This window comes from Grampus griseus (genome assembly GCF_964374135.1).
Source record: "Grampus griseus genome assembly, chromosome: 13".
Lineage (NCBI taxonomy): Eukaryota > Metazoa > Chordata > Mammalia > Artiodactyla > Delphinidae > Grampus > Grampus griseus.
Genome location: NC_139007.1, coordinates 18,280,806 through 18,424,984, shown reverse-complemented (window position 1 = coordinate 18,424,984; position 144,179 = coordinate 18,280,806). Strand labels below are relative to the sequence as shown.

Genomic DNA, 144,179 nt, shown 5'->3' with positions numbered 1-144,179 from the left:
CTAGAGCACTATGCATACATATTAATGTATGTTTTAAATACTAATTTACTGAGTTATTGACTTACAAAAGGTGAGCTTCATCTAAGCTAACAACAGGTTCCTTACTGAGATCTAGGCAGTTTCCAAATGAGTGTTTTACGAAGATGCATGGTTTCCTGCAAATTGTCACTACCATAGAAAATTGTCTTCAAAGATGCAATGCATAGAACCTGGAAAATTAATAAAGTTACAAAAGGCAGAAAGAATATTTAGGTTCTAGCCCCCTCTCCACTCTGTCTGAGGTGGGCAGGCATATTAAAAAAATCACCTATTTCTCTGAAATTTAATTTTCTCATCCACAAAACAAGAATGAACTCTTCAGCTACCTTCAATTCCAGGAAACATAACTTTGAGTTACCTACGATTTTCTGAAGTTGAAGGTATGTAATGGAAACAATGGTTACTACGAGGTGGTTGTTCTGAACATGTTTCTTAACTGCATGATATAATCAGCCACTATCTATAAAGAAAACAGCCAGAAGAGTGACTAGATAGAGAGTAGCCATCAAGGTCTGTTTTTCAAAAAACTTAACTAAATAGAACAGTGAGATCCCTGGACGCACTGAAGTTGTAGTCCCTCTGTGTGGGGCAATCACAAGCCTTTGAAACACGTGACAGGAAACTGACCTTACCCTGAAAAGCAACATAGCAATGTTAAAAGAACCACAGGTATGTAGTAGATCAAGAGAGTAAACTCTTTGAATCTCTACTGTTTTACAATGAGCTGTAGTGACCTCAATCAGGTATGTGTTTTTCTGATCCACAACTCTAAAAAAGCAAATTTTGACTGTAAAATGTATTAAGAATTTAACTTATTTGCCATATGTGTTATCTGAAAGGGGGCGGTGGGGAAACCTGCTGTGAAAACATTAAAAAAGAAAAAAAAGTTTGACCACATTCAAAGAGTAAGTAAGGCACACAAGGACAAAAGGATAATGATTTTTTTCTCCTATACTCCTGGCCTGAACATAAGTCTGCCTAAAGCCCCCCTTACCAGATGGCTAACCCAGCGAGGGAAGACAGCCAACTAGATTTCAAATGTGAGAGTGATTTTTTTATTTAAAGGAAAGATAGAAACTGCCTCAACTCCATTATATCTAAGAGGAGAGCTCAAGTGTTCAGCATGTGGGTCTGGTCTGAGTAGGGAGTTTATCTTTTTTTGAATAGAAATCATATGTAAACCCAGGCAGTGGCCTGAACCATTTGCTAAAACTAATTGTTGGTGGTGGAAAGCAGAGTAGGAGATTGTTAGTCTTCCCTGGCAGAAACCTGATCTGTGGAAATGGACTTCACAGGAACTGTGATGAGGTTTGCAGCTGGCAGGAGAGGACGAGAGTGTGGACACCTGCGTCCCCATCTTCCCTTTGGCAGCGCAGTCGAGACACTGAAACAGCTCTGGGAGGTGGCCAATGGCCCAGAATGCAGATTTGGCATTCTTTTCCTCCCCAGCCTCTCCTCAGCCCAGGATATGACAACAAAAACTGAAGCGGGTGTATTTCTAAGAACCTATATTCTCAAAAAATTATTTAAGGATGTGGCTATTTTGAACTATGATGAATATAAGTACATTTAAGATATACCATTGACAAGTTAGAAAACCACCAAGTAAGGCCAGATGTATAAACTGACTTGATGTTTTAATTTAAAACACCAGCATCCAGTTGAAAGGTCTACTAAGATATGAATCAACTCACAGAGAATTCATACACAAATGAGGCTGACCTCTTATTCCTGGAACCTAGAAATGATTGCCTTTTTTTTTTTTTTTTTTTTTTGCGGTACGCGGGCCTCTCACTGTTGTGGCCTCTCCCGTTGCGGAGCACAGGCTCCGGACGCGCAGGCTCAGCAGCCATGGCTGACGGGCCCAGCCGCTCCGCGGCATGTGGGATCCTCCCGGACCGGGGCACGAACCCGTGTCCCCTGCATTGGCAGGCGGACTCTCAACCACTGAGCCACCAGGGGAGCCCATGATTGCCTTTTTAAATGATCATTAACTGGGACTTCCCTGGTGGTCCAGTGGGTAAGACTCCATGCTCCCAACGTAGGGGGCCAAGTTTCGATCCCTGGTCGGGGAACTAGATCCCACATGCATGCCGCAACTAAGAAGCCTGCCTGCCACAACTAAAGATCCCGCATGCCACAACTAAAGATCCGCATGCCTCAAGGAAGATCCTGCATGCTGCAACTAAGACCCGGAGCAGCCAAATAAATAAATAAATAATAAATAAATATTTTTTAAAATAAATAAAATAAAATGATTATTAACTAATCTATACATCATCAAGATAAGAGGACTTCATTAGTTAAGACATTGTATTATAAAAGTAAACTTTTGGTTTTATGTTAGTTATGACAATATTTGAGAATCCAGTTGTGTTCTATAAGCTGTAACATAAAGTATCCTATGTTTTAAATTGTTGTGCGACATGTAACATTTTTGCTAAACTACTGTTACATTCTTTTCTGATTTAGCTTTTGTACACTAATACCTAGAAATTCCTCCCCCCCGGCCCCGCCCCAATCAGCACTGCAGATTCTGTATGAATCTGCTGTTTCAGTGTTAGTGGACATTACCATGGCTTCTTCCAGATGATGGCGAAAGATACCTGAGCACAGCTGATTAGGGAGAACACATAATAATATCAAGTAGATATTCTAAATGTACTTTCAAGAATAAGGAGTGACGTCCCCACTACTCATACATTTATCAGCTGTTATTTAATAAGTATAAAAACCTGCATATGGTTCTTTCACACTTGTTAGAGTTAATACTCTAGCTTTTCAACCAAACACTTACTGTCACTGTTTTACAAACAAGGAAACACAGTCCCAGAGTCCTGAGCAGAACCGGGGCTCAACAGAACCATGCTCTTTCCATGATTTACTCATCTAAAAAAAGAGAAAAGAAAGTGAAATTACAGATACTACTTTGGGAAAGGTGTAGAGTGGTCCACCCCATGAAAAAAAGTAAAAAAATTAAAAATGGGACTTCCTTGGTGGCGCAGTGGTTAAGAATCCGCCTGCCAATGCAGGGGACACGGGTTCGAGCCCTGGTCCTGGAAGATCCCACATGCCACAGAACAACTAAGCCCGTGTGCCACAACTACTGAGTCTGCTCTCTAGAGCCTGCGAGCCACAACTACTGAAGCCTGTGCACCTAGAGTCTATGCTCCACAACAAGAGAAACCACCGCAATGAGAAACCTGTGCACCGCAACAAAGAGTAGCCCTTGCTCACCACAACTAGAGAAAGCCTGCATGCAGCAACGAAGACCCAACACAGCCAAAAATCAATCAATCAATCAATCAATAAGAATCAGTGTGGTTTATCAGTCATTTATCAGATATCGATCAAAAAATGTCAATATCTTTGTAATATTACAGATTACAACCCTATGAGAATGCTGCCATTGGCTTATAAAAGAAAATCCCGTCTGCTGTCTGGCAGAGCTCTTTAGTTCAAAACATTTAAGAGAAAAACGTTTTTTCAAGTGAGTGTTCTTTTTATAGTATATTTTAAACAAATTATGTTAGCTAGAAACACATTGTTGTTTATAAGCAATTTTTTAAAAAGCCTCCTTGATTTGCTTTTGGATTTTGTTCTCCTTTAAAATGCTTAGCAGAGGCCAGAGTAGATAGGCTAAAGTAACGGGGTGCTGTACACAAGGAGGAAGCCAGTTTCCTGGCTTCTCATCCCCATCTAAGAAAAAACGTTTCCTCTAGTGCATGCTTCTAGATTTATGTTCCAGTTTCTCCAGCTACAACACATGACTATTATCGAATAGTTACCAGGACGTTGGCCTCTTCCTTTCACTGGTGCGCGTTTGAACCAACATCCGTACCCAGTCTCCAACCCCTCACCTCCCACGTCCTCCAGCCTTCTCCTACAATGTGACACACTTGAAGGCAGGGCCTGTGTCTTAGCCTGCAGGACCAAGCACAGTGTCTGGCACGTGATCGAAATGAATTGAGTTAATTAATTGGAACTTGCTGTTTCCATATACCAGGTAATCCTGTCTAATAGACCAGCGCTTCTCAAACTGGGCTGTGAATTGAAATCACGTGGGGAGCCTTAAAAACTGCTACTGCATGGCTCCCACTTCCTGAGATCCTGATTTAATTTGCCCAGGGTGTGACCTGAGCATCAAAATGGTTTAAAACTCTGCACGTGGTTCTAACGAGAAGCCAAGAGTGGGAATAGCTGTAACGATTAGATGCTTCCCGAATTGACAGATTCTAATCCCATGTTTATTCCGTAACTGCAAAGTCTTAGGTTATACTGGACAGTTATTTTCCCTCCCTTTATGATCCCATTCCCTGCTCTTTGGGAATAAGCAAAGTGACTGCTTTTTAGTTACTGGCTGCTAAACCAGTATTTAAATCAATGCAATATGAAATGCCCCCAAACTTCCAGTGGAATGTGTTTTGATTGTATTTTAAGTTGGTTTTGAGCAGCTTTTCTTTTAGAAAAAAGAAATCATTTTACAAGTCTAGGCCCAGGGAACACACAGAACATAATTTGTAACTCTCACTTACTCCCCCTGATATATAGCTGTTTTCCATGCCAGTAATCTGAAAGATGTTTGTATGCTCTGGAAGACACACACACACACACACACACACACACACACACACACATTTTGCTAAAATAATTTTATAGAGTAAGACCACACAGAGATGTTTGGGGAAGCCATTTTTGCAAATAAATTGGCATGATTCTTAAATCAATAGACAATGTTCCTCTGAGCTCACTGGGCTTGCACACCAGAGTGAAATTAACTCCCAGTCAACTATAGGATAACATGGCTTACAAGATCCTTTGTGTTCTGGCTCCCTCCTACCCTCATCTCTGCTGCTAGGCAACCCCTCACTTTCCCCTTCTCTCCTCGCCCTCCACTCTCAGCACTTCTTACTCTGTGGAGCCATCAGCCCATGAACGTGCTGCGAGTGCCGCACTAATCTCATTTATATTCTTGTCCCCATCACTAGACTGTAAGCTCCTCATGGGGCCATCCTGTGTCTTATCTCTAACACCTGGAACAGAGCAGCGGCCAGGAATACCTTTGACCTGTTAAATGATTAAACTCCAAAGTCCATGCTCTTTCTGGGACCTTTTACAAGAGCAGTCAGAGAAGGTTAGGAGGTAGATAACTTGTTCTAATCAACCACAGCTCTGGGTGTGACTTGAATACACAGACCTTGGGTCAGCGTGTTAAGTCATTCAGAGAAAGGAAAGAACAACATGAAAAGTGGCTGTGTGTTTTCAGACAGCACCAGTAGACTGAAATAGCAGGAGTTCATTTATATTATTAAGTTTGCCATTGTTTTCAACACTTTCTTGGTGGAGGAACTTCAAAGAATCATCATCTCTCCGTTTTCGTCTCCTTTGAAAACTGGTTGGTATTCATCTGTTTCATCTCCTTCATTTCTGCCAGAGAAGGAAAACTAGCAAACGTGTCGGGGTTTACCCACAAAGTACTAAGGCCATTTATCTGAGTGTGGATTCTCTGGTATGCATTCAGGTTGACTTGTTTACCTTGCATTGCCCTCAGGTGTTGTTTTTTTTTTTTATAATTACTCGCTTGCAATCAATTTGTAGCAACAAGAAGATACTCAGGACCCGGCTCTCATCTGTGGCAGACACTGCCAGCTGACCACCAAAGCTATTTCCTTGTCTTCCTGGGCAAAACAGCAAGACTACGCTTTCCAATCCTTTGCGATCCTATGTGGTCACCTGACACTAGCCAATGATATGTGAGTGGAAGTGATGTGAGCCCCTCCCAGGCCTGGCCCATAAAAATCTCCAATGCACGTTGTCCGATAACGCTTTTTCTTTCCTCTACCGCCAGCTTGATGCCAAGTGGTGAGACCGGCAGAACCACCAGGTGGAAAGAATCTGCATCACTGAAACCGCGGAGGAAAACTGCCTGCAGGAGGACTTCACGTGAGCGTGAGTAAGCACTAAACTTCCACTGCGGTAATCAACTGAGATTTGGGGGTATATCAGTTACACTGATAATACACAATCCAGCCCTGGTTCCCCGTGTGACGGGGATTCTGCACAATATTGATGCAGAAATGAGCACCGCAGCTGCCGCCGGTGTCTGGGAAACTCGGCACCCTGGAACCCTCACTGCTCCCCCTCTGGGAACTGGACCCACCTGGGCAACACGCCCCAGAGCCTCTCCCTAGTTCCTATCACCTTGCTCATCAGCGGATAGGATCACCGCAGGAGCCCCTCTTTACCCACTCCGCTTCAGAGTTTAGTAGCGGGTGGGCAGGTGGGGAAAAGAATAAAGAGAACGTTCTTGAGCAACCATTATGTATCAGGTATTGTTCACACATTATCTCATCTTCAACATCACAGACCCCACAAGGGAGGCATCCTTATCCCCACTCTCCATCCAGGGAAACTAAACACTCACACAGGGTTACCAGATGGTTGTGGCAGAATCTAGATACCGAGTGGCTCTTCTGTCTAGAGGGCCAGCGATGACTCCACCCACCATGAGCTCCATACAGATACACACCCATCCTGCTTCCCTGTCACGGGCTCTCCCTTGGAGCGCGCCCCTCTTGGAAGGGCAGTGTGGGAGCCTCTCCTTGCAAGCCAAGTCGTTTCACAGAGTCCAGAGTGGGTGGAGGATGTGTTACTAGCCTCCTCATTTAAAACTTGGAACACATTTTTCCATGGAAAAGAATATTATGCAGAGACATTCCATTTCTTTAAATGCATGCAAAAGCACTCTGCAAACCATGAAGAAGTATGCAGTATGCCTATAAGGAATTACTACTCTACAGTTCATTAGCACTCTAATTTTCATACTTTGTGGATTAAAGAGGCTTTTGTGAAGTAGTTGGAGAATTTAACCACTGTTACATTGTCTCAAAGGAAAAACACATTCCATAGCCAAACAGCTGACTTACAACAGACATTTGGAACCGAACCCATTCATAAACTGAGAGCCGCCTGGATTAACATGAAGAGGACACATCATCACCATCTTCATCAAGTATTATTTATTAAGAACAGTGCATAGGGTGAAGGCTTCGGGGTAGAGGAAAAAAAGAAGTGTTAATCTAATTTTTTAATGGCTAAAATTCCATATCCCCAGTTGTGAATGAACTCAAGCTGTCCCCAAACATCCCTCTCATCTTTCTCTTTATTTCCTTCCCTTCATTTTGCACTTATCTTTGACTTTCCTTTCTTTTTCTTTTCCTCTTGCCATTACATTTTTGGTCTGTCTTCCCCATTTACTCACATTTATTCTTGCAAGAAACAAACGTTTTTCTAAGGCTGACATCTCCTCAGACTTTGTGATAAAGTCTAGAAATACCAAGATGAGTAAAATGCAGTTCTCTGCAAACTCCCCAACCAGTAGGGGAGGCGAGCCCGTAAACAACTAAAATTCTGTCTAGTGTGATCAACACAGAGACCTGTCGGGGGAAGTGAGGGCTTTGTCTAGGCAGGAGTTAAGGGGCAATTCAAGTTCCCTTCATGCTCATCTTACACTTGCATGCCCTTTCTCCTGCCACGGCAGTTTAAACCTTTATTACTTCTCTTCTGAACCACTTTACAGTGGTCCTAACCCGTCTCCTGGCCTCTGCCTCTCTCGACTATAATCTAATGCATATATTGCTGCCAGAAATGTTTCATTGGGACGACTTCAATTGTACAGTGCCCCCTACTTATCTCACTGATACGTTTTGCTCTCAGAGTTTTATAATAATTCCTCACATTGCATTTGGAGGCCCTCCATGGCTATATCTGTAGCCCATCCCTATACAGAGCTCCCTTATTAGTTAATCAAATTGAACCACATGTTATTCCCCAGACATGCTTCCTTCCGTATGCTATTCTGTCTTCCTGAACAGTACTCTGCAAACCACTAGCATGAACTTCTATGTATCCATCAACACCCTGCCCAAAGCCCACTTACTTGCAGAGCATTCCCTAATCCCCTCAGCTATGGATCCTTTATTCCTTGTTTGGAGGAATGAACCAATGTTTGTTGAGCATCTTTTATGTATCCAGTGTGGTCCAGGGTAGTTTTCATGGAATGTCCTATTCAGCATTCACGACATCCCTATGAAGTCACAGTGTCAGTTTCCCCACTTCTCAGGTAAAGAAAGCAAGGCTCTGAGAGGTAAAGTGGTGTGCTCTAGGTAAGGAAGTGGCAGACCCAGAATCTGAACTGCTGTACAACCAGAGTTCAAAGCCCATGTTTGTCTCTTTCTGTCAAGCCTCATTGCCTCCTTCTCTTAGAAAAACAGATTGAAAAGTGGTGTGTGTACTCACCAATGTCTTTATAATCTTGTGGATACTTTCATGTCAGAAACTTGGTCTTAAACATCTTTGCATACCAGAGTACCAACTGCTGTGTGTGGGATAGTATTCATAGAAACTTAAATAACGTGACATTGATGAAAGTGCTCCATCAGCATAACATTGGGGAGGTGGGGTGGAATCAACAAGCCCTATCTTGTTGCCATATGCAACTTAACTCATTAAGTTATATTATTACATTACATCATTAACTGAACCACAGAATCGTATGTCCACAGACTCATCAATGCAAGGAATCAGATATGGGATTCTCACTGGTGTAATTCTCTAAAGAGATTCTAAACAGAACAGAAACTAGAGAAATGGGCCCTTGGTGTTTGCATCTGGCAAAGTTTGAGGAGGAAAGGATAGTGAGTGTCAGAAGATACTGAAAATGCTTTGTTTATTTGCTTAGATATTCAAAGTGAGCTATTTGCCAGATTTAGGGACCCAAGTACAAGACTGAGAAACAAACAAGTGTTTCTTCTCAGCCAATAATAGCTTATAATACCTACACCAGTTAAGAAAGAAACAAATAGGCCTTTTTTTCGCTTTCCTTCTAAGACCTCAAAGCTTGTAAATCTGGGATTTGTTGGGTAGGGAAAAGGAGAGAGTTCCAAAAATGGAGGCCCTCCATAAAACGCCAGCCCCCTGGCAACCAAGACTTCAGATCATAGAGGCAGTCAGAGACGATGTTTGTTCTGATCTCAGTGGCTCAGGAACAAAATAGAGGTTGCTGCTATCTCATTCCACCCTGAAAGAGCGTCATTGTGACCCAATTTAGAGTTCAGTCCAACCCTGTAAATTACTATGATATTTTTATTGATACCATGAAAATTGTACCCTCATTTCTCTATTGTCACTAAAGCGTGTTGTTGAAACACTTAAAATATCTTGGCACGCTTTAAAAGTGATTTTTACAAAAGAGACATGAAATTCATGGTGCATTTCAGTCAACATGTCCCTCACAGCGCTTTCTCTCCCCGTCCTCAAAGCCACAGAATAAAACAAAGTGGGTCCAAACAAGACCTCTGAATATTTTCTGATGGTAAGAACATCTGGGTACCCAGGAATGGCAATCAGTGTTACAATCTTCTCTCATATCCTAATGTACACAGGAACAGCATTAAGCTAGTTTTATCATCAGATTTCACTTTTCAGTGAAGTTTTAATTACCAACCCTTACCATTTCATTTCTGCGAGGGAGTCTTCTAGTTCACCTCCCATTTTCTTGCTTTCCAGATCTTTCTCTTGGCGGGTCCCAGCCTACTCCTTTTCCTGCCTCCTCCTTTCATGCCCCATTCAGAAAGCTTCAGATCCGATGTGACTGCTCTCCATTCCCTCGGCAGGAGTTTATTTTTGAATCCTGTATTATCCTAACCACACAACAGTTTCCAGCCATCAGGCACATAATCTGAGTTGCACATTAGCCTGGAAATGGACTTTTCCCCCATTTGGTTATCTTATCCACAACATGTGCAACAATTACCTCATTCATGCTTGTGCTGGTTCCAGAGATTAACCCCCAAACTGTCACGATAAATGTACAATTTAAAAAATAGTCAGTTTCCTCAAACTTTATTTTGTCAGCACTGTTTTAAATTTCATCCCCTGTTATGACGTGGCTACTAGAACTTGTCATCTTTCATACACTCTCATTTCCAAATGCTGGAGCCAAAGATGATGTCATATGTCCTAGTAGCACTGCACTTATCTAAAGGAAAAAGCATACCAAGAACTTTTTCTAATGTTTTTATTTGTTATAATAACACACACAGCACAAGTTGGAAAACATATTTTTAAGGGAAACCAATGAGACAAGCTTTAACCTTTAACCGTGAAAAGGATTCCTTGAGTATTTCAAAGGAAAGACAAATTCTATTCCTGAGACCGATTAGGCACTGACCGGCAGAGGTTTTTGTTTCCTTCGTGAGTGTTCGGTACAAGCAAAATCACTCCACTTATTAGTCGAGCAACAATTTTGTCATAAGCATCGTGCAGGTATTATGGAGAGTGTTAAGAAGTGAGGGATTGTGTTCATATCCAAAAGAATTTAACATTTTATCTTTTTAGAAAAAGGAAAATAAAAGAATACGAAGATTCTTCCATTTTCTAATTAACACTGGTAGCATCATATTTAATCAGCATAAATGGAAGGTGGTGTCATGGGAAACAGAAGACCAGGGCATGGTCTTGGGAATGTGATACTGGACAAGTCTCTTGCTTTTCCTCATTTATTAGAGATAATCTGTTTTATCTCCAAGTGCTTGAGGAAGATTAAACAAGTAACTCATGCAAAAGTGCTCTGAAACTATAAAGTACTGCTATACAAATATATGGTATCATCTCTGCCAAGTTTCAACCCCGCTCTTAATTTTTAAAATTATCAATAAAGATGTTAAAAAAAATGACCAGAGTTGGCACTCTACCCCATTTACAGTTTGTACACCCTTCTCTCCCAGCAGTGACCACCCTGTCCTGTAATCACATCTATCTGATTGTTCCTCCTACTAGCCTGCAAGATCCTTCGATTCATCTTTATAGCTCCCGTGCCCAGGGCAGTCTTGGTACATGTCTGTTGAATGATTTACTTGCCAAGGGAATCCTTATATGGAGCCCGCAATCTTCATTAACTCATTTCTCATTTTCCGTCTTTCCATTAAAGCCTAAGGCTCTTGTCTTTGCCTCACTACTATACTGTCTACAAGAATAATGTTAATTTTTGTTCTACCTCCCAAACCGCTTCTTCTTCTTCCGTACTTTTCTATGGAATTTTACCTTTGGCCAAGAAGAGAGAATTGTTACCATAACTGAAGCCACCACATGTTGGAAATTTCACTGAAGTCTTAGGAATTGCTCTTTCAAATTTCATGGAAATTTTGAATGGAAACTCATGATATAACTGAATTTATCTTAATAAAAATAGTATTTTTTCTCCTAAGTATTTGAGTAAAATGGGCGTTTCAGAAAAATGAGCCCGCATATTCAAAGACCCAATATCTTGGCTATACAAAGCACAAGAATAATCTATATTAAAAATTTTATTAATGTATAAAGATTAAGGAGGAAATTTGACCTCAAAAGTAAATGTAATTTAACTGTATATTCTGAGCATATACCATTACCACCAAACAAATTAAAAAGTCTGGAGAACGTAAGTAAGCCATTTTTTTTTTTTTAAATCACCTGGGAAGGCGTTTGTTTAATAGAACGAACAAGCCTACTCCTGCATTCTCATTTAATGGGTCTGTTAGACCTCATGAAAGCATTTTTTAAGCTTCCAGTGTGCCTCTACTGCACAGTCAGGGTGGAGAATTTCTGAAGCACACCCAGAACTGAGAAGCACAGAGGAAAATGTAACCTAAGAACCTGGCAATAAGAAACAAATGCCTCCTACGAGTTAAACTCCAAAATAGGAATTCAAAGTTGCAGAGTACAGATACCTAACTTAGAGAGAGAGAATGGCTCTCAGATGCAGGATTTATGATTAGGGTGTTGATAGGGCTAAAGAAAGGATATTTCATTCAGAAGAGGCACTGATCACCCGTGGAAGCATGGGGAAAAGAATCAGAAAGATCAATATTGACAGAATGAGGACAGCATTGTTCTAGGGAGAGGAACTCTGACCTCCAGGTACACCCTCCATGGAGGAGGCAACCCCATCCTTGGGTGAGGCACAGGGGTCTTCGATTCAAAATGACCTCGGGCTAAATCCTGGCTTTAATCACTTATCAGCTGTGTGATCTTATGTAAATCACCTAACCTCTCTAATCTTCAGATCCTCCTCTGAAAAATAGTTTTATCATATTCAAATGTAAATCCATGTAAATTAGGACAATGTCTCCTATATAGTAGAAGCTCAATACTGATGGCTATTATTATTATTGTTATTATTAGCTATTGTAAGTTGATGACACAGTTATTGAAATCACTCAGTTAACACGCTCCTTTGTTTTCACACTTACTAAGCAACTATCTAATTGTAACTTTGCTTTCCATAAAGGTTTATCTATTGGGAAAGAATGTAATGATCAGTGATCAGAAGTGGCTGATCTACCGAATAGCTCTATTTCTCATCAGAAATTAATAAATTAGAATTTTTGTTTTTATATATCAGTCTTTTGTGACTGTGGTTACTGAGTTTCCTGGAATAAAGTTACTTATACTTAATTTTAACATCAAATGTTTTAGCTTTAGCCTAATGTTAAGAATTAGCCCCTGGGCTGTAAAAACTGACCAGAGACCTCCTTGGATAACACTGGGCTTAACCTAGACAAGGGCCCTTCTCATTCTAGTTGCCTACTGCTCCAAACTGCGACACATGTGCTTAAAGAAAAAAATATATATATATATTTTAAATTTTTTAATTTTTATATTTTAATTTTATTGGACTACAGTTGATTTACAATATTGTGTTATTTCAGGTATACAGCAAAGTGATCCAATTATACATATTCATTTCTTTTTTAGATTCTTTTGTCATGTAGGTTATCACAGAATATTGAGTAGAGTTCCCTGTGCTATATAGTAGGTCCTTGTTGGTTATCTATAAAAAATTTTTTTCAATTAGATTCTCAGGATTCTCCCTTATAAAATGAAGATAACTTCTTTTCCATTTAGAAAAGACCCTTTACCATTTCTTTTAGGGTAGGTTTAGTATCGATGAACTCTTTATTTCTGCTTCTCTAAGATGTTCTTTCTCTCTCCTTAGATTCTATTGACAAATGATAGTCTTGCTGGGTAGAGTATCCTAGGTGTTAGTGGTCTCAAGCAGCAGGGAAGGAGGGAAGGGACAGCACGAGAAGGAAATGTCAGCTGGTTGTCACAGAGGGAAAAGAGAATTCAGGCTCCAGGGTTGCTGTTTCTGGAGCGGGCATTCATCTTTAACGCATATACTGTGCAGACTGTCTGCATTATGATTTTTGAGGTTTTTTTCTGTAATATTGGGGGGAGAGGAAATTTCTTACAAATTAATCTTTAATTCTGTTTTGGTATATTTTTTCTCTCTGTCCTAAAGAGTACAAACAGCATTTTCTTATTCCCATATGAAAAAATCACTCCGAATGTAAGTTGGTACAGCCACTGTGGAAAACATTGTGGAGGTTCCTCAGAAAACAAAAAAATAGAATTACCATATGATCCAGCAATCCCACTCCTGGACATATATCAAGACAAAACCATAATTCAAAAAGATACATGCACCCTGATGTTCATAGCAGCACTATTCACAATAGCCAAGACATGGAAACAACCTAAATGTCCATTGACAGAAGAATGGATAAAGAAGGTGTGGTACATATATACAATGGAATATTACTCAGCCACAAAAAGAATGAAATAATGCCATTTGCAGCAATATGGGTGCAACTAGAGATTATCATACTAAGTTAAGTGAGTCAGAAAGAGAAAGACAAATACCATATGATATCACATGTGGAATCTAAAATATGACACGAATGAACATATCTATGAAACAGAATCACAGACATAGAGAACAGACTGGTAGTTGCCAAGGGGGAGAGTGTTGGAGGAAGGATGGAGTGGGAGGTTGGGTTAACAGATGTAAGCTTTTATATATAGAATAAATAAACAACAAGGTCCTACTGCATAACACAGGGAACTATATTCAATAGCCTATGATGAGCCATAATGGAAAAGGATATAATAAAAAGAATGTATTTTATGTATAATCGAATCACTTTGCCGTACAGCAGAAATTAATACAACATTGTAAATCAACTATACTTCAATTTTAAAAAAATGAAAAAAAGGAAAAGAAAAATCACTCCCAGAATTTGATTTCATTTTGTGACCTCCAGTAGCTATTTATGAATGATGTGTGAATCATCTGAAATATTTTTTCTAGAAATGTCATTGAATGTTTCATTTCCAGTTGAGAAACAGCTGAAGGATTCTGTGCATACAGCATACTTATTATATGTATTACAGGATTTTATGTCAACCTTTGCATAGCAAAAAGAAGTGGACATCTTCGTACTGATACACAACACACTACATGCAAAAAGAATAACCTTATCCGTGAGGAAACAGTAAAACAAAAGGAAGTGTGTATATGTGTAATTTCATTGTCGTGTTGTTGTTTTCATCATATTTGTCGCTGATCGAGAGACAGAAGGCAGTGTTGGTGGAATTTCCATGTATCTCTCAGTCATCCTTTCTGTGGGTCATAGGGCCTTTACAGACTCTGATGAATGTCCCTTCCTCCCACAAGTAACAGACACAAAATTTTGCATTCAGTTTCTGGGGCTTATGGATCTACTGAAGTCTATCTATGTCCTAAAGGCCCAAGGTTAGAACTTCTGCTCTAAGAAATTTCAGAATCTGCCCACAGTGGGGTCATGGTCTCTACTACAATGGATCCAGATTCACTTAATTTATTTGTGTTTGTTGGATTCAATTTGTAGATAAAACTACGTTAATCTCTACCTTGTAAAAGAGGAAAGGCTAGACACCCAGTACCTGAGCTGTTTCCTCCTAAGAAAGACAGTTGAGAGCACACACCTTATGATGTCCATGAATCTGGAAAATAATGTAAGCGAGCAGAAGCCATATTGACGATGTACTCACAAAACAATGTGGACAGTAGCTCTAATGTGTATTTTATTATGTTTGATCATTTTAATCTCCCAAATTGAAAGGAAGCCCCATAATATAAAAATATGCATCTACATAGGCAATTATTGAAAATTTATTTCTATATGACTTGAACATGGGGAGCCTGAAATACACTGCCTTTTCTCTTTAATCCATTGCCATGGGAACAGGGTGATGCTTTCTGCACTGGCCCCTACTTGTGGTCTCTTATAAGTATTTAGGTCTGAAGAGATACAGTTAGAACTAAATAGAATATTTCTGAGAGTATGGATTTTTACTTCCTGCCAAGCATTCTATTCTCATATACCCTTGTGACCCTATGGAAATGGGAATGATGAAAATATTTTCTGGCTTGGAGGTTAATCTATAGTTCACTTTCTCCAATGTACTCCACCAAAGACCAGATGGGATACTAAAATGAACTAGATTCTAACTACAAAGCACCCTTGTAGCCTGAGGCAGGGGAAGGCATTACAAATATGTGTGCTATGTGGAAGTCCCAGCGGGATTTCCACAAAGAGCCTGTCTGAAGGCACATGTCCACTCTGGGAAGCAAACCACTCTGAAATTCCCAATTCACTCTCAGCACTGATCCTGCAGCCTGGGTACGAAGGCCAATTGGAACCATGTGTATGGACTACAGCTCTAGGCAGATTGCCGTGCCCTGGCCACACCGCCTTGTGGTTCTGGTCCCAGAGCCTTCCCAGTTCCATGCTTGCAGGACAAACTCTCTAAAGCCATTGACTTTGCCTTCCAGAAAAAGTGTACCTCTTGTGATGGGGAAACACAAGCTTTGGCATCATTCAGGCCCAGGTTGAATTCTGGGTCTCCCGTGTTTTAGCTATATGATTTGGAGCAAGTGACAATCTCTGGGGTTTATAACCTCATATGTAAAAGGGATAATTACACCTGTCTTGCAGAATATTACAAAGATTAAGAAAATAGAGTAGCAAAGTGGTTAAGCATTTTAAAGCTCTACATTGTCAGCTTCAGTTTCCTCATCAGCAAAGTGGAAATAAAAAAACACTTACCTAATAGGGTTCCTGGTAAGGATTCAGTGACTTAATATATTTAAAGGGCTTCAGCCAGAGTTTGACATGTATTAAACACTCAGTAAATGTTCATATTATTGAATGATGCTCCTACAATATTTAGCAGAATGCTGTGGTAAAGTAGGAGCTCAAAAAATGGCAATATTATTATCATTTTATTTCTTCCTAAACATAGTATGAAAGGAAACTGTAATGTTTATTTCCGTGATCCTACAAATTCAATGTTTAGTGTCCTCAAAAGCATCTCGTTTAAAATGTCCTAAAACGTCATATACCATATCCAGATTGTCTGTACCAAACTCAGCTTGTGTCTGTTCCCCAAATTTTCTAAGGATATAAAGCATAGGCTGAATTAAACAGATTCAGTGAAAGCTAAAGAAAAGTGCACAAGGGGAGAATGTTGGACCAAGATAATAGGTATGTGACAGAAGAATTTAGTAATCTCTACCCAAAATACTCTGGTCCTTCTTGAAAATCTCAACAAGAAAAAGAAAATATTTTCAAAAAAGAATCTTTTCTTAGTGGCCAAATGAAAGATTTGTATAGTATTTTACTCAAAACAGCAATTTTTATTCTGCATCGAGGATACTTTAAAGAGGAGAAAGCACAGTTGTGTGCACGGTCATGAAAATGATTCCAGGTGCAACGAGCCCTCAAGATTTATATAACTCAGCTCTTAATTTATTTCCTTTAATCCACACGATATTTCCCGGCTTCTCAATTGTCAGCCACATGTTTCTCAATAAAGACCATGGTGGCACCAAACTTCCAAGTTAGATGCTCTGAGTGCGTTTCTTGAGTGGCCAAAATGAAAAGTAGTTACTCTTTTTAATAATTATTTCTCTTGTGATATTTCCAGAGGAAAAAGTCAAAGGTTTAATGCCAAAACTTGTAATTCTGCATAGAACCCGTCAATGGACACAGGGTTACCAGAAAGCCGGATTGGCAAATTCTGATGGTAATGCCAGCACAGAGCAGCCCTGGAATTGATAAGAAACTATCTCACTGGTGTAATGCATGGAGCATGTAATGCATGGGGAGAAGGCAGCTAATTAAAATCGAAGTCCATTGCAATTTCAAAATAGAAGCATTCTTTGAAAAGAACTATAATACAGGAATATTAACCAATGGGCAACATGCTCTTATTATCCAAGTAACAAGGGAAAATATAAATTTGTGTAGATAACTGCAAGAACTATAAAACTATAATACAAGTTTTAGTGAATGAAAGTTCAAACTCAGTTATTAAAAATCAATCTTTTGAGAGATAGAAAAAAGCTTTTATCTAGAAGAAGTTCACTTTTACACCTGCCTGCTTGTACTTTACCTGCAAGAACAATTTCTTGCAGCCAATTAAGTAAGCAAAGGTCATTATGCAAACAGAAAAATTTTATTACATTTGTTTAAAAATCATATCCATAAAAAAAAACTATGTAAAATTAAAAGTTCAACCAGAGTGACACTATTAACACTTTCCTCTAAGAGGTCTGAGTAAGAATTCATTAGAATAGAAAGGTAATTTGTGAAAGTTTTATATGAAAAATGCTATAAATCCCCCCTTTTAATATTAAACATTAATTTATTACATCCTCACTTAAAATTAGTGAAATCTATTCTACACCAACAGCTACCATTCAAAATTCCAGGAGAAGCCCTTTTGTTACCTTCCTCGTGGTATTCCAAAGCCTTTGTTAATATAAGGAGCAGTCATTTCTAGTTGTGCAACTTGTGATGAGAATTTATTTTTTAGGATAAACATCCAAATGAGCAATTTTCACATGCTGTGAGTGTGGTGTTCATGTCGACATCACGGCTTATGAGCAGAGGTTAAACGATAGATAAATCATTTCATGAGCAACATACTTAAAACTCTTTCTACTCTCCATGGCTATCAGTGCCTTGGTGCTGTCTTTATCTTTGCTACAGCCTGTGTTCTTTTTTTTTTTTTCTTTTTAATATGATTCCCAGCGTTTTGATGTCATATGTTTTGCCTTATTCAGCCATTTGGAGTACAGGTGTGCCACTGTGTTTCTGATGGAGTGTTGCTATTCCAAAAAGCTCCATTCCAAAACACAACCCCACACATGTAATCCAAACCCGAAGATGGGTCAGCCACGGTGCCTTTGCTCCAGTTCTTAAGAGAACGCCTCACATAGCTCCACAGAATGTAGAATTAGTAACACACGCGATAGTTAAGGAATGATCCTGAACTTGAAAAGATCTCCATCTTCCTCTATGAATTTTCAAGGAAGAAATTTGGTTATAAATTCTGTGTGCATTCTACTAGAATTAGAGTCAGTGCTTTCAGATTACAAGAGTCTTTCCTTGGCGAATAAACCCCCATATACGTGCCTTATACCAGCTCCGAAACGGGGACATTCCACAATACTGGTTCAATTATTTTTTCAATAAGAACAAGAAGCTTAAGAGAATTTCTCGCCATGGAAATATTCCCCCAAGTGCCGGTCAAGACTCTATGGATCCTGACAAACACGTCACCCAATTCTTATGTCTTTGAAAATGTTTCAGTTTCTTATCACATTAAGGAAACGACCACTTTCCCAAAGCAGGCAACAACAAAGAGCACAGCCTGGGTTTTAGGTTAATCTGGGTATTATTTTCCAGGCACGCTTTGGAGAGAGCCTTTGAGTGCTCTGTTGGAGGCTTGTCTCTGCCAGTGTTTATTTCTTGTACTGATGCAGTTCAGAGGTGATTAGTGAAAAGGATGCTGAAAGAAAGGGAATAAACGAGTGGACGGGCGTCATAGTCTTTTTGCTCTTGTTCAGAGCCTGCACGGCCGATTCCATGGGGGCAGATTTGGCACTAGGTGGGTGGCTGCCTGACTTCAGATGCTCAGCTGCTCACGCTGCCTGGACACTGACAGACTGTCTCCTCCCTTTGGGACCCCCAGGTGATGAGTCTCTGACCCTTTAAACACGAAGGCTGGTACCACATGGTGACTCGAAAAAGTGCTATCTCAAGATGCAGGACTTTATGAAGAACATTCGCATGCCGCTTCGCTGCCTGGGGTTGGTTTGTTACATTGTTTTTGTTGGTAGAAACTACCTTCCAGTCTGCATCCTATAATAAAATATAGCCATGGACGAATAGAAGTTTCAAGCTGGGAGAAACTGATAAACAATCTAGCCCACACTTCTTCAAGGATTCAAAAGATAACATGTGGGAAAACACTTTGTAAACTGAAAAACTCTCCCTAAGAAGAATGTATTTTATTTTGAAGATGGGGGCAACCAATGACAAGAGAATTATGTCTTGTCTACTATACTTTAGGCTGATTGATAATGGCATAATTAATTTTAGCATTTTCATACAAAGTTTTAATGACAAAGTTCATTTAAAGTTTAAAATTAGACCATCGGTTCTGTGACTTCTGTTTTGAATGTATATTTTTGGATGAGGAATTCAGGTCGTTTTCGTGCAAAAAGTCCGTCTTACAAAAATACGTGAAACGCCAAACAAAGAAGTTGTCAACACAACCAGAACACTTCTGTAGAGGTGACCATACAAGCTGACCTAATGGAAAAAAGTACAAGTGAGGAGTGAATTATTTCACAGGACAGACAGAAACACTTTGCCAAGGCATGTTCTTTGGGTCAAAATAAAAGAGTGATATAAACTCTCGTGTAATATTTTAATACCAGGAGTCTTCCCATGCCTTTGTCTAGGGGTATCTGCAATCCAAAAAGCAGGAAGGTGTAGGTGGCTGCCCAGAGATAGGCCATCGGATTTCCATTTTTGACTAGGATCCCTAAACTAACAGAGCCACAGCGGTATGGAGAAGCAAGTTCCAGGCCCTGTTCCCACACAGCATCACACAGGGAGGCACAGGAAAGAGATGGAACTGCCAGACAGGCTCACACCTGGTTGATCTCAGCCGAGGTGCTGGATGCCATGGTGGCCAGGAAGCCAGGTGTTTCTTTACCGCTACACTTTGGGCCCATCAGTGATGCTCTCGGGTTTGAAGGAGTGAGGGTGAAATAATTGTTCCTTGACTTCTGTGGATGTCCCCCGGCACCCACAGCTGTCATGGAACCTGCACGTCCACAGCGAGCAGCTCGAAGAGGCCTGGCTAACAGGTGGAATCTGGTGGAGTCACGTCCCTGCTGGGATGTCGGCTGAGCCCACCATCCTGTTTCCTCATCTTCTTTGTCTTTTGTTTTTTTTTTTTTGGCCGCGCCTTGCGGCTTGTGGGATCTTAGCTCCCCAACCAGGGATGGAACCTGGGCCCTTGGCAGTGAGATCACAGAGTCCTAACCACCGGATCACCAGAGAATTCCCTCCTCATTCTTTTCTATGAATGCCTTCCGGCCCTCTGCACGGACCTCAGGATTCCCTGGCCCAAGCTTTCTCCAGTTCCTCCACTAAAACCCTCTCCCACCTCCGGCACGGTGCCTCTTAGCTGCTCATAATGTGTTGAAGAAGAATCAGGGTATTGATCCACGAAGTGAGAAGTTGAGACTTCAGAGAGAAAAAAGGAAGGAAGTGCAGCAGTGCTGACTTTACTCAAAGCTGAGACATTAAATGCCTTATTAGAATTTGACTCATTTTAGCTTCTTCTTAACTGTGGGCATCAGCAAATTGGGAGGAAATGGGTTAAGAATTTGGAGTGGTTTTCATGTTATTAACTAAAAGTGACACGTAAGACGATCTTGAACGGCGAGATTAAAATCCAGGGCACTTCAGTGACATCCCAAGCCCAGAAGGTGCCAGATGTCCATCCGCCCTCTTGTGTTTCAGTACCAGGCCCCCTTTTATTTGTTTTCTTTTACAAAGTGGTGATACTGGGAACGGGGATGTATAGTGTCGTTTATCCAAGTAGCCCTGTCAAAGCTCTTGATGCCAACTGTCAACACATCAACCACCCCCGCCTCCCTGGTTAGAGGCTGTCTCCTATTCACCAGGCCCAAATCTGGCAAACCCAGGAATCCAGTGGCAGAACTGAAACAGACTTCATTTCTCAAGTCCGCCTGGGGGGAGAATTTCCACCCACCCTGACTCCCGTGATCCTCTTCCATTCCCATAATGGAGGGAAAAGACCGCATTCAATTCCTCCAATATCATATTGGGAAATTTAAAACAAATATCCACTTTGATAGCTTAAATTTGGTCCTGATTTACCTTCTAAGCTAATAAGAGGGATGAAAACTGGTTATAACGTTGAGCGTGAATCTCTCATGTCTAGAGAGGGAATCTCTCTCTCTCAGTGTGGTGCTTAGGATAAACATACATTCACATACTGTTTGTTATACTTCAAAAATTAAGAAAAAAAAGTTCAGTGCAGGGAAAATTTTTCTAGCTGTATTTAGAGAGTGAGCTGAGATGTGGGAAAGTTGTCTATTGCTTATGTTATTTTTTTCACCCACTTTTGAATTCTTTGAGGCTACATTTCCCCTGAGTTAAGCAGAGATTGCCACCCACCTTGGCTCTTCCTGCCTCTGCCCCAACAGAACCTCTTTGTTGTTTTATCTAATCAGATTCAGAGGCCCTGCTATGGTTGGCTCGCTTGGATTTTTCAAGGAGGTTATATTTCTTATTTCCCAGGCTTCAGAAGAACTAAAAATAACTGGGTGAAAAATGTGAAAGGCAAAGCTGCTCTATCCGCCAGCATTATAAGGAGATAGGATCCGGCTCAACCAGAAGAGAGCGCATCTCTGTCCGTCTGGGATGATTAAAGCAAACTGGTATCTGATACCAGTTTGGTAGCTACAGACTCTGGTTGTTTGAATGCTCATATTCAATAGGCTTATATTTTTCTTATTTGTCGGTTAACACTATTCATGTGAACACTCTGCTTCTGTGTAAAACTGAAATTGCCGTTGAGTCATGCTTGGCCTTCACCTTTCTGTATCTAATATTGAAAAAAAAATAAAAAAACAACAGCTAGTGGAGTAAATTTAAAATAGCACCAATGGAAAGTGTTCCGAGTGGCCACTGTCACCATTAGTCCACTTCAGCCACCTTCTACATTGTAGTCTCATGCTGCTTCTTTTACCACTCCCTGTCGAATCTCATCCAGAAACCTGAATAGTGTGTAGCCCTAAGGCTCATTATGAAGGATTTGCTAATCAAGACAAGCAGTCCTCTTTTCAGGAGGCTTTGCTGGCAGAAACATCCACCTCTGTGTTTTTGAAAGACGGATTATGCCCATGAAACACGGGTGAGAGAACATCTGTCACACGTGAAAGATAAAATATATCTAGCTTTGCCTTTGCATGTGTTATTTTTCAGAGCCATAAAACATTAAGAGACTAAGTCAGGGGAAAAAGTTCAAAAAAGGAGTTTGTACCATTAACTCTGCTAGGGCGTAAGAGGAGATATAGGATTTCAGTTTTGAACTTACAAATATGTGAAACTAGAGATTATGAAAATAAATATTTAGCCATATTCCTAGTTGTCTTTTTGTAAAGGTTAACGGTTTCATACTGAACCAAAAGCAAACGAACAGTGGTGAATTAAGAACTTTGTTCAAACTGCTTTCTTTGCCGTGTTCACAGTGATAATCTCGCCTGACAAAGCGAGGCAATAAAAAAAGTTAGACTCTCCAAGATAACACTGAAAAGTGAAATTGTTATCAGAAAGCATTTACATATGACATGGAAATTTTAATAAATAATCCATCTTAAGTGTATATAATAACATATAAATGAGTTCAATCATCAGATTTGCCAAATTGTTTCCTATAGCTGAGCTAAGTCCCAATTGATAAGTCAGAATAATAAAACTGACTTAAATGGGTTGTAGGGGAGTGATGAGTAGGACCCGAAGCATATGGGAACAGGATTATTCCCAATGTCTTTTGCGTTTTCCATACTGGATCACAAAAATGGTCGGCGGAGAATCTGGGTTCTCTGTGTGGTTTTTGCAAACCTTTTTCTACTTCTGACTCTATTTAAGCTCTATTCAGGGCAAGAACATCGCTACCCTATTCACAGCTCTTCTCCAGAGCTTATCAGTCACTGGTGCTCACAAAATATTTGTTGAATAAATAAATGAAGGAATGAATGTTTGAACAGCCTGGGTAGAATTGGTCGCTTTTGGGATGATAGATTTTAAATGGGAAATACAGTGTAAGAAACACAAAACTTTTTGTTAGTGTTGATGATAACATTTTCTTTTCCCTCTCACTCTAAAATTATTTTCCAATCTGAAACTTTGCAAATAAAGAAGTAGAAAATTTAAGCCATTATCTGCAAAACGGAAGGCTTCTTTTACTAGCTATTCCATGCAAAGTTTTGTTTAAGAGGAAGGAAGGATGAGTGGATGCGCAAGGAGCAGGAAATCTCTGAGGAATTTTGTGTCTGTTATAAAGGGACGAAGAGAAGAGAATATGGTACAAAAAGGCCACAAGCAGCTGACAAAACGCTATTTAAAAAAAATGAAAACGGTCAATATCTGCATTATTTTGCCTTGTCCAATAGCCCTAGTGCTTATTTTCATCCCCAAAGGTTGTTTTGCTGGAAAATACTTTTAAATCATCACATTTCGTTTCAACCCTGCTAGGCATTTGGAGACAAAAGGCACCAACACTTTTGCACAATATTTCCATAGGTCTACCCTTGCTCACAGATTATAAGCTGGGAATATTATGACAATATCTACGCAGTTCAAGCCATTTTGAAATGGGATCTTGTACATACAAAGTTTTAAAAAATACATATCTCCATAATAAAGAAAAGACATAGTTCCCCATATACGTTAAATGACTTCACATACTCAATGTCTCTCTCATCTGTGTATAAGCACATATCTCTTCTGTAATACATATGTGCACACATATAGGAGAAGTCGGTTTTGAATGAAAAAGTCAGAGAGAACAAAGTGGAATCCCACTTCAAAGGGCGTATGATAAGTACGCCCCTGTTAAATGTCTAGGAAAATAGATCAGACCCATTTCTCTTAATTATTTGCCAAGCGCCTAGCAGAGCCAAGTCTATTACCAACACTATCTTGTATTTTAACAGCCCTGAGAAATAAGTATTACTGTTATTCCCATCTTACTGATAGAAAAAAGAATTCCCAAGGAGGTGAAGTAACTTAAAGCCCAAGCCACGCAGCTCTAAATAGCTTAAATGAGGAGGCCTCGTTCTACTGACAAAGCCATTGCTCTTTCCAAAACAGTCTAGTTGTTTGTTAGATGTGTTCCATGTGTAGCAGGGCATTTTTGACTGGATACTGATGGTTTAGATACCATCCCACTCTCCCCACACACATTCATACCTATGCATACACACACAAGCACACACCTTGACAAATATATGTTTGACTTCATTTATTTGCTTTTTTTTTTTTTTTTTTATGAGGGTGAGAGACAGTAAAAGAAGTTATAGGTGGATGGGATGGGATGGTTATCTGTTCTCATCTGGATCAGTAGACTGGATTTTTAAAAAAGGCAATAGCTCTAAGCAGATGGAAATGTTCAGATGTGCTTTGGGTTGTGGAGAAAGGTATGTCAGAGCATGAGAGAGAAGACCCTTACGCCCCTCTGTTGGACACCCCACACTGTTCTGGGGCCCAGCTTAGGGAGCTTGGGGAATGCCCTGAGACAGTGCCCCTGGGGTGGACATTCGTGATTTCCTGGTAGCAGTGGCAGGTACAACTCCCCACCTGGCACTGCCAGCAGCTACCAGAGGTAACAGGAGCCGGGGAGGCAAAAGAGAAACAAGGCAAACCCACTGGGGAGTACAAGTAAGGAACTGGGGGACACTTTGGAGAGAGGCTGTGGATCTATGGTTACAGACCCACATATGTCTACATACAGATGTCCATTATACCTGGAGCCTTGGGATTCTCAGGAGGGGCCTCAAGGCCCATCTTGGGAATTGAGGAGGAGACCCAACAGGTGGGACTTCTGGCCTCTATGCCTATTTCAGCCAGAGCCTCTCTATTTTCTAATGTTTTATAAACTGGTATTCCACACAATATGTCATTTGAAAAAATACTCTGCTGTTTTAAACATGTAAATTACAAATCTAAACCATAGTACCTCTCTTTTTTCCAATTAAAATTGAGTTTGATTTCCCTTCCGCAAGTTATCCAACAAAATGACAGGAAATGGATGCAAGAGAGAGTGGTTGCTGTTGATATTCCCAAGCATATTTTCTTGAGCCAGCTCTTTACTTACCTATAACTCTCAAAGGTACTTCATCTACTCTGAACACCTAAAAGTCATCCATATCATTCCATCCCTCACTTCTCTGCTCAGATTCAGTTTCTACATATGCGACTGCCTACTGGATATCTCCAACTGCACCTTACATTCCATAATTCAACATATATCCAGCCCTCTTTAGCTTACCTAGTCAATGGCCCCAGCACCTATGTACCCATCCATTCATCCAAGTTAGAAGCTTCAAAGCCATCATCAACTTCTCCCTCCACCCGACTCCGCAAGTCGGGAAACCAATACATTTAGCTTCTGGAAAATCTCTCAAATTCTCTTTCCCTCTGTCTTCTTCACTGCCCCTTTCTTTTAAAGCCTTTATTATCTCTCACCTGACCATCACAATAGTCTTCTACCTGGACTCCTTGTCTCCATCCTTCCTACCAATCTCGAGACAGACAACAAAACTATCTTTTTAAAATACAAATATGGTCATAACATTCCCTGTTTTAAAAGCTTCAATGTGAAAAAAAATATTTGGCATGACATATGAGACCCTTCACACTCTACCCTAACTTCTTAACTCAAACACGAGTGCTATTGACCTAAACAGGGTCATTTAGTTGCAAGAATTATGGCCAATAAAACAGGAAAGGAATTTATTACAGGATACATTGAGGAGCTCACAGAAATTTTGGAAGGGTTGAAGAACCAAATTCAGAAAAGGCAGAAAGAAAGGGAGGCAAAGCAGAAAAACCACAGCCCAAAGCAAACTACACAACCAAGAGAGGAGAGACCACCACTACTGCCAGCACAGAACAGGGGTCCTGGGCTTTGAACCTCCACTGCAGCTCTCTCTAGACACTGGGCGTGGCACTGCCCCACAGCCACTGCCTCTGGAAACTGGAACCCCAGTGATGCTGTTAAGACCAGAATGGTTCTCCATGCAATGTGTTTTTCTGCTTCGGTTGCTCCATCCGACTGGCAGCGCCTAAGTTAGCTATCCGTTCCTTGCAAAGAAAGGCGGAAGTGGGAAAGGCTGCAAAAGCAAGAGGCAGATTTTTCAGTGTCATAGGGAGAGGCTGGCCACAAAGAGTGGAATCAGATGCTAGACAACAAAAAAATCGACAGAAGTACAATCCATGCTTCAGCTAGTTGGGCTGTGCAAACTTCTCCAAAGGAGACCTGCTCCTTTTGCCGCTTTAAAAATGCAGTTCTCAATATTTGAAAAGATGATTTCCTGTTTTCTAATAAGGGAGCACCTATCTACCCCTGGTCTAATGTCACCTCCTCTGAGAAGCACTGGCTGGTGTCTTCAGGCAGAGCTGGCGTTTCTTTTGTTTATGATCATCACACTTAATTGGAGCACTTCTCACAGGGTGTTGTCATTATTATGTCATTTCACAATTCACATTATTATGTCATTTCACAATTCAGTGTCCCATCTCAACAGTGAGTTCCTCATGGCAGGGACTGTGTCTTGATGTCTGTGCCTTCAGAGCCAGGCATTGTGCCTGGGACGAAATATGTTCTCAGTAAAGTTTGTTGAATAATTGTTGTGGCTCCCCTAAGGAGAATGTTTTGGAGTCTATGCGTGATCCCTAGGAGACACTGGCCTTGACTGCCAATAGTAGAGGCACCATCTTCCCCTTGCCGAGAAACTGACAGTTCCCAGAACTTTACAAGACAATTGCAAGCTGGAAGGCACTCCTGGCATGAACATTGCCCGTCAGCCTCATAATCAGCACTTCTCAACTCAGTTCTCAGCTCTAACATTCATTACGGCGTGGTTTTTGGCATAATACTAAGGTTACAGCTGTACCAAAACTTATATGCAGTTGTTTTATTGCCTAAACGAGTTATAATCTGGGTAGTATAGAAACTGTGAAAAGTTTTCTATTATTTTATAGGTGAAGGGTAAAGTAATTTCAAAAGTAATCAAATCCTGTTGGGTAGGACTCATACACACTAAAATTTATATTGTCTTCCCTCTGTTATAAAGACTGTAAAGAAACCATTTTCTCTGCCTAGATTTCAGATTTCAAATGAGATAAAATTCTTTTAACTTTTTTTTTTTTTAAAGAAGGCATTGGGTCTTTTTTTCTAGTTGCGGCGAGCGGGGGCTACGCTTCCTTGTGGTGCATGGGCTTCTCATTGTGGTGGCTTCTCTTGCTGCAGAGCACGGGCTCTAGGCGCGAGGGCTCAGTAGTTGTGACTCACGGGCTCTAGAGTGCAGGCTCAGTAGTTGTGGTGCACGGGCTTAGTTGCTCCATGGCATGTGGGATCTTCCTGGACCGGGGCTTGAACCCATGTCCCCAACATTGGCAGGAGGATTCTAAACCACTGTGCCACCAGGGAAGCCCTCTTTTAACTCTTTAATGTTGCACAGGATGTCAGTATAACAATATAAAATTTGATAAATTTCAGCATATAGTATAACTATTAAATTTCTAAAGGCAATAAACTTCATACTAAGTATTAAATTTTTTGATCAATAATATAACTAGAAGATAACATATTCTTTATACTATTAATATTATCTGAAAGGTAACAGAAAGCATTTGTGAATAATGTACATTATTTTTAGGAATGAGATATTCTACTTGGTATCCACTTAGATGATGGCCTGAAAGTAACATGTTTCTTCAACAAGCTGGATGTCATTTATCAGCTGAATGTCTCTTGGAGGAACAGAGAACTATTGTTCTTCAGGCATTTGAGAGATAGGGGTCAAAAACCATGGTAATTATTCCACCAACATGCACCATTTTCCTTTGCCAAAAGGAAATTAACCTAAATAGCTAACTGGAAAAAGAAATGATACCATAGTTGAAATGGGAAAATTGTGTGAGGAATAAGTATACATAAATTTGGAGGGAATGTAATTATTCTCTTGTCGTGAGACTGGGTGCGATACTGTTTTTACACATCTGTAAACTTATTTTTTTCATTTCACAGCTTATGGCTTTCATCAGTGTGCTTGGGAAGATTTGACACTCCAGCAGTCCTCTGAAATTTATTTTGATAGAATTTCTTGACCTTGGTTTTTGAGAACCTTTTTATTCCCAATGATCTTGCTTGGGTTCTGTCATAATATGTTGGGCCAATGTAGGTGTGAGCAGTATTCTTATGAAACTATTAACATGTATTGTTTGTCCTTTCCCTACCTCTGTCTATAAACTGCATTTGCTTCTTTACCCTGGGGTCCCGTCTTTGGTCCAGGACGCCAAGAAATCAAATAATACGCGAGTCTCCAGCTTTAAGAGCAAATGCTTAGAGTCACCGTGACCTAGATAAACAACAATGGTAGGAGGAAATCTGTTACAAGTCTCAACCCTCATACCCACCAGTCCTAGTTTAATATTTATTTATTTTGCTATTAGAGCATTATTAATTTGGACCCCTTGCACAACATGAAATCTTTATTACAAACATACAATAACTTACTTTATTTTCATTTAAACTATAAATACCCTTAAAAGTTTACTGATTGTTCAGTCTCCTGTGGATTTTTTAAAATATAAAACTCTCACATTAGGAACTGCTCATGGAAGAGGCATAAACATGGGAAATGCAACCATGTTTACAGTAACTTCTCAGAAAATTAAAGCTTTGATTGTTTTTTTAATGAAAAATGTATTTTTAAATATAAATTAAACAGGAACTTTAATTTTATCTGATAATTTTTCTTACCAAAAAATCTCAATCAAAACATTCACAAAATATAAACAAGAGTAATGCATACTTGCATGTTTCTTATTTTACTTTGTACTTTCCCTCTTTTTGCAAACTTGAAAAAAAAAAGACTACACTTCCAATACAGATAATTAGAAAAATATAATAAAATACCTAGAAAATTAATCAAATATGTCCCCCAGCCCAGACAACTTTCATGAATGGCCTATGCATATTTTCTGTGAGGTTATATGTGTATGTATTTAACAAAATTCAAATTGTAAGTTCTAAATTTGATATTTGAAATACTATCCTATCCTCTGATTTCAGTCTTTAAAGATTAGAGAACTTTTCAAAATTTAAAAAGAAATGGAAAAGAAAATAGTCTTTTGTTCTTGAAGAGTTGCCAGAACTGAAAATGTAAAACAAATTCAGCTTAGTAGTATATTCTAGCTGTGTTACTCAGACTTTAAATGACTGTTGATCTGAGCCAAAAATATATACTTCTCTTCTAATGTCAGATGCTACCTTCTCAGTAGCCTACCTGTAATTGGTTTTCACTCCATTTCCTGCTCACCCTGCCAGCCCTGCCTCTCTACCCCTGTGATTCACCAGCCTTTGGCTGTGCTGCATAGGGCTGGGAGTCCTCGACCGTCCAGTTTCATCCTCCTTGATGGTAGATGTCTTGTCCATTTGTCTGCCATGTTGCCGGATGTTTGGGTTCAAACAAAGTGTATTTGTGATGGTGACATTTCCAAGGTCTATACAGGGTCTACCTCCACAGTTAAAATCATATCTGGGCGGGCTTCCCTGGTGGCGCAGTGGTTGAGAGTCCACCTGCCGATGCAGGGGACACGGGTTCATGTCCCGGTCGGGGAAGATCCCACATGCCGCGGAGCGGCTGGGCCTGTGAGCCATGGCCGCTGAGCCTGTGCATCCAGAGCCTGTGCTCCGCAACAGGAGAGGCCACAACAGTGAGAGGCCCAGATACTTCAAAAAAAAAAAAAAAATCATATCTGGGACTCTCATGAGAGGCCTTCCCCCCTAGTCAGCCTAGGGCCTCTTCTTAGATTTACACACAAAGTATGTTTTTGTGAATATGTGACTTTATTTCTTCTTTATTTCTTGCAGTGTCCGTGTTACATATTTTGAAATAAAAAAACTCAATTTCAACTAAAATGAACTCAAATGTGTCTCCTTTTGAAATAGTATCAAGAAATCAGAAACAACCTTGAAATGGTCATCATCTCATGAGTTTTACTCTTTTTTGTTTTCAAGAAAAATAAAGCATTAGCACCCCTCTTCCCAGTGGAGAAAAAGGAAGGGGAGCATATATGCTGCATCTTTACCGATGTATTAGAAAATAGCTTCTCAGAGCAGGTGAACAGCCTAAATGCATTTACAGTAAGTCCCCTACCTATGAACCTTCAAGTCGTGAACTTTCAAAGATGTGAACATGCCCCTGTATGCCAGCTGTCGTACTGTACTGCTGTACTTTTCAAGGTACTGTACTGTAAGATTAAAAATGTTTTCTGTATTTTGTGTTTGTTTGTTTTTTATGTATTATTTGTGTGAAAAGTATTATAAACCTATTACAGTACAGTACTCTATAGCTGATTGTGTTAGTTGGGTACCTAGGCTAACGTTGTAGGACTTAACGAACAAATTGGACTTATGAATGTGCTCTCGGAACAGAACTTGTTCGTATGTAGGTGACTTACTGTATTTTTATAAGAGGAAGGAAATAAAACTGCTGAAGTTACTTTAACTTTTTATGTTAACTAATGAGAAAAATGTGGCAGAAAATAGCAAAGCTTATTCAGACTTTTCAAAGACATTGGGACCGGGTACCTTATTCCAAAGGTCATCACCAATGGTCATCCTCACTCTAAGGACTCTGAGGGACCCTCTTATGGAGCAGTAAGCAATTAGTCCAGGTTTTTCATTTATTCCAAGTCTCTCAGAATTAAGACACAAAACGAAAGAATTTTTCCACTGATGCGATATTTATCCAGATTAAGAGAAGCAACTTATTCATCCACTTACTAGACCCTGGGAGGGTACAGAACATGTGGGATGACTCTTAGCAACTGCTGAGCTGATAGAAGAGATTTTGCAGTTCCCACATCTCTCATTGTGCCTGGACATTTGGTTTTCATTGCTCTCTCTGAAATTAGAGAAAGTAATAATGGATCACCACATTTACAGTGTAATTGTAATTACTCCTACCTAGAAATAATGTGCTTACCCATGCTCAGGCCAAAGGACAGTCTCTCTGTCTAATACACAAAAGTGGGCTAGAAGGGTGGGGGGGCAGCATTACCTCCATACATATGACAGTCATTTTAGAAAAGTTTTAAGTTACAACTTAAACCATTAGACAATAGAATGGAACCAAGAGACAATAAATCCAATAGTTTCAACAACTAGCTATTCTACACCTACTTGTGCAAAACATTGGTATGATACAAAAATTCGTAACACAACAGCCACCCTCAATGAATTTATGATCTGGTAGGAGAAAGAGAAAGAGCAAGTATTCAATAAGTAAGTAAATAAATATTTTAAAACACAAATAACTTTTCTACTAGAAATATAAGCAAAGCAGAACTATTGTTTCCAACTTGAAGTATCAGAAGGTCACTGAAGGCTTGAGTGTAAGCATGAAATAAAGCTAAATTGGATGTTCTTTTCCTCCATATGCAGTTTTCCCAAAGTTAAATGGATTCCTTTAATAAGGTAGTGGTGTTATAGAACTAATGCTATTCTCAATATAGTTGATTATGGAATATGGAACAATGCAGATGGTGGGTTATTCAGGATTTGTCTTCCTTTGGCTTTCACCATGAGAACCAGTTCATTGCTCATAAAACTCCTGCAGAAAGCGAACAAGGGAGGGGATGGAGATGAAATTCATTTTGGAACTTGTTAGAAGCATTGGTGAAAGGTTTGGTGGAATTGTAGAAACAGACTCTTTATATATATTCTTTCTTTCACAGAAACCTCGTGAGATTTATATGGTGACCAGAAAGTGGTACGTGTGCTTTGGTTTTCTGGACAAAGGAGTTCTTCAAAGAAGGACTTCGAGAAAAAAATCAAAAATTTCCCCCATTTCATATCAAATATTGTTATATTTTTCCTCTTAAGATTGATTATATAACCCAAACAAACAAGAAACATAGTAAAATATTTTTCAACTAACAGAACACATCAGTATTCACACAAGTAGCAGAATCTATTTTCATGTTAAAATTGATGGATGCTAAATTTAATAATGAAGCAGGTGTGAGCATCAAAAAAAATCTAAAAACAAAAAAATTTTTTAAACCCAAAGAATGACTTTAAAATAATTATTATTACCAAGAAAGGAGTGTGAGTTAAAATAATAAAATCTGCAGTGAATATTTCTGAAGCTCCAGGTTCTAATCGGCCTCCCCCGGCCACCACACACAGATGGTCATCGTATGTAAAGATGATTTCAGATATAAGCAGCATGGAGGCTTCCAGAATTTGAGAGCCACTGGAAGATCAGAGATGAAACCCAGTAAGATAGAACTGACTCAAAAAAGAGGACAAAAATGAGGGGAGGAACAATTGTATGGACACTAGTTAAGACTAAAGTTTGGTTGTTTAAACAAATAATTCACAAAAATGAATTCCTCTGTTAGTCACAGACTTGTAGTTTTATTACTTTTAAGGCTTTTTGATGGTTCTGATGCCTCTGGGGCTCCAAGAGACAAATGAAAAATGTCTTTTTATACACTAGATTGGAAAAATGGAACAAATAATAATGGTGATAATCATAGGTATCAAATCATCGTTGACCGCATACACCGTACGATGTGCTTCATGCAAAACAACGTGACAGTTAACGTGCATTGAGCATTATGACGTACAATCACTGATGAAAATTTTTATATGTTTTAACTCATTTATTCCTCACAATGCTATGGTGTAGATTCTATTGTTGTATTTGTTGGATGAATGAGGAATTTGGGATGGATGGTGTCATGCTTTAATCTAAATTTCTTGTGTAAGTCAAATACAATTTCTCTCAACCAGGATTTTGATTGTCCAATGTCAACTCATGTGCCACAGTAGTTTTTAGTCCCCATTTTTTAATAGTGGTAAAATACACATGAAATTTACCATCTTAACCATTTGAAGTGTACAGTTCAGTAGTAAGTACATGAATATTGTTGTACAACCTTCAGAACCCTTCAAATCTTGCAAAACTGAAATCCCATACCCATGAAATAATCCACAGACCCACCATTTTACATTCTGTCTGTATGAACTTGTCTACTCTAGATATTTCATAGAAATGGATTCACACAGTATTTGTCTTTTTGTGATTCACTTATTTCATGTGCCACAGAATTTTTGAAAACATATAAAACTATGCCAATGCAAAAATATTAACAATCATTTTACAAGAAGGTTTTTCATTATTATTACTCCCCAAAAAGGGCAATGACAACTGATGACTTGTGTGTTTTATAATGCCAATGAAACTTATTTTAACTTATTGGTTTTTTGCATTTCTAATAGAGCAAGAAAGGTTTTAGGGACTTCCCTGGTGGTCCAGTGGTTAAGACTCCACGCTTCCAATGCAAGGGGCACAGGTTCAATCCCTGGTCGGGGAACTAAGATACCACAGGCTGTTCAGCGCCACCAAAAAAAAAAAAAAAGATCCATCCACCTCACTACAAATAACTCAATTTCGTTTCTTTTTATGGCTGAGTAATATTCCATTGTATATATGTGCCACATCTTTTTTATCCATTCATCTGTCCATCACACTTAGGTTGCTTCCATGTCCTGGCTATTGTAAATAGAGCTGCAATGAACATTGTGGTACATGATTCTTTTTGAATTATGGTTTTCTCAGGGTATAGAGTTTGTCATACAGAGTGAAGTAAGTCAGAAAGAGAAAAACAAATACCGTATGCTAACACATATATATGGAATCTAAAAAACAAACAAAAAAATGATCATGAAGAACCTAGGGGCAAGATGGGAATAAAGACGCAGACCTACTAGAGAATGGACTTGAGGACATGGGGAGGGGGAAGGGTAAGACGGGACAAAGTGAGAGAGTGGCATGGACATGTATACACTACCAAATGTAAAATAGATAGCTAGTGGGAAGCAGCCGCATAGCACAGGGAGATCAGCTCGGTGCTTTGTGACCACCTAGAGGGGTGGGATAGGGAGGGTGGGAGGGAGGGAGACACAAGAAGGAAGAGATATGGGGATATATGTATATGTATAACTGATTCACTTTGTTATAAAGCAGAAACTAACACACCATTGTAAAGCAGTTATACTCCAATAAAGATGCTAAAAAAAAACAGACAAACAAACAAAAAGAAACATTTTAAATCAATGTGTGCTACCTATGACAGACAAAACACATATCGATAGTAGATATTTAAAATAAAATTTATTAGCACTAAGATATTTGATACATTTTGCATTGTCAGTTTCTCAGGTGAAAAGTTTGTGAGACACACTTTACTATGCTTTATGAAGTAGATGCTATGTGCACTAAGAAATGTATTCCTTAACACTTCTAAGTTTTAATTTTATTTCCTTTCTTTTTTTAATAAGTGGAATACTTTTTGTCAAGTATAGACCCCACAAACCAGATGAGATTAAAAATTATATATTCCCAAGACAAGTAGTCACCAACATTTTGCATTTAAAATTTTATTCTTAAACTAAAAATTGAGACCACCGAAGGCAAATAGAGCCTCCTGTTTTTGTAACCTAGTGGATAATTTTATTGTTAAAAAATATTTTTCTTCCTTCAGAAACGACATTAAGTAGATTGTGGTTTTTTCTTTGTAAAAAGCCTCCTAAGAATGTTACAGGTCAGATTTCAAACTTAAGTTTTTTTCAACAAAGCTCCAATTTTCTGTTCAACATTGTTCTTTCATGACCTCTGATGGTGAAAATGTAAACTGACATTACAAATACTAACAGAAATAATACCACAAATTCCATTTACCTTTTAGTGAAGATCCTTTCCCTTCTTTTCATATTTATTTACTTTGAGAATGTAATGGTATCAATTATTCAACAATACAGAAAGAGTGTTAGACAATTTCCTACCACTTCAAAGCATAAGAAAACCCTCTTATTCAGTCTATAAATCTCTGAATGTATGTGTGCATAGAAAAAACATTTTAATGATATAAAAACTTACTACTGTGACTACTAGCTCTCAAATGGAAATGGAATAAAGTTTCGATAAAATTGAAACAATTATTTTAATTTACAAAATCATCACTCTTCCTAAATCTCTGTATATATGAATAAGGCAGCATAATTGCATATTAAGACCTGAATTATTTGGACTTATTTATTACTTCAAGTTCATTAATAAGATTACTGTCTAGACCTGAGCTCCTCCCTAAAAAGCTTCTACACAGGTAATTTATCTGGCAATATGACCCCAGAGAGCAGGAATAATGAACAGGGGAATAAAAAGAGGAAAGAAGGAAGAGCTGAAATAAGGATGCATTATCAAAATGATTATGGCCAACCTATGCCGGATTCCACAGGCCTTTTAAGAGGCCGCAATGAAATCCATGAAATAAATAGGAGAAGGGAGAATTCCCTGGAGGTCTAGTGGTTAAGACTCTGCACTTCCACTGTAGGGGGCCCAGGTTCGATCCCTGATTGGGGAACTAATCCTGTAAGTTGAGTGGCACAGCCAAAAAAAAAAAGAAAGAAAAAAAAAGGACAAGGATTTTTCAATGGGCTTCCATCCCCCATGGATTTAGTGGCCCTTGGACTTTGACTACCACATACCCACTTGTAGGTTGCACATGTGTGGCACTTCAGTGGGCATTCCACACCTGCACTTGTTGCCAGAAAATGTCCAGGGAAGGAAGCGGAGGCTCACACCTTGGTCAGAGGTGAGGCACTCCCCAGTTGCACCTGCAGAAAGTCTACGAGAACTGATTGTAGAAACTGACTTCAGTTGAATGCAGGGCCAAGAGAATTTTAAGTGATGAACAAAGTGGTCACTGATGCACTAGAACCTTTGCACTACTCAGATTCATGTTTTCTCTCCATTAACTCCTATCTGTCACTGCAAGGTGCTAGCCAGCCACAACTTGTGCAAGAGGGTTTGTGAACTAGCTACCATCCCTGCTGCCACAGCTGGTCCCAAAGCCTTGTTGATAGTCATCAGCTCTCTTCTCCACCAGCGATTCTAAATTTTTCTCACCCGTGGCCAGCATCTCAGCTGATCTAAGGTTGTTTGCCTGGCAGAGGGATCCAGACCTTCTTCCTCTGGGTTGATTTGCTTTGCCTTCATCAGGGAATAGTTGCTGTAAATGCTGATTCACCATTATCACCTGGCACAAAACACCAGGAGATGCTTCAATCAAGCCGATGGCTATTCCTCCCTGCTTCCATCATAGGGCAGTGACCCAGGCTCTTCGCGTCAATAAGGGTAGGTTAGTCTTGCAAATATGCTAACATATGAATTATCTTTTGCTTAATGATCCAGGAACGAGGAGCCCAAAGAGGTGGTAGTTAAGCTCTGTGGAACTCTTTTACTTTGTCCTCTGGTGGCCCTGGTGAACGGCCATAAGGCCCTTTGTGGAAAGATAGGGAGAATGTTTGTAACTATTCTTATGACATTACAGAGTCCTTCCTCAAGGGCACTCACCCTCCCTTTGAACACTTGGTATCTGGGTCTGTTGAAATTAAATAAATCCAGAAATTGGATGAAGGATCTGGATTTTCCATTGTGATAGCTAATGTCAGTATTCCACTCACTAGATCACTTTGTTATACACACACACACACAATCAAGTAATCACTCAATCAGCTGTCCATTTATCTCATCCCTCAAAACACCATGATTTATTAGCTATTGGCACAAATCCCTGCAGGTCAAGGCACCTGATTGCTACTAAAGACTTCTGCCCATTTCAGTAATTACAACCATCTTGCCTTTGATAGTTTTGTATTGCTACATGGGCTCTGCCATTGAGAAATCTCATAACTGCACTGATACTGGGGAGACTAGTTCCACAACAACATCTCCTGTTAATAACTCTGACCTGTGGAGGACAGACATCACCAAGTTTTTTCACAGATGCTGGCCTCTTCCTCACCAGTGAATTCCTTCTTGCCTTACTGAAGGGAATGTCCTATGAATCCTCCTGGGGAGCAAAGTCAGATGCTAGGTTCTAGATATCACAGATATCTACTCTAACATTCCCATCTCTGTGAGCCTTCTGACATCTTCCTTAGTACTCTGCCAAAGCAATTTTAGCATCTCTACCTCATTTTCCTATTGGCCATTATCACATTCAGGCTTCAAGGAAACATCCCAGCAGCGGACGAGGACCAACGCCAGGTGTTCTCACTAGCATGTTGAACCTCAAGACATGAGTGAGTGTTCCCATGTCAATAAATCCTTATGCAGCCTTATTTTATTCTCCCTACCAGTTCAACACTCTCAAGATTCACTCCTACATGTGTTCCCCTGGTTCCTTTTCGTATATATAACATGGGACCTGCACTTTCTGTAAACTATTTCCTCCCAGAGCAAGGATTATAGTTCTGCGCTCAGAAGATGTCTGAGACCTGACCTGATCACTGGCATGGAGATGGTGAATGGTGGCAGGGCTGGATCCTGAGGAGGACAAGTGTCATCTTGTGAGTTGCCTTCCTCATATGAGGGTCTCTAAGTCTTTGCAGGCTCTTCAGGCAATAGGAGGATGCTCTCTTTTAGCAAAGGGAATAGGACTGCTTCTGCCAGTGAGGAGAGTTCAGGGAAATTGAGAATTCAAGATTCCCAGAATCATTTACCCAAATGTCTCTATTGCTGGTTTCAGGATTTAACTGTTTTCAACCAGGGCCCTAACTCAGGACACCCAAAGAGGCTGTGTCTTCATTCTCCTTTGCACCTATGCTGCAGAAAATGATGATCTCCTCAAATGCTGATAGAGGCCCTTGGCATTTACCATGTGCCTTGAATCGATTTTGGCTGACCTGAGCCAGTCATTTTCCTTATTTCAAAGAATTCAAAGAAATCAATAAAAATCCAACCATCCTTATAATTACCACTGCCACCATACCATTCAAGTATAACAGTAAGTATATGAGTCAACCCTTCACTTTCCACCTGTACCTACAGCCAACGAACCTCATATAAGAATCGTAGAGCTGTGCTCCATTGGTTATCACCACCCCATTTCCCATTAGCAGTGGGATCTTCATTGCCATCTGACTGTTGAGTTACTCAGTTCCTAAATCCCATCCTAATGGTCCATTTTCCAGGACTAATCCTGATCTATCTATCTTTCCTAGTGTTTGCCTGAAAGCAGAACATGAGACAGAGCTCTGCATGAGAGTAATTTACTCAGGAGTGGGTTGCCAAGTAGCAGTAGCCATGAACAAGGAGAATGACGTAGAGAAGAATGGAAAGCCAATACCAGAATGTGCTATCAAGTTGGTCTCTGTTGTGAACAACTGGCTCTGGATCACAGAGGACATCGTGATTAGTCTTATGAAACGAGTATCAACACTGTCCAGGGCCAGTAAGGGGAATCGTTTGTTCATCAGCTCCAGCCCCCACTGATCAAGCTTGGGCCTGTAGAGATTAAATCCCCCACTTCTAAGTTGCAAATGTTGAGTGCTGAATGGTTACCCTCAAGGATCAGAGAAGCCCCACGGATCAGAAAGCAAGCAGTTCACACTGCAAGCTCCAGGCAGGCACACGGACGAGCTACACCTGTGTGTAGCTAGCTAGTGACAGCCTGAATGGCAGTGGTCCCAGTAGCTGTGGCGAGAGTAAAAAACGAGGCCAAGAAGATCTGAGGCTACTACATATGTGTGAATTAGTGGGAAGGAGGCTGAATTTGCAAAAGGCTTCCTAGTAGGGATGGGTGGAGAAAGCTTCCTAGAGGAAATGAGGGCTAAATTGAAACCTAAACCACCTAAAGGATGAGTAGAAGTCAGCAAGGGTTGATAAAGAGGAGACAGGCCATTTTCAGTGAGAAAGAAGCTTCCTCCATCTTCTCAGAGGTTGAGGTGGCTTCTGATGTTTTCCAACCACACCCTACTTCTTCTACAATAGCAGTGGTCATACAGAATTGCAATTGTCCGATCACTTATCTGCCCCACTAGACCAAAGACTGTTAGGGCAGGGATTATGACTGTCTTCGCCCATGGAGCACATATTAGAAACAAAAGTATAAACTTAATTGAATTGTCTTGTAGATTGTAAAGATTAAGTGAAGTAATGCATGCACAGCTCCTAACAACTAAAGTGCTCAGTAAATAGTAGCTTTTAAAAATCTCTATTATTCTTCAAATCTTTATCATAGGGCACAGTTCTGGCATGTACACATTTGTATCGCAATAAACACCTGCTGAAAGAAAAGTTCAGGCCGGACATGATGAGGTCCTTAACTATGTCTGCCAGCAGCAACGCTTTCAACTGCTGTCGCTTTTACATTTTGTAACCTAAATGCTGTCCTCTGAAACTCCAACGTGCGTTGTGTTCTTATTTTTTTAGAGGAAGGAATAGCAAAAATAAAATAAAAATCCAAGAAAGTAATTGTAAGATGCCGCTGTAGAATGGGGGGAAAGGAGGGGTAATGGGAAACCATAGCGATGTTCTGATATGGGTAGGACTTGGGGTGTGTCTGTGTATTTTCAATTTCTTGTCCACTAGATGGTGGAACAGAGTCCCTATCCTGGCAACAGAGTTCTTCATAAAAGGTTACAGGTTCTCTCACAACGCCCACGCAGGGCTTTGCACGTGAAGGAAATCACCCAATAAGTTAATTTTTTTCAAGGCTTCCGCTTGTAAAGCAGAAAGCCGAAACGACACAGGAGGCAACTGTTAGGGAGAGGTGAGAAGGGATGAGAAATGCGGAAAGACAAGGAGCAGGGGAGCTAAACTACATTTCCCAGGAAGCCACGGGCGCACCTGCCACACCCACCACGCCTGTTACGGCGCTCGCGACCCTGTCGTCCATCCACCACCCCAAGAAGCACAGAGAAGGGCACGGAGTCTCCACTGGTGCAGCAGCGGCGGCGGCTCCAACCCGCCAGATCGTCCTGCTGAGCCACGACCACTCCACCCTGCGCTTGTAGAGCCGAAGAGACACTCACCGCTGCCCCTCTGTTCCCGCGAGCCACGTGACCAGCTCGGGTCATGTGACTCCAGAGCCTGGCGGCTGACGTCAGTTACCCTGGCAACTGCTGGGCCCCCTCAGACCGTCTGGGAAAGCGGGGAATTCGGAAGCAAAGGTAGGTGAGGCGTGGATACTTGCTTTCCACTCGGTTCAGCAGGGCCCAGACTGTGCTCAGACCCGCTGCTCAGGGCTTTAGTTTCGGGTCACTCCCTTCCTCCACCCCGGCTCCGCTGCGGGCGCGTCTTTGTCTTCCCGCCGACTCCGGAGCCCGCGCTTCTTGGGGCCTGGGACCCTCTGAGTGGGACCCGCATTTGACCCACAATTTGGGGCCAAGACCTTAACCGCCCACACACTGAACTGAACAGAAATGAAAATGAGGGGGAGGAGATGTTACCGCGCAGGCTGAGCAAAGTATTGACCAGATCTCCACACCTCCCGCCTCCACAAAAGGAAGCTGAGGTCGGAGCTGCCTCATGGAGTTACGGTCCAGAAGCTGACGCAGATCCGAAGTTGGGTTCTTTAGGGAGACTGGGGAGAGTTGAGCATTGCAAGTCACCATTGCGTAGTTTTTGTTGACCTTTCCTCCGTCCAAGAGAAACATAATTTGTTCTAATTTGCTCCATTAACTTTGTTTTAGGTAGATTCTGAGTCTTAAGGTATTAATCCAGAAATTTGTATCTGGAAACGCCCCCATATCAGGAAACAGTCTATTTTTCAAAACTTTTTAATATGGATTGATAAATAACTAGTTGAATGATAAGATGGCACAAACTCTGTCGTGCGCTTTGCAAAAGGGAAACAGTCTTTTGGATTTGCTAGTTTTTACTTTTTAAAAGTTTCCTTGAGAAGCCCTGGTTTATTTAAGGGATGTTAAATAACACACACACACACACACACACACACACACGCTAATATGCATAGATTTAGGAAATATTCTCGAGGCCACTTTTTAACAACTGTATGTTAAGAATGAAAATGTAATTCTCAACTCTAAGTCAAACTGTGAAAGTTGCTTTTTCAAATCAGTTTTATTAATGAATTAAAAATCTCGTGTCCAATTTACTGGTCAGTGATTGTGTGTATATGCTAAATCATAAGAGAAATGTCTGAAGTTCAAGGCTGACGGTTTTTATGATGTGATTTGGATTTCCTTAAAGGATGTTTATTATCTCTTGCCATTTAGTGTTTCCAGTGTTGTAAATACTTTGGAATGTTTACTTTGGGAAGGGAAAATTATTGATAATGGCCCACTATTCCAAAGAAGAGCTGGATGAAGAGTTTGAACAGTTCATGAAAGAGGTAAGTTTATATTTTTAAAAGCTATATTGTAAATAGTCCTACAAGAAACTCATTCTTCTAGGATGCAATCAGCCTATCATCAAGCTCTGTCACCTGTTTCCAAAATATATCTATCATCCCTCTAGTTCTCTCCCTTTTCACTGCAATTTACCTAATCCAGGACACCATCATCTCACTAGGCTACTGCAACAGTTCCCACGTACTGTCCAAGCGTTCCTTCACCACACGGCTGCCAGCGTGGTTTGTGACATAAATCAGACTCTGTTACTCCCAATGGAAAACACTATTGGCCTCCCATCACATACAGAGTAAAATCCAGACTCCTTTCTGTGGCTTACAAAACCCTGGATGATTTTGCTCATGCCCACCTCACTGACTGTACACTGCTCTTCCCCCTTTTCCATTCATGCCTTTTTTCTCCTCCAGACACGCCAAGCTCATTTCACTAATTAGGAGCTTTTACTGTTCCCTCTGCCAATAATGCTGTCTATTCCTCTATCCTTCACCTGGATGGTGAAGATCTCTTTTTAAAATTACTACCTAAGAGAGGTTTTTTTCTGTTGATCCAGTAAAAAAGTAACTACCAAGTTCCTTCTTATACCGTGTACTTAATTTTCCATGTAGCTCATTCTCCATGTAGCTCTTAGAACCATTCATTATTTCACTTGTTTAGCTCTCTTTTCTGCCTCCCTTAAGAATGAATGGTCTTTGACATGACAGCTGTATTTTTTTTTATTTAAATATAGTTCATGTACAATATTATATTAGTTCAAACAGTGATTCAATTTTTATAGATTATACTCCATTTAAAGTTATTATAAAATACTGGCTGTACTCCCTGTGCTGCATGATATATACTTGTAGCTTATTTATTTTATTCATAGTAGTTTGTGCATTTTAATCCCTACTCCTACCCCTATTTTGCCCCTCCTCCTTTCTCTCTTCCCACTGGTACCCACTAGTTTGTTGTCTATATCTGAGTCTGTTTTCTGCTTTGTTATATTCATTTGTTTTATTTTTTTAGATTCCACATATAAGTGATAACATACAGTATTTGTTCTTCTCTGACTTATTTCACTAAGCATAGTACCCTCCAGGTCCATCCATGCTGTTTCAAATGACAAAATTTCATTCTTTTTATGGTTAAGTAACATTCCATCATATATCTGTATACCACACCTTCTTTATCCATTCATCTGTTGATGAACACTTCCATATCTTTGATAGTGTAAATAATGCTGCTATGAACATTGGGATGCATTTATCTTTTCCAATTAGTGTTTTTGTGTTCTTAGGATATATACGCAGGAGTGGAATCACTGGATCATATAGTAGTTCTGTTTTTAGTTTTTTGAGGAACCTCCATACTGTTTCCATAGTGGCTGTACCAATTTACATTCCCACTAATGGTGTGCAAGGGTTCCATTTTCTCTACATCCTCACCAGCATTTGCTATTTGTAGCCATTCTGACAGGTGTGAGGTGATACCTATTTGGGGTTTTGATTTGCATTTCCCTGATGATTAGTAATGTTGAGCATCTTTTCATGTGCCTGTTGGCCATGTGTATATCTTGTGCCCATTTTTTAATCAGGTTGGGTTTTTTTGTTTGTTTTTTGATATTAACCCCTTATTGGTCATATGATATGCAATTGTTTTCTCCCGTACTATAGGTTCTTTTCATTTTATCGATGGTTTCTTTTACTGTGCAAAAGCTTTTAAGTTTGATTAGGTCCCATATGTTTAGTTTTGCTTTTGTTTCCTTTGCCTTAGGAGACAGATCCAAAAAAATATTGCTACAATTTATGTCAGAGTGTTCTGCCTATGTTTTCTTCTAGGAGTTTTATGGTTTCAGGTTTTTTTTTTTTTTTTTTTTTTTTTTTTTGCGGTACGCAGGCCTCTCACTGTTGTGGCCTCTCCCATTGCGGAGCGCGGGCTCAGCGGCCATGACTCACGGGCCCAGCCACTCTGCGGCACGTGGGATCTTCCCAGACCGGGGCACGAACCCGTGTCCCCTGCATCAGCAGGTGGACTCTCAACCACTGCGCCACCAGGGAAGCCCAGGTTCAGGTTTTATACTTAGGTCTTTACTCCATTTTGAGTTTATTTTTGTATTGATATATGGTGTGCGAAAATGTTCTAATTTCATTCTTTTACATGTAGCTATCCAGTTTTCCCAGCACCACTTACTTCAATAAGAGACTGTCTTTTTTCCAATGTAAATTCTTGCCTTCTTTGTTGTAGATTAATTGACCATAAGTGCACGGGTTTATTTCTGGGCTCTCTATTCTGTTCTGTTGATGGATGTGTTCGTTTTTGTGTTGTGATTACTGGAGCTTCCTAGTATAGTCTGAAGTGAGGGAGCTGAAGTCAGGGAGCTTAATACCTTTAGCTTTGTTCTTTTTTCTCAACACTGCTTTGGCTTTTCAGGGTCTTTAGTTGTTCCGTATAAATTTTAGGATTATTTGTTCTAGTTCTGTGAAAAATGTCGTACATGTTTTGACAGGTGTTGCATTAAATCTGTAGCTTGCTTTGGGTAGCATGGACATTTTAACAATATCAATTCTTCCAATCCATGAACACGAGCTATCTTGCCATTTCATTGTATCACCCTCAGTTTCCTTCATCAGTGTTTTATAGTTTTCAGACTGAGTTTTTCACCTCCTCGATTAAGTTTATTCCTATGTATTTTATTCTTTTGGATGTGATTTTAAAAAGGATGGTTTTCTTACTCTTTCTGATAGTTCATTATTAGTGTATAGAAAAGCAACAGATTTCTGTATATTAATCTTGTATCCTACAAAGCTGCTGAATCCATTTATTAATTCTGAGAGTTTTTTGGTGAAGACTTTAGGGTTTTCTATATGTAGTATCATGCCATCTGCAAATACTGACAGCTTTACATCTTCCCTTTCAATTTGGAAGCCTTTTATTTCTTTTCATGTCTGATTGCTCTGACTAGGACTTCCAATACTTTATTAAATAGAAGTGGTGAGAGTGGGCATCCTTATCTTGTTCCCTGATTTTAGAGGAAGCGCTTTCAGTTTTTCACCAATGAATATGATGTTAGCCGTGGGTTTGTCATAAATGACCTTTTTTACGTTGCGATATGTGTTTAGATACCAACTTTGATGAGAGTTTTTGTCATGAATGGATATTGAATTTTGTCAGATGCTTTCTCTGTTTATTGAGATGATCATGTGACTTGTTAATGTGGTGTATCACATTGATTGACTTGCAAATATTGAACCATCTTTGCATCCCTAGAGTAAGTCCTACTTGATCATGGTGTATGATTCTTTTTATATATTGTTGAATTAAGTTTGTTGAGGATTTCTGCATCTATATTCATCAGAGATATCAGCCTGCAGTTTTCTTTTTTTGTAGTGTCTTTGTCTGTTTCTAATATCAGGGTAATGTGACCTTGTAGAATGAATTTGAGAGTGTCCTCTCTTCTGTTTTTTGGAATAGGTTGAGAAGGATATTAGCTTTTTATATGTTTGGTGGAATTCTCCTGTGAAGCTATCCTGGACTTTGGTTTGCTGGAAGTTTCTGATTACTAATTCAATTATACTACTAGTGATTGGTCTGTTCACATTGTCTGTGTCTTCCTGATTCAGTTTTGGAAGATTGTATGTTTTTAGAAATTAATCCATTTCTTAGGTTGTCCAATTTGTTGACATGTAACTGTTTGTAGTATTGTGTTATGATTTTATTATCTGTGATATTGGTTGTTAGTTCTCCTCTTTCTTTTTTATTTGTTTGTTTGGGTCCTCTTTTTTCTTGATGAACCCCTGGCTAAAGGCTTATCAATTTTCTTAATTTTGCGGGGGACTGCCCTGCCTGGTGGAGCAGTGGATAAGACTCCACACTCCCAATGTGGAGGGCTCGGGTTTGATCCCTGTTCAGGGAACTAGATACCACATGCATGCTGCAACTAGGGATTCACATGCCATAACTAGGGAGCCTGCATGCCGTGACTAAGGAGCCTGTGAGCCACAACTAAGGAGCCCATGAGCTGCACCTAAGGAGCTGGCAAGCTGAAACTAAGGAGCCCTGGAGCCACAGCTGAGGAGCCCACGTGCTTCAACTAAGGAGCCTGTGACTACAACTGGGGAGCCTGCCTGCTACAACTAAGATGCCATGCAACCAAAAAAAAAAAAAAAAATCTTTATTATTTCAAAAAACCAGCTCTTGGTTTCATTGATTTTTAAAATTTATTTTATTTTATTTTTTTGGTCTCTATTTATTTCCTCTCTGGTATTTATTATTTCCTTTCTTCTGCTGACTTTGAACTTTGTTCTTCTTTTTCTAATTCCTTTGGATGGTAGGTTATGTTGTTTGTTTGAGATTTTTCTTGTTTCTTAAAGTAGGCCTGTATCACTGTAAACATTCCTCTTAGAACTGCTTTTGCTACATCCCATAATTTCAGAAAGTTGTGTTTTTATTTTCATTTGTCTTAAGGTATTTTCTGATTTCCTCTTTGATTTCTTCATTGACCCATTGTGTTTTTAGTAGCATGTCATTTAGTCTCCACATGTTTGTGTTTTTCCCATTTTTCTTCCTATAATTGATATCTAGTTTATACCATGGTGATCGGAAAAAATGCTTGATATAATTTCTGTCCTCTTAAATTCGTTGAGACTTTTTTGTGGCCTAGAATGTGGTCTGCCCTAGAGAATGTTCTATGTTCACTTGAAAGTGATGTGTATTCTGCTGGTTTTGGATGGAATATCCTGTAGATATCTATTAGTCCATCTGGTCTAATTTGTCATTTAAGGCCAGTGTTACCTTACTGATTTTCTGTCTGGATGATCTGTCCATCTGTCCAATTGGTTATTAACATTCCCTACTACTTTTGTATTATTGCCAGTTTCTCCATTTATAGCTGTTAACATTTGCTTTATATATTTAGATGCTCCTATATTAGTTGCATATATTCTAATGAATGTTATATCCTCTTTTGTATTGATCCCTGTATCATTATACAATGCCCTACTTGCCTTTTGTTATAGACTTTGTTTTAAAGTCTGTTTCGTCTGATATGAGTATTGCTACCCCAGCTGTCTTGTTTCCATTTGCATGAAATAACTTCTTCTAGCCCCTCGCTTTCAGTCTGTGTGTGTCTTTATCTCTGGAGCGAGTCTCTTGTAAGCAGCATATAGATGGGTCTTGTTTTTTTGTCCAGTCAGCCACCCTATGTCTTTTGAGTGGAGCATTTAGTCCATTCACATTTAAAGCAATTATTGATAGGTATGTTCGTACTGCCATTTTGTTACTCTTTTCTGGTTTTTGTACTTATTCTCTGTTCTTTTCTCCTTCTTTTTGTTTCTTCTCCTGTGATTTGATGATTTTCTTTAGTGGTATGCTTGTGCTCCTTTCTCTCCAGTTTTTGTGTGTCCATTATTGGGTTTGTATTTCTGGTTACCATGGGGTTCATATATGTTGATCTATGGTTATATCCACTTGTTTTAAACTTGTTTCATTTAAGTTCAAACACATTCTAAAAGTTCTACATTTTTTTCTCCCTTCCCCAACATTTTGTGTTTTTGTGTCATATTTTACATCTTCATGTTTATCCCTTACCTTTTTATTATAGTTATAGCTGATTATACAATTTTTGTCTTTGAATCTTTGTACTAGCTTATTTAAGTGGTTGATCCACAGCCTTTACTATATATTTGTCATTATTAGTGGGGTTTTTCTTTTCCTATACATGTCTACTTCTTGTTGTAGCATTTTCTTTTCCACTGAGAGAAGACCCTTTAACATTTCCTTTAGGGTCAATTTAGTATTGATGAACTCTTCTAGTCTTTGCTTGTTTGAGAAGTTTTTCATCTGTCCTTTAATTCCAAATTATAATTTTGGTGGTAGAGTATCCTAGGTTTTAGGTTTTTCCCTTTTGCACCTTAAATATATCATGCCGTTCCCTTCTGGCCTGCAAAGTTTCTGCAGAAAAATCAGCTGATAGCTTTTGGGGGGTGGGGTTCACTTGTATGCGACTCTTTGTTTTTCTCTTGCTGCCTTTAGAATAATCTCTTTAACTTTTAACATTTTAATAACACTTTAATCGTGATATGTCTTGGTGTGGGTCTATTTGGGTTCATTTTATTTGGGACTCTCTGTGCCTCCTGTACCTGGATATCTGATTACTTACTCAGGTTCAAGAAGTTTTCAGCCATAATTTCATCAAATAAATTTTCAACTCCTTTCTCTCTGAGTTCTCCATCTGGGACACCTATAATATGAATGTTGGTACACTTGATGGTATCTCAGAGTTCCCTTAAATTGTTTTCATTTTTTAAATTTGTTTTTTTTTCATGTCTGATTGGGTGATTTCCATTATTCTGTCTTCCAGATCACTTATGCATTCTTCTGTATCACCTAGTCAGCTGTTAATTCGTTCTAGTGTGTTTTTCATTACAGTTGTATTCTTCACTTCTGGCTGGTTCTTTTATATTTTCTAATTTCTTGTTAAAATTCTCACTGTGTTCATCTGTTCCTTTTTCAGCATTCTTATTAGTAATGCTTTGAACTTCTTATCTGGTAAATTATTTATCTCTGTTTCATTAGTTGTTTTTCTTGTTCTTTTGTTTGAAACAAGTTCTTCTGTCCTCTCATTTTCTTTAACTTTCTCTGTCTCTATGAAATTAAGTGAAACGGTTACCTATCCCCATCTTGAAGGGGTGCCCCTTTGTGGGAGTGTCCCTGTGCAGTCTGCACGTGCCTGGTGGCTTTGATGGGAGAGCTGGATCTGACGTAAGCAGGAGCTGTGTCTTTCTCCAGGGTGTGCTGGCAGCTATCACTTTGGTAAGAGGTGGGACTGGAGATGAAGGGGCTCAAGCCAGAGCCAGGTGTGAGCCAAGGCTTCTCCTCACTCAGTGGCCAACACCACCCTATGAGGGGTGGGAGTGAGTCCCAAGGTGCTGGAGCAGAAGCCCTGAGGGTTGGGTGCCAGCTGGTTCTGTTCCCTATAAGCATGTACTCTTTCCTCTCCTAGCATTGTCACATTGTCATCTTTGCCCCAGAGAGGAGTAGTGCTGGAGCAAGAGGGGCTGGAGTAGGGGTTTGGCTTGGGCCAGGCCTTGTGCCAGGGTGGTCATAGGAAACCAGCCAGAGTCCCGTGCAGTTTCTTTCTGCTTCTTCCACCTTGTTTCGGGAGTAAGGAAATATGTGCACACTCTTCACGAGCAGAGTCTCGGTTTCTTACAGCCCCACTGTCGGTCCCACTGGTTTTATAACCAGCTATGGGGACTCCTCTTCCCAGTGGCAGACCCCAGGGCTGTGGCCCCCAATATGTGGTTCTAGCCACCTACTCCCCAGAGTGGGTTTCCAAGCCTTTTAATCCCCTTCCTTTTCTGTGTCCCTTCCCTGGGGAACAGGTCCTGACCTGATCACTTTTCTTCCCTTCCTACCCGATTCCATATGTCTTTCTTACAGCTTGTTCTACTTAACGTAACAATTTCAAGGTTCATTTATGTTGTCATATCTATCAGTACCTCATTCCTTTTTTTAATAGCTGAATAATATTCCATCGTATGGATTTACCACATTTTGTTTACCTACTTATCAGCTGATGGACATTTGAGTTCTTTCCACTTTCTAGCAATTATGAATAGTGCCGCTATGACAATTGTATATAAGTTTTTGTGTGGTTGTATGTTTTCACTTGTGTGTATACCTAGGAGTGGGAATGCTGGGTCATATGGTAGCTCTATGTTTAACCTTTGGAGGAACTGTCAAACTGTTTCCTAAACGGCTGTGCCATTTTACTCTCACCAGAAGTGTATTAGTAATATTAGGGTTCCAGTTTCTCCATATCCTCACGAGCACTGTTGTTAACTGAGCAGCCAGCTGTTTTGTTTTGTTTCGTGTTTAATGATAGTAGCCTAGAAAGCAGTGTGGAAGATTGTCAAAAGTAAGAATACCTACTATGTATTAGACAGTAGGATGGGCATTCTCTGTTTCTTTGCTGATCTTTGCCACAGCCCTGCAAGGTCAGTGTCGCCATGCTTGTTTTATATATGTATAGACTGAAAAGAGGCGTAATTTTCCCTAAGCAACAGAACTAGCTTATTTTGAAGTTAAAAGTTTGAACTCAGATCTGTCTGGCTCCAAAAACTTATAGTCCTTCTTTCACACTTTTACGTAGCCATGAGTTTAGGAGGAAAAAACTGAATCTGAGGCAGATTGTCAGAGTTTGGTAAACAGCGAGAGATAGAAAGAGAGAAATGGAACATTTCAGCGTGACAGTGAAGTATAAGACTGTGTGGAAGGTGATGCAACTAAAATTCAGATGGAGTAAAGAATACTCTTTCTTTTCTCCTCCCCTCATCCTGCCTGGTGGTCAAGGAAGACAGTGAGTTCTTTTCGAAGATTTAAAAATGGCATTCTTACAAGTCACTGGGGTAGAGTTGTTTGGTTGGCAGGTGGAAATGTGTGTGTAGTCATCTCAGAAGTTTAAGAAGTGCCCCAGGTACCAATGTCCTAGTTGGGGGACCATATAGAGTATTTGAAAGTGGACAGGCCTTAGTTAGAGAAACCCAAGTTTGAATCCCAGCTCTGTATCACTTACTGATAGTCGCAACCTGGACAAGTTGCTTAACTTCTCTGAGCTTACTTCCCCATCAGTAAATCTCTGCTGGATTATTTAAAGACTAAAATAACCTGAGTATAGATCCTGACATAGAGCAGGCAAGTAATTAATAAACGTTGATTTCTTCTCCAGAAAAAGTGTGTAGAATAAGGATAAAAAGGACCAAGAGCAGAGTCCTGGGGAAGTCTTGTGTTAAAGAAAAGGGCAAAAGGGCCAAGAGCTATTAGAGTTGGTTAGGAAAGGTCACAGAGGTGAAGTATAACCTGGAGGAGGTGGTGCTATGAGGTCAAAGGGCGAGATTTGCCCGAAGTGAGAGTTGGTCACCATGTCAAACTCCATGGTATGATCAGGGAGGTGACTGACAGTCATCCTTTATTTGTGGCATGTAGGAGGCCTGTGGTGACTGAGGAGAGCTGTTTTGGATGGGGACCAGATTTTAAGGGGTTTAACAGTGACCTGGAGAAGTTAGAATGTATATAAAGGAAAGATGATAGATAGAATGAAAGGGAGGTAGGAGTAAGGAACTTTGCCTGTTTGCTTTGTTTTGTTTGTTTGTTTTGGTTTTTTTAAGTAGGGTAGACTTAAGTGTTCATTCTTTTTTTTTTTTTTTTCCCCCCGGCACGCGGGCCCCTCACTGCTGTGGCCTCTCCCGTTGTGGAGCACAGGCTCCGGACGCGCAGGCTCAGCGGCCATGGCTCACGGGCCCAGCCGCTCCGCGGTATGTGGGATCTTCCCGGACTGGGGCACGAACCCGTGTCCCCTGCATTGGCAGGCAGACTCTCAACCACTGCGCCACCAGGGAAGCCCAAGTGTTCATTCTTATACTATACAATTATGCCAGGTGCTGTGCTAGGCCCTGGGGATGCAGTGATGAGCAAGTTTATAACCTGAGGGGAGGAGGGCAAGGAGATTGCGGAGGGAGTGAGGTGCAGAGATGCATTAGGATAACCCAGCAAGCGAGAACTTGGTGAGGCGGGAGGTGGCCCCTCTGCAGGTTCTCCTGGGAGTGGAGGAAAGAATTGCTCTTCTGAGAGAGGAAAGCAGTGTCTTAACGGGTGAGTTTAGTGGTGGAGTGAGGGGAAGGAGAAGGAAGGTGGTTTTTGACCTAAGGTCTTTATTTTCTCTGTGAAGAGAGAGCCCAAGTTATTGGCTGAGAGTAAGGGTGGTAGATCGGGGTTAGAGTAGGGGTTTAGGATTGTAGTAAGATTTGAACCTGAAGAGTAGAAAAGGACAAATAAAAGTTTATTAAAGTTTATTAATCATTGTGACAAATGCAAATTTCTGTGGTAAACACCTCACACTCAGTTCTTCCTGGTCTTAGAATTTTGTGTTCCTCTAGAGTGATGCTAGGTGATTTTGCACAATCATTATTTATTCTTAGACCCGAGATAGTGTCTAAAAAAGGATTATATCCTTTTATTCCTTCCTGATTACGTTTCTTGATCAAGTTTTTTATTTCTTTGTTTTTATTGTTGATGTTTTTCTCCTTGTTTCGTCTGCTTGTTTAGTTCTGGGTATGAAATCAGTGTTCAGAGATGTATTCTTGATGTTTAAGTTATTTTGACCCTATAAGTCTAGAAATATATGAATTTATACATAATTGCTGAGAATGTTTAGGTGATAACTGAAATATCAGAGAACAAAGAAACATTTTCAGTGATAAATCTGGGATTCTTGAATTTAAAATTCACTAGCTTGTATATGATTTAGCTTTCAGATGATTCTTTTGAAAATTCAAATAAAACACCTAGACAACCTAAAGAAGTGAAGAAGAATGATACAGTGCCATGGTGGATAACTGAAGATGAATTTGAAGATGGTGGTAAATATTGCTGATTTTTAATTTTAAGTTATTTGACCACAGGGGGGCAGTCAAGACTTTTTTTTTTTTTTTTTAAACCCCACATTTGTTTGTTTATTTTTGGCTGTGTTGGGTCTTCGTTTCTGTGCGAGGGCTTTCTCTAGTTGTGGCAAGCGGGGACCACTCTTCATCGCAGTGCACGGGCCTCTCACTGTTGTGGCCTTTCTTGTTGCAGAGCACAGGCTCCATACGTGCAGGCTCAGTAGTTGTGGCTCACGGGCCTAGTTGCTCCGCGGCATGTGGGATCTTCCCAGACCAGGGCTCGAACCCATGTCCCCTGCATTAGCAGGCAGATTCTCAACCACTGCGCCACCAGGGAAGCCCAGACAAGACTTTTAATTCTGGATTTTCTTACCATGCTTTTAATAAATATATAAGGAAAATAATACTAATAGTGTGAATTTTTGAAGTTTGACTTGATTTTCATATTACTTTATGATATATTTTTTATATAATAGGGAATCTGTGTTTCTGCATTATCAGATTATTTTACATTGAAATAATTTATCGTTCCTCAATTTAAGCTGGTGAATACTGTTAGGTATATTTATATATTATCATGTTTAATGGTAAATTGATTTAAAGTGATTTAATAAAATATTCTGACAATGTATTAATGTCACTGCATTGGGAAGATTTTAACAAATCTATAGATTTTGGTATTGCTCTCTGTTAATGACAGTAGAGAAAAATAATTTTATTACCTTAATAGTAAATAACTCATTATTGATCCTGTCTAGCACATGCGTATATCTTTTTTGGAACTATTCCTACTCACATCTTTACAAATAGAAAATTACTCTCTGGGTGTTTTCTTCAGTATAGCTACTATATATGATACTGCTGTATTCGCAAGGATCCTCAGACTACCTCTGTTAAGTACTTATGTTCACAATATTTGTGTATCACTAAGCACCATTTTATGAACTGATAGGATTTCTATATCTCTTCTTTTTCCTTGTGCTCCTTGACCCTCAACAGTAAACAATAAATGTGTTTAATAAATGTTACTGTGAATTTGATAGTCACTTCTCTGTTCTTCTTAATACTTTACAGTAAGGAATTGCCTTATTGAAAAGTTCAGTGTGTTTTCATAAATCCATAAACGACGCACAGTGCTAAAGTTTGCATGTGAAGAATTATGTTTTAGAATCTTTCCCCCATTGATGCTTGAAAAGGATATTATATGATTAAGTACTATTGAAATAATTGACAATGATTTGTGACTTATTTAGCATTAAAATCTTTATCTAGAAAGTAATGAATCAGAGATGGAGTATGCAAACTCACCCTAAAGGGAAAGAATAGGTCCTAGACCAACACTTAAATGTAACCTGACTAAAGATACTAAATTTTTTTTAAAAGAATGTATCAATCAGAGTGGATTTGATTAGTAAAGGATGCAAAGGATACTTAGGAAGGAGACTTTGACAGTGTCCATTTAAACACAGCGGAAGAAGGTTCCTCTGCCCAGGGGTATAACCTGGTCCCTGGTTCAGTCACAAACGTTTATTGAGTTCATGTTATGTTCTGAGTACTTGGCACTAGTATGCAAAAACTAAATATGATTCCTGCCATCAAGAGTATAGAAGTTTCTAAGGGAGAATTGAACACCCCTTTTGAGAGGAATGCATTCCCAATCTTACATAGATGCCATTAAACATCAACATAGAGCTTCTTCAAGCTTATAATTTTGCTTTCTCTTTCAGTTGCCATAAGGACAAAATGTTCTGTCTAGTTAGTGAAACCGTCTAATTCTCCTACTGGTTATACTCTTCATTATAAATAACTGAATTGGATCTTGGTTTCAGTTGTATTAGTCTCAAATGAGGTTGGTTAGTGTGGGTCACATCCCTGAGTCCATCTTCAGAGCCGGGCTGAGACCCTGGACAGATGCCCCGACGGCACCCTGACCTTGGCGTGTATGTTTTCATTTGAAGTGCCTATAGATATATCTCCTGATTTTCTCCAGCTGTTACTGGATCAGTTAAAACCATTATTCACACAGAGCCATAAAATAATTTGTTTCTAAAGTCTCTCCAATAGGATGCTAAGTAGGAAATTGAAATCACAATTTGTAACTTCTCAATAAGGCTTCCTTCTAAGCAAAAGTGGTATTTTTCTAATCTTATTATTTGTATCATATAATATAGTTATTTTTTCCCATATATCAGTTTTTTACAACAAATATACACTGCTAGGATAAAGAAATTTTGATATTGTATAACTTTTGCAGTGTTTTCTAGTGCTTTTAGAATGAAGAGCAAAACGCTACCCCCAGCCTATGTAGATGAGCGTGGTCTGACCATTGACTCCTGCCCTGGGATTACTTCCCCAAGTGGCATGGTATACTGTATTAAGTACTTGTTCTTCAAAATCATTTTTAAAAAATCTCATCTCATTATGCAAGTTGTTGAAATATTCCACTTAATAAGATGCACTGCAGTCAAATAGAATTGTAATTTTTGTTTTGTGAATTTTGGGTCTGGTGGATTTTTATTTCATAGACCAGATTTATTTCATAGCTACGGTCTACTAGTATAACTAATATAACAGTACAGCTAGTCTAAGCTAGTATAACAGTACTACTGTGTTGGCATAGTAGTCAAAACAATTCTCTTAACATAAATATCCAACTATATTAAATCCCATCCCAGGACTACTTGGAACAAATGTAAGCTATTTGAAAACAAAGAAGACTCCTCAGCCTATTATGGAAATAGAAGAGGAATCTGCCGAAAGGATTCAGTTTCTTAAGAGCAGTGGAACCTCTATCTTAAGTATTGACAGCTTAGAGGCCAATGGTAAGAATTGTGAGGGATGTGAGTTGACAGGTTAATTACTATGCTTATAATCAGGACTTTTAGGAAAGTTAACTCATAACTATCTTGGAGCCTCCTTTACTGAAGCGTGTAGACAGATTTAATATCTTCCTAGAAGGTTTAGAATTATACCCCTGGAGAAGCTTCATAGCCTTACGTATTATAATGAATATAAAGCTATATTTGAGTAAGAGATTAAGTGAAGTATGTTTCAAATTTTTTGAAGTCTGACTATGTAATGTCAATAAATGCATCATTAAAATTAATTTTTTCAAAATTCTATGTGTTAATGAAATATATTTGTGCTTTCCCTTTAGAGATAGTAGTTCCTGAGCTCAATCATAGCATTCTTGGATTGGGATTGGACACATTAGCAGAGCAAGAGGAAAAAGAGCAATTTTTTGCCAGGCTTGAGAAAGGCTTCACATCTTCCATTGATTACTCCAGATTAAATAAAGAATTGGATTCTAATGACTCCACACATTTTAAAGCTTTGCATAGGTAATGTAAATACAATATAAACTGATCATTGAGTGATTTTTGTGTCTTTATATTTTTGAAAGGCTGGTAGATGTATGGAATTGAAGGGGTAAACATATATAACAGGCAAAATTTAAATCTTAGTTTTAATTCTATTTTCTCTTCATTATTTTGGTCAGGGGTAGCTTACGTGTGTGTGTGTAGAATATGATTTATATATACATATATATATAGGCTGGAAAATGTTGATGTGTATTTGAGAACCTCTAGAGATCTGAAATTTCATGCATGAGGTACTTTTGAAATGAATAGCACATTGCCAAATAGACCTAACTAGGAAGGTAATTTATTAAGTGATTTTCCAGAGGTAAGATCAGTAAGAGAGTCCAGCCTGGTAGCTATTATAAACTCAGGGGAAACAGGAACAAAAAGGGAAGGAGGAACCAGGGAGCAAAGACCGATTTGGTTTGTGTCCTCCCTTTGTGTATGGTTGACCCTAATGATTATTAGGGGACCTCATTTATCCTGGAAATTCTACTAATTGACTAAGCTGGTGCCTTGTAAGTACCGCAGACCTTTGGCATTCTCAAGACTTCTTTGAAACCTTATATCTTTAATTTCCTCAGTATCAGTTTTCCATTTAATTTTTTAAGTTATAAATGGAAGCCAGATTACAATTTTAAGCTTTTAAGAACACCAAACTATATTTAAATTAAGGGTCAGGAGACTCATAGCCTCTGGTCATTAGAGTGCCTGGTCTCCTCAAGATGCTTATTTTCTTGGACAGTGGACAAAGCAGTGACCCTTATGAACTGTGTCTGAGATTTTTACCCTACTTGCAAACTGACAAGTCAGCCTGCCAGTTTTATGAATGCTGACAATAGACACAAGATTCCTGGGTCAGAAACAAATGGACTTTATTTCTCATCACAAAAGCGGGACCTGAGGGTCACGTTTATTTGCCTTAGTTTCCCATGCCCGACAAGGTTCACGGGGTCCATGATGGCTGTTTGCCAGTGCAGTGGGTTGCTTTACAGGAGAGGGTCACTGAGCTTGGGGAATCTTTGCTTTAGAGTAAGCGGAAACAAGCCTGCTTTGGGGGCAGAAACATTGCCTCATCTCTCAAAGTTGCTCAGTGCACACAACCCTGAGAAATGACCTAGGAAGGAGGGTCTGTGCCTTGCGTTCTTGGCATACCCAGCAAGAACACCTAGGGACCATCAGGGCCCATGGTGGTTGCCTGTCCTAACAGTGACACAGATTAAACATACACAGGTTTGCTGGCCACAAGTTTTTGCCCCTTTGCAATATTTCTTAACATTTCTTTGTTCTTAACAATATTCTTAACTACTGATATTTCTACGCAAGAACAGCCTAGTCAGAGTGCAGTAGTGTATTGAGTATGCAATGGTATTTTCTGCTAATTAGAGTTTATAGTTTCTTGATCTGCTAATGATCTCACTAAAGCCATGGTTGGGGGACTGAAAAAGGTAGAACTGATTCTTTGGATTGAAGGAAGGCAGTATATGAACTAATATATCCAATATAATTAAAAGTAGCTCTCGTCACCTTGCTGAGTATTTACTGGCTCAAGGCTCTCTCTTTCAGCTTCCATTTCAGGATGAAATTGCTTCTTAGCATGTAAATGCTGATTCTGGCGGTTTTTTTCTGGTCTCCACATAGACTTCACTGATTCTTACAGCTTGTGGTCAGTTCCTAATCTTTAGCGTAGAAAGGCTGGCTGGGCCCTGAGAAATGTAAATGCACATATTTATGTATAAAATTGTGTATATTTGTGTATAAAATTAAGAAAATGGCATTTTTTCCCCCTTTGTATTACTTTGGCAACTACAATTAGTCTTAGATCCTTTATTTTCAAAACATTTCCCTCATAGCTTCCAGATTTTTAGCTTTTGCTAGAACAAAAGTACTTGAGAAGAAATATGTAATGTTAGAGGTTTTTAAAAATATACACAAAATATTGCATGGTAATGTATTATTAACATGTAATACTAAATTAAGTAAATATTTTTCCAGTAATCAAGCTAATGTGGAACTGACTGAAGATAAACATGAGGATGAATCAAAACATGAAGAACTGGCAGGTAATTTCAATGGTTCTAAAATTTACAGTATTTGAAAAGATAATATAGCTTTTAATAAAGATATTGATAAGAGAAAAATAAAAGGAAAATCATATTATCTTGGAAAGAGCTTGAACAGGTAGAGTGAGTTGCCTACAGCACAATTAGAGCTACTAAAATTGTTGTAAGTGCAGGACTGCTTCATTTGTTGGGAGTGGGTAGTGGACCCATTTGGAAGACAGAAAAAGGACTTTTGTGCTAGGACCAGAAGAATGTGTGCAGTCAGGACAAATACCTCCAAAGCATGGTGAGGGAGGTGTGTCTTTTTCCATCGTTTGACTTTTAATGTGTCTGTGTTTCTATATTTTAAATGGTTTTCTTTTGGTAGCGTATAGCTGAGTTTTGCTTTTATAGCCAATCTGACAGTCTCAGACTTTTAATTGAAATGTTTCTACGCTTTGCAAAAATATATTCATTGGTATGGTTATTTACTGTTTTGCCATTCATTTTTTTTATCTTCCCATCTTTTTTTGGTTATTGCTTTTGTGCTACATTTTATTGGATTGAGTATTTATACCATTCCATCTTAACCCTTCTTTTGGGTTGTTAGTTGTACTTCTTTGCTGTATTTTTTTCTTAGTTGCCCTGTGATTCACAATATGCATCTTTATCTTACTAGAGTCTACTTTCAAATAACATTATACCACATTACATGAATCTTAACAGTAAACTTCCCCCAACCTTTTTGCTATTTTTGGCATACATTTTTCTTCTACATGTCTTAAAAACCCCATAATACAGCAGTATTATTACTATTATCATTATTATTATTGCTTTTAACAATCTGTTAATCATTTTAAAAAAATTTTAAGGAAGGTAAAAAAATTTATACGTATGTAAAAATTTATATTTATCCATGTATTTACCGTTCCCAATGACTTGTATTTCTTTGCATAGATTTGAGTTTCTTTTTTTTTAACTTTTTATTTTGAAATGAATTTTAAAAGTTTATTTTAAAATTAAGATATAATCGACATATATAACATATTAATTTCAGGTGTACAACATAATGATTTAATATCTATACATTGTGAAATGAGCACCATAATAAGTCTAGTTAACATCTGTCACTTTACATAATTACAAAAAAATTATTTTTTCTTGTGATGAGAACTTTTAAGACTTCTTCTCTTACCAACTTCCAAATAGTTGCTATCTAGTATTATTTTGAGTTTCTATCTAGTATTATTTTTGTTCAGCATGAAAAACCTCCTGAACTTTTCTTGCAGTGCAGGTCTACTAGGGATAATTTCTCTGAGGTTTTGTTTATCTGAAAGTATATTTTGCCTTTGTTTTTGAAGAACACTTTTGCTTGATATAAAATTGTAGGTAGTTTTTATTTCTTTAAGCACTTTAATGATTTCATTCTATTGTCCTCTGACATTATTTCTCATGAGCAGTCAGTGGTAATTCCTGTTATTGTGATTTTGTATATATATTGTCTTCTTTTCCCTCTGTTTTCAAATTTTTCTCTTTAGGCCAGTTTTGTGGCAATTTGATGAGGATGATCTTGGTGTACTTTTCTTGTATTTATCCTGTTTGTTTCTTGTATTTATCCTGTTTGGAGCTGGTTTAGCATCAATTGATTTGTGAATTCATAGTTTCCATCAAAATCAAAAAATGTTTTTGCCATTAATTATTCAAATATCATTTCTGCCACCCCTTGCTTTCTGATCCTAATTACAAGTATGTTAGAAAGTTAAATTTTGTCCCACAGGTCACTAAGACTATTTCATTTTTTAAACCTTTTCTCCTCTCTGCTTCAGTTTTTATTGCAGTGTCTTAAGTTCACTGATTTTTTTTCTTCTTTTCTTTAATGTTTTGTTAATTCATTGAATGATCCTTTTTTCCTTTGACCTAGAAGTTTCTTTTGGATTTGTTTTTTCATCTCTTTAGTATGTTTCCAAGTCCCCAACATTGAGTATATTCTGCTGATCCCAGTATTTGTTCATTTCTGGGTCTCGTTCTGTTGGCTGCTGCTTCTCCTAGTTGTGGTCACTTTTTCCTCCTTGTAATTCTAGTAATTTTTTAACTGAGTGTTGAATATATTATAGATTTTTTACATTGTTGAGTGTCTGGATCTTGTTTTCTTCTTTTAAGGAGTATTGAGCTTTGTTCTGGCAGATAGCTTGATCCTTTCAAGCCTTTTCTTCTGCTTTGTTAGGAGACGTCAAGAGGATCCTTACTTAGTCTAGCAGAGTTTGACCCTGCTACTCACGCACAGCCCTCCTGAGATTTCCACTGAATGCCCCTACTGGACAATGAGGATTTTTTCCACTTAAGCTGGTTAGAGCTTCAGAATCTCCTTACCCTGTGCGAACTCTGGGAACTGTCTGTCTAGCCTGCAGCTTCCCAGTTATTCTCTGCTCCAGCTGCACATACATGACTCAGTATTCAGGAAAGACTCCAGGAAAGATTCAGAAATCTACTCCATGTAGATTTCTAGTGCTCTATTTCTGCATCAGTACCTTCTCTCTTTATCACTCCGCTGCAGCTTCTAATCACCTTGTCTTTTCTGTACTCTTATCTCTGTATCCTTAACACAGTGAGACCTTCCTGATCTCCTCCTCCCTGCTCAGCGCTCCAGGATGTACATACCTTCTAGTGAACGTAGGGCTCAGCTCACTTGTTATCTTTCTTGGGAATCATATTTTTGTGCTATCGATTGTCCAGTGTCTGAAAACAATTGTTTCATATATTTTGTCCATTTTACTCATTATTTACAAAGTCCTTGATATCCAAGATGGTAGAGGAGAAAGTCCTCTAGATTGCATCATACTTAAATTAAAATTCACAGCCAAATTTTCCAACAGAGAATGAAAAATGTCTCTAAAATGTATCTTTTAGATCTTTTACATTGAGAATTGTTTACCTATTTTCTGTTTACGCAAATAATCTTTTCAAAGTTACAAGGGTATGGAATATAATAGTAGAAACATATAACATGTGTAACATCTTCCTGTCAAAAGGTCAGAACGATAAAAATTAATATTCTCATTGTTTCCCAAACAGTGTGAAAGAGCTGGATATTATTGTCTCTGATATTTTTCATATGAGAACCACCTTTTCAATTGGGTTTTATTCTTTCATTTTCATATAAACTTAATCTCCCTTGGTGTTTCTTTCAGAAGTCTCTGATATGCTGTTTTCCTTCCTGTTATTTCTTGTCCTGTCTCATTTCTCTCTGTGACTACCAGTGGCATTTCCTTCTTGCTTCAAACCTAGTTTAATCGTGACAAATTCATGAGGAGGAGGTTGGTCTTTTATATGTTGGACAATAGTATTTGCCTACAGACTATTCAGTTAGTAAGTGCAACTAACAAAATGTAGTTTTGAAAAATGCACATTAGATTAGGAGTTTTCTTAATCAGAAATAATATTTGGCTTTATTAACTTTCAATTCAGATTAAGTGCAACACAAGCTATAATAATACTAACAAAGATAATTACTACTGCTAAACATAATGGCTAACACTGATATATACTACATATTATATAACACTTTAACTGTTAATCTCCTCAGCAACCCTCTGAAATAAGTACTATTATCATCCCTACTTTACAGATGGGAAAAATGAGGCAAAGAGGGTTTGTGACCTGCTTTTGGTTCTGCAGCTGAGAACAGTAGAACCAGGAATTGAATCCAAGTCTTCTGGCTCCTGGTCATGCTCTAAGCACTATGCCACACTACCCAAACTGTTTCTTATACTGCTTCTTTGCAGTGACACAAACGCTGCATCCCCCTCCATTGATTTCACATAGTTCCCAAATCCCAAGTAGTTGTCTGAGTTCATTGTCATACCCTCCCTTGTCTCCTCTCTCCTTGTTTTATCATCTTTACTTAAGAAAGACTAATCACTGAGGTACTTAAAATTCAGTGATTCCCACTAGAATATTAGGATCTTAATCATCTGATATTGGTCCTAGCATCTAGAATTTGTCTAATACAAGGTAATTTCTCAGTAACTGTTTTGTGAATTGAATTATGTCTACTGATATTTAGAAAATCCCAGGCAGTGTTCTTTCTTATATAGAAGAGAAGGAAAGGTGTGCTTCTCGTCCTCAGAATGTAGATATTGATGTAGTTAACCAACTCACCTAGCTTATCTACCTAAGTCACAATACCCATGCTGTTCCACCATTGTATTCCTTATGAACTAACATGGAGATGTTTCTGTAAGTAGATCTCACTGAAAGCACCTCTGTTTAACTTAATTATTTTCAGACTTCCATCGTTAATCACATTCAAGTTGTCCCCTCTCTTCTAAGAGAAGACTGAAGGATGGCCATTCCAGAAGCAGACTCTCTTGTACCTCGTGCAGTCTTTCTCCCATCAGGCCATCCTGTCTCTGAATGTGATCTGACTTTTGAAATACAGATAAGATTATGAATGATCAGTTCCACTCTGAAAAGGCTATTCCTGTTCTATAGCCCACAAATCTCAGTCAGTCCTTTGATTTAACGGCTGTAAACAACGAATTAAAAATTGATGAAGAGATCCTGGCCAGATAGTGCCTGCCCACCTTTGCCATAAGTAGCTTGATGGCATCATATTAACATGGACACACATTTCCCTTCTGCTACAAAGCCATTGAGATATAATGTGGGACTTTAGCTGAGAAGTGCCCAGGATTAAGAAACAGCGGAGGTCATATAAGGCTAGTATTTACCTGAGGGAGGGGTCAGAGATAGACCTTTCATAAGAACTGCTTAAGGGTTACAGAAGAGATACCTATAAAGACAAAAAAAATCAACTTAAAAAAATAAGCAAAATCCAACCTTTTGTTTAAGAGTGTCAAGATTTCACAAAAGTGTTCCCTTTTATAAGTAAGCAATTTTGAGATTTTTGTCTTTAAAAAAATCAAGTAATTGAAGTTTTTTTTAAAGATATAAAATTTCTTGAACAGCTCTAGAAATTTTCAGTTGGTTAATTATACAAAATATTAAAAATGTAAAACTGATAACTGTTTGAAAGTACAAAAATAAAACCCAAGTCTTACGAATTGAATTCTCTTTAAATCTTTGCCCCAAAAAGTATGTTCTTCAAGGTATCTTTATGTTAACATTTAAATAAATTACTCTTATGCAGACTTCTTTTGGAAATCTGTAATATTTTCATGGAATTTGACTTTTTTGACAGTATGATCCTTGTATTTTTAAAACTATTTTCTTCAGAAAATTATAGTGATGATTTTGAAGATGAGGATATTGATGTACCTTTGACTCCTAAAGAAGAGACTAATTCCAAAGAAAATTCCAAATCAGAAAAAATAAATGTACCTAAACAGGTATGTATCACTTATATGTTTGACAGTTTGGAAACTTCTTTCATCACCTTAGCTGTTGCTGTATAAAGAGCTCAAAATACAGAGTTCTTTATAGTCTAGCTTGTTGTAAAGTTATAGGTCTCTTAATACTCAGACGTTTTCTTAACTCAGGTGTAAATTTAAATCTTAATGAAATACATGGCAGTTGATGATTTTCTGAAAGATTTCTTTTGGCAAGTTTCCTTAAGCTTTAGAAATTGAAAACTTCATTAAAATCTCAAATCTGATTTTTAAACAGGTATATTAAACTATACTTTTCTTTGGTAGGTCTTGTCCTTGTGAAGTGCAATACATAGCTGCCTCAGTATTTATGCTAATAGTGACATTACTGCCTGAAACTTACTGGGCTAAGATTGTAAAGTAAACTATTCCATTCACATTAAGTGTTGTTGTACTCTAATTCTCTTGTTTCTCAGTTCTTACCAAGAATTGGCTACCAAGACTGGCTAAGGGTACTACTCCATATTGCCTGCCAGACAGAACTTATCCTTGAAGCTACCTAATAGTAGCCAGTAGGACAATACTATTTGTTATATTGGTTTTGATCTGGATACAGTCTCTTTTGCAACTGTATGTTAGGACTAGATGTTTTGAACGTATTTGAAACCATAGACTCTAAATAAAAGCAGGGATCACTTTCTGGGTGTTAAGAAATACTCTTATTTTTTAATTTACCTAGTACTTTTCCTTGGTATCATTATGTCACTCAGTTTGTGGGAGAAAAGAATGTGACCTTAGAAATACATGAAGGTTAAAGCGATCTGATAATTATGCTTAGAAAGTTAATGGGATTCATACTTGGAATATGGCAATTACAGTACTTTGTATTACAGTAATTTCTACTAGAAAAATAAATAGGTCAGTAGAGGGCACAATAGTTTGGTATATTAAGAAAATATAGTCTGTATAAAAAAGTGTCCACCTAAATGTGGAAGCCTAGTAGAGAGCCGTCTGAGTAAGGGTCAAAATAGGAAGGAATGAAAGCTCTGCTCTTATGGGTGGATCCTATACACTGCCTATCCAAGTGGAGAATACAGGTGACACAATTAGAAAACTTACTCTAAGGGAACCTATAATTTTGACAAATTTCAACTATCTTGCCATTTGATGGCCTGCCTTTTTTGAAGATTTTGTCTCAAAATGTAGATGAAATGATGAGTGCAACTTATATTTGATCATTAATATTGATCAATAGGGAAAATGGTGATATTATTATAGCAGGAATCTTACGTGAACTAGCCATGTTATCTTGGAGTTCAAAAAGTAGGAGAATTTCTGAGCAAGGTGGATGAACAAATGGCATTGAGATACTTTAAACAAGGCTTATAAAGGCCTGAATTAATTGCTGGTAATCACCAAGGTTCTGAAGAGACTTCTAGACATTCTCTCACAGCTACATTCTCTAGTCTTATAGAATTGGCAGTGAATGAGTGTGATGAAAGAAATCCGGAAAGCACGTTTCTTGATCTTTTCATCATGGAGTAAAGCACTGGCTTCCAAATTTTGTTATTCTTCTGCATTGCAGTCATTTCGTGTAACTTCAGTTTCAAATCATGTAACTATTTTCTTTTTTTAATTTAGGAAGAAGAGAAAACTGGCATGCTGGCTAATGGTAAATATTATATATATTCATAAATTTTCATTGGCGAAAAATTGGTCTGTTCAGAATTACATCTAAATAATTCTGAATAAATTACTATTTTTGTTTTTAAATATTTTCTGATGAATTAAACTTTACACATTTTCTCAATAATACGTTCCTTATGCCTACCTTAAATTCTTCCTGTTGTATTTAAGAGTACTTATTTTTTAAAAGCCCAGCATGCCTTTATGGATAAATTGTACCAGACATTCAAAGATGTATTGATATCAGTCCTTGTTAAACCCTTCCAAAAAATACAGGAAGAGGAAATTTTTGCAGACTCATTCTGTAAGGCCAGCATCACCTTGATACCAAAACCAGACAAATATTCCTCAGGAAAACTACAGAAAAGCAATTCTATTTACAGTGACATCAAAAAGAATATAATGCTTAGGAATAAATTTTATCAACGAGGTAAATTATGCTTAAAACTATAAAACATTGAGGAAGGAAGTTGAAAACACACAGATAAGTGGAAAGATATTCTGTGCTCATGGATTGGAAGAATTAATACTGTTAAAACATTCATACTACCCGAAGTGACCTACAGATTGAGTGAAATCCCTATCAAATTCCAATGATATTTTTCACAGAAATAGAAAAAACAATCCTAAAATTTGTATGGAACCACAAAAGACCTCACATAGCCAAAGCAAACTTGAGAAAGAGCAAAGCATGGAGGCATCACACTCCTTGATTTCAAAATGTATTACAAAGCTATAGTAACCAAAGCAGTATGGTACTGGCATAAAAACAGACATATAAAACCAATGAAGCAAAAACAAAAGCAATGAAATAGAATAGCCCAGAAATAAATCCATGCATCGGTGTCACCTGATCTTCAACAAGGGTGCCAAAAATATACAATGAGGAAAGATAGTCTCTTCAATACATTGTGTTCAGAAAACTAGACATCCACGTGCAGAAGAATGAAATTGGATCCTTATCTCACGCCACATACAAAAATCAACTCAAAATGGATCAAAGGCTTAAATATAAGACCAGAAACTGCAAAACTGTGAGAAGAAAACATAGGAAAAAAGCTTCTTGATGTTGCACTAGGCAATAATTTTTTGGATATGACCCCAAAAGCACAGACAACAAAAGCAAAAATAGATAAATGGTATTACATTAAACTAAAAAAAGCTTCTGCATAGCAACGGAAACAACAGAGTGAAAAGGCAACCTATAAAGTGGGACAGAATATTTGTAAACCATGTATCTGGTAAAGGGTTAATATCCAAAATATGCAAAAAACTCATGCAACTCAGTAACAACAACAACAAAAAATTAAAAGTGAGCAGAGGACCCAGATAGACATTTCTGAAAAGAAGATATATAAATGGGCAAACAGGTGTATGGACAGATACTGAAGCTCACTAATCATCGGGGAAATGCAGATCAAAACCACAATGAGATACCACCTCACACCTGTCAGAATGCCTGTTACCAGAAGGAGGAAAAAATAAGTTTTGGCGAGGATGTGGAGAAAAGGGAACTCTAGTGCACTGTTGGTAGGGAGGTAACTTGGCACAGCCTTTATGGAAAACAGTATAGAAGTTCCTGAAAAAAATTAAAAGTGGAACTACCTTATTATTCAGAATCCCACTTCTAGATATATATCTGGAAGAGATACCTGTACTCCCATGTTTATTGCAGCATTATTCACAGTAGCCAAGGTATGGATACAACCTAAATGTCCATCAACAGACAAATGAATAAAGAAGATGTAGTATATATAATATTACACATGTATATGTAATATGTATTTACATGCGTAATATTTCGCTTTAAAAATAGAAAGAAATCCTGCCATTTGCAACAACATGGATGAATGTGGAGGACATTTACATGAAGTGAAATAAGCCACATGAAGAAAGACATACTGCATATTCTCACATATGTGGAATCTAAAAATGTCAATCTCCTAGAAACAGAGTAGAATGTTGGTTACCAGAGGCTGGGGTTGGGGGATATAGGAAGATGTTGGTTAAGGGGTACAAAGTTTCAGTTATGCGAGATAAATAATGCACAACAATGTGACTATAGTTAATGTTGTATACTACTTGAAACTTGCTGAGAGGGGAGATATTAGGTGTTCTCACCACATACACAAAAAAGGGTAAATGGATATGTTAATTATCTTGATTTTGGTGATTATTTCACAATGTGTATGTTTATCAAATCAACAAGTCATAGATCTCAAATATATACAATTTTTAATTGGCGATTATACGTCAATAAAATTGGAGGAAGAAAAAATTTTTTGTTAGTTTTTGCAGGCCTTTTGCCTTTTACATATAAACATAAATTAGACTTGTATATAAGCATAGATATGTGTTGACATAAGCCTACTCTGTTGTATATAAGAATAAAATGCTTCTCTTAGATCTATGATTATGTATTCTTTATATGTAAACATTTATCTTTGTTTTTATACAGATTGCATACAATTTAAATATTTTGTTTATGGAACCATACAAGCTTCTCTATATTCCTAATATTTTTTTCTTTTATGTTATTCCAGTAGTGCTGCTTGATTCATTAGACTCTGTTGCAGAGGTCAACCTTGATGACCAGGAGAGAGCAACAACTAATCCAGAAGCACTGCCAGATATGACTGATAATGAAATGACAGGAACAGGTAAGAGGGACAAAGTAGCTGTTCTCTAAATATGTAATATTCTATGACTAATTGACTTCATTTTTAGGGAAATGTATGTGATATAATATATGTCATAGTTATATCAATAAATTGTACATTTTTTATTGAAGTATAGTTGATTTGCAGTGTTGTATTGTGTCACTACTATATTCACTGAATACAGCAGTGATTAAATTGTGTGTGTGTGTGTGTGTGTATACACATACACACGTATGTGTGTATATAACTTTTTCAGATTCATTTCCATTATAGGTTATTACAAAATCTGAATATAGTTCCCTGTGCTATACAGAAGGTCCTTGTTATTTGTCTATTTTACATACAGTAGTGTGTATCTGTTAATCCCAAACTCCTAATTTATCCCTCTCCCCCCTTTCCCATTTGGTAACCAAAAGTTTGTTTTCTGTGTCTGTAAGTCTGTTTCTGGTTTGCTAATAAGTTCATTTGTATCAGTTTTTTAGATTCTCCATATAAGTGGTATCATACGGTATTTGTCTTCTCTTTGTGACTTAATTCACTTAGTATGATAATCTCTAATTTCATCTATACTGCTGCAAATGATGTTATTTTATTCTTTTTTTGGCTGAGTAGTATTCCATTGTGTGTGTGTGTGTGTGTGTGTGTACATCTTCTTTATCCATTCATCTGTTGATGGACACTTAGGTTGCCTCCATGTTTTGACTATTGTAAGTAGTGCTGCTATGAACATTGGGGTGCATGTGTCTTTTTGAGTTAGAGTTTTCATCTTTTCCAGATACATGCCCAGGAATGGGATTGCTGGATCATATGGTAACTCTATTTTTAGTTTTTTAAGCAACCTCTCTGCTGTTCTCCATAGTGGCTGGACCAGCTTACATTCCCACCAGCAGTGTAGGAGGGTTCCCTTTTCTCCACACCCTCTCCAGCACTTATTATTTGTAGGCTTTTTGATGATGGCCTCATTTTAGTTTTGACTTGCCTTTCTCTGATTAGCAATATTGTGCATCTTTTCATGTGCCTTTTGGCCATCTGTATGGCTTCTTTGGAGAAATGTCTGTTTAGGTCTTCTGCCCATTTTTGATTGTGTTGTTTGTTTTTTTGATATTGAGCTGTATGAACTGTTTGTATATTTTGGAAATTAAGCCCTTGTCAGTTGCATCATTTGCACATATTGTCTCCCATTCTGTGGGTTGCTTTTAGTTTTGTTTATGGTTTCCTTTGTGTACAAAAGCTTATAAGTTTGATTTGGTCCCATCTGCTTATTTTTGCTTTTATTTCTTTTGCCTTGAGAGCCTGACCTAAGAAAACATCGCTGTGATTTATATCAGAGAATGTTTTCCTATGTTCTCTTCTAGGAGTTTTAAGGTGTCATGTCTTATAAGTCTTTAAGCCATTTTGAGTTTATTTTTGTTTATGGTGTGAGGGTGTGTTCTAACTTCGTTGATTTACATGAGGCTATCCAGCTTTCCCAATACCACTTGCTGAAGAGACTGTTTTTTTCTCCATTGTATATTCTTGCCTCCTTTATTGAAGATTAATTGAACATAGGTGTGCGGATTTATTTCTGGGCTCTCTGTTCTGTTCCACTGATCCATATGTCTGTTTTTATGCCAATACCGTGTTGTTTTGGTTACTGTAGCTTTGTAGTATTGTCTGAAGTCTGGAAGGTATGCCTTCAATTTTGTTTTTTCCATCAGATTTGCTTTGGCAACTCTGAGCCTGTTGTGTTTCCATATAAATTTTAGGATTATTTGTTCTAGTTCTGTGAAAATGTCATGGGTAATTTGATAGGGATCACATTAAATGTATAAATTGCTTTCAGTTACTAGTATGGCCATTTTAACAATATTATTCCTTCCAGTCCAAGAACATGAGATAGCTTTCCATTTCTTTGAATCATCTTTAATTTCCTTCATCAATGTTTTATAGTTCTCAGCATATAAGTCTTTCACTTCCTTGGTAAGATTTATTCCTAGGTATTTTTTTAATACATTTTTAAAACAGATTGTTTTTTCATTTTCTCTTTCTGATATTTCATTGTTAGTGTAAAGAAATGCAACAGATTTCTGTATACTAATCTTGTATCCTGCTACCTTGCTGAATTCATTTATTAATTCTAATAGTTTTGGTGTGGAGTCTTTAGGGTTTTCTATATAGAGTATCATGTCATCTGCCTGTAATGACAGTTTTATCTCTTTCCTTCCAATTTGGATCCCTTTTGTTTCTTTTTCTTGTCTGAGTGATGTGGCTAGGACTTCCAAAACTATGTTGAATAGAAGAGGTGAGAGTGAGCATCCTTATCGTGTTCAGATTTCAGTGGGAAGGCTTTCAGCTTTTCACTGTTGAGTATTATGTTGGCTGTGGGTCTGTCATAAATAGCTTTTATTATGTTGAGATATGTTGCCTCTGTACCCACTTTGGTGAGAGTTTTTATCCTGAATGGATGTTGAGTTTTATCAAATGCTTTTTCTGCAGCAGTTGAGATGATCATATCATTTGTCTTTTCTTTTGTTGATGTGGTGTATCACATTGCTTGATTTGCATATGTTGAACCATCCTTGTGACCGTGGGGTGAATCCAACTTGATCATTGTGTCTGATTCTTTTTATGTATTGTTGGATTCGGTTTGCTAATATTTTGTTGAGGATTTTCGCATCTATATTCATCAGAGATACTGGCCTCTAATTTTCCTTTTTGGTAGTGTCTTTGTCTGGTTTTGGAATCAGTGATGGTGGCATCATAGAATGACTGTGGGAGTGTTTCCTCCTCTTCAGTCTTTTAGAAGATCTTGAGAAGGATCAGTATAAGTTCTTTTCTGTATGTTTGGTAGAATTCCCTAGTGAAGGCATCCAGTCCTGGACTTTTGTTTGCAGGGCGTTTTTTTTGTTTTGGTTTGGTTTTTCGTTTGTTTTTTTTTTTTTTTGCAGTACACGGGCCTCTCACTGTTGTGGCCTCTCCTGTTGCGGAGCACAGGCTCCAGACACGCAGGCTCAGTGGCCATGTCTCACAGGCCCAGCTGCTCCGTGGCATGTGGGATCTTCCCGGACCGGGGCACAAACCCATGTCCCCTGCATCAGCAGGTGGACTCTCAACCACTGCGCCACCAGGGAAGCCTGGGAGTTTTTTTATTACAAATTTTATTTCAGTTCTAGTGATTGGTCTGATCAAATTATCTATTTATTCTTGATTCAGTTTTGGTGGACTGTGTCAACAATAAAATTTTCAGTCTCATATTTGCTACTATATTTAACAACTTAAATAATCTGAACTTGCTAATTGTGACACATAATGCTAGTAGGCTGAGTAAAGTGTGTTTTAAGATATATACTTGTTAATAAATGAATGAATGCTGTTGTTACAAGGTATAGCACTGTAGGTGAATATTGACTCATTTTCTGCACCCCACCCCCCCGAGTGTTCCATTAAATTCGCCATGCGTCAGAGAATTGAGACTTCGGTCTTGTGCGTTTCCATAGTTCCCTCTGTGTAGGCAAAAGCTAGATCACATCCTAAAATTCTGAAATGTCTAGGACCATCTAGACTTGACTAAAGGTTGTAAAGACCTTTAAGATAGTGCCTTTTCAAACTTTTTTTAAAGCAGTGGAACTCTTACCTCTAAATGGAATCTTAGGTAGTACCTCTATATAGATAAAAAATGTATTTTATCAGTATAAATATAAATGTTTACATATGTGACATTTACTTATAAAGTTAGTGAGAGTAGTAATGGTCCTTTGAAATTCTTAAAATTAAAAGTTCTAGATATTACATTCTTATATCATCAGACTTCCAGTATGTTTGTATATTTTGTTTTTGTTGTATAATATGAACGTTTTCTTGGTTTACCAGATAAACAAGTGCAAATGGGAACTTTTCAACTTACTTTTTTGCAAGTCTCAGTTGACCAGTATGGTCAACTAAACCAACCCAGACACTTGGAAAAAAAGAACAATAGAAATGATAAATCACTAACCAACTCTGAACATCTGCTTGCATTTTATTTTTATTTCTTATTTTTTTTCTACTTTTCTATGGAAGTATAATATACTTGTATAATAATTCACCTATCATCATAGCTTGATGAATTTTCAAATACTGAACACATCCATGTAACCAGCAACCAGATGAGAAAACCAAACATGATCAAAACCACAAAGTCCACTCAGATCTTTTATTTCTAGTCAGTGCCGTTCCAAGAGTCACCACTATCTTGTTTCATCCACTTCCATTTTAAAACGTAAAAAAAATTAGAACAGAATTTTTCCATCAAGACATGTTACTCGTTTACTTGTTACTACCCAAGTGAATATTCTGCGATGCTGAAGGCATGTGCTGAGCACATGTTCCTCATTCTTACTGCTGTTTTTATTTAAGTACTTGTCACATATGTGCTGTGATGGTCAATCCACTTGCACTTCTTTCAGTAAGCAGATATGGATTCTTTTAAAAGACCAGTGTAGAGCTACAGCTTTTCTAATCAGTGATGCATAGTAGAGGGTTCTTTTATGTACAGGATGGCCAGAGAAGCTTTATTCTAAGATACACACGGAAACAAAGCCAGAGGCAAGAGTTATCACTCTGATGCTCTTTACAGTTATATAAATGGCACATTTGAGTGTGCAGATTATTTTTTATTACAGTTTTTGTGTTTTAAAATGAAATTTCAGTCAAATGTCTGTGGAACCCGTGATTTTCTCTGAAAACTGTTTTGTAACACTCAGTATGAAAACCGCTGCTGTAGGTTATAAGAAAAACTCAGAAATAAAAAATGTATTGCTGGAAGCAAAAATTCTATTAAGATGATCCAGGTCAGTTATATAAAGCTAAATTTTCTTGGTCTTATTTCTTAAATGTTCTTGACTCTGAAATAATTTGGTAAGTCAATTACTAGAAGAGTGTAAGTATAATCTTATTGTCTTGTGGCCTTGGATTCATATTCCCAGCCTTGCCAGTTACCAGCTGCATGACACTGGACAATTAATGCCTCTAAGCCTGTTTCCTCTTCTTTAAAATGAGCTCTTGTGATGATCAACTGAGTTAATATATAGTGCCTAGTATATTGTTAAGATTCAACAAGCAGTGGCAACTGTGTGGTTCTCATCATTATTGTTTATATCAACACTCTGTTAAGAGTACAAATTATAATAAAGAACCTGAAGGCATAGAGTATAAATACCTTTTGGCTGTGAGGTATTGAATTTACCTAGCATTTCAAAAAATATACTCGAAAATTTTCAAATCAGCACCTGAACTTGGTTTAAAAACTGAAAAGATCAGTGGCTTGTTTTTTGTTTACCAGGTGTCTTCCAGTATTAAGCAGGCTCCGTTTAGGTGATATGTTGTCAAAGATTATCTCTTTTTTGATAATACTATTCATGAAACTTGTGCTTTATTGTCTTAAAATGGTTGGTAACTGTAAAATGAGGGCCAGATCTGGCCTTTTGCTTGTTTTCATTTGTCTCAAGGGCAGGTACCATTTTGTGCTGGGCTGCATGACCAGAGCAGTCACAGGAGGACAGTGTGGCTCCACAACGGGACCCTTGCCTCTGCCCAGCAGGATTTGACCCTTTTCAACCTCCTAAAGTGGAAAAAAATAGGGCGTTTTTGACTTGTGGTGATATATAAAATACATGCAGAGAAGTCAGCCCTTTTCTCTATAAAATGCATGAAAAAGGTTAACATATATGACCGTGGAATTATTTTTAACATCAGTTGGGTTAATGACTCAAATTAGGAGAAAAGTGCCTTCCCTTGCTCTGTTTTCTGAGCAGCCCATGATACCACTCGATCTTCCATTTCTGATTTCTAACTTTTAGGTCATTGCTTTTCTGCATGTTTGCTCAGCTGTTGCTTTAAGCCAGAGCCTCTTCTTTCTGACACCTCACACGTGTTAAATTTGGTATGAGCATTCAGTGCTGCTGTGCGATTTGCCACTGGGATCATTTCTTTTATACATACTCTGAAGATAATTAAGCATCCTGGTATTTCTGTAGAGGAGACAAAACACCTTGTGCCTTTTCCCTTTCTTCATAAAAATTCATTCTCTCCCTCAGTCATGCTACTCTGAATCTGACAGGTGGTTTAGGGCAGCGGTCCCCGACCTTTTTGGAACCAGGGACCGGTTTCATGGAAGATAGTTTTTCCATAGGCGGGGGGTGGGGGAGTATGGTTTCGGGATGATTCAAACACATTGCATTGGTTGTGCACTTTATTTCTGTTATTATTACATTATAGTATATAATGAAATAATTATACAGCTCATCATAATGCAGAATCAGTGGGAGCCCTGACCTTGTTTTCCTGCAACTAGATGGTCCCATCTGGGGGTGATGGTAGACAGTGACACCCAAAGTGTGTTGCTTACGTCCAGCCTACTCTGTAATCTCATTTTGGTTGCTGTCCGGTAGTGGACAGCTAATGTCGCCGCTGATCTGACAGGAGGCGGAGCTCAGGCGTGTGGCCCGGTTCCTAACAGGCCATGCACGGCATGGCCCGGGGGTTGGGGACCATTAGGCTTAGCTTAGCAGGCAAGGTCTTTTTCCTCAAGTCCTACTGAATATCCCTGCCGCTAAAACTGTCAGTGATTCTGATCTCACGGTATCCTCCACTTTTTTGTTTTTAATGTATTTAATCAAATCTGTTCCTTTATTGGGCATGCTCCAAATAACAGTGGTGACCTGAAGCAGTGGATAGAAAGATATCCCATTGTGAGGCATTCTTACACAATCATATGTGGCACTTGGCTCCCTCTTATGTTTAGAGTTGAAAATAGTTCCTCAGAATTTTATACTATGCAACTTACACATCATATAGAGGAAGAGGAGGCTGTATATGCTCTTGTAAATATTTTTAGGCATTAATTGATTAGTTCATGGGTATCAAGAGAAAAGGAGACTGGTCACCATATTTCTCTCTTTTTGTTTTTTCCACTCTTCTATAGCACTTTTTTCTTTTCTCTAATTTTGAAAATTCCACTGTTAGTAGTGAAGAGTACAAAATTAGTAAGAAAATACTCATAAAAGTCTTAGATCATTGTTGTCATTAGATCCTTTGAATTATTTCCTCTAGAGTGTATTCATCAGTTGGTGGGAAGAGGAGGAGGTTAATAGGGAAGGAAGAGTGAACAGTGACATCACGTCTCCTATTTTGGATGACTGGGTAACTGATCATACCACAGCCAAAATAGCAGGTACTAGTAGCAGAACAGATTTTGTTGGGGAATATAATTAATTCACTCGAGGATGCATTAGATATGATTTGCTTATAGAACAGTCTCCTTGTCAGGAAGTTTAATGTTCAAAAAAGAGATAAAGACAAAAGACATAGATTTGGGAGTCACGTGCACGTGGGCAGTTATTAAGTGAAGGGTCTTGATGAAGTTATCCACTCCACTACCACTGCCCCCCCCAGAAAAAAAGAGAGGTTTTAAAAAGAGATGGAGGAGCCCTGAGATGAGTCATTTACCATACAAGATGGAAAAGCAGCCATCAGAGCAGTGGGAAGAACAAGAAGGCGCTATGCAGAGGAAACAGTCCCCAGGAAAATGGCAGGGTCACAGTCTCACAGGGTGAAGAAAATTTTTAAAAGTTGAAGAAAATTAAAGGCTGGGTTTGGCTACTAGGAAATCACTTTCTATTATAGCAGCTTTAGCAGACTGTTGGAACATATTGGTTTGCAAAGCTAGAGGATTGAATTTCAGTTGAAGAAATGCAGAGTACAAGATGCTTGGTGGCCCCATGAGGCAGAGAGAGAGAGAAGAGAGACAGAATCCTTGAAAAATTGTGTCAATCTGAGAAATTTAGGAATAGTTTTATCCAGTGCGGAGAGGTCGATTAAGGGTAGTAGGAAGAGACGATAACTAGTAGAGTCATATTTTACAGTTAGCACGTCAGGACACATCTCAGCCCGCTACAGGAGTTCCTGAGCCTGCTGTGGTGCATGCTGGTAGGCTGTGGCCATGCATGACCCAGGTTTGTATTTCACTCTATTTTGATCAAGTCAGTATTGTCCTATAGGCTTGTACACCATTCCTGATAGATTAAGGGACAATGTTAGTGTTCCATATTTCTTAGGTATTTGTGTGAATATACTAGAGATTACATTTAATTCAACAGGTGTTTCTTATGGACAGAGCAGTAGTGACATTGAAGCACTACATCAGGCTTATTGTCATATTGCCCATTCTTTGGGAGATGCAGATGAACAAAGACCTGAGAGTAATGCAGTGGAAAATACTAAGAACTCAGCAAAAGATCATCCTCAAGAAAATGAAGCGTCCTCTAAAAACATCTCTACCACAGAATCTGGTAAAAGCTTCTTTGTTTGAGACCCTCTCTGGACAGTTTCCAGTGTGGTATAATTTAAATGCAGTTTGCTCTAGTGATTGTTTCTCAGTATCTGAATTTAAACCGTTTGTTTAAATCTGGGAATCACTGGTTTAGCTATAAAGTTAGAGCTGAACATAGGATGAAATTTCAGTTCCTCCTCTAATATGCCTTGACCGAATTAAGAAATCAGTTGCGTATTTTCACATCTTTTACACTTTTCCATGACATATACTAAAGTTACTTTTTAAATAGAGAACAGTATTTTGGGATCAAATAAATATATAATTAACGTGTGTATGTGTGTGTGTATTTGTGGATACACCCATACACATATATTTGATGTGTGTACGTATATATATATAGAAAGAGAGAGAGAGATAAAATGTAAATATATATTTCAAATATAAATATCAAAGAAGATTTTCTTATGGGGGAAACTGGGATTATTGTATGTGCTGTTCTGTTAACTACGTCAATCAGAGAAAATGTGATTTTGGTGGTATTAGACACTAAGTTAAGCAATTTACATAAGATTTTTGGTTGCTGTTTTAACTTTTCCCCCCTCTCAGATCTGCCCACAGTAGAGGAGCTGATGAAGCCCATCAGAATAGATTCCTTTGGGGTCAGTGGTTTCGATTTACAACCTCTCAGGTATGACTTTTTTGGAATGGATTGAACAGGTTGTTTGTTTGTTTATTGTTTCGTCACTGGGAACTTTTAGAATCATTTGTTCTACAAAACCATTCCTAATGAATGATTAACGTGTAGCTGGTATGTGTCCACCTGTGAGTCACTCCTGTTTTTTTTTTTCACATTAGTCTTACTCAAATTAGTTTATCAAAAGTCTTCTCATGGTAAAATTTAAAAATAAATGCTACTAAAAAGTGGCTGCCACTAGGTAGGTAGTCTTAAAGCTTTCCACTGAAAAATAAAATCCCTTCAGCTCTAAATAGCTCAGGGACAGTTGATTTGAATGCTGAGAGGGAAATTAATTTTATTCTGTGCTGAGTCATCCATTCACTTCTTTATAAGCCAGTTTTACACTTAGTCACAGACCAGCTGTTGTCTTTCAGGGTGAGTTCTTGGATCACAAGAAAAATGGGCTTCATGAAAATGTTCCAGCTCTGGTACATTTTAATGACAGCTTGTGGGACATGGCTGTCATTCACCAACACAGAGAAGCATATCACAGTAGCCTCGTCGTAAGGCTGCACTTTGCATTCGTGAAGCACTTAGAGTGTCACACCCGTTATCTCATGAGATCCTCAGAATAAGTAGGTCAGGCATCTTTATCGATGAAACTGAGGTAAACCAACTTAGTGGTGGAGCTCTCACAGGAGCCAGTAATGACGACGATGATGGTGATGATAACAGCTAGCATTTTAATCACATGCTTACCGTGGGCCAGGTAGTGTGCAGAGTTCTTTACATACTAGATTTTATTTAATCTTAAAGCAACTCTATGAGGTCTCTTCCATTATTATCCCCATTTTATAGATAAGAAACTGAGCTTAAAGAGGTTAAGTAAATTGTTCAAGATCATGTGGCCATAACCCAGGAATGCACTTGGATTGTCAGGTCTTTGATCTCCATGAAATATTTCTGTGAAAAGCCTGTCATCCATGCATGTATTCATTTGTTCATTTGTGTTATCAACAGACAACTTTTTGAGCCTCCCTTGAACCCCATCCTCATCCTGTAAATCCACTTGCAGTGATTTCTTGGCCTTGTTCCTCCCTTTGTGCTAATTGAGAGAAAATGATGCAGCGTAGCTTACACTAAACCCCGTCGACTTGAATACTAAGCCTAGTATTCTTCCACTGGTCTGCAGTGCTAGTTAGTATTTTTAAAGCGCAGTTATGCTTACTTACCATTGCTGTTTGGGGCTGTGCTAGTGTTACTGAAGAGATTTTTCACACATCCTGTGTCTTTGTTGGCATAGGTAGCACCATTTTAATAATGTGAGTTCTAAATAAGGATTTTCACATTGTGTTTTAAAAGCTGAGAGCCAAGTGTACTTACATTAAAGGCATAACAATAATTATAGAAATGTCAGTAGTACAAACTTCAGTACACATATCAAAAAACTTTTTAGTAAATTAGGGTAAGTAATTCTAGCTGCTGTAACAAAAATATCCTTGAAATTTTAGTCGTTTAACATCATCAAAAATGTATTTCTTGCTCGCATATAATTCCATGTGTCTCAGTGGAGTTAAGGCGGGACTCTGCTCCACATGGTCATTTAGGGACCCAGGCTGCTTCTGTCATCAACACACAGTTTCAAGGTTCTCATGGCCTCATCTAAACAGTCGCTAAGGAGAGAAAAAAGATGGTTTACCATAATTCCTTTTAACTGCCTCAACACAGAAATGTTACATCACTTCAGTCCACATTCTATCGGTAAGAACCAGCACATCTAGCTAACAGAGTCCAAGAGGGCTGGGAAATATGGTTTGCTTGTGTGCCCAGAAAGAAAAGTTAAATGTGTTTGGTAGGCATCTAGCTAGTCTCCACAAGAATCTCCTCTTTTTTTTTTTTTTGTGGTACGTGGGCCTCTCACTGCTGTGGCCTCTCCCGTTGCGGAGCACAGGCTCCGGACGCGCAGGCTCAGCGGCCATGGCTCACGGGCCCAGCTGCTCCGCGGCATGTGGGATCCTCCCGGATCGGGGCACGAACCCGCGTCCCCTGCATCGGCAGGTGGACTCCCAACCGCTGCGCCACCAGGGAAGCCCAGAATCTCCTCTTTTAATAGCCAAATATCCATTCTACTCTTATGAATACAAAGACCTACTCAGCCCCTCCTCAAAGCGAACAGCTCAAGTCCCATTCAGGACTCTGTCCATCTGAAAGGCCAGGATTTCCAGGTGAAGCACAGTTCTCTTTATCAGGTTTGAATATAGCTCCTCATTGTCTACTAATCAATGAATTAAAGAGACAAGTTACATACTTCATTACCCACACCCTTCTCATTCAGAAAGGAAAAGTATGAAGAAAATACAGCCATCAGTAATGCAACTTTGAAATCCAGTGAAAGACCTTGTAAAGACCCCCTGCCTTGAAGATGGGAATTTTCCTTAATTACGCCATTGTTCTGCTCTTAAGGAGAAACTACCATATATATATACATATATATGTGTGTGTATATATATATATATATATATATACACATATATATAGGGTGTGTGTGTGTGTATGTATGTATGTAGGTATATATGTATATATATGGTTCCGTATAGCTCCTGGTTCCAATCCTTGAAGGATTTGTCTTGTATTTCATCACCATTGGCTTCAACTGAAGGGGGTTTCGGGGGGGAAGCTATGCCCATCTTGGAGGATGCACTGGTTTCTCCGTCCACTTTCTGCCTACAGGTGGTTTTAAGGCTCCCAAACAAGTCTCTAGTCTTTTTTTTTTTTTAAATAGTAGGGTTGTGGTTTCTTTGTAATTAGTTACTTCAGAAAGTTTATTAGGCTTCTGATCTATTTGGTTCCAGTTAGTCCCATGTGCCAGCAACTACACTAAACACTCTTTGCTACACAAAGGTTTTAAATCTGCTTTATGTCTTTGCTTCCTTGTTCTTTTGTTTTGTTTTTTCTCTCTCAATTTAATTGCAGCTGTCTGGATATTATTAGGAACAATAACCTTGTGTTTGAAGATGACACTTATAATGTGATATTTGCCAAGGGACTGAGTCACTCTTTTCAACCACGAAGTCCCATGATGTCTTGCTTTTTCATAGCATTTTTCAGTGCTGAATCTTATTGTTTCAGTTCAGACACAGAGAGTGAACCTAAGAGGCCCTGAGTTTCTAGACTCTGTTTCCTTTGATTTCTTCTTAAAAAAACAGCCCATTCTGTCTTGAGCTCATCTTTTTCTCATAATATCTTGTCAAAAGTAGCCAGTAGTAGCTAGCACCTAAAAACTGCCTGTTCTCTCCTACCATTTCCTTAGTACCCCACACTCGGTAGCCATGTGGTCTGCCTTATAAACTGTTATAGGTGACAGTTTAGCAAATGTTTTGTCGCTATAAAACATGGGTTGTCACCTCTCCAGCCTCTACTATCAGTTTCCTTGTCACCCAAAACCCAAGCACTAAGCCACTGACTCATATTTTAGGTTCTTGTCGCCATAGCACTCACATTCTAAAGGCCAGAACTAGTGAATGGCCCCATCTAGATTGAAGGCGTTGAGGAAATGTTTAGTTTAGTTGGTTCACAGCAAGAACAGGGAACAGCTTTGATGAGCAGCTAGCCAGGTTCTGCTACCATTAAGAAGGAAAGAACTATTATATTTTCTGAGGATTCCAGCTACTTCTGTTATTTCTAACAATTATCAAGAAGCCAATCTAGCTTATGTGAAAATGGTAGCTTCTTAAACTTTCCTTTAATCTTATTTTATAAATTACAAAATTAAATGACCTAATTGACCATGATTTAGTAATTTGACAATGACAATATCCATATTTTGGGAGCTCCCATAATATGCTGATATTTAACCACATTTATAACATTTCCTTAAGGGACAGTTTCCATATTTTGAAAATCTAATGTCTGAAATGTGACATTGCATTTAAGTGTTTTAAACCACAGAGATGATTTTATTTCAAAATCCTAGTGATTTTTCTTGTTTTACTTAAAAATTTTCCTATACTGTGATGAAATTATGCATTTTAATATTTATATTTTATGGCTTATTGACATAAATTATGGTTACTTACTTGGTTTCTTCTAGAAATGTGTAAAATGTTTTTAACCTGCTTCAAATGCATGTTGACTTTATGAGATACTATAGATAAAAGATATATTACAAAAAGTCCACTTAGAAATTCATTTTTAAATTTTTCTTAGACAAAAGCAATCTCAGTCTTGTTTGGTTTGGCCTTCCTTTGAAGTAGGTCTCAGAGTCAACCATGAAGTCCTGTATATTATGCTGCATTACAATTATCACCTGAAATTTAAAACAATTATGTGATGCTATGTGAGTATACTTTGTTAACCAGAATTATAAATAATATATTTAACATTAATGACCTAATTTGAATAGTTACAAATATTAGGTATATTTAATACTCTCATATATTAATCATGTAAATGTATTTTATATGTATCACGTGTATGTGTATATTAATAAAACTGATATTTGAGGAGTTTTATAGGGTTCATTCTCTGTGTCCTGTTTTGTTTTATAGCTATAAGAAACTGGCTGAGAATAAAGAATCTGAATTTGTTAGACCTTTACCCCTTAATATGAACCAAAATGTTATGTCTCAAGAACCACAAACTGTGAACCAATTTTTGGACAGAAATGAAGAGAATGTAGTTTTAGAAAAGGCAACAAATGAAGGTACAGAAACTAACCATCCAAGAGTAAATGCTGTGGAAGAACAAATAGATAAAATGTACCTTGATATTTTGAAGAAAAAAATATCTGTTGGTCCTTCATTATTACCTCAGGATGACAAAATAAATAAGGTAAGTTTTTGTAATGCAAATTGATTTGACATATTGATAAATGAAGTTATACAAATACTATTGATAAGTATGTACTTCTTAAGCTAGTGGGATTGGTTACACACTAACCTCCACGTAGATCCTGGATATCTGTGAGCAGTCTGTAACAACACCCTGTAGTCCCCAAATTTAAAAATAGCACTGTAGCATTAGCTTTCTTCTTGAAGCCATTCTTTATATTTTTCATTTTTTTAGTAAAGGTAGTCCAGAGTTTGAGTAACATAAGAAAATAAAGTGTATTCGTCATTCTAGTGCTTTTCAATCTTTCTAGTAGTTTGTGTTCTGCAAAAGTAGGTAAGTTGACATTTCCTGTAAATGCTATTAGCAGCTCTTAAGAAACTTATATTTCATTGTTCCTTTTTTCTCTGTTCTTGATTTATTCTGATTATATAGGCTCCATGACCACAGTATTCCATTTTTATTTTACAGTTCTGAGTTATGTGTTTACCATAAACTATCTCCTTGTATCAGTAGAATAAGGCAGGGTACTAATAGATTTTTACCTTGAGAAATCTGGAGAAAAAAGAAGCTAAGACTTTTGTCATTTCAAAACATGTTCTTCCCTGCTCTCCTCCATGTTGATTCTAGTAATTACATGTCTTGCTTTCTGGCAAGCTTATTTTGTTTTATTATTTTGCTTTGTCTTACTCCTGACTTTGAAGATGTGCTTCCAAATACTAAAATTCGGATGAATTGGAGAACTTTAATATAATGATTTGCCTTCTATGAACTATGTTCTTTAGTAATCAGTATGGTTTTGCTATCTGTTAAGTCTTATTTGCAACTGTAGTCGAAGTTTAAGTACTAAAGAGCTTGTACTTGTACGCAGACTTTTAGATCTCAACTCAGTTCTGGAGAAGAAGGGGCTGGAATTGGTAAACAGCTACCATACAAGAAGGCCCGAAGTGCACCTCCTGTATTTAAAAGAAAACCCCAGAGTGGATTATATGCATCAGTTAGGAGCTCAGGGTATGGCAAACCCAGTTCACCCTTCAAGACATTTTCTAATCTTGAAAAGAAAACTTCAAAGGACATTATGAAGAGCAAAAGCTTGAGATCCATTCCTACCTCAAATCAGGCTAGGAAAAAAGGTAATCATATACTCTTTTCATGATAGAATTCTGTACATATAGTGTATTATTTTATTTTCTTTGTTCTCTACTTTCCCTGTTTCCTTCCTCCTTCCATGAACTTTCCTTATTCATAGAAAAAAAATTATTCATAAGGTACTGCATTCCATCTTTGAAAGATTCAATTCAATTGAGATCAGGAGGTTTTTCATCATAAGTTCTAGGTTTTCCTGAACGAGACCCAGAAAGTATGGGAAGTGAATATAAAATAGGAGAGTCAAACCCCTCCTCATCTGGTTGGCTTTGTAATATCCAAAATATTTGCCAGAGAAGAGCTATGAATTCAGAATGCAAATGGCAACGTATAAATGAGGGTCAACCATCTGGGTATTAGTTCAGCATAGACTTGGAGAGTAAGGATGTTTTATAGATCAAAGAATGCATACTTTTATACTCAGTGTCTCTGTTAGTTATTTCCTAATGTAGTTGTTTATCGCTATATTGGCAGAAGGAAAGGGTAATTTTCCTCTTAGAAGCCCATGCAACTAGTAAAAGAAATAGAAATGCTCAAGTCAAACCAACATTTCTGTTGCCTTAAGACTCCAGTGGGGAAGGGAGAGCAGTAGAGCCAGAAGCATTTTGTTCTTTTCTTTGTGATTAAATCAAATAGGTTACCAATTCCATCATTGTTTTCTGGTGATAGTTGTCGGAGGAGAACTAACCTCACTGGAAAATTCACTTCTAGCTTAAAAAGTAGGGAAGTGCCTTTCCCTACTACTGTCAATTCCAGGACCACTTTGTCTATATTTAAAATTCTTTCAGCATTAAAGACTCTCTTCTTCTGTCTGTTTTGGTGTGTCTTCCCTGCAGCGATCTGTGTGTGTAAGATGGAAAGGCTAGGGCTGATCTGTATGAGAGTGCAGGAGAACAGCAGTGGGGGATGGCTATTCTGGAGAGACAGGAATATGATTGTTGGCTTAATGCAAGCTTCCTTTCCTCCTGTTCTTAACCTACGGACCTCTGACCCCTTTTCCTAAGAAGTCTCTTGTGTTCTCTTATTTTCTTGTTTCTGTGGGACATCTGCTTGTGATGTTGTCATCTACTCATTGTTATTAATAATTAACTGCCCATTGGATCTAGTGCTTAATGTTAAGGAAAAACACTTGGAACATTTCCCAAATTTTAGAATCATCAAGAGGAGTGTGAAAATTTTTCATTAATGTTTTAGGAGTATTCATTTTGTACTTTCGGGATCAAGAAAATGAAATTTTGTTTTTAATATTATTTATTATATGTATTTTAGATAAACTAACCACCAACATTTTTGAAGTTTACTTTATCCAGATCCATTCACATAACATATTTTTTGAGCACCGACCTTGGTCCAGGCAATATTAGAGGCCCTTGAGATACATTGGTAAACAAAGTAGGCAAAGATATCTCCCCTCCCTCATTTTGTGAAACTTTCATCTGATGAGGAGAGATAAACTTTTAGCAATATGCATAATAAATCAGTAAATGAGGTTATATGCTAAGGAAAACTAAAGGTAGAGCAAGAACGTCAGTGGGGGAGGTCACAGTTTTCAATAAGATAGAGTAGGCCTCCTTGAGAGAGAGCCATTTGAACAAAGACTTGGAGGAGGCAAAGGAATTGGCCGTGTGGATAGCTGGGGGAAGCGTATTCCAGAAAAATGAAATGACTAAATAGTGCAAAAGTCCTGAAGTAGGGAGCGATGCCTGGCATGTTCAGGGAACAGCATGGAAGCCCATACAGCGTGGGCAGAGAGAGTAGGAGATGAGACCGGTGAGTCAAGGGAGAGGCACATGTAGGCTTTTCTAGGGCATTTTGAAGACTTAGGCTTTCACTCTTAGTGTGAAAACATGAACCAATGAAAAGTTTTGAGCATGAGAGTGATTCATCTAATTATCCTTTAGACAGATTTCTTTGGCTGATACCTTATAGACCATATATATACAAACATATACACACACTGTAGAGGACACAGGAAGAAGCTCAGAGCCCAGTTAGAAGGTGATGTTAGGAGTGCAGGCTAGAAGTGATGGGGCTGAAACCAGTGTGGCAGCAGTGGTGGTGATGAGAAGCGGTTGGGTAAGGGTATATTTAGAAGACAGAACCAAGAGTCTAAAAGATCGGTTTGGGGTTGTGAGAGAGGAATCGAGGATGATGGCAACTGGGAGAATGAAGTTACTCGCTCGCTGGGATGGGGAAGGCTGAGGGGGAGTAGATCTGGGGGTGGAGAGAAGACCAAGAGTTCAGCTGTCGAGGTGATAGTTTTGAGGTGTCTGTTCTACACACAAGTAGACAGGTAGAAAAGTGTAGAGTTAAGAGGGTGGTGTGGACTGTAGGTTTCAGACGTTAAAGATGAATATTTTTGAAGCCATGTTTGTCTGGGTTTTTTTGATTGAAGTATAGTTGATTTACAATATTGTGTTAGTTTCAGATGTACAGCATAGTGAAATTTTTTTTTGCAGATTATATTCCATTATAGGTGATTACAGGATATTGGGTATAATTCTCTTTGCTGTACAGTGAATACTTGTTGCTTATCAATTCTATGTGTAGTAGTTTGTGTCTGTTAATCCCACACTTCTAGTTTGTCCCTCCCACCCCTCTCTCCCCTTGGTAACGACGAGTTTGTTGTCTATGTCTGTGAGTCTTTCTGTTTTGTATGTACATTCATTTGTATTATTTTTTAGGTTCCACATAGAAGTTTTATATAGTATTTGTCTTTCTCAGTCTGACTTAACTTCACTAAGCATAATGTTCTCTGCAACTGATGAAGATTATCAAGAGAGCATATCTAGAGAAAAAGGAGCCAGGGCCTGAACCCTGGGCATGCTAACCTTAAGAGGTCAGGCGGAAGAGGAGTCGCCTGCAAAGAAGACAGAGCAAGGTTGCAGGAAACCTGAGTATGCGGGGTCCTGAAAGCCAGGTGAAGACAGTGTGTAAAGGAGAATTGATCTGCTCTATCAGTTGCTGCTGAGGGATAAAGAGAGATGGGGACTGACAGCTGGCCTTTGGGTTTAGCAGAAAGGAAGCCATCAGTATTGGACAAGCAGTTTCCATGGATATGTGGCTGTGAAAGGCAAGCTGAGTGAGAATAGGAGGAGTGGAGTTGGATACTTCGAGCTCTAGATGCCCCTGGAGGAAAGCATGTAAAAGGTAGGAAGAAAAAAATGGGGCAGTAGCTGGCATGGAAGTGGAGTTAGGAGAAGCCTTTTATTTTGCTTTGTTTTGATTTAATGGGAGAAATAATAGTTGTGAATGAATAATAGTATGTTTATGCACTTTGGAAAGATGCAGTGGACAGGCAGAAATGCATGATGGAGGGGAGAATTGCTAGAGCAGTGTCCTTGAGTAGAGGAGCTGTCTTGGGATCCAGTGCACATGGGAAGAGTTGGCTTCAGAGAGGACCATGGACAGTTTGCCTGTGGGCAGGCCGATAGGAAGGGGGGAGATGTGGGTGCAGACTGGTGGGTGGGTAGAAGTGGTGAGAGGTTGCTTCCATTTACTCTGAGAAGTAAAGTACAATGTGATGAGGTGGCAGTGAAGTTGGGGCAGGGGTGTTGGAGGAGGGAAGATGTGAAAAGGCAATCCTGGAGGGTTAGACTGCAGCAGGAAGCGTTGACGTGCAGTTAGTGACCACGAGTGTAAGTTGAGACCAGGCAGGGTGTGTGTGTATTTGTATATGTGTGTGCACAGCCACATTCTACTGCACGATTGCAGGTGTTGGGTAGTTGTATAGTTGGGGTTGTCAAGAGGCGTGGCTTTTGCCAAATGAGTACAGTGAACTGAGAGAGGAGCAAGAAGGGAGAGACCAACGTATGTGGAATGTAAGTTGAGTCGTGAAGGAAGAAAAGACATCAGGGGGGTGATACAGCATGACACAGGCAGGACCACAAAGTGAGTCCCAGGGGGTCCCAAGGATGGTGGGAATCCAGGTGGGAGGAAGGATTGATGGAGAGTAAATGCGTTACTGGTGATAGAAAAAGATCTAGAGCACCAGTGGGAGAGAGCAGCTGGGGCAGAGAGGCACGTATATACAGGGGTTGAAAGGATCTCCTGTGCGTGTATGGAAGTTACTGAGAGTGAAGAGAAGTAATGTCATGGGGTGGGAAGGAAACGAGGGGGTTGGTATAGAGGTTGATAGATTAAAGTAATATTTTTATGGATATTTTTCCCTATTTCACAATTTCATAGTGCTTGTGACTACCGAAATAAAAAAGAAACACATCAGTAAAATTCATATTAAAGTACAATGGTAAACTGTGACTGTCTATTTTTATACTGAGCTACTTTTTCTCATTAGACTATCCATTAAGTATGATTTTTTAATCTCTGTCTTTTTATTGGAAAATTTCCCAGAGTGACTTTAGTTTCATTTCCAAAGAACTGGAATTCCTTTGGGGTGGTTGTTACTTGTCACAGGTTGGGTCTTCAAGAAGCAGACCCTGAGGCAAAGATGAGTGTCCAGAAAGTCTAGAGACTGTGCTTGGGATCCACATTGGGTATGATGAAGAAGAAGCCCAATGACTGGGGCTTACGCAGTTAGAAGGCTTCTTTTTTTTCACGTAACCAAGAAACCAGGGCTCGTCAGTTCATAGCTGGTGCAACTGTGCAAGGACCCTTCTTTCCTGCTGCAAAATCCTTAGTCGGTGACTTTTGTCTTCCTTGTCACAAGATGGCTACACAACCTCTAGGCCTGTCAGGAGGAGAGGTGAAAGGTAAAAGGTCCCTGCCTGTTAACTCAGCAGCTTCTTAATCAGAAAAGTAGTCACTTTCTTGGAAGTGCCATGTAGGAAACTTCTGCTTTCATCTTATTGGCCAGAACTTTGATCCTGTGTTTCCTTCCCACCCCTCTGCCCAGTTGCATGGAGTCCAGGGGGATGGGTGTTTTTAACTGGCACACTGCTGCCCAGGGCAAAATTAGGTTTCTGTTATTAGGGAGGAAAAGGAGATTGGCGGCTAGTGGTGTCTGCACGTGGCAGTTTTCCTTTTTATTCTAAATTAATTTTCTTGGGCTATTGCCTCTTATATTTTTATCTTTAGACTGATACGTTTACTGTCACAGAAGGAATAATTGCTCATTCTTTAAATTTAAAAAACACAGAGAAGTAAAAAGAAAGCAATAATTAGCCAGGAACAACTGAGGTCACACTGGGTGAGCCTCTTTCCATGCTTCTTGTATGTATGTCCTTGTCCAGGTCGAAGGAAGCGGGGATGGGAGCTGGAAGGAAGGAGACAGGCAGGACAAACAGACAAAGCATTTTATAAGAACAGATCACACTTCATAAGTTCTTTTTAAATAAAATATTAGATTGAGTTTTACTTAAATCTGTAAGACGAGAAAGAAACTTTATCCTAAGAAATACTACATCTCAAAAGATCCCTTTAAGAAAATAGACTGTGGAAACCTCTGAAAGGTTGGCAAAACCATGTTGTCATTTTTACCTACATTTTGTACATTATCTGTTTTCCCTTCTGTGAAATACGAGGTAGTAAAACCCCCAGTCACATGCCTGCTACCCATTTTTGTTGGATTTATTTTTACTTGTTCAGGATATATTTAGTTTATTCGCTCCAGCGACTGTAATTCTCCTCAGCTTTTGAATGAGGGTCTTGGTTCTGGCTATGAAAGGGCCAGAATGCTTTTCACCAGTCCCTTATCCATCGCTTCTCCATTCTGGAATTATTTTGATTGGTTTCTTATTTGACTGAATTTTCTTAATCCATTGTTTTTTCAAGAAGGGTTCATGGGTTCCAAATTCTGCAGTGTTTTTTCACGTTTGAATTTTATATCCAAGCAAATTTTCTTTCGGGTATAAAGGGAAAAGATACTGTCCATGTACTATTATTGAAAATAATTACTTAGAGAAACCAAAATTAAGAATCCAGGAAGGGAGAATTGTGGTATAAAAGCACTGGCTGACTGCAGCTTGAGCAAGAACCACCTGCCACTCTTGGCCACCACATCCTAGGGAGAATCACAGTGCTAGCAGAATCACACCCCATTCGTTGGCCATGTTGATGCATCTCCAGTGACTTGGAAGGATTAATGCCTGCTTCTACAGTGATTCAAACAGTTCCTTTATGAACACTGTAAGACATTTCTCGAGAAAAACCTTCCATGTCAAACAATCCAATTCAATATGATTACTACTCTATAAGGAAAATCCTGCGTGCCCGGAAAAGATTAGAAGGAAATCTCGGGCTGAGGTACTATTGGGGACGTGTTTCTTCTTTTGACTTTCCTGTATTTTCCAAATCTTTTAATGACCGTGTATTTCACTTTAATGAAAAAGTAAACTCTGCATTTGAAAAGTTAGCATCTTGAAAAAATTGTATTAAAAATATAAATATCAAATGCTTCATTTACATCTAAAGCAATCAAATAAATATTTACTCAGTGTGCAGTTCAGAATCTGTAATAATTGAACATGGGCCTCAAGACCTCTCTAGGTATTTCCCTTAAATGTTTATTTTTATTATTAACTGAATAACTTACTGGCCTTAGAATTATTTCCACTGTTTGAGGATTTACGAGGTACCTTTTAAAAGCTGAAAATCTCACCAGAATATATATACATTAATCACATTTTTTCTAATTTAATAAACAGGGTATTATAGCAGTATTATCATTTTGTTTTTTAATCAGATTTAAACTACTTGTTATAAAGTTTCCATGTAATCTATATTATTCCAGTGATGCTATATCTTGATATACGTTACTTATAAAAAATGTGCTCTGAAAGCACACTTAATCTGAAGTAAAATGCTTCATAAAGTTATCAGCTGCTCTTTGATTCATTGTTTAGGTATTTTTATTTGTTACTGCTGTGAACATTTGACAGAATAATTATTGAAAAATAATAAAACCTGAAATTATCCCAATCTACATTCTCCTCACGTTTATTCAGCTCCAGTTGTCATTTGACGTGAATCTTGTGTCATTACCCTTCTGTGTCAAATTGAGCAGAATGTGGATTACGGGCAGGAGTTCGGAGTGCAGTGAAACAGATGCGTTGCAGGCGTCAGCCTGCTTCGTGATCCTCGTTTGTCTTAGTGTTCTCATTGTATTAGTACTTACTGTTACATAATTGCTGAATACACACTCAACTTAGTTTGTATTTGTGGTGCTTTTATCCATTGCTTACAATCTTCAGAAATCTTATCTGGAACGAGACTCATCAGGCCTGCAGCTTTGGGTAGAGCAGCACCCCAAACGGAAAGTTGCCTGGCTACTCCTAAGACGTCTGAAGGCCCTACAGAAGCAGATTCCTGTGCTCAGGTTCAGAATGTAGGTATTGAATTTCAAAATAATATTCATAATGTTTTTATGTTCTGTAATTATATATTGAAAGTAAATTATAAATAATGAAATATATGTAATTTCTTTTATGTTGACTGATATTCTTGTCACGCAAGAATTTATTGATCTTCTTATACAGTAGAACATTGTTTAACCGTGTCATTTTTATTCTTTGTGGGTTTTTTTCCCCTAACCACCTGTGTTCAAACCTAATATTATAACTCTACATAATGAAGTAATGCTTTTCCTTTAAAGGATTCTTCAGGATACCATGGTGGGAACAAGGAGACAGAATTGATTATGTTTAAAAGAGTTCAGGAAGCAGAGGAAAAATGGAGGGGTGCCCAAGCCCTAATTGAGCAGATTAAAGTCACATTCTCAGAAAAGGAGAGAGAGCTGGAAAACAAGGTGGAGGAACTAAAGAGACAACAGGAAAAGGAACTCTTCAGACTGAATCAAGACAATTATATTCTACAAGCCAAGGTACTAGACACATTGTCCTACTTCTCCTTTTATTTAATTAAAAAAGAACTGGTACTCCCCGCTAAATGCATTGTCATTTGCTTGTCCCTGGGGCTGCTTCACTTGATACATTTGCTGTATAAAACATGAACATGGTTCCTGAGAGTGCCTCCTTACAGAAGAGCCTACATGGAACCCCTGGGGGGGAAATTGAAATTGAAATTGGCTCATTTTGATAGTTTTCTTGTTAGCAGTCCTTTCTGAAAACAAATCCCTTGGTTCACTGTGACCTTCACAGAAGACGGAGTTTCAGAAAGAAAGCTATGGAAGGTCTAGATTCAGAAAGTGACACTGTGTAGCATTTCTGAGTTACTTCCATCATCAGAACTATCAGCACAAAGCACACTGAAGTGGTTTAACTGTAGTTGGCGTTATGATCATTCCACTGTGGTTATAAGGCAGGCTTAGGTTTATGTACCTCGAATTTTCTGTTATTCTCCCTCACTGCTCACTGTATCATTTCCTTCTCCAAACAAAACAATACCTGCATGTTCTCAAAGTTAAGTGGCTTTGAAGAATCAAACAAAAAACAAAGGTGGTTGCATTTTGGAGAAACAGCTGATCCTGTCACTGAAGAAAAATTGAAGCAAATCCAAAAAGAAATACAAGAACAGGAGACACTTCTTCAAGGATATCAACAGGTATGGCTCTTCAGCACATAGGGAGTTTGTCTTGAGATTCTTTGATTATAAAAATAAGGCATTTAGAAATATTTGTGTCCATTTAACAGGTAATGGGAATTCTGGCAACGCGAGGAAGTAATACTTTGACTAGTCTGTACATTTCTCATGGGCAGAATTAAAGTGGTGAAGGGCATGGGCTCTGGATTCAAAAAATCTGGTTTTAGACTTTGCTTCACTACCTGCTGTGCAGCCTTAGGCAGATCATTTCACCTCTCAGCCAGTTTCCTCATCTGTGAAGTGGGAATGAGGATAATAGTACCTGTCTCATAAGGTGGTTGTGAAATTAAAATAAGACAGTACAGATCAACCACTTCGTGCCTTCCACACAGTAACCAGTTACTGCCTGTTGCCTGTTACTAATTGTAATAGCCATATTTCCTTAGAAACTGTCCTCTTTTTCTTTAATTTTCTATAATTTTTTCAGTAGATAATATTGGCTAGTTTTGAGATTATATTGAGAAATATAAATCTGAAATCAATTGCCAATGCCCTGAGAGTGAAAAACAATTGAATTAAATGGGAGAAAATGAGTGTGTCCTATAGAAGCCATACATTTGTTCTCTGGGATGATGGAGTGTTGGTGGTGTTGACCTGACAGTCAGCCAGGGCAGGTTTGGTGATCCCCAGAATGAGACTTGTCTTAGTTTCTTTCCCATCACTCCTTTTTCTTAACTTCCCTCCCCTTCTTCTTCTGTCTCATTACCTTTTTCTTTTGTGACAACAATAGCCTAAGCATCCAGCCTACCGATAACCAGCATTTTCATTCCAGGGACATCCAGAGAAAGCATCACCACATCAGAGACTACAGCTTTTGCTGTAAATGAAATTGTACTGATTTTGCAGGACACCCCACCATAGAGTTAGTGAGAACCGTCCAAAAACCCTTCCTGCCATTCTGAGCTTGCTGTATAGGACATGGGTTTTAAGGAGGATTTCACAGACCTTTGAGTATGCCAACCACCCACTCTCACAAAGATAATACAAAATTTATGTGTCTGTGTATGTATGTATTTTTCGGAGTTTCATTAATTCTGCAGATAATCAAGCACAGACTGTGTGCCAGGCACTAGGCCAGACGTGGTGAGACAGTTCCTGGTTTTCATTAGATCCTCAGAGGTCCATGGTTTTCATCAGATTCTTGATTTTAAAGAGATTACTAAGCCAGAGCATCTAAGCACAGATGGGTACTTTCTCCCCCTGATCTCACTGTTTGAGTCCCCCTTCAGCTCAAGTCAGGTGCTGTACTGGGTCTAGTCTCTGCTCTGCTCTGTCCTGATCTTCCACAAATACCCAGTCTCTAACTCCCTGCTCACAGAAATTTCCAGAAACAAACATGGATACCCACCGTGGGTACATCCAATTACCTCACGGCAGAAAGACGGGCCAAAAATAGGAAAAAAGAAGATGCAAACAGTCCCACTGGCCTTTCCATCCCTGGTGCCTGAAGTCAGGATGTGGTTATTCCTGCAGTCTCTCCCCCATTTACTCCTGTGAAATGCGGTACATTATACTGACAGGCTCTTTGGCTTTGGGAATTTTTTTGCAACTTTTTTTTCAAGTAAGCGTTTTGATCATTTTAGAAAGAATTGTTTTCAGGTAACAGATTTTCTTCTGAGACAAATCAAAGAGTTTGAAAAAGATTTTGCTTACTCAAAAACTGAAAAAATTTAAAAGCTATTAAAAATGTTTAAAGGATGTATCTTTTAGAAGCAGATACACTTATGTAAGCACTACTGATTTTTAACTAAAACATAATTTCCCGTGTATAAAAAGGAAAACGAAAAATTGTATAATCAAGTGAAAGATCTCCAAGAACAAAACAAGAAAAATGAGGAGCGAATGTTCAAGGAAAACCAGAGTTTATTCAGCGAGTTAGCTGCCTTAAAGTAAGTCCTTTTAAAATTCTTAAAATCAAATATACTTGGACTATTTCTAAGCATTTTATTGTTATATTAATAAAACATTTAGGATACTTAGAAATTTTTAAAAATTGTACACTGATTTACAGTTCTGTAACTTTTGTATTTTTAATATTCAGTGGATTTTCCTTTGATATTAGATGACTAGTACATACTTTCAGTATTTTCAGTATATTCGTATTTGAGTTTGACATCTATTTCAGGAAACTGAATATTCCTTTTAAGCCTGAGATACTTGGGTAATACATCTTAGTAATAATGCTGTTAGTAATAATAGTAAAGAGAAAATACAGTATTATTTACTGTCTTAGGTCAGGTTCCATACAAGTAGAGCCTGAGGTGGGGATCGTCGTGGAGGTGATCTCCCGGAGGATTAGTCTCAGGAGATGGGGAGCCAGAGAAGCGAGATGGGGGCGGGTAGCAGGAGGGCAGGCAAGTAAGAATGTGGTCTCGGCTGGAGGCTGGCTTCATTCTGCTCTCGCCAGGAGGCTCAGGAGAACACATTGCATTGCAGAGTTGGCCCCTACTTGAGGCACGTGGGGGGCAGCCTTTTGTACCCCCCAAGGCAGCCAGTCCCTGGCTGAGGTGGGCCCCAGGGAGCGAGTGGGGGTATCCTCTGGGCCAGGGGTCAGGGGTTGCTATTTGGCAAGGGCATTTCTCCAGAGAAGGAGAACCTGCGAGTTATTACAACCAGCGCTCACCGTGGCAGGCTGACGGGGCACCAGCACCCACTTAAGAATCAATCATACTTCAGACTATACGGCCTTTGGGATGTTATCACATCCGTCTTTAACACACTAAGTGAAAGAGCTGAACCAACACATGTGGGCAAGCTAGGGTACTGTCTTTTGGGAAATGACTGCCAGCTATGCATCATTTCACCTAAACACCTAAAGCCTCAGATAGGACCGCTATCAGAAGAAGTTTCTTTGACTCTGAATGTCATGTATGTTTTATTTATTTACATACTTCTTCCATTTTTTTGGTAAGGTAACTTAGGGCATGTGAGGCAGGGCTGCTGTTAGCTCACATTCATCTTTCCTGCAAAACAGAAAAAAGCATATCTTGTAGCAGACAAAGCTGGAAAGTACACAGGTTGGCTAGTGAGGGCACTTTTGTGTAAATTAGGAAGGGGAAAATGCCCCTTTCTCCTGGTAAGTGTGACCCCAAGCCAAGGCTGATAATCTGCACAGTTCTGAGGCATGAAGGCATTTACATCTGCTTTCTTCCCAGATGCTTCAATAAAGTATTTTAAAATTTCATATCTGATAATGTTGCCTGGCTTTTTTTTTTTTTTTTTTTTTGTGGTATGCGGACCTCTCACTGCTGTGGCCTCTCCCGTTGCGGAGCACAGGCTCCGGACGCGCAGGCTCAGCAGCCCTGACTCACGGGCCCAGCTGCTCCGCGGCATGTGGGATCTTCCCGGATCAGGGCACGAACCCGCCGTGTCCCCTGCATTGGCAGGCGGACTCTCAACCACTGCACCACCAGGGAAGCCCTGTTGCCTGGCTTTTAAGAGAGAAGATCTATTCCAAGATCCAAACCTGAAGCTCTGAATGAATTTTCACAATGGAATAAATGGTTTCTCTAGAAAGTAGGGTTAGGTAATCATATGTGTACTCCTAAACTTGTATAATATCTCTGGAAAAAAACAGAAAAATTGATTCTAAGGTACCAGTAGTAGACTGTGTTTGTTTTTGTTTGTTAGTTTCCATGGGTATGATTGGCAATTTGTGTTTCTCAGGAGTCTAGAATGATGTGACAAGGAGTACAGAACACCACAGGGGAAATACAGCAAGTCTTTCCGGGCGATTGATTTTTTTTTTTTTCTGAGAATTGGCAGGAAATATTTTTATATTACAAATAAACCAGTACTCTTAGGGTTTTGGTTCTTTTAGATTATACATAAAAATTTCACATGAAGTATACTTCTCTTTTAGTATTTTAGTATTGTAATCTTTAGTTTAAATAAACTTTCTCTTCAGTGACTCACATAGTTTCAACGTGCAAAGTGTTTTTAATTTTTAAGAATTGAATATTTTGTATTGAAAGGAGTACCTTGTAAAAAATATATATTTTTTTATTTTCAAAATAAATCAGAGAACAGATGCATAAAAGTCGTTTCCTGTCTCAAGTAGTTGAAGATTCAGAGCCCACCAGAAACGAGAATTTTACAGATCTGTTAGCAGAACTACGGGTGGCACAGGTAAGTTGCATAAGGATTTTAACCATTAGCAATAGGAAAGATTGTTATAAAAATCTCTACATGTGTAAAAAAAAAAATCTGCTTTTGTAATTTATGAAAAAATAAACTCTGCTTATAAATTTCATACCAATTAAAAATTAGGAAATATCTAAGGTTAGCACTGGGACACATGTGACCTTACTATAGAGGAGACAATGTGATGCTGGTTTTAGGTGGCATCCTCTTTATAATCCAACCTCTCATCAGGCATTTTTCACGTGGAGCCATGGTTGGACGCATAACCTTATTTAGGGCATGTATACCTAACTTCAAATTCCTCATTGGAAATGTACAGCTAAAATAGGAAAATAATTTGAAGATAATCATTCACCTTAACAAGTTAGCTGGCTTTTCCTCTGTCTTCCCAAGTGGACTGTGCAGTTCTAGGGGCCAGAGGCTATATCTGCAAATATGTGTGTCTGATGTGCCTAACACAGAGGTGAAATGCAATAGCTACTGTATAACTTTTTTCTTTATTTGTATTGAATTGTTATAAAGAATATGGCCTAGAATTTTCTAAAGCAGTATTTATCAATAGGAGAAGTTTGGGAATTTAGGGCAGATTAATTCTGTCTTAAGCAGAACAGTTCTAGGCATTGCATGATTTTTATCACTCCTGTCGCCAGGAACTATGCTCATAGCACCCACCAGTCGCTGCAACACTCAAAAGCACTGCCACGTTTCCAGACATCTCCTGTGGGAGGGCAGTCAACTCTCCCCACTCCCTCCCATTAAGAACCACAGCACTAAACTAAAAAGTCCTTCCAGTCTATTTGAATGATTATGTAAATTAGAAAAATTCCAATTACATATCACTTTTTAATTAGAAATTTATTATATAAAGTTAGGTTATATAGCACTTTAAACATGCCTTAGTTCAATAATTGATGCTTAACAGACTTGTATGTAAAATACATCTTCAAATATGAATCCATTAGAGAACTTTCTTAAGATGCATGTATGTACAGAATGATTAGATAGGTAGGCAGATAAGTAGAAAGAAGGAATAAATGATTGGACACCCGCACTTATCAGTGGGCCTCAAAAACTAGCAAGTTAGGAGAGCAATTAACATTGCTGAAGTTTATGAAGACTTGGGAAAACATGGTAAGGTTTCAAGCACAGCATTAGCTTCATTTGAAGGCTGTTATTAGTGACCTTTTAAAAGTGCTACTTTGAACACACTTTTTTCTGACAAACGGGAAACTAAAACTGCCACTGAAATCACTGGAAAGTGCTGGCTAAAATATAAGAAACATCTTGTAAATGCATAACCCAGCTCTCAGGAAAGTAAGGGGAATCTCTAGGGGTCACAAATGAACAGGGATACAAACCTAGCAGTAAACATTGCTCCTAGGCTACCAGTTCAGTAACCACGAGCCTTGAGCTTTAACAACAAAGTAGAGATAGGACCCCAGGATTTCAAAGGGCCACATCCTTCAGTAAAACAGTGGTCCATGAAAAAATCCACCCACCTTCAGAAGGGGCTGAGATATCAAGAAAGCTTATCTGTCTTAACTTGATTTCTATATAGAGAGGGGGGGAAAAAATCTCTGCTCAGTGTCTTACTAGTTGTTCAGTATAAATGTCATCCCTACTGCCTTCATTTGTGTTTTAGTATTTGAATTGACACTGCTTTCAAGGTTTGGTCATACTCAAACTGGAAAAGGAAAATAGCATAAAAGGTGGTCCTGAGTTAGTGATCATCTTAAGTGTGTCTTAAGAAACACATGCAAAACACTCTTAGAGGTATCCATCCTTAACCCAGCTCACATGGTATTCCTTCAGATAAAATCCTGCTGACGGTACGCCCAGAATGCAGAATTACAAAACCCGGGGAAACAACCCACCGTGAGCAGGCATGGGATGGTTTAATAAACAGCAGGATTAGAACCCCAATCAAATTACTGAGTAGACTATGAAATAAATAGACTTTAAATGATTTAATATACAAAATAAGTGAGAAATTCAGTGTGAGGAAAGAACAAAACAGACTAGGCAAATTCAGAGAAAAATAAACAGAATAAGTAGAAAAATTAAATAGATCATACATAACTAAGAAGAAATTGGTAAACTAGAAGATAGATCTAAGGAGCTTAGAGTGAAACACAAAAAATAGAGAAATGAAAAATATCAGAGATGTGAGATACTCTAGTATGTAATTAAATTTTTTTAAAAGTAATGGCTAAGAATTGTCTAGAAATTAATAAAAGAGATGAATTCTCAAATTCAGGAAATACAGTGAGTCCTACGCAGGATACGTAATTTAAAATCTACATCTAAACCCATCATGGTGAAAGTACCAAAGGCAGGGAACACCTTAAAAGAAATCAGAAAGGGACTTCCCTGGTGGCGCAGCAGTTAAAAATCCACCTGCCACTGCAGGGGACACGGGTTCTATCCCTGGTCCGGGAAGATCCCACATGCTGTGGAACAGCTAAGCCAGTGCGCCACAACTACTGAAGCCCACGCGCCTAGAGCCCATGTTCTGCAACAAGAGAAGCCACCGCAAGGAGAAGCGGGTGCACTGCAACGAAGAGTAGCTCCTTCTCGCTGCAACTAGAGAAAGCCTGCGCGCAGCAATGAAGACCCAACACAGCCAAAAAAACAAAAAAGATTTAAAAAAAAAGAAATCAAAAAAAGAAGTGTTAAAGATAAAAATTACTTAGGATTGTGTTTATTTGTGCAAATATTGAAAGATGGAATGTCATGCGTTAACTTTCATTCACTTTGGTTTTCTGAGTTTAAATAGTTTAAGAGCAAAAAATTCATACTGAGATAAATCTGTAATACAATATTCATATCAAACCTACTTACGTATAGTCTCATTTGTACCTTAAAAATTAATACCAGTTAGTGTAGTCTTAAAATGTGAATTGTTGTTTTGTAAACTATGGATGGACACATACTAAAAGCGAAGGTCCTGAGCCCTGTCCTTCTAGATTCCCAGGGTGGAGAGGAGGATGAGGCTGACTGCAGTTCGGCCAGTCAGTCAGGCAATCGTCCTGGAGTTGGAAAAAGAGTAGGTAAACAAGACAGACATGGGCCTTGCTCACTAGGAACCTGTATTCTACCAGGGAAGACAGATAATAAGTGAACAAGAAATAGTTACAAATAGAGGTAAGTTCTTTGAGGAGAATAACAATAGAGACTAACGGTAGGCAGGGCAGGGGTAAGGCAGCTGTCAGCCGTGTGGGCAAGGAGGTGCTCTCTGAGAAAGTGGTGTCTGCATCGAGAATGGAGGAGAAGCAGCAGCTCACTGTGCAAAGACCGAGCCTTCCAGCCAGGGGCAAGCACAGGCCGAGTCAGGGTTGGGCTTGGTACCTTCCAGATACAGGGGCACCTGAGGCAGAAGTGGGTGAGTAAGGACAAGAGTGATGGAAGAAAAGGTCGGAGAGACAGGCAGAGGCCTCTGAGTGTCCACACAGTAGGTTCTTGTAGAAATTCAATGCTCTCCTGAAAAGACATCCACAGAAGATCGCACAGAAGATTAAACAACGAAATGATACAGCTAGAACCACGATTATTCAAGCCCTTATGAATGGCTTTATTTTCTTCATAAGACTGTATTTTAGATTCTAAGGTAGGGTGATAGAAAGTTTCTAAGAATTTTCATTTTGAAAGTAAAATATACCAACTGTGCCCCAGGAGTTTGTTCAGCAGGTATGAGTTCAGCTCAGTATACATTTACTGAGTACCTGCCATGTGCTTGGTGCCGGAAAGCAAGCAGTAAAATCAGTCTTGGTCCCCAAAGAGCTCTCAGCCTAACGAAGAGAAAACGCTTGTACGCAAATAAGTGTTGTATGAAACAAAGTAGTAAATGCTGTGCTAGAGGTACACTGAAAGTTTGTGGTGATGCTGGGGCAGGTGTTATCAGGAATAGCCTCATTTGAACTGTGCTCTGAAGGATAAGTATGACTTTGGCAAGGCGAGGAATGAGGGCAGTTGAGAGAGTGCGGCATGTGAACACATTGAGAATTTAACTTTTTAAAAAATGTGCCAAGCATTTTTTTGCATTTGTGATATAGGGATGAGCAAAGTAAAGTTCTGCTTTCAAGTAGACGTCTATGTCAGGCGGTGATGAGTGTGTGAGAAGAAAAAATAGCAGCACCCCTGGGGGCCAGGATGAGGGTTGCCATTTTAGAATGATCAGGGAAAGCCTTCCTGGGGCCTCGTTTGAACAGAAATCCTGATAAAGTGAAGGAACGAACCACCTGGCTGTGTGAGGGCAGAGGAGACAGTAAGTGCAAAAACACCGTGGGGTTGGAACGTGCTGGGCGGGTTCAGAGAACAGCCAGGAGGTCTCTGCAGCTGGCGTGGAACGCGAGGGGGAGATTTGCAGGAGATGCGTCAGAGGAGCGGGCACGACTGGGTTCTGTGACACTGAAGGTCATGGTAAGAACTGTCGGCTTCCCGCAAGAGGGGTGGGAGCCACCAGAGAGCTTCAGACAGAAGACTGACATTAACTGACTCTTGAAGACAGTTCCTCTGGCTACTGTGAGGAGAAAAGACTAGGTGCTGAGAGTGGAAGAGTCAGACTGGTTAGAAGGGTATTGGAGTAACCGAGGAGAAGTGAGAACGGCAGAGTGGAAGGGCTTGGAAGCTGTGTTGAGTTACGTGATTAGAACTGATTCTAGTAGGCTCTGGGGAGCTCGTGATCGTTTGGAGGGGAATGGTGATGAGATCAAGCTAAAATTTAGAAAAATAATTAGCAGTGTTTATGATGACGTGGGTGAAGGAGACTCTACCACAATTTATTGTGGTTGGAAATAATTTGCTTTTGTATTTTTATGAATATCAAGAAAGAAAAAAACAGTTTATTGGAAGACATCAGAAGACTGAAGCAGGACAAACAGGCTCTTGAAGTAGACTTGGAAAAAGTGAAGAAAGAGAGAGACCAAGCCAAAGACCAGATTGCTTATGCCACAGGTAGAAGTCTGAGCTGAAACGGTTTACCTTTATACTCCTAACTGTTCTAATCTTAAGTAATAGCAATTGGATAGTACAATTAAAATGCTATTCCTTGAAGTGTATTGTAATTTTAGAAACTTTAAAAAATTAGTTAATAGGTATGTGCCTTTGATTGGTTTTAGCAGCAATAATTGCGAGACCAAAGAAAGTCACAGATTGTTTTGAATTCATGGCATTGTAAGCTTAGTTGTTTACAGTCATCCCAGCTAAACTGTGACTTTCCAGGGCACGGTCTCCCTTTTTGTACCTGGGTCTGAAACATAAGCTCTCAAATATTTACCAAATGAACAAATGTTTGTAGAAACTATGTTTGTAGAAACACAAGGATGGATATGGTATACCCCACCAGGGAAAACACAGGAGAGTAAGATAAGAACGCAGAAGGAGAGTAAGATAAAGTTTAATATTAAAAAAATTAGAAATAAACATGAGGGTGCTAATAAGGGTTTCAGGGAGGAATGGCATTTGAGGGTCCTGACAGATGGAGAGATTCAGGAGTAAACGAATGGAGGGGGCCGCTCAAGGGTGTTTCATTAGCGTGTTTTTGGATACACCTGGATTGCGGCTTAGGACGGCAGAACACAGGGCTAGAAAGGTTCATCAGAGAACCCCTTGTTTGCCAAAGCAAGGCTCTTTCCTCTGTGATACTATGATCTTCAGTGTAAGATGTGTATAGTAAAATCCACTTATTGTTTGTAAGAAATTTACTTTCTTCATCTGTAAAATAGAATAACAACCATAGTTCCCATCATATGTTTGTTGTATTAAATAAAGTCTTACATGGGAAGCGCTCTCTAATGTTTGCCATTGTTACTTTTTAATATAATTATAGGAATTCTTCATTTTTATTATCTCCTGAATCCAACATTTATTTTCATAGAAAAGACTTTAGTTTTATAATGAAAGTCAGTGGGAAAACAAGTGATTTATCAAAAATTTCTATATGCCAGCTTTGCTACAAGTTTGAGGATTTGGACTCTGAACACAGTCTTCATCCTCCTTTACTAATACACTAAACTAGACACAGACTTACGTACATTAGTTGTTTTGGGCCTCTTTATTTTTTTCTTAATGCTTTCATTTGAGAGACATTGGTTTTCATTTAAAATCTTTCAATGTAGTTTATTTCCATATTTTGAAAAGTTACAATGGAGTTATTGTATTACTTTATCTTATAGGTGAAAAATTATATGAAATAAAAATTTTAGAAGAAACACATAAACAAGAAATAAGTCGCCTGCAAAAAAGATTACAGTGGTACGCCGAAAATCAGGAACTTCTGGATAAAGATGCAGTTCGGCTTAAAGAAGCAAATGAAGAAATTGAGAAGCTGAAACTTGAGGTAATGATCATTTCAGAATGTATTTCTATAGATGAACTCTATTATCTTCAACACTCCTTCATAGCTTTGTGTCATCAAATCAGTATACTCGAAATTCTGTTCATTAAAATGGCCAGTTTGACTTTGGTTTGTGTTTATTTGTGTAGTCTATTTTAGATTAGCCTGAGAATACAGTCAGCCATCTGTATCCATAAGTTCCCTATCCAGCAGATTCAACCAACTGTGGATTGAAAATATTTGGAAGAAAAACAGAGTTTCAAAAAGCAGAACTTGAATTTGCTGTTCACTGGCAGCTATTTTCATAGCATTTGTTACATTGTTTTAGGTATTATAAGTAATCTAGAGATGATTTAAAGTATCTGGGAGTTACAGGCAAATACTACACCATTTTATACAAGGGACTTGAGCATCCCTGGGGCTTCGGCATGCCCGGATCTTAGTATCTGCAGGGGTCTGGGAACCGGTGCCCCACGGTTACCAAGGGGCAACTGTAAATCCAAGCTCCTTAGCACAGCCTGTGAGGTCCCCATGTGGTCTGAACCCTGCCTGTCTCTCCAGCCCCATCCATACTGCACTCCCCGGTCACTCTCCTCCCAACCACACGGGCCTCCCTGTGGTTCTTGAACATGCTGAGCTCGTTCCACTTGTTGCTTTGGCCTAGAGTGCTCTGACCTAGCTTCTTCCTGTGTCTCACTCCTTGTTCAAGTCTCAGCTCCGATTTCTACTTCCCAGAAAGATCTTCCTGACCTCTTAATCTAATGTAGCTACCAGTCTCACCTCCTCTGACTCTTCTCATTCCTTGAGTTTATTTTCTTCATAGTACTTGTCACTCTCTGAAGTTATTTAATTTACTTAATGATTTTGTTTATTAGCTTTTCAACTGTCTCCTTCCATTAAGATCTAAGCACCATGAAAGCAGGGACCTGGCTTGTCTTGTTTGCTCTCCATATCTCCAGCGCAGTGCCCTATCTGGGATCTAATAAGTGAATTAATGAACTGCCATTACGCTTCCCTCTTGGTGTTTCTCTGCTGTGTTTTAAATATGCTTCTTAACATGGTCTTTCCTTATTGGTAGGTTGAGAAACTGAAAGCTGAATCTGGAAATCCATCCATCCAGCAGAAGATACGTTTAAAAGAAAAAGCAACTGATGCCAAAAAAATTCAGGATCTAGAGCGACAAGTACGTGTTCAGGGTAAATTTTCATTAAGATATTTTATATACAGAGCATTTTTGTTTTCTCTTTTGTTTCCGGAGTTCCTACAAGATGTAGTCAACCTGGAAATTTTTGGGTTTATTCATTCATTTTAATACAGAACTGCCTCTGCATTAAACTTTGAATACAGTATTTGAAGTAACAATAAAAACACAGTAAACAACATCATTTTATGTACTCTGTGGCTTTCTGCATAAAGAATTTTTAAGAGTAGTGTGTCTCATTAGGTGGTAGACCTATTGATGAAAGGTTATTTGCATCCCAGCTCTATTTGACATCCAGGAAGAAGGAAACAGAACTTTGCCACTCTGGGTGTAGAGCTAGGATCCCTTCTCCTGATCACCTGTAGAGCTAGGATCCCTGAAACCAGGTGAGAGAGGAGGGCACAGAAGGAGACCCTCCAGTTGGAAACATGTTAGTAGCGCTAGGGAAGTCCAGCAGAAGACCCTGGAAACCGAACATCCCCTCCCAGAGAGCTGGCCATAATTTTCAGCTCTGGCTCACTGGTTAGGCTTAGAAATACTCATTTCATGGTCATTGTGGCTGGAAGACTTTTTTCAAAACCCATGTAGTAACACTTACTAGGATAAAGGTTTTTTTCCATTGAAATAGTTGTTTTGTAGGCTGGAATATTAATTGTACCTTATGTTTTTAAAGCCTTCTATAACGTAGTATTTGTATTCATAACTAAATATTAAAACAAAATTAGAATTTCCAGTCCTGTTCATAAGAGAACATGATCCTGTAGTCAAGTCATGACCCTTAGACATACAGATATTATTCCATCACAAACCTGAGACTGTGAGGTCATCACTGGGCTGCATATCATCCCAGTTTTATGAGAAGAAGGAAAACTAAGCAAAAAATTAACTTTGTTACTTTACAGGACCTGTTATATTAAAAGGTATGATTTGGTAGTTTGGTTTAGTGGCCAGGAAAGGAACAGGACTGAAGTGGTTTGAAGAGCGAGAAATATTCTGAAATAACTATAGTCCTGGTTGCTTGGCTTTTTTTTTTTTTTTTTTCCAGTGCCTAAGACTAAGATTAGCCTATGTAGAAGAAGCTATCCAGAACTGTGAGAGAGGAAAGAACAAAGGAACCACTTCTCCACTAGATGATTTTATTCTAAGAGAATAATGTAGAAGTGAACGTATGAGAGTAAAGAGATTTTGAAATTTCTTTGAAACGGTGATCCATATGGATCAGAAATGTAACGTTTTATCAAAGTAACCTCCCTCTTTTACTAACACTTTCATTAAAAATTTATTGGTTTACTGTCTTAGATTATATCTTTCTAAAATATTGTTAATATTTTGTATAGTTTGCTCACATACATTTCAGATCTTGTTCTGTTCCCTTGAACAGAACATTTCTATCCTAATGATTTTAAATCTTAATACATATTTTATAATCAAAGTATATCACAATATATTCAGAATCAGTTTGAGCCATATTCTGAAATAGATTAATTGTAGAATAAAACATCTTTTTTTCTAAATAGCACATAAGTAAAAGTGGGGCTAATTAATATGCATGTTATAGTGAAAATTTCCAATTATGTGTGTTCATTCATGCTTTTATTTAATGGAATATTCCATAGTTTAATTTCCAGTGAGATTTAAAAAACAACAACAACAAGAGCCACACTGGTATCAGAGACCAAAGAATAAATTAAAAAGCAAAATGAAAGAAGATAGAAATAAAATTAATTTTCTGCCAAAAATGTAGTATACTTTGCAAAATATCAAAGTCAGATTGAAAATATTGTTTAGCATTTTTAATTAATATGTTAATTGTAAATATGTTAAAACAAATTCATTTAAAAAAATCTAGTCTCTTTTTAATATACATGGTGTCTCTGTGTGTGTGTGTGTGTGATATATATACCTTTATATGCTTACATCTAATCTAGATTTTTAATACCAGGGGAAGCAAAATGAAAAAGTTTATAGATGAAATGATCCATTTTTGTATCTGGATGTATTCCACTTTATGGTATATCTATGAATGTGCAAGCAGTCTTCAGGAATGGAAATATTTGCTGTTAACTTTGCAAACGACGTGACCCTTAAGTACCTACTAGGAACAATATTCAGTCTATAAACAGGATTTTGAGCAACCCATCTTGCCTTAGGAAAGGTAGTTTTTGGGACCAGATCATATATACTAAAAACCATTATCAGGCCCTCACCACATGCTGGGCACTCGGCTAAGCACTTCACCAAGATAGATGTCATCTGATCCTCAAATATATGAACACCATGAAATCAGTATTGTTACCTCCCCATTTTACCGATGAGGCGAAAGAGATATATAGATTGAGGAGTTGACACGCTGCTAACACAGTCTTAACTCCAGACACGCTCTAACCTCTGCACTAGACCACCTCTTAGGTGCTATTTTATTTATTTTATTGCATACTCGGGGGTTAGAAGACTGTTCAACGAAGTTTTAGTCTCTTACTCTATGTTTTTCAAAGGTATCTTAACATAACACCTTAAACAAAAGCAGGTATACACACGTATGTGTATATAATATCAAGCTCTAATTTCTGTGGACCCAGGTGCAGTTTTTCCTTACAGAAGGACTGTGTAGTATGTTATTGTTTTTAATAGACTAAATGAAAAGTTGTTTTCATGAGGACTTCATTAAATGTCATCTAATCTTCTTTGCTTCCTGATTGAAAGAAGTCATTTTAAAGTAGATTAAACTTTATTTGGAGGAGGACTGGGGTAGCGGGGAGATGGTTGCAGGCAGGGGCAGGCACTTAGGAAGCTGTATGTTTATTATAAAAACTTTGCACATTCATGTGCAGATAAGTAATTTTTCAATCAGTAGACAGTATAAACACTTATCTGAGGGGTGTCTAGAAAAAAGGGAGGGGGAAAGAGCTTTGTCCTCACAAAGATTGGTTGTTACTAGTATAATAGGAAGACCGAAGATCTATTTCAAATAAACATAAGAGGATTTCTGTAAATTAACCAGTATTAGATTAGACATTATACTATAGTGTGTTTTGATCAGGATATAAAATTTGAAATTAATTTGTGCTGCTGTGCATTTGATTCAGTCTTGAGATGTGATATGAACATCTCTTTGAAACCTAGACATGACTGATAGAGCATAATCTAAATTTTTACATTAAGCTGCTTAATTTTAATATATTTGTGACCTTAACATGCATACAAAAATATTTTAATAGGTTAAGGAAATGGAAGGAATTCTAAAGAGACGATATCCCAATTCTTTGCCTGCTTTAATATTGGCTGCATCAGCAGCTGGTGATACAGTGGATAGAAATACAGTGGAGTTTATGGAAAAAAGGATAAAAAAACTAGAAGCTGATCTGGAGGGCAAAGATGAAGAAGCAAAGAAGAGCCTTCGGACCATGGAACAGCAGTTTCAGAAAATGAAGGTACGTGCCGGGTAGCCATGGAGATGGGGCTCAGAGGTGTACCATGGGGGCTTGGGGGCTTCTTAGAATGAGACCGAAGAGTATGTCTTCGGAGGGCAGAGACCAAATAGAGGAATGAATTCCAACCCCACCCCCCTTTTAATCTATCTAAACGTACCTAACTTTTTCCTTTTTCCAGTCCCTATCCCACCCCCCTCTCCTGCCCCTGCTCACTTCCAGCCACTTCCTCCTTTCATTTCTGATTCCCAGTGCACACCAAGCATTTCAGTTGCCTTCGCATGTGCTCTTCCTACTTCCAAAATACCCCTGCTTCCACTTATCCCCAAATTTACACACATCCCTCAAAGCTGAACTTGAATGTGCTCCCTCTGTGCCATCTTCCCTCCTTCCTTCCCTCAGGCCTCCAGACACACCCAGGTGCCGCTCTGCGCCGTGTTCATAGGCCCATTATCGCAGTTATCATAGGACAGTGAAATTTGCCATGTCACTCAGCTCACTGGGCTGTGGACTGTCTGAAGGCAGGAGCTGAGTTTATCTCTAGGATCTGGCACAGTGCCTGGCATGCAGTTGTAGCGCAGTAAATACATTCAGTGATTGAATGAACAAAGCTCTTTCATGCCTCCCTCCACAGAGTAGACTATTAGGTTATTTTGTTAATAATAATAATAATAAAGCTCCAATATGCAAATTCTAAGCTGACTTATTACTCCTATGAGATTTCTAAATTGATGTTAGAAGGTTGAAAATGTGCTACTTCTTACAGATATCAGTAACCCCAACTGCTTTCCCTATTTATTCTCAGGGAGTATAGTGTGTCAGTTTGCATAGAGAAGGGTACACAGTAATAGGTTTGCTTGTGAGGTTAAAGTAAGTTTTGGTGTATAAAAACTTGTAACGTTAGGAAGCAACGTATAATTAGGAAATTACATAACATATATTGAGAATATATAATGGTATGCCCTCAGAGACAGGACTTCAACACATTTGCCTGACTCAAGGAACATGGGCTTGGAGGCATCAGAATACATGGTGAGTCCCTGAACGAAGGAAAAGGCAGGACCTGGGAGAGTGCAGGGCTTCCGTAACTGATGAAATGTTTAGCAGTGGTTTGTCGTTACATGGATTCTTTTCTACAGATTCAGTATGAGCAGAGACTGGATGAGCAGGAACAGCTGCTTGCCTGCAAGTTGAAGGAGGCGTCCCAGAACCAACATGACAGCTCCTCCAGAGTTAAAGCACTAGAGAAGGAACTGGATGACGTTAAGGAAGCCCATCAAATCACTGTAGGAAATCTTGAAGCTGAAATAGATGTTCTTAAACATCAGAATGCTGAATGGGAGCTCAAGAAAGATGATAAGGATGATCAAGATTTCCAGTCTATAGAATTCCAGGTGGAACAGGCTCATTCTAAAGCTAAACTGGTCAGACTCAACGAGGAGCTAGCCGCAAAGGGGAGAGAGATACAGGACCTTTCACAGACTGTGGAGAGGCTTCAGAAGGAGAGGAGAAAGATGCTCTCTCATCAGCACTCTAAGGCTAGGGAGGAAATGGCTGCCAGAAGGGTGAAGAAACATGTTCTGCACCCGGGTAAAAGAAATGCTAACTCCTCTGGAACCCTGGAGGGCAAGCTTTACCAACCACATACTTTTACTGATTCCGATATTTCAGAGGTTGTACAAGAAAACTGCAGATTGAAAAATGAACTGGAGAGATTGACTGTGGAGAGGAATGAGCTGAAGATGGAATCTGAAGTAGCAGTGAACCAATTTGAAAACTCCATGAAAAGGTAAAAATGTGACTTCGTCAGTATATGGAGACATAAAAAGACAAAAACTAAAAAATCGTAGATGTATGTCCCCTGGATAATTAGCTTGACCCTGAACTAAGTCCATTACCAAATTTTAAGAACCTGTATTACATTGCTAAGCACAGATCTGTTTCAGAGTTGGATCTTCTACCTATTGGAAGCTCAGATTCTAATGAACTTGAATCTTCATGTCAACCCCGTTCTTGGGCCGAGCAGTCTTACCTTTCTGCACTTATCCAAATGGTGTTGATAAGCTGACCCACTGGGCCTTCCTGCAAATGAATACCATCGTTTATGGTTGCTGTAGGCAGATAGCTATCAGAAAACAGCTCTTAGTGAAACTAGTTGACATTCTAAGAGGAAAAGGTCCTCTTCCAAAATAACTCTTCAGATTAGTCTTGTGATTACATCTCTTCATGCCTTGAAGAACTTCTGTACTCATCCCTTTCCTACTCAGAATCTCCAAGTACCATCTCCTGTCTCTTCCCTCTGAGCCTTCTTACATGCTCAGATCTTTTTCACCTGATCAAACCAAGTTCTGGTCCTCTGCCTTTCAGTAGCAGTTTTCCACAAGTAGCCTCTCCTTTTATTTCCCCCTGACTTCCTCTAAGCGTGGCTCTCACCCTCACACTCTTTTGAACCTGGTCTCTCAATAGCCTTTCTCAGCCAGTGGAGTTTTCTCCATCCTCATTTTCTGTGACGTTGTTGACTACACTGCCTTTTCTGAAAGGGTTTCCTCCTTAACGTCCATGACTTGACACTCTGACTAAAGCTCCTTTTCTGCTCCTTTTGACAGACTCCTGACTCCTTTTCCTTCTCCCTCCTCAAAAATCTGACTTTCTACCAAAGTTCAGGTTTTGGCTTTCTCTCTGTTCTCTGCTTTTTCTCCCTTGCTAAACTCATCTGTTCTCTATGGCTTCTGTGAACCACGACTCCTAGATTTACTTTGCAAGGCTTGTTCTCTTCCCTGAGCTCAGGTGTTAAATCTAAAAATGTGTTGGATTATTCCTCTTGGAATCAGTAGTATCACAGATTTTCTCTTTTTTTTTAACCATAAACTGGCTTTACCTCCCAACTTCCCCATCTCTGTCTATGACCATATTTTCAGTTGCCAGGCCCAGCTTTACCACCTTTATTCCTTGGGTTGACAGTCTATGGGGTGCTTCCTTATAAGTATTAATTTTGCTTTTTTCCTTTTTATAGTGTGGTCTACTTGGTTTACTAGACAGTTTTCCCACCCCACTCTCCCTGATTTCAGTTTCCATCTCCCCCAGTCATCTAGCTTAAAAACCATTAAAATTCTTTAAGTACTCCTGTATCTGAGTCACTCTGTTCTCCAGTGACTCCCAACTTCCTAAAGTATCAAGACTGAATTTCTCTACCTGGCATCTCAAGTCCCATCACCATTCTCATCCTGCGCCATCAGAGTAGTGTTACTTGCCAAATTTCTTTCCTGCCTTTTGCTCACTCATGTTTCATTTTCTAGGAAAAATATTACCTAGAACTTCTTAGAAATTTCTTGCTCCCATCTTCAACTCCTGTATAACTTATGTACCAAGAAGCACTAATTGTACACCACCTAATAGCTCCTTGAGAACTGATGTATGATTATACTTCTTTTGCAACCTGTAGGCAATAATAGGTTTGATTATGAAGTTTAAAATAAGGTTTGGGGCGTACAGAACATGTGTAGTTTAATGTTTGTGAAGCAACATATGAATTGTGAAGTTATATAACATATATATTGAGAATATGTAACGTCATGCCCTTCAGAGATTAGGATTTCAGTACATTTGACTGATTTACGGAACCCAGAGTTGGAAGCATCAGAATACGTAATGAGTGCCTGAGTGAAGGAAGAGGTAGGACCTGGGAGAGTGCAGGGCTTCTACCAGAGAATGAGGATAGGAAGCACCTAACAAATGCTTATCGACTGATTAGCAGCCGCATCTAATTGAGTCATCATGGCAGTCAGACTGCTTCCAAATTGAAACCTTGTTTCTTTAGTCCTGAATATGATAGTAGTAATGAAGCTGTTTGGAAAGAATCATATTCTTTCCTAGAAATAATTTAAAATTCAGGTTCTCCTATAAATTTTCCTATACATAATTTTTTTAGTATTGTTAATCTGTTTTTCAGACAGCTCTGGGCTTGAGAAGTGAAAAGTGTTTCCTAGGCCCAGATTTAGGCTGCTTTTTACTACAGTTCAGTTATATCACGGGTGCTTTAGATTTTTATGCTTTTCCGAGGGTCCTAATCACACTGTTTCCATGAAGAAATGTAGTCAAGTAAGCAACTGATATGTTTGTAGTTTGGGGATTGCCATATTAATAAGTATCAACAGTGATTTACTAAATATCTGCTTTCAGTAAAATTGTCATTTTTTAATAATTTTTCCAATAAGGGGAAATGTTCATAAGAAATGTATCAGCTTTTTGGTATAACTTTACCATTTACTGAACTGCCACTGAATGCATAAATTTTGTCATAGAGACAAACGAGTAGTCTCAGGTTCAAGTAGTCTCAGGTTCAGACTACCCTATGTCCTAAGAATTACCGTAAAGATCATTTTATTCTTGCAACCAGCAGCCAGCCCTGGAGTCATATGCATGGACCAAAAAACTGGTGAGTGTTGCCTAGAAACAAAGCATTGGAGAGTCTAAATAATTGGGGCAAGAAATCTGAGTTTATCTTAAAAGATAAAATGACAAGCTCTTTGCCTTAAATCCAGACAGAACATTTAGAACCTTTGTTTCTCTCAGAAAGTGCCCCAGGCTGGGGGGTGTCCAGCTCTGCAACTTACTGATCTGGGACCCTAGATACATCACTCTTTCCTACACTCAAGTTTGCCTTTATGAAATTGAGTAAATAAGAGCAAGCTCATGGAGGGGTTGTAAGAACTCATAGGCAATAATGTATAAAGCACCAAGCACAGTACAGTAGATATTGGTGCCTTCTCTCCCTTTGCTTCTTTAATTTCCAGGCTTCTTACACTATTTTTGTGCTGACTCTGAATTAGAGGTTGAAGAGCCACTTTTATGTGTGGTGTTCTTTCATTTGCTCTAAAGGTTCAAGGAAGAAACTGCAGCACACATCACATCCCTCAAAGCATCTCATGAGAGGGAAGTAGAGAAACTCCTTTGCCAAAACGCAGTCGAAAATTCTTCTTCTAAAGTAGCCGAACTAAATCGTAAAATAGCAACTCAAGAGGTAGGTGACTTTAATAAACTTTGAGTGTAATGCAATTTTCTTTTTCAAGACTGTTGACAAAGTATCTGGAAATATTTTAACTTCAATTCTTGAGGTTGGTGATAGGAATGGGAAATTACTGTCACTTTCTTTTTTTTTAATAGAAGACAACACTCTTACCGTATATGTGTTTAACTATTCTACTTTACAGTTATACCTTTAAGTAAGTGTTGTTGCAATTTTGTCCCTATATTTCTCAAATATATCTTCCTGTAAGTAGGTTGTAATAGATGGTTGAGGGATACATCCAATGTGATGGGGACCTTGTACTTAAACCTGAATGCTGAACCACCTCCTTCCACCCCAAGTCCCAGCTGCCAAGTCACTCTTCTTTCCCCATGACCTGTTGTTCATTAAATAATGTTTTGTGGTCATTCAGCCACTGGGGATAAAATAATGAACAGAGACATGTACACAACTACAGCCATTATGAAGCATAGTCTCCTGAGAATTTTTACAGGGCACAGTGACAGCTCATGCGTATTTCCTCAAGTGTGTCTTCCTTCTTGGATAGCATGTTTGTCAACTTGGAATAGTTATAACTATCTACTGTGTGGCCCATCTTCTGTGGTTTTTGCCAGTTGAAAAAACAGCATTAAAATAGAATTTGCAACTTACTTTCAAATGGTGTATCCAAGAAAAAAAGAAAAGAGAGCAAATATGGCAAAATGTTAGCAGTCGGTAATTCAAATTGAAGAATAGATGAATGTTCATTGTGCTCTTCATCTTTCTGTAGGTTTTAATACCAAACTGAGGGGGAAAAACTTCAAGAAATAATTATCTCATGATCACCTCTCCCACCCATAATTATTTAATAGGATTTTAATTAAAAACAAGTCCGTCAGTTGGGGAAGTTTGAGTGTGGACAAGACAGGAGATATTATGAAATTACTGCAAATTTTCTTAGGTGTAAAAATGTTATTGTGGATTTGCAAGAAAATGCGTGTTGAAATATTTGGTGTATCTAAGGGTGAGATGTAATGAGGTCAGTAATTTAATTTCAGATAGCTCAGAAATAAAGAACTTTGACTGTTTTAATACTTGACTGAAAAAGATTTAAAGTGCTTTTTTGAAGTAACCATTATACAGCGTTGCAGAGAGCTTCTCTAGCTTTCTTACCCTCAAAGGAATGGGGTGTCAGTGGGCGGCAAACATAATATCAAGTGATTATATGATAAGGAGAGGTCTGGGAGGGATGGGGAAAGTAGTGTCATTAGGCCACAGTGCCATAAGTATCAATATGTAATTTTCCCAGAGTTCTAAGTGTAATATTTTAAATTGAGAGTTAAATGAAGTCAGCATAGTCCGATTGTAGAAACAGTAAAAGTAAATCGTTAGAGAAAAGAAACATGAATTTTTCCTGTTTTTGCAGCTTCTTGATGGAAGTATTTACTTACGTACTTCAGTTTCTTTGTCTAAAAATGAGACTTTTCACAGATGTTAGGTTTTATTATTTTAGTCACTAGCTCTTTAATAAAAACTATCTTAATTACAAAGTATAAAGATAATATTGGCCACTTTCTTCAAAATGTTTAAACTTTATAGAAGTTGATTTTAAGTGGTATTTTTCAGATCTTCAAAAGAAAAGTATTAGAGATAAAGAAGCCAAGTAGTTACATAGTTATTAATTTATGTGTGTGGTGTTATATATTAAACTTTGAAAGAAACAAAATGATGAATTTATTCAATGAGTTTAATTTATTCAATGAATTTAATTTCTGTGGCAATGATGTTAGATTTTGGCAATTATAAAATATTAGGATCCTTTTTATTTTTTAATACAAACAAGTCATTAGTTCACTTTCATTTTTCAAATAATGTTCAAGGAAAAGCTTTATTAACTCAGTACTTCTAACATAATTTCCTAGGTACTTATAAAACATTTCCAAAATCAAGTTAACGAGCTGCAGGGTAAACAAGAGTCTCTTGTAGTTTCTCACGTTCGAGAAGAAATCCTACAGAAGGAGGTAAGAAATAACCAAAATATTCTGCTAATATAAGCTTTTCTTAACCATTTCAATCATATTCATATTTCTGTATAATTCTTTAAATTTAAATGTACAGAGATAACCCAGAAATATCTATCACATCAAGAAAATATTAATAAAAGCCAGCTTTCCCCAGATGAAGCTCAAATGTTAGTTGATTAAGTTATTTATATGTTTGTATTTGTCATTGAGATTTTCTGGGCAGTAGGGAAATGGGGCGAGTTTGGTTTGGCTGTTTTGAGTTTTTAGGAGGTAAAATTGGATGGTTAAGGCTATTTCTGCATTGAGTACTAAGACTATTTAATTTGGTTAAGAAATAGGTAAAGAAATTATGACAGTGATGCTGGATCACTAAGAAGAAAACCATTATTGGAAATAGATCTTTCTAGAAACTCACCTTTTTCTTTTTTTTTTTGCGGTACACGGGCCTCTCACTGTTGTGGCCTCTCCCGCTGCGGAGCACAGGCTCCGGACGCGCAGGCTCAGTGGCCATGGCTCACAGGCCCAGCCGCTCCACGGCATGTGGGATCTTCCCAGACCGGGGCATGAACCCGTGTCCCATGCATCGGCAGGCGGACTGTCAATTGCTACGCCACCAGGGAAGCCCCAAAACTCACCATTTTTATTACTCTGAGATTCTTTTGATTCTAGGAAGTATGAAAAACCAGATAAGTTGTGTATTCTGTTTGAAGCATATACATCATTTTTTTGTTATTCAAGGACTTATTAAATCACATGATAAAAGCAAAACATACAACTAATGGCATTATGGAAAGATTAATGTAAAAATACTCCACAATTATGCAACTATCTGTTTTAAAAATCTTGTTCTAGGAGTTGAAAGGCTATATAGTTCAGCACCGTGCATTCTTTTCAGTGTTTAAGAGGTACATAAACTTTGTTGTAATAAGCAGTAAACGTACAGAACCTCACAGACCTCAAGTAAAATTTTTAGAGAAACAGTGAAAGGAAGTATGTGTTCATGTTTGCAAGATAAAGAGCAAGGTCAATTTTGGTCAAGTTACAGTGTTCTTAGTTTGAGAATAGCTAAATATTTTGAAAATAGAAAAGCTATAACACATGATTTTCAAGCCTGTTTACTGGAAAACTAAGTAAAGCACTCCGTCTCTTGAATAAAGCTAATGACAGTCTGCCTTTTGATATGACCCATATTTATCATAGCTGTTTTACCAGGGCTAATTTATTCCCTCTCTGGTGCCCTGTGTGTCATGAGGCATTCCGTCTCAGGCCAGTGGGAATATAAACCATTCCCAGCCTGTATGAGCTCCAAGAATCGTTCAGGCTACTGTTTCCACTGGCTTCGAAACCACCTCTGGACAACAGACTAGGCAGTTATAGAGCTCATCTTGTTTGTTTCCTTTCTCTCATGAATTACAGCCCTGCAGTGCTATTAGCCAGTTTTGGGAAATAGTTGTTTCGTATATTGTCTGTTTTTTCTGGTTGTTTAAGAAATCCCTGTTGCTTACTCCACCATGGCCTCAGGTGAAAGCATAATAAACAGTGGTGAATTCTGTTTTATGACTGCTTTTTTTTTCTTTTAATTTATTTATTTTTATTTTTGGCTGCATTGGGTCTTCCTTGCTGCGCACAGTCTTTCTCTAGTTGTGGCAAGCAGGGGCTACTCTTCGTTGTGGTGCTCAGGCGTCTCATTGTGGTGGCTTCTCTTGTTGCAGAGCACAGGGTCTAGGCGCACGGGCTTCGGTAGTTATGGCACGCAGACTCTAGAGCACAGGCTCAGTAGTTGTGGCGCACGGGGGTAGTTGCTCCGCGGCATGTGGGACATTCCCGGACCAGGGATTGAACCCTTGTCCCCTGCACTGGCAGGCGGATTCTTAACCACTGCACCACCAGGGAAGTCCCTGACTGCTTGTTTTTAAAGTAATTTTATAGAGCTACAAGAACACTGAGTGATTTCAAATTTTTCAGCATAGCTCAAGTTAGCTATTAGAGATTTTTAGTTCTCTTTGATGGTGTCATACTTAACCTGATTTTTTTTGATCCTTGATTCCTGCATTGGTTATCTGTGCATTCGAGTAATTGGTGTCCTCTTCCAGACTTTGCAGGTTTGCTACGGCAGAGACAGTTCTTTACCAGTCAGCTCAGTTTGGGTTTCTGGATGTGTCTGCTGGTCACATCCTTGGGCTTGCTTTCATGGTCTATTTTTGGGCAAGGCCACTGCCTGAGTTCTGAAGTTGGAGGAAGAGGGATGCCACTAGCTGAGTACAGTTGGACAGGATTCCTGGTTTGGTTCCCTACCCAAGTGAAGCTGTTGCCTAGCCTGTATCCAGAGTGCCAACTGTGGTTTATTCACTGTATGACTCTAGATGTTTACTTGAACCTACATTTTATAATAGAGGAGTCAAAATAGTAATAATAGTTACTGTTTATTAAGTGTTTACTAGGCACTGAGGTGTTCTATGTGGTTCTCACAATAACCCAAAAGAGTAGGTACTACTATTCCCATTTTATAGATGAAGAAACTGATGCTAAGAAAAATGAAATAGCTTACCTGAGGTCACCAAGCAGAATACAGAAATGCAAGCATTAGGACTCAGGGCCTCTGGCTCCAGGTCCAAGGCTCTCAGTTACTTTTTTTTTTTTTTTTAATTAATTTATTTTTGGCTGCGTTGCGTCTTTGTTGCCGTGTGCAGGCTTTCTCTAGTTCCAGTGAGGGGGGGGTTACTCTTCATTGCAGTGTGCAGGCTTCTCATTGTAGTGGCTTCTCTTGTTGAGGAGCACGGGTTCTAGGCATGCAGGCTCAGTAGTTGTGGCTCGTGAGCTTAGTTGCTCCGTGGCATGTGGGATCTTCCCAGCCCAGGGCTCAAACCCGTGTCCCCTACATTAGCAGGTGGATTCTTAACCACTGCGCCACCAGGGAAGTCCCATCAGTTACTTTTTTACGAATCCCCTATCAATGGACATTCAGGTTGTTACCAGTTTTTTTCTATAGCATTCAAGTAGCAGGAAGCATTTTTGATCATACATCTTTGCTTGTGTATCCAGTTGCCTCCAATGGATAAATTCACTAAAATATAATAATTTTTTAAAAGTAAAGATTCAACCTTAATTTATACTCTTAAAGGTGCTTTTAAGTAGGTACAGATGAAGGGACGTCATCTCTATTCTTTGTCTAGAACCAAATTTCTGAATTTAGGTAGTTTACAAATGAATGTTTAGTCTCTGAAGGGTGACTCCGTTGATTTATTCATGGATAATTGTTAAACACCTACTCTCTGCTGTGCATGGCTCTAGGTGCTAGGAATACTGAGGAGAACAAAGTTAGACAAAAATCCCTGCTCTCATGGAGCTTACGTTTTATTTGGGGAATCAGACAATAAACAAATGTAACTTTTGATAAATCAGATCAACTGAGACAACATCTGTTAAGTACTTAGCCTAGCACCTAGCACATGATACTGCCATAACTCACTACTGCCTGTCCTTTAAGAGTCAGTTCAGCCACAGCTGCCTCAGGTTGAGAATCCTGCAGCCCACCTCTCCTTCAGGTTCAGGACTCGCTCACTTACCACCTCACTGCTTCTTGGGCATCTCTCCATGGCAGCACATCATGTTAGAATTCTCATTCTCTCAAGTGCGCCTTCCACTAGACCAGAACTTCCCAGCTGGTGGACCTGGAATGGGTTACCTGTGGTCACAAGATGATGATGGCTGGAAAGGTCGTCTAATGACAAACTCAGTCATTTTTCAATTATTAAAAAGTTTATAGAAGATGAAGTGATATTTGACCATTACAAGTATGACAATGCCTCTGACAACTTTCTTAGTTCAGTATCATTTTTTTGTTTTGTTTCGGTGGGGGGGGGGGTTGGTTTTGTTTGGTTTTTTGTTTTGTTTTACAATTTTTAGCAATCATAGTTTTGACATACTGCCCAGCACCCAGCACCACAGCATGGTATGTATGGCATCTCCCCAGCCTTTCTGCAAATCATTCTAATTAAGGTCTGCTTATTTCTTTGGTCACTGATGATATCAAGGATGTCCCACACTTAAAATATTTAGATTTGCCTCTGATTTAATTTGCTTGTATTTTCACATTTTTTAAACTAACTTCAGAAGAGTATATGGGTTCTTTTTTTTTTTGTATTAGTGTTATTAAGTACTTGGGTGTTTCCATGTAAAGCATAATTGAATTGTTAATTTTATCCATTTTCATTTGCTTGTTAATTATTTTGCCTTTTGATATTAACAGTTGGCAAAGTTATAATTTTATGGTATAAATAAAATACAATTAATTTTTTTTATGAAGTCCAATGTAAAGATCCCTCATGTCACCTCCATTTCACTCCCTGGTGCCATAAAAGTTTTACCATTTTCTCTGGGTCATGATATGAAAAAGGAGGTACTGCACTAGACTGTCATCTCCGTGAGGACAGCGACTGTGTCTTTCATCTCTGCATCCTCAGATGACCTAAGAGACAGCCAGCACAGAAAGAGTTCAGTACTTCCTTATCTCTGTTTTATATGCATACATTCACATGTGGAATGAATTATTACAAGTGACAAAGTGATATGAACCAGAAGATAATTACAAATAGAATTATAGGGAGTTGACAAAAGAGGATCCATATTTATTGAACTCTTTCTGTGTATTGGGTGGTTTAAATGTATTATTTAATCCCAACAGTAATCACACTATTAACAAATACTTTGTAACAAGGCTGAATACATCAAAGAAAGTGCCCAACTTCATTTTCTGCACCACAACCAGCCTGACATACCTGGAAGGGAGAAAGTGGTCCAATCATCTGGAACCTTTTGGAATGTGAGGTCACTTCAGAACAAGGATGAGCCTTTACTTTCTGGACCAAGGGAATGAAAGCTATTATTTTAACAACTCCAGATACCTTTGATGTTAACAAAAAGCCTCTTATCTAGAGAAATTTTGTACAAAGAATATGCAGTGACTGTTCTTACTTCTTATGACTGCCTGTTAAAAATGAATTATTTCCTTGTTACCATAATTTCCCATTTATTTCATATCTCAATTTTAGATTACAAAACTCTTGGAAGAATTGAGAGAAGCCAAAGAAAACCATACACCAGAGATGAAACATTTCATGGTCTTAGAAAAGAAAATTAAACAGATGGAAATGAGACATGAGCAAAGAGAGCAGGAGCTTCAACAGGTGAAGTAGTAAATCACTTTTACATATTTGTACAGTTCTTCACATTTAAGTACCTCCCGTTTGCTATCGTTTTGTCTTCCCTAGCAAATTACTTAAAAAGTATTTCCATTGTATATTGATTTTACTAAAAATAAATGTATAGCTTTTAAGAGAAAATAAGACTTTAATTCTTAAATACCTGAAGATTGGTTTGCCTTATATCTACAGAAATAGAGTAACAGCTTTTGTATTCTGTTCTTTATTGTTGATGGATGCCTGAAAGTTAGGCATTTTACCTTGGGAACAGGGCTCCTGGGAACCGTGTTCCATATTTAAGTCATTTCAATAAATGTTAGTAAGAAACAGGCTTATATTAAAATGCGATCACTTAAAATCTTATTTGCCTAGCACCAGTAACATTGGGGTTACTACATGTAGCTACAAACAGATAAATTAACAGAAATTAAAATGGGCAGAAGGGCTTGATGTGTTTTTAGGCACTAGCCTTGGTCTTGATATTTAGCTTTGCTTGAACAGTGTATTAGTCTGCTTGGACTGCCACAACAAAATATCATAAACTGAGTGGCTTAAAAAACAGAAATCTTCTCACAGCTCTGGAGGCTAAAATTTACAATCAAGGTTTCCAACTGGTTCAGTTTCTGGTGAGAGCTCTTTCTGACTTGCAGATGAACTTTTTTCTCCATGTGTGCTCTGTGTGGTGGAGAGGGGGAGTAGAGAGAGAAAGAGCTCTCTAATGCCTCTTCTTATGAGGACACTAATCCAGTCTAACTGGGGCTCCACCCTTATGACTTATGACGAGATGGACTTTATAACATATATAATATATAGTATCCAAAAGGAACAAAATACATTTTCGAGCACACATTCTTCTCAAGCACACGTGTAAAATTCTCCAGGATAGATCATATATTAGGCCACAAAACAAGTCTTAATAAATTTAAGAGGAGATTAAAATCAATCATCAAGCATCTTCCCTGACCACAGTGGAATGAAACTGAGAATCAGTTGCAAGAAGAAAACTAGAAAATTCACAAATATGTGGAGTTAAATCACATGCTGCTAAACAACCCACAGGTTAAAGAAGAAATCAAAAGATAAATTTAAAAATATCTTGAGACAATTGAAAATGGAAACACAGCATACCAAAATTTATAGGATGCAGCAAATCAGTCCTGAGAAGGAAGATAATTGCAATAAATGCCTACATCAAGAAACAAGCCAAAGACAAAATTTTTAAAACAGCAACAGAAAAGCAATGTGTCACATACAAGGGAACCCCCATTAGAGGATATGTAGATTTCTCAGTGGAGAGTTTGCAGGTGAGGAGACAATGGATTGATACATTCAAAATACTGAAAGAAAAGACTGTCAATCAAAAATACTATAGCTGGCAAAGCTCTCCTTCAGAAACAAATTAAAAATCGTCAGGGAGTTCATCACCACTAGACCTGCCTTACAAGACTCCTAAAGGGAATTCATCAAATGGAAATAAAAAGATGCTAATTAACATCATAAAAATATATGAATGTAGTTGAAAAACTCACTGGTAATGCTAAATATATAGTCAAAGTCAGATTCTGTAATATTGTAATGGTGGTGAATAATTCTCTTACAATTCTAGTATAAAAGTTGAAAAAGCAAATGTATTAAAAATAACCATAACTACATTAGTTATTGCACACAGTATTAAAATATGTAAATTGTAACATCAATAACCTAAAATTGAGGTGGGAAGCAGTAAAAGTGTCAAGTTTAGTATGCTATTGAAGTTTTTATCAACTTAAAATAGGATGTTATAAATATATCACATTTTATGTAGGCCTCACATTAACCACAAAGGAAAAAATCCTGTAATAGTTATCCAAAAGATTACGCTAAAGGAGTCAAAGCATACCACAACAAATCATTAATTCACAATAGTAGACTGGAAATGTAAGAAGCAAGGATCTACAAGACAGAAAACAACAAAATAACAATAGTAAATTCTTATCAATAATTCTCTTTAATTTAAATGGATTAAATTTTTCATTCAAAACAGTAGAATTGCTGAATGGATGAACAACAAGATCCAAACAATATGCTACCTACAAGAGACACACTTTAGCTTTAAAAACACATGTAGACTGAGAATGAAGAGATGGAAAAAGCTATTTCAAGCAAATGGTAACCAAAAGAAAGCAGGAGTAGCTGTAGCTATATCAGATAAAATAGAGTTTAAGCTAAAAATCACCAAAAGAGACAGTGAAGGTAATTATGTAATGATAGAGGGCTCAATCCATCAGTACGATATAACATGTAAATATTTATGCATCCTACATCAGAGCACCTAAATATATAAAACAAACACTAACAGAACTAAAAGTAGAAACAAACAGCAATACAGTAATAGTTGGGGACTTTAATATTCCACTCTCAACAATGGATATTTCATCCAGAAAATCAATAAGGAAACAGCAGGGTTTGAGTGATACTATAGAAAAAATAGATCTAACAGATATATACAATACTTCCCCCTGCCAACAACAGCAGAATATACATTCTTATCAAGCACACAAGGAACACTTTCTAGGATAGATCACATGTTAGGCCACAAACCAATTATTGGTAAACTTAAGACTGAAATCATAGCAAGTATCTTTTCTGACCTAAATGATGTGAAACTAAATATCAACAGGAGGAAAACTGGAAATGTGACATATACATAGAAACTAAACAGCACACTCCTAAATAAACAATGGACCAGAGAAGAAATTGAAAGAAAAAAAAAGTATCTTGAGATAAATGAAACGTGAAACACAACATACCAGAACTAATGCAGTGCAGCAAAAGCATTTCTGAGAGGGAAGGTTATAGAAATAAATGCATGTTTCAAGAAAAAAGGTATCAAATTTTAAAACCTAGCTTTATACCTCAAGGGACTAGAAAAAGAACAAACTAAGCCCGAAGTTAAAAGAAGGAAGGAAGTAAAGATTAGAGCAGAAATAAAGAATAGAAAAGATTAACAGAACAAAGAGTTGGTTGTATTAAAAGATAAACAAAATTGACAAACCTTTACCTAGACTGAGGAAAGAAAAAGGGAGAGAACTCAAAATTATAAATGAAAGAGGGGACATTACAAATAATACCACAGACCTTTACCTAAACTGAGGAAAGAAAAAGGGAGAGAACTCAAAATTATAAATGAAAGAGGGGACATTACAAATAATACCACAGAAGTACAACAGATCATAGGAGACTACTATAAAAATTAAATGCCGGGCTTCCCTGGTGGTGCAGTGGTTGAGAGTCTGCCTGCCGATGCAGGGGACATGGGTCCGTGCCCCGTTCTGGGAAGATCCCACATGCTGTGGAGTGGCTGGGCCCGTGAGCCATGGCCGCTGAGCCTGCGCGTCCGGAGCCTGTGCTCCGCAATGGGAGAGGCCAGAACAGTGAGAGGCCCGCGTACCGCAAAAAAAAAAAAAAAAAATGCCCACAAACTGAACAACTTAGAGGAAATTGATAAATTGCTAGAAACGTACGATCTATTAAGACTGAATTATTAAGAAATAGAAAATCCTGAACAGAGCATGCTAGTAAGGAGATGGTATCAGTAATCAAAAGTTTCCCAACAAAGAAAATTCCAGGAACAGATGGCTTCACAGGTAAATTCTATCAAATTTTTAAAGAATTAACGTCAGTCCTCAAACTTCAAAAAGTAGAAGAGGAAGGACTACTCTCAAACTTATTTTACAGGCCAGCATTACCCTGATAACAAAGCCAGATAAGGACACTACAAGAAAATAAAACAATAGACCACTTTCCCTGATGAATATAGATGCAACAATTCTCAAAAACAAACAAAAAAATAGAGACCCGCAAGCAGGCAGCAAGCACTGCCCCCTGTCCTGGTAGTGCACGGGCTGCAGCCACCCCTAGGGGACCCCTGAGCAGGCACCAAGGGCTGCCCCCACTGTCCCAGAAGCACACAAGGGGCCGTGCATGCGCACCCCACATCAAGGGGATAATGGCCAGCATGCACTGAGGAAAGAGGCAGCAAGCATCCAAACTAAAGACAGCCCCTCAATTCTGGACAAGGTGGCAGAGTAGAAGGACTTGAGCTCACTTCCTCTCACGAAAACACCAAAATCATAACTGACTGCTGAACAACCATCAACAAAAAAGACTGGAACTTATCATAAAGATGTTTTTACATTCAAAGACAAAGAAGAAGCCACAACGAGACAGGAGGAGGGGCACTTTCATGACATAATAAAATCCCATACATACCAAGTGGATAACCCACAAACTGGAAGATAATTATTATCACAGAGGTTCTCCCACAGGAGTGAGAGTTCTGAGCCCCACGTCAGTCTCCCAAGCCTGAGGGTCTGGCATTGGGAGGAGGAACCCCCAGAGCATTTGGCTTTGAAGGCCAGTGGGACGTGACTGTGGGAGCTCCACAGGACTGGGGGAAACAGACTCCACTCTTGGAGGGTGCACACAAGTTTTCCCAGCACAAAGCAGTAACTCCATAGAATCCTGGGCTAGACCTACCTGTGGGTCTTGTAGAGTCTCCTGGGGAGGCGGGGGTTGGCTGTGGCTCACTGGGGGGCAAGGACACTGGTGGCAGAGGCCCCAGGAACACTGATCAGCATGAGCTATCCCAGGGGCTGCCATTTTGGCACCAATTCCTGGCCCTAGCCAACACGCCACAGCCTGCAGGCTCCAGTGCTGAAATACCTCAGGGCAAAAAAAAACAGCAGATAGGACCTTAGCCCCACCCATCAGCAGACAGGCTGCCTAAAGCCATACTGAGCTCACAGCCACCTCTAAACGAACAACTTGACATGGCCCTGCCCACCAGAAAGACAAGATTGAGCTCCACCCACAAGTAGGCAGTCACCAGTCCCTCCCACCAGGAAGCCTGCACAAGCCCCTGGACCAGCCTCACCCACCAGGGGCAGACACCCAAAGCAAGAGGAACTATGATCCTGCAACCTGCAGGAAGGAGACCATAAACACAGAAAGTTACGCAAAATGAGATGACAGAGAAATATGTTCCAGACAAAGGAACAAGATAAATCACAAGAACAACTAAGTGAAGTGGAGATAGGCAATCTACCTGAAAAAGAATTCAGAGTAATGATAGTAAACGTGATCCAAGATCTCAGAAAAAGAATGGTGGCACAGACCGAGAAGATACAAGAAATGTTTAACAAAGAGCTAGAAGATTTAAAGAACAAACAGAGATGAACAGTACAATAAGTGAAATGAAAAAATACACTAGTAGGAATCAATAGCAGAATAAATGAGGGAGAAGAACAAATAAGTGAGCTGGAAGACAGGATGGTGGAAATCACTGCTGTGGAACAGAATAAAGAAAGAAGAATGAAAAGAAATGAGGACAGTGTCAGAGACCTCTGGCACAACATTAAACACACCAACATTTGCATTATAGGGGTCTCAGAAGGAGGAGAGAGAGAAAGGGCCTGAGAAAATATTCAGAGAGATTATAGCCAAAAACTTCCCTAACATGAGAAAGGAAACACTCAAGTCCAGGAAGCACAGTAGAGTCCCATGCAGGATAAGCCCAAGGAGGAACACACCAAGACATTTTAATCAAACTGACAAAAATTAAAGACAATGAAAAATTATTAAAAGCAACAAGGGAAAAGCAACAAATAACATACAAGGGAACTCCCATAAGGTTATCAGCTGATTTTTCAGCAGAAACTCTGCAGGCCACAAGGGAGTGGCACCATATATATATATATATATATATTTTTTTTTTTTTTTTTTTTGCGGTACGCTGGCCTCCCACTGCTGTGGCTTCTCCTGCTGTGGAGTACAGGCTCCGGACGCACAGGCCCAGCAGCCATGGCTCACGGGCCCAGCCGCTCCGCGGCACGTGGGATCCTCCCGGACCAGGGCACGAACCCACGTCCCCTGCATCGGCAGGCAGACTCCCAACCACTGCGCAACCAGGGAAGCCCGGGAGTGGCACTATATATTTAAAGTGATGAAAGGGAGGAACCTACAACCAAGAATACTCTACCCAGCAGGGCTCTCATTTAGAGTCAACGGAGAAATCAAAAGTTTTACAGACAAGCAAAAGCTAAGAATTCAGCACCACCAAACCAGCTTTACAACAAATACAGAAGGAACTTATCTAGGCAGAAAAGAAAAGGCCCCAACTAGAGACAAGAAAATTACGAATGGGAAAGCTCACCAGTAAAGGCAAATATAAGTAAAGGTAGGAAATCATCCACACACAAATATGATATCAGAACCAGCAGTTGTTGAGAAGAGGAGAGTACAAATTCAGGATATTAGAAATGTATTTGCAATTAAGAGACCAGCAACTTAAAACAATCTTGTATATATATATAGACTGCGATATCAAAACCTCATAGTAACCGCAAACCAAAAGTCTACAAAAGAAATTGAAGATGACTAAACCCGTTGGAAAGATATACCATGTTCTTGGATTGGAAGAATCAATACTGTCAAAACAACTATACTACCCAAGGTAATCTACAGATTCATTGCAATCCCTGTCAAATAAACGCATTATCAAAATGCGTTTTTCACAGAACTAGAACGAAAACTTTTAAAATTTGTATGGAAACACAGAAGACCTCAAATAGCCAAAACAATCTTGAGAAAGAACAGAGCGAGCGGAATCATGCTCCCTGACTTCAGACTATACAACAAAGCCACAGTCTTCAAAACAATGTGGTACTGGCACAAAAACAGACATAGATCAATGGAACAGGATGGAGAGCCCAGAAATAAGCCCACACACATGTGGTCAATTAATCTATGACAACGGAGGCAAGAATATACAATGGAGAAAAGAAAGTCTCTTCAATAAGTGGTGCTGGGAAAACCGGACAGCTACATGTAAAAGAATGAAATTAGACCATTCTCTAACACCATATACAAAAATAAACTCAAAATGAATTAAAGACCAGATACTATAAACCTCTTAGAGGAAAACATAGGCAGAACACTCTTTGACATGAATTGCAGCAATACCTTTTTGAATCTGTTTCCTAGAATAATGGAAATAAAAACAAACGTAAACAAATAGGACCTGATTAAACTTAAAAGCTTTTGCACAGCCAAGGAAACCATAAACTAAACAAAAAGACAACCCACAGAATGGGAGAAAATATTTGCAAACGAAGTGACTGGCAAGGGATTAATCTCCAAAATATACAAACAGGTTATGCAGGTCTATATCAAAAAAACCCAACAACCCAATAAAAAAAAATGGACAGAAGATCTAAATAGACAAAGAAGACATACAGATGGCCAAAAAGCACATGAAAATATGCTCAACATGAGAAATGCCAATCAAAACCACAATGAGGTATCACCTCACACCAGTCAGAAAGGCCATCATCAAAAAGTCTATGAACAATAAATGCTGGGGAGGGTGTGGAGAAAAGGGGACAGGACCCTCCTACACAGTCGGTGGGAATGTAAATTGGTACAACCACTCTGGAGAACAGTATGGAGGTTCCTTAAAAAACTAAAAATAGAGTTATCATGACCCAGCAATCCCACTGCTGGGCATATATCCAGAGGAAACTAATTTGAAAAGATACATGCAGCCCAGTGTTCATAGCAGCACTATTTACAATAGCCAAGACATGGAAGCAACCTTAATCTCCATTGACAGCGGAATGGATAAAGAAGTCGTGGCATGCGCATATATATATATATATATATATATATATATATATATATATAGTGGAATATTACTTAGCCATAAAAAAGAACAAAATAATACCATTTGTAGCAACATGGACGGACCTAGAGATTATCAGACTAAGTGAAATGAGTCAAAGACAAATATCGTATATCACTCATGTGGAATCTAATTTTTTAAAAAAATGATACAAATGAACTTACTTACAAAACAGAAACAGACTCACAGATTTCAAAAAACAAACTTATGGTTACCAAAGGGGAAATGTGTTGGGGAGGGATAAATTAGGAGTTTGGGATTAACATATATACACTACTATATATAAAATAGATAACAACAAGGACCTACTGTATAGCACAGGGAACGCTACTCAATATTCTGTAATAACCTATATGGGAAAAGAATCTGAAAAAAAAAGAATATATGTATAAATATATAAATGAATCACTTTGCTGTACACCTGAAACTAACACAACATTGTAAATCAACTATACTCCAATAAAGTTAAAAAAATAAAAAAGGAACAGTGAAGTCAAAAGGCTGCTCTAGCAGCACATATAGTGAAACCTTTGCATCTTCTGGAGAGACTTATTTCCTAGATTAACAGTGCAGATGCTTGTAAGAAGCTACAGGGTAATGTTTTTTGGTTTTGTGGGTTTCTTTCAGAATTGAAATTACAGAACAAATTTAATGCTTGTAGCACTTGTGAAAGGGACCTTTTAAACCTGTGTTTTTCCTTTCTATTTGGAAGCTGCTCTCAGCTCCGAGTTCTATTATAGTGAATATGAGGGGAAGCCTTCATGACCCACCTGCACCAAGGCATACTTATACTACCAGTATTACCACTGTCAGTGTATAGAAGATGACCGTATCAGGATATAATTATTTCCAAAAAGGCATATATTCCTTGTTTAAAAAAAATTAGCAAACCAAATTCAACAGCACATTAAAAGGATCATACACCATGATCAAGTGAGATTCATTCCTGGGATGCTTTAGCATATGCAGATCAATCAATGTGATACACCACATTAACTGAAAGATAACGATCATATGATCATCTCAATCATTGTAGAAAGAACATTTGACAATATTAAACACTCATTCATGGTAAAAAAAAAAAAAGTCCTAACAGATTAGGTATAAAATGAATGTACCTCAACATAATAAAGTCCATAGATAACAAGACCACAGCTAACATCATACTCAGTGGTGAGAGGCTGGAAGCTTTTCTGCTAAGATCAGGAACAAGAAAAGAATGCTCACTCTCACCACTTTTATTCAGCATAGTACTAGAAGCCTTAGCCAGAGCAATCAGTCAAGAAAAATAAAGGCATTAGAATTGGAAAGGGTGAAATAAAATTGTCTCTGTGAATGACATTATTTTATATATAGAAAATCCTAAAGACTCCACCTAAAAACCGCTGGTCAACAAATACAGTAAAGTTGCAGGATACCAAAATCAGTATACAAAAATCAGTAATGTTTCTATATACTAGCAACAAATTATCTGAAAAATAAAACAATTCTATTTACAATAATATCAAAGACAATAAAATACTTGGAAATAAATTTATCTAAGGAGATAAAAGATCTGTACAGTGATAACTATAAGACATTGATAAAAGAAATTGAAGAAGACACAAATAGAAAGGTATTCAATGTTCATGGATTAGAAGAATTGATATTGTTAAAATGTCCAAAGCCATCTATAGATTCACTACAATCCCTGTCAAGATTCCAATGGCATTTTTTACAGTAATAGAAAAAGCAATCTGAAATTTGTGTGGAAGCACAAAAGACCACAAAGAGCCAAAGTAATCCTAAGAAAGAAGAACAAAGCTGGAAGCGTCTCATTTCCTAATTTCAGACTATATTATACAAATATATAACTGTAGTAATCAAAACAGTATGGTCCTGGCATTAAAAATAGACAGACCAATGGAATCAAATCAAGAACCCAGAAATAAATCCATGCATACATATTTGATAAGGGAGCCAAGAATACTCTTTGGACAAAAGACAGTTTCTTCTATAAATGGTTGTGGGAAAATTTGATATTCACATGCAAAAAACTGAAACTAGACCGTTACCTTACACCACACACAAATATTAATCCTAAATGGATTAGAGAAGTAAGACCAGAAACCATAAAATTCCTAGAATAAAATATAGGGGGAACATTCCCTGACATGTCTTGGCATACATCCTTTGTGGATATGACACCTGAAACACAAGCAGTGAAATAAACAGATGGGACTACATCTAACTAAAACAGCCTGCACAACCAAAGAAATAATTAACGTGATGAAAAGGCAACCTATGAAGTGGGAGAAAATATTTGTAAACCACACATCTGATAAGGAGCGAATATCCAAAATATTCAAGGGACTCACAACTCAAGAGCAAAAAAAAAAAGTTAAAAATGGGCAAAGGACCTGAATATACGTTACTACAAAGAAGATATTTAAATGGCCAACAGCTACATCAAAAGGTGTTCAACATCACTAATCATTAGGGAAATGCAAGTCAAACCCACAGTGAGCTATATCAAAAAGAAGGGCTATTATCAAAAACACAGAAGTAACAAGTATCGATGAGGATGTGGAGAAAAAGGAACCCATGTGCACTGTTGGTGGGACTGTAAATTGGTGCAGCCAGTGCTCATTGAAGCATTATTTACATCAGCCAAGACATGGAAATAATGTTAAGTGTCCATCAGTGAGTGAATGGGTAAAGAAAATGTGATATATTATATATACATACAGTGGAATGGTATTCAGCCATTAAAAAAAAAAAAAAAAGGAAACCCTGCCACTCGCAACAACATGGATGGACCTTGAGGGCTTTATATTAAGTCAGACAGAGAAATACAGATTCTATGTAATCTTACATGTGTACTCTAAACAACCCCAAACACGCTGCAACAAAGATCAGATTGGCAGTTGCCAGAGGCAGGGTGCGGGGAAATTGGAGGAATTGGGGGAAGGTGGTCAGAAGGTTAAAACTTCCAGTACAAGATTTTGAAACTTACGTGAGGTGACAGATGTTAACTAAACTTACTGTGGTAGTCATTTCACAGCCTTTACATATGTCATGTCACTACACTGTATACCTTAAACTTATACAGTGTTACATTAGTTATGGTTAAATGCCGAATTTCAATATATAATAGACATCCAAAATTTTCAAAGTTTAAAACTTAGAATTGAAAATTCATACAGCATTTTGTATTCCGCTTAACTCAAGCACGTGTTTATACAGTACTTCTGAAATTCTTTCATTTTAGAATTATGAAGTTACTCTGTAGCCAGGCAGAATTATAAACGAAAATTTTATTGGGCTTCCCTGATGGCACAGTGGTTAAGAATCTGCCTGCCAATGCAGGGGACATGGGTTCGAGCCCTGGTCTGGGAAGATCCCACATGCTGTGGAGCAACTAAGCCTGTGCGCCACAACTACTGAGCCCGCGTGCCACAACTAGAAGCCACCACAGTGAGAAGCCCGCACACTGTGCAACGAAGACCCAATGCAACCAAAAATAAATAAATTTAAAAAAAAATTTTATTGCAGAGGTTCAGCGGGTGTAATGTTTGGCAACATTATTGACTTTGTTGCCCTAATTGTTTTTGTATGTCTATAGCTTTCTGTGGTTTGAAGTGCCTATGACTAACGATTCCCTTATGATGACGTATTTTGAAATTATAAGAACAGTGTTGTAAGCTACTGGACAAGGTACACTCATTTCACAGTTGAAAAAAATTGACCCACATAAGCAAGGCAGTCTAGTGTGGTAGTTAAGAGCAGGGACTCTGGGGCCACCCTGCCTGGGTGTGAATCGTGACTCCGCCTGCAGTGGGTTCTGTGTGAATCTAGGGCAGATTAATTTTTTGTTTATTTGTGCGTCTCTTTCCCTACCTGTTAAATGGGGATGAATATGTAGAATATCTCCTAGTGTGTTGGCAAGATGAAATGTTAACATATGTAAAATGCTTAAAGCCAAGCCTGGCACGTGATAGATGTATGTGCTTTTATCCTATGTAATTCCTGCTGCTACAATGTATGGTTCATTAATGACATGTGTTGCATTAAAACTGTCTTGATTGCATCCCAAGTACTGTTCTTAAGAACAGCATTTTAGGGACTTAGCTGGTGGCGCAGTGGTTAAGAATCCACCTGCCAATTCAGGGGACACGGGTTCGAGCCCTAGTCCGGGAAGATCCCACATGCCGCGGAGCAACTAAGCCCATGCGCCACAACTACTGAGCCTGCGCTTTAAAGCCTGCAAGCCACAACTACCGAGCCCCCATGCCGCAACTAGAGAAAGCCTGCGCACAGCAACGAAGACCCAATGCAGCCAAAAATTAAATTAAATTTTTAAAAAAATTCTTAAAAAAAACCAAAAACAGCATTTGGGGGATGTTTGGATTCATTCCAAGGTATTGGATGCTTTAAATGGTACCCTTCCCCCCTCCCCCCACCATGGCTTAAAAGAAAAAGACTAAACTCCATAACTCCCTATCAGAATTAGATACTAAAATTCCCACTTACTCTTTACTTACAAGCCTGTTTATTGACCCAGCGGGGCCCGTTAGGTAATGCTCCCCTCCCTCTTCCTCCCTCCCCTCTGATATATAGGTCACAGGTTTACCGTCATCAGCATCGTCCCACTTGAGCTCTTTGAGGCTGTTAGAGGTTCTTCACCCACACTATGAACTCTAAAAGTAATTCGGCATTTTTTAATTTGCAGATAATACAGCAGACACACCAAGTAGTAGAAACCGAGCAAAACAAAGAAATTGAGAAATGGAAAAGACTTGCACAGTTGAAGAATCGTGAGCTGGACAAGTTCCGCACGGAGTTAGACTCGATTTTGGATGTTCTCCGAGAGCTGCACCGGCAGGGGTTGGTCATGCCAGTTGCTTTGGCAGAAGAAGTGAAGGCACCAGAGCATTACTAGAAACTCGCATTTCATGTGACCTCACAGAAAGGCCTGAAGATGGACGGTGGATGGGGTCTCTGTCAGAAGGATGCTTTTGAAAAAAGTGTTAACAGTATGTTGCCAGAACACAAAAGCAACATTTCAAAATAAATTACCCTTTACCGATTAGGAGGGGAAAAAAAGAGCAGCATTAATGGTGTATTTTACTGAAAATCATTAACCAGTCACATTTTAAATAATTTATGGACAAGTCCCTTTTTGTCAGGTGACTAGAACTAGTGAGATTTATTGCAAAAGTTCTCACTTTCGCGCTAGATATGCAAAGAAAACAAAGTTGCAAATACCTTGCCGTCATTGACTAAGTGTGTATTCTTAATTCCTGGCCAGAAGGACAGCTCCTCTTTCCCACAGAGACACAGAGGAATGTGAGCACAGAGGCTCGAACAGGCACTAGAGTAGTGGCGCTTCCGTGATCATTCTGATGAGAGTTGTAACTTCTGTACAAGTAGATAGGGAGTGAACTCTCGTGTTCTCCCAGATTTCCACTCCTACCTCTAGGTGCCTCATTTTGCACCTGATGTAAAAGTGCAAAATATATTTCACAAGTAATAGGGGAATTTGATTTATTCACTGTTTTAATCTTTCATGCTACATGTCTTAAATGTCAGTTCCTTTTTTGTAACTTTAAGGTTATAAACAGAATATAACATTTTTACTTCATTTAAAAAAAATATATGTTCACTAGAAAAAATTAAAAACATGCATAAAGGTAGCCAGATTATTCTTTTGTTTTACAATTTCATTTCCAAAAGCAGATAGTGGGCATCCAAGATAACTGGTAAGTTAAAGCTGCAGCGACTTTGTTTTCAAATGTTCTGGCCCAGTGCTGTCCAGTAGAAGGATCGTGTGAGCCACATGTGATTTTAAATTTTCTAGTAGCCACATTTAAAAAGATAAAAAGAAACAAATGAAGTTAATTTTGGTAATTTATGTAATATATCTAAAATAACAATATAAAAATTGGGTTCTTACATTCTTTTTTTCATACTAAGTCCCCCAAATCTGGCAAGTTTTCCATTTATAGCACATCTCAGTTTGGACCAGCACATTCCAAGTGCTCAGTAACTACATGCCAGCAAGTGCAGTTCTAGAATAATCATTACAAAGTGAAATGCTTTATAAAGGACAGTTGAAATAAATCTTAGTGAAATTATAGGTAGCAAATGTGAAATGTGGAAATTAAAGGAATGCAATTAATGTCCAGAATTTTTAATGTCCTTTTCCTAAGAGGGTAGAAAGCATTAATTATAGTTTGTTGTTTTTTATGTGAAAGAATTTTAAGTTATAAACTATTTTGTTATTATTTGAGTGTGCTTTTGTCGGTTTTTTTATTTGCAAACCTGCTCATTTATAACTACACCCCGCCCCCGTTTGTTTTTTTTTGACTATCCATGGGCCGTTCATTCTAAGCACAAACACAGCTGATTCTGAAACACAAGAAGTACAGACACTAGATTATCACTTACAGAGAAAGTACATCCTACATTGATGAGGACTCCATATTCTGTTTTGGAATAAGCTGTGCACATGGCACAGCTTCAGTTTTACTTACAGAGTAAAGGTCCATACGTACTATCAGAACTATTAGTTACAACTAGAAACCTTGGGGACCATACCCCATCCCTTAGTTATTGCACTGAGGGTCTAGGATGAGAACACAGAAGGTGGACACATTTAGGCCATCTTGAAAAGGAAAGCTTTTATGAAGATTCAGACTCCAGAAATTATCAGTCCTCTTCTACCACTTCCATCTCCCTCACAATGTTGTAGGACACCTGCACCCACAGGCCTTCCCTTCAGGAACCTGGTCAAGATACATGGTTGCTGCTTTTGTGCAGAGATTTCTGATTGGATCTATTGTGAGCCCACAGCATTCCATAACTAGTATCTACCCATCAACCCTCAGAAATCCAGGCTTTAGTATTAGGGTCCCATTCTATATTAGAAAAACCCTAAATTTGTGACTAAATGCCAAGAAAATGGAAACATCTATTCCTCTTTCCCACTCACACTTCCTAAGGGCTCTAACTGGGTAGGTCTAATATCTGCTGGCATGTTATATAACAGGTAAACTTACTTGGAATTGGACACTTTGTAGTTACATAACTATTCAATGGCCTCCTACTTTGAAGAGCCCCTTAGCAATGGTTGGAATAGTGAAGTTGGAAAGTTTTCTAATCCAAGTTGCGGATAATTCTACTTTAGTATTTGAGCCTGTTAATTGTAGCCTTTTTCAGTTTCTATCGAAGAGTCTTTAATGAAAAGCACATGTATTCCTTCTCAGCACCTGTCCAGCTTGGTAAGGGATTAGTTCCTAGCATAACTTAACCTATTTCCTTCCCTCTAAACCAAAGTAAGTCCAGTTTTCTCTCCAGGTTTGCTGAAAGCTTCCATCACCACTACTTAAATGGTGCAAACGGGGAAACATTTTTTCCCACCAACACCTACTCTCTAGGATTGTTGTAAGAAATCAGTTTGAAGGGCAGTATTAATCTCAGAGGAAAGGGGGAGAGGCACCAAGTTCCATTAGTAGAATAAAATGGGTTGTTAGTAAATTCAGTAACAAAGAGACGAGACTTTGTGGAAAAGGGGACAAAAAACGGGGGGGGGGGGTGCGATAATTGTACCAGGTGTGCATCCTTGGAGCACAAAAGCGAAGAGGCAGGAACACGGCAGGCGTCTGGTCCAGTGCAGCTAGTCTCAGTAAGCTTGGCCCGCTCTTGAACTCCTGGTGGCCTGCCAGTGGTCCCCACCTTAGGGTATTGATATTACAATGAGAAAGTCCTGATGCAGAGGACAGATCATAGAACTGTACGTGTTAACTCCTTGGAGAAGGATCTAGAAGCTACTTGGGGGAAGGATTTGTGAGGCAGGCAAAAGTGAAGTCATTAGAGAAGGACTGTTGACAAAAGGGTTAAATTGAGCCTGCTCATTGGAGAAGCCTGAGTGGAATGAAGCATCTTGGTTTTTTCTCCCACCGGATCCAGGCAGTGTCAGCGATCAAAGATATTTGCATGCCCACGTCTTACCTGTTTTGCTCATTATCAAGGCCACGTGCAAGGAACCCTAATGAGATCAGGCAGGTGCTCACTCCCCTGGCTTGGGGTCAGAGCCTTCATAGCAGCCTAGTCCCTCATACACAGCAGGGGCTTAATAAATTTATCACCTTCTCTTGTCCTTTCACCTCCATCTGCATACAACCCTCTGCTCCCTCCAATCCCCAGAGATCACATCTACTCTCATACTCATGGTACAGCCACCACTACCAGCAGGGTAACATTGGGTCTGATCCCTACCTTTCATTTCTCCTGAGTGCCAGCCCCTGTTCCTAATTCCTGCCAGAATTACCCACTGTTCTCATAAAAGTCTGCATGTTTGAAACCAGCTGCCCACTCCCCTGAGTTGCAGCATTCTCCAATGAGTTCCAAGCTCTAAGGCATTCTTGACCCTTTTCGTCAATCTGGGATGCTGTAACAAATTACCATAGATTGGGTGGCTTAGACAAGGAATTCTGGAGGCTGAGAAGTCTGAGATCAAGGTTATCTGGGTGGGGGTTTGCTTCCTGGCTGTCTCCTCATTGTATTCTCACATGGCAGAGAGGAGAGAGAAGCAAGATCTCTTGGGACCTTTATAAAGGCACTAATCCCATTCGGGAGGGCTCTACTCTCACAACCGCATTGAAACCTAATTTCCTCCCAGAGGCCCCGCCTCTTAATACCATCACACTGGGGAATAGGTTTCAACAGATGAATTTCGAGGGGACACAAACATTCAGTCCATACATTGAGTAACTTTTCCCAACATGGAGTCATCAAACCTGTAGCCAATTTCTTCAGAATAATGCTTATATCAATGTCCTTTTCCATTCCCATGTCCACCACCACTGAAGCCCTGTCACCATTTTACTCCTTATTTTTCTGGTAGAGGTTTAATTGATTCCTCTGCTCCAGTGTTCTCCTCACTCCAAATAGTCCGCCAAACAGCACTGCCAGCTCTGCTTGAGCATTTCCCCTTCCCACTTCACTCTGTTGTTTTTTAGGTGTAAATGTCCGAATCCTTACCCCGGCCTCCCTCTCCAGCAGACTTCTAATCTCTCACACAAATCCTCCCTATGTTACTAGTATTTGTACTACTGTAATAAACTTCCACAAACTTAATGGCTTAAACCAGCACAGATTTATCACCTTACAGTTCTGGAGGTCAGAGGTCCAACACAGTTCTCACCGGGCTAAAAGCAGGGTGCGTTCCTTCTGGAGGCTCTAGGAGAGAATGTTTCCTTGCCGTTTCCAGTTTCCAGAGCCCACCCGTATCCCTCGGCTTTTGCCCTCCGCTTCATCTTCACCGCCAGCAAGCTTGCATCTGAACGTTCTTCTGCGGTTACATCCCCTTCTGACTCTAAAAGCAGCTGGGAAGTGTTCTCTTTTAAGGACCCATGTGATTAGATTGGGCCCACCTGGATAATCCAGGCTACTCTTCCCATGGCCTCCTCTCAGGATCCTCTTTTCCCATCACACTCAGGTATTATGTTGATGTGACGCTCACCTTGGGTAATGTTTCCTCTTGTGAGCAATGTAAGGGTTGAGACACTTAAGAATGGCTTTTTTGTTTTTCTCCCTTAGTCTTTCCACATTCGTTACAGCTGGTGAGATTATATGACTTCTGTTTATTTGCAGCCGAACACTGATCTTTTTTTAAAGGATCACGTGTTTAAAAGGCTAATAGACAATTTATTAGAAGGTATAAATCCTCTTAGATTTTTGTCCTAAAATATCTGTAGTCCCTTTTGCCATGTACAGGAACATTTTCACAGCTGGCCACCTTGGGGAGGAGGGAGGGGCATTATTTTGCCCACCATACTCCCCTCATTCACATCAATGTGCAGATCTTCTAACCGAGCCACCTATACTCCCACCTCTGCTCACTTCCTCCCCCTTTCCACTGGCCATCTCACTCCCACCACTTCCTTTGTTCACACCCATATCAGGATTTCATGATCAAATCTTCTCTAAATGGAACTTGTATCCTGCATCTCATGTCTGATCACTGTTCTCATTACATATGCACACAATCACACACATACATCCCCTACCCATCTCTTTATTTTCCTAGAATCTCCTAGAGGAATCAGTTCCATCATGATGATGATGATGATATTGACAATGATTGCAGGGGCCTCTCAAGGACTCTGATAAGGAGGGAATCATTTTAAGGCTGCCACAGAAACAGGCTTAACTGCTATAGTGTTTAATGGAATCAACTAAGAGTTCAGCATTTTTAAAAATTTTTATATCACTGTATTTAAGATTTTAATGTGAATTTTCTTTAGCCACTAACCAAGATTTTACTTTAGGACAAAACTCTAAGAGGATTTCTATCTTCCAACTAATCGTCTGCTAGCCTTTTAAACACGTGATCCTTTAAAAAAATGATTAGTGCTGGGCGGCATATAAACAGGATCCATGTGATCTCACCAGATGTAACGAATGCGGAAAGACTAAGGAAGAAAACAAAAAGCCATTCTTAAGTGTCTTGAACCTTACATTGCTCACAGGAGAAAACATTACCCAAGGTAAGTGACACATCAACGTAAGGCCTGAGCGTGATGGGAAAGCTGATTTCCGCGATCATACAGTTATGCCGCTAATTTGTTAGGTGCTAAAACAATTTCCTCATTGTACTTGTTCCTAATAAGTATGGAACAGTTTAGTCTCTACAAAAAGCAGGCTAAACATTTTCCCCTGCTGCCGGATCTCTGGGTTGAATGTCCGCATAAGAAGGACATGATTATACTTCATACAGAAACTCTTCCTGAGAAATAATAAGCTTTTAGAGGGCATAACTGCTGTTCCCCCAGTGGAGGGCTAGAGTAGGGTTGGAGGGAACTATTAGAAATACAGTAGGTCTGAGTTGAGGTACTGCTGCCCTGACAGCCAAAGATATCACTGATATCTTTAAGGATAGACATTTTCCCAAAAGTTCAATGAGTGAGGGAGTATGTGAACAATAAGTAGATTGTTAAGACACAGCTGCATGTAGTTAGCACCACAAGTCAATTATACTATGTTTTGATATTTGGAAAATAAGTATCCCATTTTTCTTTGAAAGTGCAGTAGTAGTAATAGAAATGATAAAGAAAGAGCCATCTTGGAGATAAACAATAGAATAAGCAATTCTAAATCTGTTGGATTCCTTGACAATATGCAGGAAATGAGCTGTTAATGCAGGGCTTACACCTGCAACGTATAAAACTAGTTTTTTCAGCAGACAAAGGGAACAAAGTCAAAATTCCTGATCTTGAAAGGTTTACTATATGGCAGGAAAGATCAGAAAACTACATCTAGCCAAATATGAATAAATGCAATAAAAGTATTATGAAGTGTGAATGGAGCACAGAAGAAAGAGAAATTCCTTTCACCTGGGTTCTGGAGAGCCTTTTCTGGAAAAGAGATGGCCAAAGAAATGGGTGGAACTTGGGCAGAACAGGATGTAAGGAAGTGAATTTAAAAACTGATTCTAAAATTCATATAAAAATGCAAAGGACCCCAAGTACCCAGAACAACTTTGAATAAGAAAAATGAAGTTGGAGGACTTACACTATCTGATTTTAAGACTTTTTGAAGCTACAGTAATCTAGAAGTATGATAGTGGTGTAAAACTGGCAAATAAAATAATGCAACAGAATAGAATGTCCAGAACTAAACCAACACATATACGGACAACTGATTTTCAATAACGGTGCAAAGGCAAATCAGTGGAGAAAGGATCTCTTCAACAAATAGTGCTGGAAGAATTAGATATCCATATGCAAAAAAAAAAAAAATGAACTTTGCTCCATACCTCACAGCATACACAAAAATTAACTCAGAATGGATTATAGATCTAAATAGGAAATCTAAAACTGTAAAACTGCTAGAAAAAAATGCATCAGATTAAACATTTATGACTTGGGTTTGGCAAATATTTCTTTGCTATAATACCAAAAGTATGATCCACTTAAAAGAGAAATTGATATACTGAACTTTATCAAAATGAAGACAGTCTTCAAAACTCTTCAAAAACATTGTTAAGCAAATGAAAAGACAAGCCATAGAAACTATTTGCAGATCATATATCTGATAAAGAATTTATATCCAGAATAAAGGACTCCCAAAACTCAATAATAAAGCAAACTTCCCAATATGACAATGAGCCAGACTTGAAAACACACCTCAGAAAGATATCCAGATGGATAATAAGCATATGAAAAGATGCTGAATGCCATTAGCCATTAGTGAAATGCAATCGGAAACCACAATGAGATACTACTACACACATACTAGAATGAATAAAATTAAAAAGACTGACCTTACATAGCATTGGCAAGGAAGTAGAGCAATAAGAATTCATATACACTGTAAGGAATTTACAGTAATACACTTATTTTAGAAAACTGTTAAGCAGTTTCTTTAAAAAGGTAAACACCTTACCGAAAAAAAAAAAAAAGGTAAACACCTATCTACCATATGACCCAGACATTCCTCTTCTAGGTGCTTTAGAAAATAAAAGCATGTGTCCATACGAAGAATTGTAACCAAATATTCACTGCAGTTTTATTTATAGTAGCCAAGATTGTAAATAACCCAAAGATCCATCAGCAAGTAAACGGATAAACAAATTAGGGTCTAAACAAGTAGGGTCCAAACACTACTCACAATGAACTACTCAGCAATAACTCAGCACTAAACACTACTCAGCAAAAAAATAATAAACATTAATACACACAACATGGATGAATCTCAAAATAATTATGCTGAATGAAAGAAGTCAGACAAAATAGAATAGATACTGCATGAATCCATTCATACAAGTATCTTGAAAACGCAAAGCAATATACGGTGATAGAAAGCAGATCAATGGCTCCAGGAGAAGAGATGGGGAGGGAGGGATTACAAAAGGGCAGGAGAAAACTTTTGTGGGTGATGGGTGTGTTCATTGTCTTGACTGTGGTGATGGTTTCTTGGAGAAACACTTAGGTCAAATGTATTAAATTGTATACTTTAAAAGTGTTAAAAATTATTTTGCCAAGTATACCCCAAAACTATTTTAAGAAAAAGCAATTCAGTCCTGACCCACCTCAATGCCTCACTGGAGTGAGATGATAGCCCCTCATTCTGTCTGCCTAACAGGAAGGGGCAGGGGAATTTCTCTCATGGAAGATAACATACGTAGCATCAATGGATTTTTCACTCACAATGTCTGCCAAGTAATAAAAAATTTCTAGACATGAAAAGTGTCAAGACTGCATGATTGATAATATGAGAATAAGAAACATTAGACAATAGATGCAAACCCACAGATGATGTAAAGAGTTAAAAATAAAGACTATACAATAATTACCTTTAATATATTAAAGAAAATAGAGGCAATTATGGGAAAATAGATGACAGTATAAAGATGTTCACCAGAGAAATACACTGGCATCTATTTTTAAGAAAAATCAAACTGATACTCTAGAACTGAAGCTTTCAGTTCTGGAAAACATGGTGAATTGAGCTGATTTGGATCTCTTTTAAGTAAAACTTTTAGTAATGCTGGATAAAATACAACAACAACTAAAATAATATAGGGCTAACTATGAAGGAGAGAGAAGTTCCCAGGTAACATATAAAGAGGACACTTAAAGCCAGAATGGCAAGTTTGTAAGCTGATGCCACAACACTCTGGAGGGAAGGGGTTTTAATCTGCAGTGAATAGGGCTATAATGTCTATTTAGAAAAAAATAGGGTTCATACCAGATGTAAAGACTTCCTTTATAGAAACCTCCCTCATAAAAGTTATTGGATGAGCTGCCCCTTCATTGAAAGGGAGACTGAATGAACTACACACACACACACACACACACACACACACACACACACACACAGAGGAAAGGGATGAAGAAACTGGTGCTTCCAGGGTCTCTAGGAAAAAAGTCTCCCATAAAAAATCTAAACTCCAAGCCCACGTTTCATGTGGATATGGAATCCAAATGTATACTCTATTTATGATTCAGGAATTCCCAAGCAAAAAACATAACAATTCCAGATTGATCAAATTACTTGGGTCCTTAGGATAAGCAATACAGAATTGTTCTCTAGGGAAACTTTTATAAAGCAGAATGTATGGGACAATCATAGGAAAAAATAATGCTTGCTGGAGAGCTCACACTACAGTACACATGCATACATGCACACACACACACACACACACACACACACACACAAGACAAAAACTAGAAGTAAATAACTGGCCATGAGGAAGAAGTAGCTTACCCCAAAAACCAGGATGATTAGTATTCTGGAGCCTAAAATTATGAAACAATCTAAAAGAAAGCATAAAAGAAATATGAATGAGTCATTAAAAAAATAAAATAAACCATAGAAAACATGAAAAATCAGGACATCATAAAAAAAGATCAATTTTTTAAAAGAACTAAACAGAACTTCTGTAAATGAAATATATATAACATCTGATATATAAAATGCAATGGTTATTGCAGAATATTGAGTGGAGTTCCCTGTACTACACAGTAGGTCCTTGTGGCTTATCTATTATATATCTAGTAGTGTGCATATGTTAATCCCAAACTCCTAATTTATCCCTCTCCCCACCTTTCCCCTTTGGTAACCATAAGTTTGTTTTCTATGTCTGTGAGTCTGTTTTGTAAACTTGTAAAGTTCTTTTTTATCATTTTTCTTAGATTCAACATATAAGCGATATCTTATGATATTTGTCATTCTCTGTCTGACTTACTTCACTTAGTACGATAATCTCTAGGTCCATCCATGTTGCTACAAATGGCATTATTTCATTCTTTTTTATGGCAGAGTAATATTCTATTGTATATATGTACCACATCCTCTTTACCCATTCCTCTGTTGATGGATAGTTAGGTTGCTTCCATGTCTTGGCTACTGTAAATAGTGCTGCAGTGAACATTGGGGTGCATGTATATTTTCAAATTATTTTTTTTCTGGATATATGCCCAGGAGTTGGATTGCTGGATCATATGGTAATTCTATTTTTAGTTTTTTAGGGAACATCCATACTGTTCTCCATAGTGGCTGCACCAATTTACATTCCCACCAACAGTGTAGGAGAGTTCCTTTTTCACCACACCCTCTCCAGAATTTATTGTTTGTAGACTTTTTAATGATGGCCATTCTGACTGGTGTGAGGTGATACCTCATTGTAGCTTTGATTTGCATTTCTCTAATAATTAGTGTTGTTGAGCATCTTTTCATGTGCTTTTTGGCCATCTGTATATCTTCTTTGGAGAAATGTCTATTTAGGTCTTCTGCCAATTTTTGATTGGGTCATTTGTTTTTTTGATATTGAGCTGCATGAGCTGTTTGTATATTTTGTAATAACCTATATGGGGAAAGAATCTGAAAAAGAATGGATATATGTATATGCATAACTGAATCACTTTGCTGTATTCCTGAAACCAACACAACACTGTAAATCAACTATACTCCAATATAAAATAAAAATTAAATTAAAAAATAAATAAAATACACTAATAATAAAACAATTCACAGGGTGGGTTAAACAACATTTTAACTTGCAATATCTAGTAAATTCATTAAAATTCAAGGGTAATCTCTAAAATAATTGTTTAAAAAGAGAATAAAAATAAAGGGGCCAAAATAAAGCCTTCAGAGTAGGCCAGTCACTATTCTAAAAGTTCTTTATATATTTCATCACTGAAGGCTCACAAGCTTTGAGGTGGATAGTATCCCTTTTTATATATGAAGGAAGTGAATCTCAAAGAGATTAGGTATCCTGGTGAAGACTGCACAGTTAGCAAGTGATGGAACCAAGCCCAGACAGGCTATCTCTAGACCCCATGCTCTTAACCACAACTGCAAGGTATAAAGCAGGAAAGGAGAAAAGCAAAGTAAATAGAAATCACAAAATAAAATGCTAGAAATAAAACATCATTGGTAATCACAGTATATTTAGATGAAATAAACTCACAAATTAAAATTTATAAATTTCATTTGTTAATCTGAAACAAAGCAAGATTTAAACTTAAAACAGATTGAAAGTTTAAAAGAATAACAGAGAGAGGTCAAAAGTTAGAGATAGAACAAAAGATATACCAGAGGAATATTAACCAACAGAAAGGGAATCATTCAAGCCTTCCCCACATTCACTGTTTACTTGACACCCAGCTTGACTGGCCATTTACTGGTTCTGTGCCTGAGCAAAATACTGAATTTCCCAGAGCCTTAGTCCTCTGACCTGTAAATACAAGAAACAGTCTCTCCCTCCATCCAGCCAATTTTTATTGACCACTGACTGTGTTCCAGGCACTGGTCAAGCCACTTGGGACCTATCAGTGAACAAAATAAAGATCCCTGTCCTTGCAGAATTTATATTCTAGTAGAAGGAGCAGAAAATAAACAACAGACAGAATAGTCACGTGAACTGTAGAGTATGATAGGTGATAAGCACTGTAGAGAAAGAGCAATAGAATATGGTCTGGGAAATGGGGGTGCCGGGGCAGAGGTAAGGGAAATGCAGTCCCCAGTTTACAGTGAGATGGCCAGAGTTGGCCTCATTAAGAACATCGAGAAGGGGGTATTTGTTGCTAGGGCTTCTGTAACAAAGAACCACAAACTGGGTGCCTTAAACAACAGAAATTTATTGTCTCACAGTTCTGGAGGCTGCAGTCAAGGTGTCAGCAGTGTTGGTTCCTTCTGAGGACTGGAATTGACACGGGGAGGGAGAATCTGTTCCAGGTCTCTCTCCTTGGCTTGTAGATGGCCATCTTCTCTCTACATCTTCCCATCCATCATCTCCCTTCTATGCATGTCTCTGTGTCCACATTTCCCCTTTTTATAAGGATACAAGTCCTATTGGATTAGGGCCCACCCTAATGAACTCATCTTAACCAGTTACATCTGCAACAATCCTATTTCCCAATAAGATCACATTCTGAAGTATTGGGGGTTGGGACTTCAGCATATGAATTTGGCGGGGGGGGAGACACGATCTGACCCACAACAAAAGGCATTTGAGGAAAGACTTGAAATAAGTGAGGGAGGAGCCATGTGAATATCTAGGGCAAGAGTGTTCCAGACAGAGAGACCGGCCAGGGCAAGAGCCCTATGGGTACATGTCTGCTGTCTTCACGGGACAGCAGGGAGGCCATTGTGTCTGGAGCAGAGTGAGCCAGGGTGGGGGGACAGGAGATGAGATCAGCCGAGGGGGTGGGGGGAGGAAAGCTTTGAGGTTATTGCAAGGACTCCAGCTTCTTCACTGAGTGAAATGAGAAGCCATGCAGGATTTTGAGCAGAGAAATATCCTGACTTAACTCCTATTTAAAAGGATTCTTTAAGCCTCTGTGTTGAGAGTTCTCACTGTAAGTTTACAAAAAATTAACTTAACACAGAGGCCACTTAGTGCCCAATAAATGTCACCTGTTACTGTTTATAAGGGTGCTGGTGGTGTCCTACCCAGATTTTACTATCCAGTGTGTTATTCCCAGCTGCTGGGGATGCTGGCCTACTAGTGCCTCCGTCTCTAGACAATTGCCCTTTGGTCAAAGTAGAAGTTGCCTTACCCTGATTGGCTTGGTTTACCAAAGGTCATGCCCCTGCCTCAAGAAAGAATGACTCTGTGATGCAATTTACGCCTCTTGTCTGATGGAATGAGCACATGTGACATATTGAGGAGACTCACAATGTTCTTGAGAATGTTATACCAGCAGAAACACTGCCAACTTGGGGACAGAGACAGAACAAGAGGAAAGAAGGCTGGCAGACTCCCCCAAATTTTACATTCAGGGAACAGGTTGATAAACTTCTCAGTTACAAATACATTCTACCCTTCAAGAAAAAGGAAGGACAATTTCAAGGGTAGAGCTGCAGGCCCAGAGGGCAGCCATGTGCCACAGAAGATTATTTACGGGCCTTGCAACCTAATGGAATTAGCACAGTTGAATTCTGAAATTGCTTGGAACTGGTGACTCCTTTCTCCTTTCCAGTTTCTCCCTTTTTGGACAGGAATGTCTAGAACTGGTATCCTATGCTTGTCCCACCATTGCATTTTATGAACAGATAACTTGTTTCTAGTTTTACTGGTCCACAGATGGAGAATTTTTCCCCAGGATGGATCATACAAAGGGTCTCACCCATACCTGACTTAGATGAATAAGGTGATGTCATTTGGGACTTCTGAGCTGATACTATTTTGACTATATATTGGACTTTGATTTCATGGTGTAATATTTGAGACTTTGAAGGATGTTGGGATAAGATGGATGTATTTTGCATGTGGGATGGACATGAATCTTTGGGGCCAAAGAGAAGAATGTGGTAGGATAATTCACGTCCCCCCCAAAGAAGATGTCCTTTCCTCATCCCTAAAACCTGTGCATATGTTACCTTGCATGGCAAAAGGGACTTTGCAGGTGTGATTAAGTTAAGGATCTTGAGACGGGAGATTACTGTAGATAATCCAATGTTATCACAAATGTTCTTATAGGAGAGAAGCAGGATGGTCAGAGACAGAGATGTAAAGTGGAAGCAGAGGTGACAGTGATACAGGGCCTTGAGCCAAGGAGTGTGAGCAGCCTCTGGAAGCTGAAAAAGGCAAGAAAATGGATCTTTCCCTAGAGCCTCTGTATGGAACACAGCCCTGATGACACCTTGATTTTAGCCCACTGACACTGATCTTAGACTTCTGCACTCTAGAACTGTAAGAGAATAAATGTAGGTTGCTTTAAGCCACTGAGTTTGTGGTCCTTTGTTACAACAGCAACAGGAAATGATTCAGGAACCAATGAACATGTTGCATGTGTTGCCTGCTGTGTGGTCATAAAGTTCTTTGTATCTGACCCAGAAGTCTTGTGTCTTCTGCCAGCTTCCACAGAACTGTGTC

General features: G+C 38.6%; 1 protein-coding gene across 1 annotated transcript; it reads left to right on the top strand.

Annotated features, from left to right (window-relative positions):
- The first annotated feature begins 40,045 nt into the window (after positions 1–40,045).
- CEP162 (centrosomal protein 162) lies at positions 40,046–131,504 on the top strand. The gene is made up of 27 exons (XM_082668790.1): positions 40,046–40,116; positions 41,185–41,300; positions 51,605–51,716; positions 54,413–54,559; positions 54,895–55,078; positions 57,095–57,162; positions 62,377–62,489; positions 64,110–64,140; positions 66,698–66,814; positions 74,929–75,120; positions 75,711–75,792; positions 80,328–80,610; positions 81,479–81,740; positions 88,905–89,038; positions 89,306–89,533; positions 90,073–90,213; positions 92,029–92,141; positions 94,275–94,380; positions 99,222–99,348; positions 100,569–100,732; positions 101,808–101,912; positions 105,149–105,361; positions 106,498–107,147; positions 110,237–110,378; positions 112,286–112,384; positions 117,439–117,573; positions 130,020–131,504. The coding sequence occupies exons 2-27, from the start codon at positions 41,244–41,246 to the stop codon at positions 130,227–130,229; spliced, it is 4,215 nt and encodes a 1,404-aa protein (XP_082524916.1). The 5' UTR covers positions 40,046–40,116; positions 41,185–41,243; the 3' UTR covers positions 130,230–131,504.
- Positions 131,505–144,179: the final 12,675 nt, after the last annotated feature.

What these genes read in the sequence shown, in the direction of transcription:
- CEP162 (XM_082668790.1), top strand. Translation starts at nt 41,244, where the DNA reads ATGGCCCACTATTCCAAAGAAGAGCTGGATGAAGAGTTTGAACAGTTC. An exon ending in TGACAGCTTAGAGGCCAATG is followed by an intron (nt 54,560 to 54,894) that starts GTAAGAATTGTG and finishes CTTTCCCTTTAG; the next exon opens with AGATAGTAGTTCCTGAGCTC. An exon ending in AAGAAATCCTACAGAAGGAG is followed by an intron (nt 112,385 to 117,438) that starts GTAAGAAATAAC and finishes TCTCAATTTTAG; the next exon opens with ATTACAAAACTCTTGGAAGA.